Genomic DNA, 144179 nt, shown 5'->3' on the forward strand with positions numbered 1-144179 from the left:
ATAAATACATCCAATATATCAGATAACAAACTGAAGTACTGTAACAATATGAGATACCCAAGGGAAAGCAAAGGAGATGAGAGATAACAGAGTACATTAAGTACAACAATCATTCGTTATATGACTTTTGCTTCAATATCCTGGAGGTCCTTTCAATTAGCATCATACTATATGGCCTTATGTATCAAGGTTTTGCTCTATGGCAGGTCTCTGCTAGTAGAGCCTAAAGTTTCTACTGATTATGACAAATGAGGGAAACCATTGAGCCTAAGTTCCTTTGAGTCTGGCTTACTTCACTTAATATGATTTTTTCTAAGTCTTTCCATTTCCTAACAACTGGGTCCATGTCATTTTTTCTGAGAGCAGCATAGAATTCCATTGTGTACAAATACCACAACTTGTTGATCCACTCATCAACTGAGGGACATCTAGGTTGGTTCCATATCTTTGCTATGGTGAATAATGCTGCAATGAACATTGTTGTGCTAGTGGATTTAGTATGCCCTAGATTCTAGATGGTTGGGTAAATGCCAAGTAGTGGAATTGCTGGGTCATAGGGGAGTTCTATGTTTAGCCTTTGAGGCACTGCCATACTGCTTTCCATCGTGGTTGAATGAGTTTGCACTCCCACCAACAGTGTAGTAGTGATCCATCCTGGCCACATCCCCTCCAGCATCTGTTATTATTCATTTTCCTGAACCTGGCCATTCTAACTGGAGTGAGGTGGAATCTTAGAGTTGTTTTGATTTGCATTTCTTTTATGACCAGAGATGTTGAGCATTTCTTCATGTGTCTATAGGCCATTTTTGTTTCTTCTTCAGAGAAGACTCTCTTTAAGACTTTGGCCTATTTTTTAATCTGATGGTTGTTACTTTGGAGATTAGTTTTGGAGTTATTCAATTTTTTGAGCTGGTGATATATTTTAGATATGAGGCCTTTGTCTGTTGTTTGGTTGGGGAATATTTTCTCCCACTCTGTAGGCTTCCTAATTAATTTACTAGCTATGTCCTTTGCCATACAAAAGCTCTGCAGTTTAATGCAGTCCCACTTATCCAGCCTTTCTCTGATTTGTTGTGATTCTTGGTCCTTATTAAGAAAGTTTCTACCTGTGCCAAGGAGGCCTACTGTACCTCCTTCTTGTAAAGTTTTCAGTGTGTCAGGTTTTACCTCGAGGTCTTTCATCAATTTGGAATTAATTCTAGCACATGGTGACAAAGAAGGATCCAACTTTACTTTTCTGTAGGTACTTAACCAGATCTGCCAGCACAACTTGTTGAAGAGGCTGACTTTCTTCCATTCTATTTTTTTGGCTCCCTTATCAAAGATTAGGTGGCCATAGGTCTGTGGTTTAATATCTGGGTTCTCAGTTCTATTCCATTGGTCTTCAGGCCTGTTCTTGTGCCAGTACCAAGCTGTTTTGGTAATTATAACCCTGTAGTAGAGTCTAAAGTTTGGAATTGAAATTCCTCCAGCGCTGTTCTTTGTGCTAAGAAGTGTTTTTGCTATACGGGGTCTTTTACTATTCCATATGAAATTTGGAATTGCCTCTTCTATTTCTTTAAAGAATGTCATTGGGATATTGATGGGTATTGGGTTGAATTTGTAGATAGCCCTTGGCAAGATAGTCATATTCACAATGTTGATTCTTCCAATCCAGTAGCATGGGAGGTTTTTCCATTTCCTTAGTTCTGCTTTAATTTCTTTTTTTAGGGTTTTAAAGTTTTCATCAAAAATGTCCTTTCCATTCTTAGTTAAGCTAATTCCTAGGTACTTCATTTTCTTTGAGACTATTGTGAAAGGATTTGCTTTCCTGATTATTGCCTCGTTCCTCTCACTGTTTGCATAAAGGAAGGCAGTTGATTTTTGATGGTTAATTATATAGCCTGCTACCCTTCCAAAGTTTTGAATCACTTCAAGGAGCTTGGGAGTAGATTCTATAGGATTCTTTAAATACAGAATCATGTCATCTGCAAAGAGGGATAGTTTTACCGATTAAGGAGGCCATAATAAAGTTTTTCAAAGAAAAATGGATGAATTCATAGAAGCCACAAACAAAAAGGTGACCGAACTCCAGCAAATGTCCAAAGAAAATAAAGCTACTGAGCTAACCACTCAAATGGAAATCAGGAGGTAAAGAAATCCATACATGATCTAAAAGAAGAGATTCAAGGCATCAAAAATGAGCAACTAGAAGCAATGGACATGAAGAATAAAGTAGATAGCTTTGATAGCAGGTTAGACAATGCAGAGGAGAGAATTTCCAGGGCTGAAGGTAATTTAGTTACTGTAGAGAAAGAACAGAAAATGATCCAATCCAAATCTATGAGAGAGCACTTCAGGAGGTCCAAGACACAATTAGGAAGCCTAATTTAAGGCTAATTGGTATTGAGGAGGGTCTGGAGAAAGAGGTCAATGGTATTGGAAATATACTTCAGGTAATCATCTCAGAGAACTTCTCAAATTTCCAGAATGGCAGGCCCATCCTGATTCAAGAAGCTTTTAGAACCCCAAACAGACCTGACCAAAAAAGAACATAACTCCACCACATTATAATCTGAACTGGATCAATAGAGACCAAAGGTAGGATCCTAAAGGCAGCCAGGGAAAAGGGATCAGTTACCTATAAAAGCAAACTAATCAAAATAAACCCAGACTTCTTAGCAGAGACCATGCAAGCAAGAAGTGACTGGAAGCATATATGTCATGCCCTCAAGTCAAATAACTACCAACCAAGAATACTTTATCCAGCTATGCTGTCATTCATAACTGAGGGAAGAATAAAAACATTCCTTTCCAGGGAAAAGCAGCAACATTATGTAGCAACCAAAGCAACATGACAAAAAATTCTCAAAGATGTTCTACACATGGAAAACTAACATAAATGCAATACAGAGAAAGACATGGCATCTAAACATCACACCGTCTAAGAACCACAAGAACTGTCAAGACACAGGCCCTAATGAAAGCTTTTAAAAATGGTAGGAACTAATAAATATCTCTCAGTCCTAACTCTCAATATCAATGGACTTAACTCTCCAATTAAACGGGATAGTCTGTCTAGTAAGATCAAAAAGCAAGATCCATCATTCTACTGTCTTCAAAAGACACATCTTACCCCCAAAAAATCATCTTTTGAAAGTGATAGGTTGGAATAAACTCTATCGAGTTAATGGCCCCCATAAACAGGCTGGAGTTGCCATCCTCATATCAGATAAAATAGACTTCAAACTAAAATTAGTGAGAAAAGACAAAGAAGGTTACTACATACTACTAAAAGGATTTTTCCTCCAGGAAGACATAATGATCCTAAATATTTACACACCCAATCCCGGGGCTCCGAACTTCATCAAGAAAACTTTACTTACATTGAAACCATACATAGATCGAAACACACTGATTGTTGGTGACTTTAACACACCACTCTCATCTATGGACAGATCAACAAGGCAAAACTCAACAGAGAAACCTTAGAACTGAACAACTATATAGAACAACTAGATCTAACAGACATCTGCAGAATATTCCACCCAGCAACAACACAATATACATTTTTCTCAGCAGCACATGGAACATTTTCCAAAATAGACCACATCTTAGGCCATAAAGTAAACATGGACAGATTCAGAAACACTGAAATTATTCCATGCACGCTCTCTGACCACAAAGGCATCAAATTGGAACTGAACACACATCTCCACCAACGAAAACCCTGTAACTCATGGAGACTGAACAACACATTGTTGAATCACCAATGGGTCATTGAAGAGATCAGAACAGAAATCCAACAGTTTATGAAATTCAACAATAAGGAGCACACAAAATACCAGCTCCTTTGGGACATGGCAAAGGCAGTAGTCAGAGGAAAATTTATAGCTCTGAGTGCCTATAACAACAAGATGGAAAAATCACAAACCAACAAGTTAATGTGCCACCTTAAGCTCCTGGAAAAAGAGCAACAAACCAACCCTAATCCCAGTAGAAGAAAGCAAAATTATTAAAGTCAAAGCAGAATTAAATGATTTCGAATCCAAAAAAAGTATAGAAACAATCAACAAAACAAGGAGTTGGTTCTTTGAAAGAATTAACAAAATTGACAAACCCTTAGCAAATCTTACCAAAAAAAGAAGAGAACATATCGAAATAAACAAAATCGCAGACGAAAATGGTAATATCACAACAGAAATTACCAAGATCCAGAATATCATAAGGGAATACTTCTGAAAACTTTATGCCAACAAATTGAGAATCTAGAAGAAATGGATGAATTCCTAGCAAGTATTAACATACCCACGCTGAACCAAGAAGAACTAAGCCAACTCAACAGGCCTATTTCAAGCTCTGAAACAGAAATGGCAATTAGAGAACTTCCGTCCAAGAAAAGCCCAGGGCCAGATGGATTCACAGCTGAATTCTATAAGGTCTTCAAAGCAGAGCTCACACCAATACTCCTCAAGCTTTTCAACGAAATTGAAAATTAAGGTTCTTTACTAAACTCATTCTATGAAGCAAGTATAACCTCATCCCCAAACCAGACAGAGATTAATCAAAGAAAGAGAACTATAGACCTATTTCTTTGATGAACATCGATGCAAAACTTCTCAACAAAATACTGGCCAACCATCTATAGCAACTCATCAAAACAATTATACACTATGATCAAACTGGATTCATCACAGGGAGGCAAAGCTGGTTCAACATACGCAAATCAATTAATATAATTCTAACAGCTTTAATAAATATAGTTCTCTCAGTCTGCGAATGTGGCCTAGTGGTAGCGTGCTTGCCTAGCATACACAGAGCCTTGTATTGGATTCCTTAGTACCATATGCACAGAAAATAGTGGAAGTAGTAGTGGTCAAATGGTAGAACACTAGCCTTGAGCACAGAGAGGCTCTGGGTCAATACCCAGAACCTGAGTTTAAGTCCCAGGACTGACAAAAAAAATGGTTCACAGACTGCTCTGTGACACCATTGAAAGCACACAAGCCAGTTTTTTTGTATTGCACAGAGCGCAACAGACCATCTTACAATATTTTCACTGCCCACTCCAGCCTTAGGCACCCACTAATCTACTATATTCACTGGCCCATTTGGGATATTTCCTTTTCTTTTCTTCTTTTTCTTTTTCTTTTTTGCATGTCGTGAGGCTTGAACTCAGGGCGTAGGCACAGTCTTTGTACATTATTTGCTTGTAGCTACTGCTCTTCCATTTGAGCCACAGCACCACTTCCAGCTTTTTCTGTGTATGTGGAGCTGAGGAATCAAACCCAGATCTTTGTGCAAGTGAGGTGAGCACTCTACCACTAGGCTAAGCTATTAGCTAGTTGGGATATTTCCTAGCCTCAGAATAATATCTAGAGTCCTTTGGCTTTTCAAGTCTTGGATTTTGAACTCGGGTGGTTTGTTTTGTTTTTGCGGTTTATGTAGTACTGAGGAATCAAACCAAGGGCTTCATGCATACTAGGCAGGCAATCTAGCAATAAGTTGTATTCCCAGCCACACACAAGGTTTTTTGTTTTTGTTTTTGTTTTTTAAAGGTTGCTGCATGTCATGTTTGCTAGACCCATCTACATACATGTATGTGAAAGTATTGGATCCTTTGTAAGAGCTAAATATTCTACTTGTGTCTATTTTAAACAGAAACCTCTCCTCATGGATTAAAATCTCCAAGAATCACATTCTTGGTGTCCCAATAGGTTAATCAATCGTCATTCCTCTGGGTGTTTCATGTCTGCAAACCAAAGCTCAGAGCAATGCTCTGATCCTTATTCTGTACAGCTCAGAGACAGAGATTAATGGAAAGGAAGGAATGCTTTTCAAATGCTTTGTTCCAGAAGCACATAAAGTCCTCAGTAACAGTCACAAATCACATGTGGAAAATAGTTCCTTGGAATGGAAAGACTTAGCAAAAATCATATTAAGTGACTCAAAGGGACACAGGCCCAAAAGTCTTCCTCATTTGTTATAAGGAGTAGAAACCTTGGGCTCTCCTAGCAGAGATTTACAATAGAACAATGTCTAGAGACATAAGGCCAAATAGTATGTCACTAAATGTAAGGACCTCCAGGATAAGGCAACAAAAGCCATATATTGAGTAATTGTTGTCCTTAATGTACTATGTTACCTCTCATCTCTTTTGCTATCACTTGGTTATCTCATATTGTCACAATATTTCACCTTGTTATCTGATATACTTTATATGTACTAAATTGGTTACATGAAATTGGATAGGGAAAGGGAAAATCAAGATGAGTGGGAGGGAGGAGAAAGGAAGTGGGGACCATGTCATGAGAAAGGGTATCAATGTTTTTGAAGTAATGCACTTTCTATCTGCTGAATATAATATAACCCTTCTATTAATTACAATAAAAAAGAAGAAAAAAATAGTTTCTTGCTTCTTCATTTGATTTCATTTGTCTTTTGTATGGATTTCTTTCACAGAAACAATTTCCCAATTTTTTTCTCAGAGCAGGAGATGATATGAAGTATATTAGTGTGTGGTTCTTTGTTGGTTTTCTAGTGTATAATTGAAGATGAGAGTCTCAAAGTCTTTAATGCTGGGACTGGCTTTGAGCCTCTATCCTCAGATTTCAGATTCCAGCCTCCTCAGCAGCTAGGATTACAGGAACGAGCAACCATGCCTGGCTCTTCCTGTTTTTTCTGTGCCTGTCCTGGTTTTTGCTCAAAGTTAGCATTCTAACACTTGAGTCACTGTTCTACTTCTGGCTTTTTTGTAGTTATTGGAGATAAGCATATCACAGACCTCACTGACTGTAAGAAGGTGATAAGGAATGCTGGCATCTGAGCTCCCAAGAATCAGCAGTGCATCATGGGGCTGAACCATGATATGTGTTCATCTACTCATCAATCGAGCCTCTTACTGGCTGGCCGGGTGGATATACCATTATTTGGAGCTGGCCCCTGGCCTTCCAGCTAGAGCTCAGCCACATGTGGAAATTTTATCTGACCACTGTGCCCTGTGCCAACTACAAGATTCCTCTTTAGCTTATGATAAGTATCTGAGAACCTCCAGAACTACAAACTCTTAAACTTTCAGCTATTAGGTCTGGTTGCATGGTAGAATAAGCTGGAGAGTTAAGAAATTATAGGCTTCTGGAACCTTTTTTGAATCTACTAAATCAATTCACTGGGTACTGTATGCTAACATGCATTTTAAAAAGCTAAACTTGTGGTTCTTCTCCTCCCACTTTGGCCTTAAAGGGGATTCCAAATAGGTAGCTGATAACTGTGGACCATTAATAATTTCAAGTTCCAAGTACTTTGTATCCATAGAAGATGGAGAAAGTAACTTCCAAGCCTGATATTGTCAGGATCTATTTATCTTTCTGGTCTTCTCAGATGCAATTTTCCTTTATAAGCAATATGTCTTTGAAATTACTCTGCTTTGGTTTCAGCTTCCTAAATAATGAAATTACAGGCATGCCTCACCATGTCTAGCTGTCTACCAAGGGCCATTTGAAATAGGAAACATATGCCATTTCTACTGATACAATTGTAAAAAAAAAGCAAATGACTTACTGCCTAGTTACAAAGAATATAGACTCGGATGCCACTGGATTTCAAATCCAATTAACTACAAAAGTACTTATTGTTGAAGAGGAAGTTACTTGTGTCACTGAGCTTTACTTACTCATATAGAAATGTGATTGGAGCTGGGTGCCAGTGGTTCACACCTGTATTCCTAGCTCCTCAGGAGGCTCAGATCAGCAGATTGATTATCAAACCTAAACAGCCCCCATGAAACTTCCAAAAATAAAGTAGAGTTGTGTGTGGCTCAAGCACTAGCTTTCTAGCTCTGAAAACAAAGCACTCAGGCCCTGAGTTCAATCTGCCCACTGACCTCCCCAAAAATGTGATTAGATAATGATATTTAGCATTTCCTGTGGGTTTTTTATGGCTAATCAATACATATAATTTATTGAGCATTTCCTATTGAAAAGAAGTAGGGATTTCTCCTTACCAGTAAATAATTGGTGATGCAACAGAACAGGCACTGCATATCCTCTAATTCAGTGTAGAATTGAATGTAAATTTTGTCATGCTTGTTACAAGAGCAGATCCAGAGCCAGACTGATGAACCAAACAGTTTTCGGAAAAGTGGTTTCATGAGGTGAATTCAGTTTTCTGCATGTGAGTTTGCCATTTTGATTCTGGTAGGAAAATCTCTAAGGCTCAGAAAAGGATTCAAACTCTGTTAAACTATAATGTATCCATTTAGATTCTTATCAAAGGGAAATTAAGACAGACATTATAATCTTCATTGTGAAGTACACTGAGATGTAAGGATCATGATTCCAAGCCAGTCCAAGCAGGAAATTACATGAGACTTGTCTCCAGTTATGCAGTGGTAAACCCAGATGTAGAGATATGGCTTAAGTGGCAGATTATCATCCCCAAAGAAAAGAGCCAAAGAAGAGGAAGAGATCCTGAGTTCAATCCAGAATCCTGACACACACAAAAAGAAACAATGAAATTGTTTTACAACTAAGAAACCAGACCCTTGCTCATCATAACTGATTTCAAATTACTTGTAAGAGAGATAGAGCTTCAAAAAGGTGACCTGCTGCTGTGGATTCTCAGCCAGTCTTGTTGGTGGAAATAGACTCTATGTAACACATCAGGAAAAGGGCATAATCATTCTAGAATTGTGTTCAGTTTATGTCCTTACAAAGTAAAGATGACAATTAGATGCTACTTTCTACAGCAATGGCTAGAGATGTAAGAAGTGGTTTGTTTCAGTGGGCTTCATAGAACAGTGATTTTAATTTCAGTGAGACTAACAGGGGTCAGTCATGATCTCTGTTGTCTTCCAGAACTTCTTCCTATTAATGATCACTACTAAAAATGTCAGCCATGAATAGGAAGGGAAATCTCTGAGTATCATGAGATACTTTGTGATTTTGAACGGGGGCATTTAATTTTTATTTTTCTCTTGTGTGGGGGCTATCATCCTTATTCAGTTACTGAGAGAAATCATGAGGCTATAACAGAGTAAAAAGACAATTGACAGACTACAATGGCTGGGTTCTGACAATGAATTTATTGCACCTCCTTGGAAATAAACATGCTCCAAGATGCTTCAGAGGCTTAATTTGTCCTTTAAAAAATACTAAATGAGGTTTTTGCAATTCCTACTACAAGTGTTATAAAGACCTGCTCTTTAATCCCACCCATTTGGAATATTGATGTCGTTTCCTGTTGGGAGCCAGAGTGGAATCAAACTGTACCTTGACTTGCATCAGACGATGGCTATATTGTCTTATTGCTTTCTGGCCCTATTCTATGTAAATGACCTGAGAATTACCATATGAATGTAACACCTGGAGGTTCCCTGGGAGAGGAGGAGGGAAGAAGGGGGAGGGGAAAATAAACGCGGCAGTCTAGTCAGTCTTTGCCTGGACTGCGGACATCCCGGACCTAGTGTGTCTGTCTCTCTTCTTTTTCTTCCTAGTCCTTGTCCCCTATTTCAGGAACCCCAATCTGCGAACCCTGGTTTGCTGCCGGTTGGCCCCGGCATCTGGCGCCCGAACAGGGACCCTGAAAATCTGGGACGAAGGTGAAGGACCCCTCCCTGTGGTGAGTAACACATCGTAGGACTATTAAGAGAGTATAGTCAGGAGTAAAAATTATGGGTCAAGCTAATAGCCATGGGTTATTTCTACCGATCTTAACAGGCCTATTTGAAGCCCACGGAACGTGGGTGGAAGAGGGGGTGCTTCAGAGCTTCCTACAGTTTCTCAAGGAGGCATGCCCGAGGTCTATAGAGGAGGAATTCCAAAAAGCCTGGCAGCGGATAGGAAAAAGAATTCAAGATTATTATGATGTATATGGCCCCGAAAAGACCCCAGTAGAGGCTACTACTGTATGGAATTTAGTAAGTAAATACATAGATCCTCTACATGAAGATGCTGAACTTAATCTTGAATTAAGGGAACTTTATGAGTTAAAGGACCCTTCTGAAGAACCTGAGGCTGAGCCATATGCCGCAGCCCAAGAGAGTCTAAGTGAGATTTTGAAAAGGGAACAACAACCAGTAGATATTGAGTATCAGAATTCAGGTTTGAATATCAAGGAGGAAAGTTATGATGAGTCAATGGAGGGCCGAATGGCTACGATGGAGAAGAAGTTAGAAGAAATCCTACATTTTCTATCGAAAATGGGGACAGAGCAGAGAGCCCCCCCAGAAGTAGGAAAGAAATATGACCCTCAGGCCACTATGGTGTCTGATTCTAAACCTTACCCCTCACACCCACCGCCTCCGGCTGCAGCCTTACGGCCTCAATCCCTTTCTCAACCTTTAGGCAAGCCTAAAGGCCCTAGCAACAAGTCCCTTTTAACAGGCACTACAACCAGGCACAGTGAATCGCAATTAAACCTGACTCAGGCTGCTAGAGAGAGGGAAGGTATTTCAGGGCCTCGATGCTTCCCTAGTTTAGTTGATCATGATGAACAAGTATACCATCAACCTGTTCCTGTTAAACTATTACAGGATTTAAAAAATGCCTGCTCCCAATATGGGCCAACTGCCCCTTTTACTCAAGTAATATTGGAGGCCGCGTGTGCTGGTATTGCATGCCCAAATGACTGGAAGCGGCTTGCCAGAGCATGCCTTAGTGCGGGAGAGTACTTATTATGGGAGACAGAGTTCACTGCACAGTGTCGGGCTAAAATTGAAACAAATAGGTCTAAGAACCTGCCTTACATTGTTGATCAGTTGTTAGGAGAGGGAACCTATAAAAACACCAAAGATCAATTGGGTTATGCAAAGGAGGCCTATTTACAAATAAATGCTGCGGCGAGAGAGGCTTGGAAAAAGTTACGCAATTCCAATCGCACAAAAAATCTAGTAGAAGTTAAACAGGGACCAAATGAGCCTTATCTAGAATTTTTGTCTCGATTAATGGAGACTGCAGACCGCCTAGTACAAGATGAGAATGCAAGGGAGATTATAGTTAGACACATAGCCTATGAAAATGCCAACGCCGCCTGTCAGGCAGCTATCAGACCCCATAGGAATAAGGGAGGAATCACGGACTTTATTTCACTGTGTGCTGATATTGGACCCTCCCATGTACAAGGCCTTACTTTAGCCGCCGCTCCTCAAGGAAAGACTGTTAGTGAGTCTCTAAAATATAGAGGTCAGCGGCATTCTCGGGATGCTAGACCCCCAGGGCGTTGCTTCTCTTGTGGACAAATAGGACATTGGATGACGCAATGCCCACGCCAGGCCAGGCAAAAGAGAGAAAAATCACCTGGCACATGTCCACGCTGTGGTAAAGGAAAGCACTGGGCTAAAGATTGCAGGTCAAGAACAGATCGCAATGGCCGCCCGCTTTCAGGAAACTGGAGGAGGGGCCAGCCCCTGGCCCCGCAAAACCATGGGGCAGTCCCTCCCTCTTCTCGGCCACAAGTGCATCTTCTAACAACCCCCCAAGATCAGTCTCCGGCCTCCTCCGTGCCACCCCAGGAAGTGCAGGATTGGACCTCTGTTCCTTCACCTGCTCAGTATTGACCCCAGAGATGGGGACACAAGCTCTCCCCATGGGGGTCTTCGGCCCCCTTCCCCCGGGAGTGGCTGGATTGCTGTTAGGGCGAAGTAGCTCAGCCCTTAAAGGGATACAGATTACACCTGGCAAAATTGACCAGGATTTTACTGGAGAAATCAAAGTTATGGCCTCTGCCCCGAAACACGTGGTATCGATCCCAGCCGGTCAAAAATTAGCACAATTAATACTTGTGCCTTTACCTCCCGGGGAGACTGCTAATTCCCCATGTGGACAGAGAGGATTTAGATCTTCTGATATCTATTGGGTACAAAGCATAAAACAAGAGAGGCCTGAGATGACTATATTTATACAAGAAAAGCCCTTTAAAGGAATATTAGACACTGGAGCAGATGTGTCTGTGATATCTAAAAAACATTGGCCAGCCCAATGGCCCCTGACAACCTCTATGACTTCCCTACAGGAGGTTGGGCAAGCAACTGACCCACAGCAGAGCAGTGCGATCCTTGTTTGGAGAGATGAGGAAGGGCACTCTGGTCATTTTCAGCCATTTGTCTTGGATCATCTGCCAATTAATTTATGGGGTCGTGATATCATGGAAAAAATGGGAGTGTATATGTTTAGTCCTAGTGCTGCGGTCACTAAGCAGTTACTTGATCAAGGCCTCCTCCCCTTTAGGGGACTAGGCCGAGCAGCACAGGGGGAGCTAGAGCCACTCCAACCCCAGTCACACCCTACGAGACAAGGATTGGGGTATCCCTTGACGGGAGCTGTCGTTTGCCCTCCCCCTCATGCTGATCCCATAAATTGGCTCTCTGAACAACCGGTATGGGTTGAACAGTGGCCTCTTTCACTAGAAAAGATCATTGCAGTACAGCAGCTGGTACAGGAACAGCTGGACTTGGGGCATGTGGCCCCTTCTAACTCTCCACGGAATTCTCCAATTTTTGTTATAAAGAAAAAGTCAGGTAAATGGAGGCTGTTACAGGATTTGAGAAAAATAAATGCCACAATGGAACTGATGGGGGCCCTACAGCCTGGCTTGCCTTCACCCATGGCAATCCCAAAGGATACTTATAAGATTATTATAGATTTGAAGGATTGTTTCTATACTATACCCCTGGCGCCTCAAGACTGTAAGCGCTTTGCCTTCAGTGTCCCCTCTGTTAATTTTAAAGAACCCATGAAGCGATATCACTGGCTTGTGCTCCCACAGGGCATGGCAAATAGCCCAACTTTATGTCAAAGTTTTGTAGCTAGAGCCATTTCTTCCACTCGTGAAAAATTTTCTTCTGTTTATATTGTTCATTATATGGATGACATCTTGTTGGCTTGTTCTGACCCTATCGTCGTACGACAAGCCTTTGGACAACTAAAGCAAGATCTGAGCCTCTTTGGCCTTATAATAGCAGCTGAAAAGGTTCAGGAACACCCCCCTTTTACATATCTAGGCCATATATTAGGCCCACACTATTTTAAAAGCCAAAAAATACAATTAAAAACTTCCCACTTAAGAACTCTTCATGATTTTCAGCAATTCTTAGGAGATATAAATTGGCTTTGGCCTTATCTAAAGCTCTCCACAGGAGAGTTAAAACCCCTTTTTGATCTCTTAAAAGGAGATACCAACCCTACATCCTTGCGTGAATTAAATCCTGACGCCAGGAGGGCCATCCAAATTGTAGAAAAGGCAATTTCCCAGCAACAAGTGACCTATTGTGACTATTCTAAACCATGGGGAGTTTATATTTTAGCTACTTCTCACTCCCCAACTGCTGTATTGTGGCAGGATGGCCCACTTTTATGGCTTTATCTACCATCAACACCCGGCAAAGTGCTGACCCCCTACTACGAATTGGTAGCTAATCTGATACACATGTGCCGAGTGGATTCCCGTAAATATTTAGGTCAGGAACCTCATTTTATCTGTGTCCCATATAATTTACAACAACAAGATTGGCTATTCGCCCATTGCGATTCTTGGGCCATTGCTTGGGCCAATTATACGGGAAAAGTTTTGCATCACTACCCGTCTAACAAACTTCTCCAATTTGCTGCGTGTCATACGTTTCTATTTCCTTCCATAGTACAGGCCTCGCCTTTATCTTCTGCCGCTTTGGTATTTACAGATGGATCCTCAAATGGAACGGCTGCTCTGACCATTAATGGGAAAACTCAATCTTGGGTTACAGGTTTTTCCTCCGCCCAAGAGGTGGAATTAGAGGCTGTTTTACAAGCACTCGTCCTGTTACAAGACGAGCCCTTTAACTTATACTCAGACAGTCAATATGTAATTCGTGCTCTTCAAGTCATAGAAACTGTTCCCTTTATTGGAACTACTAACTCCAATATTCAGACCCAATTTCGCCAAATACAAACTTTGCTTTGTTCTCGCAACCACCCCTGTTTTTTTGGCTTTGTTCGAGCTCACACTAATCTTCCTGGCCCTTTAAGTGAGGGCAATGCAGTTACTGACTCCGCCACCAGAGTTTACTTAACTCAGGTTGAACTTGCTAAGCAGTCACATGCCATCCATCATCAAAACAGTCGAGCCTTGCGCCGACAGTTTAAATTATCTAGAGAAGCCGCGCGGCAAATAGTTAAGACTTGCTCCAACTGTGTCCCTTTTTCACCAGCCCCCCATTTAGGCATAAATCCACGAGGACTGCTTTCTAATCACATTTGGCAGATGGATGTCACGCATGTTCCATCATTTGGCCGATTAAAATATGTTCATGTTACTGTAGATACTTATTCTAATTTTATCCTGGCAAACCCCCTTGCTGGGGAAGCCACTAAACATTGTATCTCTCACTGCATTCGATGCTTTGCTGAGATGGGGATTCCCTCGCAAATAAAAACAGATAATGGCCCTGGCTATGCAAGCCGAGCATTTCAATCCTTCTGCCATTCCTATAATATCACTCATATTACAGGCATTCCTTACAATCCTCAAGGTCAAGGCATCGTGGAGAGAGCTAATGGATTATTAAAACATCAAATTGCTAAAATACAGAAAGGAGAGTCATATCCCGCTACCCCTGTGAATATACTTAATCATGCTTTATTTGTTTTAAATTTTTTGAATTTGGATTCAAATAATTTATCTGCTGCTCAGCGATTCTGGGAAAAAAGAGCGCAGCGTCCTTTTGCCTTAGTAAAATGGAAGGATCCCCTAACTGGTGCTTGGCATGGACCTGATCCTGTTCTAACCTGGGGTCGAGGGCATGTATGTGTTTTTTCACAAGGAGAAAATGACGCCCGCTGGCTGCCTGAACGCTGCGTTCGGATCGTGGAGAGTGACAGTGGCCATCCAAGCAGTGACTCACTGGGCCTACACCCCCAACCCTCCAGTGGTGCATCCTGCGACGTGGGAAGGACCTGAGTTATTTGTGCATGTCAATCAGGACTGCTACTGATCCACTTGTTCCACACATTCATATGAGCTGTGTTTCTCCTCCTTTTACTATTATGTAGGGACCTTTTAACATATTTATTGACTCTACACAATTTAATATGTGACATTATTTTGTCTTTACCAGCCCTCTTCTTAATAACCTTTTTTGTAAAAGATGCCCAGGTGAAAAGCAAAGGCCTCCAGAGGTAAGTAGAAGTTGGCCGACCCCCTTGTATGTCAGCGTTTTATTTTATTTTATTTTATTTTATTTTATTTTTGTTTGTTTGTTTGAAAAGGTGCACTGTGGGCCTAAAACAGAGGCCTGGGTGGTCAAGGGACGCCTTGACCCCCCTCCCCTTCTGAGTTTCTTGTCAATAACAAGGCATACCTGAGAGTCCCACCAGCAAGACATGTCTAAATCTAAAAATAACTGTTTGGTGAAAACATTCATTTGAGCTCATGTTTTTTGTGTTAAGTGTATCTGATTGAGTCCAATTTTCTTGTTATATGTCAATGTCTGATTATTTAAAAGTCTCCGTTTGTCTTGTTCGTGTTACATATTTTTCCTTGTTCAGTTTTGTCTTTAAAATTGGTACCATTTCTAAGTATGGATCCTTATGGTTTTTCTGTGCGTACTCAAGCACACATCCTTCTTATTTATTTGAACATTTCTGGGCCTGGTATGGCCCCTCCCAATCCGCTGCAGCTGAGGTGAGCAGAGGCCAGACAAAGCAGCTGCAGGCTTCGTTCAGTTTCCTTTTTCCTACAACCTGCTGAAGTGACAGTCTAGAGACACTTGGTGACAGGACACAGACTTGTCTTAGTTCTCCTAGGTTTAAGACTCCCACCCAACTTTCATCTGCAAAAAGTAATATGTCTGATATCAGAAACAAACTCTGGAAGAATAAATTTCAGCTAAGTTGCCTTGTTAGAAAGCTTTGTTTAAAAACAAAAACAACAACAACAACAAAAAACCTGGTTGTCACCTCCAAGAATAAGCTTTGCAAAAACAACAACAACAAAAACAACAAAAAACAACAACAACAAAAAAACCCTCATGGTACTAAAATTTCCGGAAAATGAACGGCCGATATTAATTTTGCGCGCTTTAAGATCTTTGAGTATGAATGTGTGTACGAATGGGTGTGAGTGAACATGTTCAAGGTTAAATTGTCAGCATGCTGTATAAAACAATGGTTGAGCTCATTTGAAACACAAAAGCAATTGGGTAAATCTAAGTCTAAACTTCAAGAAAATTAGTAGGTTTGAATGTTTCCTATGTCTCAAAGGATTATTGCATTGTCTTAAAGAAAAACTGGTAAATATTTTTCTAGATCCTGAAATCTGCATTTTATTGCAAGGCATACAACTGTTTACATTGTAAACATTGTATCCTGTTTAGCACAGAGATGTTAGGGAATTTGGGATTTATTACTTTAAGTTAAAGTTTGGAAACATGTATTAGAGATTTAAATGTGAAATTGTTCATTAACGTCAGAAATTTTGCCTGTCTGTCTTTTCTTGCAAATCTGATGGTAAAATGTGGATAATGTGATTAGTATTTTAAAGGAATGTTTAAAGGTTTATCTCCATGCTATTGGGTGTATTTAAAAAAAAAAGAGAGGAAACTAAGTCCAGACCTAGACTTTTGGTGCACTGATGTCTATAGTTCTTGCATTAGGGAAAAACTGTTATTTGAGTTTAAATTGTTGTTGGAGTTTAAGACAGTAATCTAAACTGCAAAAAAAAAAAAAAAAAAAAAAGCCCTTTTCTAAAAGGCAAGAGGAGTGACTTGAGCCCTAGGGGGCCTGAAGGCAGAAGGAGTTCTTTGTGCCCTTAAAGGTTTTTCAATTGCAAATAAAGGCTAAGGTGTTGATTGTTTAAGCCAGTATCAGCAAAAGTTTTAAGAACATTGGAAATGGGTTTCTAAACAATATTTGAAAGTGAAATTGTCTTAAATGTTTAAAGAAAGAGAAAAAAGGAAAATCAGGACTACCAAAGTAATTGCTTAATTGCTATTTCAGCTTACTCTTGTAAGTTACTTTATAGCAATCTCCAGAAGGCCCATGGAGAAGGACAGCAGATCCTCATTCAGATGTAAGTTTGGCCCTCACCAAGTTCCAGGTAAGATCATGCTTAGAGACTATTTCTGTATTGACCACCTTGTTGCTTCTAATTGGAGTAAAGTGTCCTTTTGTAGACTCATTGATCTGAAAGCCACAGTTTTGAGCCTGCCCGGGCAAAGCAAAGTCCCTGTGAGACTGTGGTGTCTAATCTGCCAGCAGGATGCTGGGACAGAGTTGCTTTGGAGCTCGAAGTGGCAGAGTGCTAGCTCTGAGCTGAAAAGCTGGGGGGAAGCACTCAAGCACCAAGCTCGGGACTCACAGTGGCAGGGCGCTAGCCTTGAGCTGGAGAGCTGAGAGACAGCGCCCAGACCCTGAGTTCAAATCCAGCAACCAACAAAGTGAAATGCCAATGGGATGTTTATCCCTGTGTGGAGAGACACTACCGGGACAGGAAAGCCTCTGCTTGGATGGCAGAGTTGGTGTCAGATCTTAGAGTCACTTGTGCTTGGCCATTCAAATTAATCAGAGCCGGGAGGTCATAGAATAGTTTGTAAGCATGCCTTACTAATGCCCGTGCCTTTCATAACTGGGCAGGAACTTGTCAATCTTCTGTGATAGTGGGTAGTTTAAAGTCCTAATTGAGCGAATTTTTTTATTTTTGACACCAGCCACAAATTCAGGAAAAGTTTGTGGATCTGAAGCTTGTGTCTCTATTAATCTGTTTAGATCTGACAACTGAAGCATTGTTAAGGTTGCAGAAATTTAGTTCCCCAGACAATCAAGAAAAAGCCTTTGCAAATGGGTGCTAGGTAGGCTGCGCTGTTGTGGCCAAGGATGGTTTGTGCAGTTGTTGAATGTCAAGTATGATTTCTAGTTTGGAGTAGATTGTTGTTCCTGGTGTCTAATCCTTGCAACCCCTTGATAAAACAGGCTAGGCTTCTTAAGGTCCCTGGTCAAGCGTGGAGACGGCGCCCCTGAGTCAGCTTGAAGAAGTCACGGAAGTTGAATCTCCGCCCATCAAATCCCCGTTGGACCAAGGGACCAAAGTCATTTTTGGAAAATGTGACAGGATAAATTAGGGGTATAGAAAAGAGTAAAAATTGCACTTGTGTTTCTTTTAAAATAAAAAACGGGGGACATGTTGGGAGCCAGAGTGGAATCAAACTGTACCTTGACTTGCATCAGACGATGGCTATATTGTCTTATTGCTTTCTGGCCCTATTCTATGTAAATGACCTGAGAATTACCATATGAATGTAACACCTGGAGGTTCCCTGGGAGAGGAGGAGGGAAGAAGGGGGAGGGGAAAATAAACGCGGCAGTCTAGTCAGTCTTTGCCTGGACTGCGGACATCCCGGACCTAGTGTGTCTGTCTCTCTTCTTTTTCTTCCTAGTCCTTGTCCCCTATTTCAGGAACCCCAATCTGCGAACCCTGGTTTGCTGCCGGTTGGCCCCGGGAGTTTCCCTATTTCTCTGCTTTGTTTCTATGTGTAAGCTGCCCTTACCCAGGAATCAGTTCAGGTCAAATGTTGGGAAATGGCTGCCCTGACTTCCTTTGGTGGGTTTGCATATAGCCTGGCTTTCCCTCCTGTGCATAGGCTGTTTGGCCATTGGCATTGTGGATGGCATGACGCATGCATGGAATACACTCTCCATAAAGAGCAATTAAGATGTAAAAACTTTCAAGATTCCAAATCCATAGTTACCCAGATAAGGATGCTTTCTTTTTCCTTCCTTCCTTCCTTCTTTCCTCCCTCCCTCCCTCCCTCCCTCCCTCCCTCCCTTCCTTCCTTCCTTCCTTCCTTCCTTCCTTCCTTCCTTCCTTCCTTCCTTCCTTCCTTCCTTCCTTCTTTCCTTTGTTCCTTTCTTTGTCTTGGATAGTCATGTGGCTAGAACTGAGTCTGTGCACTGTCCCTGAGCTCTTCAGCTCAAGTTTAATACTCTACTATTTAAACCACTGTGCCACTTCTGATCTTTTAGTGGTTTACTGGAGATAAGTGTCTCATGGACTTTCATGCCTGATCTGGCTATGAACCATGATCTCAGCCTGCTTAGTAGCTAGGCATGAGACTCGGGCCAGGATGGTTTTTTTTTTGGAGGGGTCAGTCATGGGGCTTAATCTCTGGGCATAGATGCTGCCAATGAGCCCTTAATCTCAAGGCTTGTACTCTACCATTTTGAACCACTGTGCCACTAAGAAGCAGATAAGCTTTTAATACACAATTACCAATTTTTGAAAAAAAGTTTGAAAATATCACGGCACAATGGCTCAAGGCTGTAATCCATGTTACTCATGAGGTTGAGATCTGAGGATTGTGGTTTAAAACCAGCCCGGGCACAAAAGGACCTGGGAATCTTATCTAGAAATCAGGAAGTGGAGCTTGGTTCAAGGGTAGGGCAGTAGTCTGGAGCTGAAAAACTCAGGGATAGCACCCAAGCCAAGTTCTAGCCCCATGACTCATCAAAAAAAATGTTTAAAAGAAATCATCCTTTCCAAAGTAACTTTGGACTAGAAACCTTGCAAAAATCTCAGCATGGTAGCTCTTTATGGAGAGCATATTTCATGCATGAATGTTGCCATGCCCAGCCCCTATGGGAATAAAAAAGCCTACGCACTGGAGAAAAAAATGCAGGCAATATGCAAATCCAACAATGAATTCAGGACAGCCATATCCCAACATTTGAACTGAAATGATTTAAGGGTTAGGCAGCTTAAGCATAGGAAAGAAAACAGAGAAATAGGAAAAAGACATAAATATTCCCAATGTGTGGGATCGAATAGGTTAGAAAGTGCATAACACTTACACAATCTTTAGAGCCCAGGTTGGCATTGAACTGTGATCCTCAGATCTCAGCCTCCTGAGCAGCTAGGATTACAGGCATAAGCCACTGTGTCTGGCTTGGAACAAACATATTTCAGTACTTAAAAAAAAAAGAAAAAAGATCACTGGAAGTGGTGGCTCATGCCTTTTATCTTAGGTATTTCGGGGCATAGATCTAAGGTTTTCAAGTCAAAGCCAGCCCAAGAACTAAAGAACGTAAGACTCTTTTTTTGCCACTCCTGTCATTTGAGTTAGGGCCTGAGCAATGTCCTTGAGCTTTGGCAAGACTAGTGCTCTCCCACTTGAGCCACAGCACCTCTTCTGGCTTTCTCTGTGTATGTGGTACCAGGGAACTGAACCCAGATTTTAGTGCATGCTAGCCAAGCACTGTACCATTGGGCCATGCTCCCAGCACAAGAATGTGAGACACTTATCTCCAATTAACCACTAGAAAACCAGAAGTGGTGCTGTGGCTCCAGTGGCGGGGTGGTAGCCTTGACCTGAAAAGCTGAGGGACAGCACCCAGGCCAAGAGTTCAAGCCTTACAACTACAAAAAAAGAGCAAGAAATTAAATCTCAAGGCATACTGAAGCATATTTATTTCCAAGGAGATGCAATAAATTCAGTGTCCTATACTTGAGAAATCTGAACCTAACCCTAACCCTAACCCTAAATCACTTAATTCTGTCCATTGTCTTTTTGCTCTTTTATAGCTCTGATGATTTCATTAAGCCAGTTAAGAAGGAATGATAGCTTTAACACAAGAGAAAAATAAATATTAAAGGGCTCTTCTCTATCCGAACAGGACTGACAAAATTTACCTTCAATTCTACATAGAATTAGAGGATATCCATGGCATAGGTTTACAGGTGTGAAAAACCAGGAGCAGATGTCTGTGAGATTCTTACCTTCCAAAAAAGGCAACAGTTACCAGCCAAGAAAGCTGGAAGTGGAGCTGTGGCTAAAGTAGTAGAGTGCTAGCCTTCTGTGTATAAAAAGAAAAAACACCACAGACCCTGAGTTCAAGGTCTTAGGATCACACAAAGTATGATATAAGAAGTAGCAAGGGGATGAGGAGTAGACACTCATCATTTATCAGATAAATTTCAGGAGTGAGTTGTTCACAATGTAGTCTATGAGCGAATAAGGCATCTCCCTAAGGCACAGCTGATCAGCTATTTGGAGAAGCCTAGGGACAATCAAGTAAATAAACAAATCTATGAAGCAACCATAGGAAGATCAACAGTGCAGATGAGAGTGTTTAAGAGGGTCTTTGTTAATCAAGTGCTCGTGGCTCACGCCTACAATCCTAACTACTCAAGAGGCAGAGATCTGAGGATCTTGGTTCAAAATCAGCCTGGGCAAAACTGTCTGTGAAATTCTTATCTCACATTGATTAGCAATGGAGACTTGATTGATTAGAATGGAAGACTTGACATAAAAAAATGCTAAGCATCAGTGTCCAGATCCCAAGTTCAAGAGGTTCAAATCCCAGAATCCACACACACAGACACACATGAAAGTGTGTCTCCGAAAGGTGCCATTGAAGCGAGACCTGTAAGACAAGGGAGCCAACTGATCAGGGAAGGGCTTGCTGAAGCATATTCCTGATCTACTTCCTTACATGGGGACAAAATGTTTATTTTTATTTGTGTGTGTGTGTGTGTGTGTGTGTGTGTGTGTGTGTCCTACTACTGGGACTTGAACTCGGGGTATGATACCAATGCTTAATTTCTTCCTGTAAGGCAGATGGCTGGCTCTACCACTTCAGCCATACATCCACACTGAGTCTTTCTTAGTTTATTGGAGATAGGTGCCTGTCAACTTTGTCTGCCCAGGCTGCATTTGAATGTTGTGCCCAGATTTTGGGGTCCCAAAAGACCACCAAGGAGCTGAATCTGATGTAAGAGCTTGAGAGTAGTTATTGCATGCTAGAGCCTCGACTAACAACAGATGAGGACACAGTGGGTCTGAGTTGAGAGTCCTGACTTCCTGTTGTACAAGGTTTTTCTAGGGTTCTGGGAACTTTCCAAGCATAGTCACAAGTTTGAGGATTAGGGGAGTGAGCCACTGCACCTGGCACAAATTATATTTCTACTAAGATAATCCCAACTAGAAAACTTGAGATTTGAAGGAGGGTTGTTCAGTTACTAATGTATATGAGAATAGCCTAAATCCTAAATCAAGAAGTCCAGTTTAACCTGCTTGACCACCTGCATGTGGTGTTTACCTTTTGAAAGCTCAGCCCCACTAAAGCTTGGGGCTGTTTCCAACTAGTCCCAAGGATGACAGAAGTCTCTGTGAAGCTATTAAAATGACTCCTGGGATGGGAGTTTGGCCTAGTGGTAGAGTGCTTGCCTAGCATGCATGAAGACCCGGTTCGATTCCTTGGTACCACATGCATAGTAAAAAAGCTGGAATTGGTGGTGAGGCTCAAGTGGTAGAGATCTAGCCTGGAGAAAATCCAAGGACAGTACTCAGGCCCGGTGCTTAAGGCCAGGAGTGGCAAAAATAAAATAATATAATATAACATGACTCCTAACTGTATTCACTGAGTGCTGTTGACTGTAATGCCGTGGGTTTGAATCCCTCCTGAATGGCTTGGCTTTAAAATAAGAAATTATCCCACCCTGCAATAATGACATTTCTGGTCTCCATCATTGTGAATATGTAGATGTAGCATTAATTGAGATGTAGTTTATACATCTCCAAGGAGCATTTTCGCTGATAACTAGTTTTAGTGAAAGATTAATATTTTCATTGCTTTCAGTTATTAAATTATTTTTATAGGAGCATTACTTCTACAAATTCTCTATGTATATTTAGAATGGAATTGCTTTTATAAAAACTATCTCCAATGAACTGGGGATTAATCTTTATTGGAGAGTATAATGATTTACTTGAGACATTAAAGGTTCTTTTCCCATAGAAGGATTTGTAATTTTCCAACCCATTTAAAATTTTGTGTGTCTGGGGGGGAGGGGACTTGAACACTGGGAATAGGCAATGTCTCTGAGCTCTTTAGCTCAAGGTTACTACCCTACCCCTTGAGCCACAGCCTTACTTCTGGTTTTTCAGTAATTAATTGGAGGGAAGAGCCTCATGGAATTTTTAGTATCAGGGCTGGCTTTGACCCACAGTCCTCAGGTTTTAGCCTCCTGAGTAGCTAGGATTACAGACATGTGCCACTGCACCTAGATCTGTATAATGTTTTGAGTAGGAAAATGTGGGGCAAAATCACACGGTTCTTTCCTGACAACTTCATTTGCCTTCTGTCCCAGCCATGCTTCCAGAATCTTCTGTTCATTTTCAACAGCTGGAAAGAATGAAAGACTCTCTGGTGAGTTGCTTTTAATTTCTCACTTTGGTTTTTACATTGTATTTTATAAATCTAAGGTGTACAAGAATTAAAAACAGAAAAAGAGATTCAGCTTTGGGAACATGTTCATAAATCAGATAATGATAGCTTGTGGATTTAGCAGATTAGAACATCTTACATTCTGCCTACGTTGTGTGCAGATTTGCTTCAGTTTGTTTCTAGTTTTCTAATGTGAGAAAAAGTAGTCACACATGTTATATGATTCAATGACACGTAGGAAGTAACTTCCCATGGAAAGTAAAGTTTCAATGTATCTGAGATCAGATCCCTAAACCTAACATTAAAGTATTTTTACTGCAGGTACTGAAATAGTGTGGTCAAACACACCTTCAAATATTCAGGAGGAATGAGTTAGCTCTTTGTCCTTAAATTACTCTCCATACAGGCTTCTTCAAATACTTTCTGGTCTTTGTTTACTTGAAAGTTAAGCTTCCTTGGATATAGTTTATGGTGTTTGTAGAAAACCCTCTTCCCCCTTTCTTCTGATTAATTGAAGATAAGATGTAGTGATTAATTGGAGAGATGAAATCCCACTTCCCATTTTCTACTGATTGATTGGAGATGAGTCTCAGGTTCTTTAGTGTCCAGGCTGGCTATGAACTGTGATTCTCAGATCTCAGCCTGATGAATAGTTAAGATAACATGGCTGAGCATTAACAAAAATTTTATCAAGAAATACTTTATGCACTTTCCAGCTACCATTCTTTATTGTAGCAGATAGTCAATGTTCACAAAAGTTCGTGCTACCATTTCTTTTGCTTAGGAAGTATCAGACTTTTGATGATCAGCCTTGATGTTTGAAAATTTCATAACAAAATTGATTACCATAGCATGTTTTTGTACTACGTAGTTTTAATTCACATGTTTTTATTTTGGTACCTAAGTCAAATATTGTAAGGACCAAATCAATCAGTACCTACCTTCTTGAATACTGCTGCTCTGTTTAACACTCAACTGGAAACTATTCTTTTTGAACATCTACTGATGTGTTTTGTATTCCCTGTGACGTCCTGCATGATTTGATCAATTATGAGGGCACTTGTTCATTTATTTAACATTTTGTATTATTTTGCCATTCCTTAGGGCTTGAGCACTGTCTTTGGGCTTTCTCAAGGATAGAACTCTACCATTTGAGCCATAGCACCATGCCTGGTTTTCTATGTATGTGGTACTGAGAAATTGTACCCAGGTGTTTGTGCATGGTAGGCAAGCACTGTACCACTAGGCAAACTCCCAACCCTCTGAGAGCACTTTTTTCATATATTTTTATTATAATTAATAGAAGGGTTACATTATATTTGCCAGATAGAACGTACATTAATTCACACACATTGATACCCTTTCTCATGTCTTGGTCCACATTTCCCTCTCCTCTGCCCCCTCCCCTCATCTTGTTTTCCCCCCTTCCCTATCAAATTTCAAATAACCAAAAGCAAAACTATCCAATTTATCAGATAACGTAGTAAGATACTGTAATCATGTGAAATACTCAAGGGATAGCAAAAGAGATGAGCGATAACATAGTACATTAAGGACAACAATGACTCATTATATGGCTGGCTTTTGTTTCTGTATCCTAGAGGTCCTTTCATTTAGCGTCATACTATATGGCCTTATTCATCTAGGTTTTCCTCTATTGCGAATCTCTGCTAGGAGAGACCGAGGTTTCTACTGATTATGACAAATGAGGAAATCCATTGAGCCTATCTTCCTTTGAGTCTGGCTTACTCCACTGAATATGATTTTTTCTAAGTCTTTCCATTTCCTAACAAATGGGGTGATGTCGTTCTTTCTGACAGCAGCATAGAATTCCATTGTGTATATATACCATATCTTGTTGATCTATTCATCAACTAAAGGACATCTAGCTTGGTTCCATATCTTTGCTATGGTAAATAGTGCTGCAATGAACATTGTTGTACTGGTGGATTTAGTATGTTCTTGTTTCTGGATGATTGGGTAAATGCCAAGTATGGAATTGCTGGGTCAACAGGGAGCTCTATGTTTAGTCCTTTGAGGAACTGCCATACAGCTTTCCATAGTGGTTGAATGATTTTGCACTCCCACCAAAAGTGTAGTAGTGATCCCTCCTGGACCCATCCCCTCCAGTATCTGTTGTTATTAGTTTTCTTGATCCTGGCCATTCTAATTGTGGTGAGGTGGAATCTTATAGTTGTTTTGATTTGCATTTCTTTTATGACCAGAGATGTTGAGCATTTCTTCATGTGTCTATAGGCCATTTTTGTTTCTTCTTCAGAGAAGACTCTCTTTAAGTCTTTGACCCATCTTTTAAAGATGGTCGTTTCTTTGGAGATTAGTTTTGGAGTGATTCAATTTTTTGAGTTGATATATTTTAGATATGAGGCCTTTATCTGTTGTGTGGTTGGTGAAGATCTTCTCCCATTCTTTAGGCTTCCTAATTAATTTACTAGCTATGTCCTTTGCCATAAAAAGCTCTGCAGTTTAATGCAGTCCCACTAATCCAGCCTTTCTCTGATTTGTTGTGATTCTTGGTCCTTATTAAGAAAGTTTCGACCTTTGCCAAGGAGGCCTAGTGTATCTCCTATTCCTTCTTGTAAAGTTTTCAGTGTGTCGACTTTTACCGCGAGGTCTTTGATCCATTTGTAGGTAATTCTAGTGCAGAGTGACAAAGAAGGATCCAAATTTAGTTTTCTGCAGGTGCTTAACCAGCTCTGCCAGCACCACTTGTTGAAGAGGCTGTCTTTCTTCCATTCTATCTTTTTGGTCCCTTGTCAAATATTAGGTGGCCAGAGGTCTGTGCTTTAATATCTGGGTTCTCAGTTCTATTCCATTGGTCTTCAGGCTTGTTCTTTTGTCAGTACCAAGCTGTTTGATGATTATAGCTCTGTAATAGAGTCTAAAGTTTGATATTGATATTCCTCCTGCGCTGTTCTTTCTGCTAAGAAGTGTTTTTGCTATACGGGGTCTTTTATTATTCCATATGAAATTTTGGATTGCCTCTTCTATTTCTTTAAAGAATGACATTGGGATATTGATGGGTTTTGCTTTGAATTTGTAGATAGCCTTTGGCAAGATTGTCATTTTCACGATGTTTATTCTTCCAATCCAGGAGCATGGGTAGTTTCTCCATTTTGAGGGCACTTCTTAATGGTAGCTCTAAATGGTTTTTTCAGTGAGGCAGAATATGAACATGGGGGAATTATTATTTGTTTACTTCATTGTTGCCTTGATATTTAATGAATTTGATCAAAATGAGCTAAAACTAGCCTTTAAGATACCTACATATATCTAATGTTGTCCTGCCATATTATTAGCTCCTTAGAATTTTTATTTCATCTTTATTGCTTTTGCCAGAAATGTATTCTGATGTATTAGGGAAACTTTGTATTTTCAATTACCTACTTAATACTTCGGGAAACTCTGTCTATTTGAGTTTTTTCTTTCCTACTCTATGGAAAACACAGAAATCTCCAAATATTTTATGTAAGACAAAAACATACATGGAGAAGAATGAACTTCCAGAATTGATGTGTTCCTGACTCAGGGCTAATTACTTGATGGAAATATGCCTTTGCAGGAGATGGTGTCATTTGGTGATGTTGCTGTGGACTTCAGATGTGAGGAGTGGCAGGACCTAAACATTGCTCAGAGGACCCTGTATTTAGAGCTGTAATTCTGGAGAACTACAGCAACCTGGTGTCACTGGGTGAGCAAAAGTCACTGTATCCCTCACCAAATCAAAATCAAGAAAAGTGCACAGGCTCTGAGTTCGAGCCAAAGGGTACCAAAGTTAAAAAAGATAAGAGCCCGAGCAAAAACGTCTGTGAAAATTACTTATCAAAATTACCTTTCCCTCCTTCTATAAAAAGAAAAGACAAAAAGTGGATCTATATATCCATTGATTTGTACATCAAGTGATAGAAGGCAAGCTTTCGACAAAAACCAGAGAAAGTGTCCAGGCCCTGACTTGAAGCCCCAGATCCGGCACCAAGGGAGAAATAAAACTGGTCGAGTGATATTTTTTGGTTTGGTGCCATTTTGGGGGCTTGAAGGTAGGCCTAAAGGCTGTCCCTGAGATTCTCTTAAATCATAAGGGAATGGGTCATGTCCCACAATTTTTGTTTTTTGATTTCTTTTTTGGTTGTTGTTGTTGGTCAGCTTGTCCTGGCACTTCAACTCAGGGCTTGAGAACTGGCCTTGAGATTTCTCAAGAGTTGTGCTCTACCACTTGAATTATAGCACCACTTGGTTTTTCTGTTCATGTGGCACCAGGGAATCAAATTCAAGGCTTTGTGCATGCTAGGCAAGCACTCCGCCACTAGGCCTTCACATCCCACCTTGCTATGAGTTTTCACACTTTTCCTCTGTCCCAAATCCACCACCGGGAAGCTTCACAAAGCTGATCGTATGCCCCCGATCCCTTTCTATTCTGACACATATTCTTGATTCTAAATAAGAAAAAATGTGAAAAGGACCCCAGGCATATCATCTGCCACAAAATCAATACCTATATCACAAAAAATTGCTTGAAAATAGTACCTCAGATTTTTTTTAGCTCTTTACATAAAAGTATATCTACTCATATATAGCAATCTCAATGGTAGCGCACAGGCCACAATGAATTATTGCATAGATGAAAGTCTAGCTCATGTGTTCTGTGTAAAAAGCTAATATGAGCAGCAATCTTCTTTCCAGGCCTTTCTCCAAACAGATTTCTAGATCAGCTATTGTGTCATCTTGGAAATCTACAGTCCGTGTCATACACCCTAGCTCTAACCCTAACGCTAACCATAACCATAACCATAACCCTAAAATTAACCCTAAACCTCTTCCTAACCCTCACCCTCACTCTCACCCTGACCTACACCCTCACCTCACCCTCACCCTTACCCTAGCTCAAACCCTAACCATAACACCAAACCTAAAACCCTAACACTAAAACCCTAACCCTAATACAAACACTAACCCTAATCCTAATACTAATCCTAAAACTAATACTAAAACCTAACCCTAAACCTAACCTAACCCTCAACCTAACCATAACCCTAAAATTAACCCAAACACACACCCCACCCTCACCCTCACCCTCACCCTAAGCCTAACCCTTACCCGAAACCATAAACCTATCCCTAACCCTAAACCTATCCCTAACTCTATCCCTAACCCTCAACCCTAGCCTCACCCTCACTCTTACATTAATGCTAACCTAACCCTAACACTCACCCTAAAATTAACCTTAACCCTAACCCTAAACCTAACCCTCACGCTCACCCTCACCCTAAGCCTAACCCTTACCCGAAACCATAAACCTATCCCTAACCCTAAACCTATCCCTAACTCTATCCCTTACCCTCAACCCTAGCCTCACCCTCACTCTCACATTAATGCTAACCTAACCCTAACACTCACCCTAAAATTAACCCTGACCCTAAACCTAACCCTCACACTCACCCTCACCCTCACCGTTACCCCCACCCTTACCCTCACCCTCACCCTCACACTAACCCTAACACTAAATCTAACCCTAACCCTAACCTTCACCCTAACACTCACCCTCACTCTAACCCTAACCCTAACCCTACCCCTACAAATAACCCTCACATTCACCCTCAACTTCACCCTCACCCTTACACTCACACTCATCCTCACCCTAACCCTAACCCTAACATTTACTCTCACCCTCATGCTAAACATAAACCTCACCCTCACCTTCACCTTCACCCTAAACCTAACACTAACCTTAATCCTAACCCTAACCCTAAAGCAAAACATCACCCTCACCCTCAACCTAACCCTCAACATCACCATCACCCTCACCCTCACCCTATCCCTCACGATCACCCTGACCCTCACCATCAACCTCACCCTAACCCTATCCCTCACCCTAACATTAAACCTAACGCTCACTCTAACCCTCTACCTCACCATCACCCTCACCCTGTCACCCTCACACTCAACCTCATCCTAACTCTAACCCTCACCCTCACCCTCAGCCTCACTCTCAACCTCACCCTAGCCCTAACGCTAACCCTAACAACCTAACCATAAACCTAATCATAAACTCAATCCAAACCCAAACCTTCACCTTCACCCTCACCCTAACGCTAACTCTAAACTTAACACTAACCCACACCCTCACCCTAGCCCTAAACCTCACTCTGACCCTAACCCTAACCCTATCCTCAACCCTAATTCTAACCCTAATCGTAACCCTCACACTCACCTTCAACCTCACCCTCACACTAGCCCTAACCATAACCCAAAACCTAACACTAATCCACACCCTCACCCTAACCATCACACTCACCCTAATCTTAACCCTTACCCTAATCCTAACCTTAACCCTAACCCTAACATTAAACCTAACCCTAACCCTAAACCTAAACCTCACACTAAACCTAACCCTCACCATAACCCTCATCATAATCCTACCCTGAACCTAACCTTAAACCTAAATGTAACCATAATCCTAACCCTCACATTCAGCCTCACCCTCACCCTAACCCTAACCCTAAAGCTAACCTTCACCTTCACCCTCAACCTCACTCTCACCCTCCCCCTTGACCTCACAGTCACCCTAAGCCCCACCCTAAACCTATCCCTTTCCCCAACACTAAACCTAACCCACAACCTCACCCTCAACCTCACACTAATCCTCTCCCTAATCCTAACCCTTACACTCACCCTAAACCTAACCCTAAACCTCTCCCTCACCCTCACCTTCACCATCACTCTCACCCTATCCATAAACTTAAGCCTAACTCTAACACTCAACCTATCATTATCCCTAACTCTAACCATAACCCTAACCCCCCACCCTCCCTTAACCCTCACCTTCACCCTCACACTCAACCTCACCCTGAACTGAACCCTAAATCTAACCCTAACATTAAGCATAACCCTAAACCTAAACCTAACACTAACCCTCAACCTCAACCTCACCCTCACCCTCATCCTCACCCTCACCTAACACTAACCCTAACCCTAACACTCACCCTAACCTAACCCTAAACCTAACCCTAAACCTAACCCACAACATCACCCTCACCATCGAACTCACCCTCACCCTCACCTTAACCCTCACCATAAATTTAACCCTTAACCTAACCTTAATCCTAACCTTAATCCTAACCCTAACCCTAACCCTAAAACTAACCCACACCCTCACCCTCAACCTCCCCCTCGCCCTAACCCTTACCTTAATCTTAACCCTGGCCATAATCCTAAACCTAACCCTAACCCTAACCTAAAACCTAAATCTCAACCTCGCTCTCACCCTAACCCTCACCCTCACCCTAACCCCAACGCTAACCTTAATCTTTTACCACAGCCTCAACTTCACCCTGAACCGCACACTAACCCTAACCCTCACCCTAACCCTCACCATAATCCTAATCTTTATCATAACATTAAACCGAACCCTAACTCTAATCCTAATCCTCACATTAACCCTCACCCTAACCCTAATCCTAAGCCTAAACCTAACCTTCACCTTCACCCTCAATATTACTCTCACCCTCACCCTTAACCTCACCCTTACCCTAACCCTCACCCTAATTCTATCCCTTTCCCTAACCCTAAACATAACCCACAACCTCACACTCACACTCATGCTAACCCTCACCCTAATCCTAACCCTTACCCTAACCCTAAACCTAACTCTAACCCTAACCCTAAACCTAACCCTAAAACCCTAACCCTAACCCTACACTAACCCTAAAACTAAATCTGTCAACCTCATCCTCATGCTCAGCCTCATCCTAAACCTAACCCTAACCCTCACCCTAACATTAACAGGTAGCCTAACCTTAACCCTTACCCTAAACTTAAGGCTAACCCTAAACCTAACCTCATCCTCACACTCACCTTCACCCTCACCCTAACCTTATGCCTAAAGCTAAACTTCACCTTCACCCTCAACCTCATTCCCATGCTAACCCTAAACCTAATCCTAACCCTTACCCTAACCTTAAAACTAACCCTACCCTAACCCTAACCCTAACCCTCACCTGAACCCTCACCCTAACCCTCACCCAAACCCTAACCCTAAGGCTTTCACTTATCCTCATCCTTACCCTCACCCTAACTCTGACCCTAAACCTATCCCTCACCCTAACCCTAACCATAACCCTAACCATAAAAGTAACCCACACCCTCACCCTCAACCTAACCCTCATCCTAATCATAACCATTACCCTAACCCTAAATCTAACTCTAATCCTAACCCTAACTCTAAACCTAAACCTCACCCTCACTCTCACCCTAACCGTAACCCTAAGCTTCACCCACACCCTCACCCTCACCCTCACACTAACCCTAACCTTCACCCTAACCCTCACCGTAATCCTAACCCTTAACCTAATCTTTTTTTTAGAACACTGTATTATTTTTATTACACAAGTAAGTTTAAAATATATGACACCATCAGGAATGAAATGCAAATGGAATTTTGCTGTTATAGAATTTTTAGATAAAATTTATGTGAAGTACCAGAGTACTTCACACATGACAGAATGAGAATTTCAAACTGTAATCTCTACAGAAATAACTTACAAAAGAAGTAAGAAGGGATATGATAAAAGAAGATTTAAAATAGAGTTCTTTGTATGTAGCTAAACTGGTTGAATTGAGTTTGAAGTTAAGGATAGTGAAAATGAATTCAAAGCTGGGTTTAGCCGAGAGAGACTGGAGAAAATTATTCACCAAATGCTTAATCACAAATTTTCTCTTGTTTGTCTGGAAAATTAATCGCCACTTTTCAATATATTGTGATATCAGCTTACTTGCAAGATATTTACATCTTTTAGTTTTCGTGGATTTTGGAATTAATTGCAGTACCATATTACGAATGAAGACATGTAATACTTCCATTTTTCAAGCAATATTGGTACAAAATGTCAAGAACCAAGATTATATCTGTATTAAGGATTATGAATTATAAGACAAAAACTGCCAGAAGTCTAGTTGAAAAATAAAAATCACTTGATGAAATACCTGAAATAAAACAAAGTATCCATTTATAATCTCACTTTTTTCCCTCTCCTAATAACAGAACCTCTCGCAATGAATGAGAAGTGGCTAGATTTGTAGAAGACCTCAGAAGGATTCTAGATTAAAACTAGGTCTTAAACTTCAGAGGAAATTTATTATTGCTACTTGGCTTCAGATAGTTATTTTGCTGATGTCTTGGAGAATGGCTTAATTTTCAAGCAAGAATAACTGACGAACAAAATGATCTTTCCTGTGGCTTCTCAAGTATCTCAGAGAGATTAGGATGCTCACGCAGAATGAGTCCTAGGTGTAGGAACCATCTTAGAGGCCTAACACTTGAAGTATACATTCAATTGACTTCCTTAAGAACCTCAAAGTTACCTTCCAAATTGTCTTCTAATCAGTCAGAGTTGTGAAAGCAGCTTATGTCCAAAGCCTACATGGACCTTGATTTCTCTTTTTTCTCCCTCAGCACTCTCTAGCTGGAGTTTCTACTCAGACTCAACAGTAGTAATAACTGCTGCTGAACCCTTATTTGTAGTAAATTTGACACGGAGGTCAAGTCCAATGCAATAAGTTGCCATAATCCTTTACCACACCCTAGTATCATTCTCCAAGTATGGCCTATATGTGAGCTATTATCCACATGGTGTCACCTTTGATCAAGAATACTAAAACAAGCAGGAATACTGTAAGAACCTGGCAGGCTTAGCTGCCAAAATTGTTTTTATTTTTGTAAAAAATGCTTACCCTACTTGACCACCAGTGTGTGTTTATGATAACCTGTGTGTGGTCCATCATTGCACTTATTGACTGGACATCGAACGGTGATGTCCACCTGCATGTGGGGTTTACCTTTAAAAGTTCAGCCCCGCTGAAGGATGGGATTGCTCTCTATCAGTCCGAAGATGCAGAGTAGCCGCTGCATTGCTATTATAATGATTCATATGCTGGGCTCTGAAGGCTCATGCCTGTAATCCTAGCTACTCAGGGAGGCTGAGATATGAGGACCGCGGTCCAAAGCCGGGCATGGAAGTCCATGAGACTCTTATCTCCAATTAAGCACCAGAAGACCCGAAGTGGCGCTGTGGCTCAAGTGATAGAGTCATAGCCCTAAGCTGAAGAGCTCAGGGACAGGGCCCAGACCCAGAGTTCAAGCCCCATGAGCGACCAAAGATAAGAAAAGAAAAGGGAAAAGAAAAGTACTCCTCGGGGCCGGGAGTTTGGCCTAGTGGTTAAAGTGCTTGCCTTGCATGCATGAAAACCTGGGTTCGATTCCTCGGTACCACATACATAGAAAAAAGCCAGAGGTGGTGCTGAGCCCTTAACCTAATCTTAAACATAACCCTAACCCTAATACTTACCCTCACAATCACCCTCAACCTCACTCTCACCCTCACCCTTACCCTCACCCTAATCCTATTCCCTTCCCTAACCCTAAATCTAACCCACAACCTCACCCTCACCTTCACTATAACCCTCACCCTAATCCTAATCCTTACCATAACCCTAACCCTCACCCTCACCCTCACCCTTACACTACCTTAAACCTAAACCTGACCCCACCCCAACTATAAGTCTAACCCCAAAACTAACCCAAACCCTGACACTCAACCTCACCCTCACCCTACTCTTCCCCCTCACCCTAACTCTCACCCTTCCCTAGACCTAACTCTAACCCTATATTTATCCCTAACCCTAAACCAACCCTTAACTAATACTGATATTTTACATTGGAAAATAATGCTTTTCTATCTTTTCTTTTTATATGAGAAAGAAACCTTTGCCGGGGCCAGCCGGCAGCAAACCAGGGTTCGTGGATTGGGATTCCTGAAATAAGGGCAAGGACTAGGAAAAAATAGAAGAGAGACAAACAGATGGAGTTCGGGAGGACTACAGCCCAAGTCAGCAGTCCAAGAAGACTGTGAGCTCCAGACTGCCGCCTAAGAGACTCTCTCGTTTATTTTAAGTTACGACCTTAAATACTCTTCTTAAAACTAGGGAGTTGCCAGAGGCTACATTCATACAAAATAGTAAACAAATCACATATAGGATAAATGAGAAAGGATTAACATTGCTTAAAGTCATCATGATAAGAACTGATTGACATTGCTTAAAGTCATCATGATAAGAACTGATTGACTTTGCTTAAAGTCATCATGATAAGAGTTACTTCCTTGTGTATACAGTTGCCTAGGTCCAAGGTCAGGTCCAAGGTCATTGATCCCACAGTCGGTCCCCAACAAACCTTTACTCAAATAATTCTACTATGTGTTGGCTGAGTACTTACCATCTCTCTATACTATCCTTAGGTTTGTGTTTTTCAAATATTGTTTTGATTTTTCATAGGAACCTAAGCTGTTCCTTTTTGTGGAGGGTGGGGTCCATGGGGCTTGAACTCAGCCTGCACGCTGTTCCTGAGCTCTTCATCTCAAGGCTACTGCCCTACCCTTGAGCCAAGCCCCACTTCTCACCTTATTCTAGAACCAAGCCCCACTTCCCATTTTCTAGAGGTTATTTGGATAACCAAATAACCAAAGCCCAGATGGGCTTTGAACCCTGATCCACAGATCTCAGCCTCCTGAGCAGCTATGATTACAGGTGTGAGCTACTACATGCAGCTTTAGGCTGTTGCTTTTATTTTCTTGAAATATGTATATTGTGCTGCTTTCTTTCTCAACCATTAGGTAAGGAACAGGAATATTTTCCAGATTCAGAGATCACTGGAGTATTTTATCCATCCCCTTGCCTTTCACCTAAGCCATAATGGTTCCCAAGATTAAAGGTTTATACATGAATCTCTTCAATACTAACTTCTCACTATCAATTCCTTTATGTATTTGTGGGAATTCTAAAGTTCACTTCTGTCAATCTGGGACAGAATCTAAGTCCAAATTCCTTTTCTGGCAATTCTGACCATCAGAACCATGAAATAAAAAGAGAACTGCAGCTCTGGATGTTCTCAATCATCCACCATAGACTCACAGCCTCTGACCACCACTGTTAAGCCATTTTACTTATCACAGAACACCAGCACTGGCATATTTCTTTATAAACTATAGCTATTCTAGTTAAAATGTAAAAGAAATCTCATTTTCTATGTCTCTAATTTTTTTGCTTCAGAATGATTACCACAAAAAGAAAGAGAATTTATAACTCTAACTCTACTGCCACACAAAATTCAACATGTCTCCATATGAATTCTTGATCCATAATTTGTTGAGAAAAAAGATCACCTAATCCTCTGCCACACTCAGAACTCAGGGGAACCAGGAATATTATTGCTCAATACAGCGCCAGATATATTTGTCTACTGGTTTGTGGCTCCACCAACACTATGCAAAATGTGTTAACTCATCTGTAAATTTCTTTTCTGAGACATTTCCTATCCATGGTTCTGCACCTTGCTCCAGCTTTACAATCAATTTAGGTTTGGGAAAACAATACCCTGTTGATAAGAAATAGTGGAGAACTATTGCTCATGGTGTGTCATCTGTGTTGTAAGGTCTTGCACATCCTGTCCACAAGGTGACACCTAAATCTTCTTTCCCATTTCTCATTGGCTACATGGTTGACTTTTCCCTAGCATTGGATTTTCTTTTTCCCATTGTGTGGCTGGAACTCAGCTCTTTTACTGCAGGCTAGCCTTCTACCAGTTTGAGCCCAAGCTCCACTTCCAGTTCTTGAAGGGTAGGGGAGCACCTCATGAGGCTCTTGATTGGCATTGATGCCTTCAAACTGATAACCTCACATTTCAGCATCATCAGTATTTAGGATTACAAGCATAAATGAATGCACCAGTGCCAGGTTTGGATTATGAATACAAACTTCAACTAGTGATTCCTATATCATATTTCCAATATTCACATACATTCTACTCTAGATTTTATATCCAACTACAATAATCACCTCTGGCTTGTGAAGACAATCTCTTATTCGAGAACGTAGTTCAAAATTTGGTATAACTAATGATTTTGCTGCTTAAATAATGAGTATAAAATTATCTCAAGAATTACATAATCAAGTCAAAGTTTTCCTTAGATGAAAAAGATACTAGAGCCAGCATTTTATCCAAGTGGTAGAGTTCTTACCAAGGATGCATGAAGACCCAGGTTCAATTTCTTGTTGAAATGGTACTGTAGCCCAAACGATAGAGCGGTAGCCTTGAGGAAAAGTCCTAGGACAATGCTCAGGCCCTGAGTTCAAGCCCCAAGACTGACAAAAAAAGAAGGAAACCATTCTGGTAGGTGTCGGTGCCTCACACCTGTTATCCTAGCTTCTCAGGAGACTGAGATCTGAGGATTGGGGTTCAAACCCAGTGTAGGCACAAAACTTTCTGAGACTGTGTATCTCCAATTAACCACTAGAAAATTAAAAGGGGTCCAGTGATTCAAGGTGGTTCAAGCGAACTAGCCTTTAGATGAAGAGCTCAAGGATGGTGCCAAATCCCAGAGTTCATACCCAATGATCACCACCACCAACAACAACAACATCAACAACACCAGTAAAAATTAAAAAAGAAAGAAAACAATGATACTTCCCATGGTCAGGAATATTACATCTAAATAGCACCAAAAGTGGGGTAAAAATTCACCTATCCACTAAAATCAAATCACTTGATCTTTCAAGATAAGGTGAATTTTGCTCACCCAGTGACAGCAGGCTTCTGTAGTTCTCCAGCATTAAATCTCTATACAGGGTCCTCTGAGCAACGCTAAGGTCCTGCCACTCCTCACAGCTGAAGTCCACAGCCACATCACCAAATGAAACCATTTCCTAATTCTGGCTCACTGAAAAAGTCATTTAGAGCTACTATGAAAAAGTGCCCTCTGAAGCAATCAAAATATACAGGACATTACAGGGAATACAAATGACATCAGTAGATCTTCAAAAAGCATAGTTTCCAGGTGAGTATTAAAGACAGTAGCAATACTCAAGAAGGCAGCTAATGATTGATTTGATCCTTACAAGGTTTGACTTAGGTCCCCAAATCAAAACATGCTAAAAAAAGTAAGTAGCCTAAAAACATGCTATGTTAATCAGTTTTGTTATTAAATTTCCAGAGATTAAGGCTGATCATCTGTAGCCTGATGCCTCCTTCTGAAGCAAAATAATTGCTAGCACAAACTTTTGTGAACATTGCCTACGTGCTACAATAAAGAATATAGGTGGAAGGTGCATAAAATATTTTTTAAATAAGATTTTCATTTATGTTGGTCTCAGTAGCTCACCAATGTAATCCTAGCTACTCAGTAGGCTGAGATCTGAGGATCACAGTTCAAAGCCATCCAGGGCACTAAAGAACCTGAGACTCTTATCTCCCAATTAATCAGTAGAAAACAGTAAGTGGGACTGTGGCTAAAGGGGTAAGGTGGTAGTCTTGAATTGAAGATCTCAGGGACAGTGCCCAAGCCCAGATATCAAGAACCATGACCCACAAAAGAAAAAGAAAAAAAGAAAAAAAACATATATGGAGGGAAGAGGGACTGAGAAAAAGAGAAAAATAGATACACACAGGAGAGAAAGGAAACAGACTCGAGAGAAAAATAAGTCAATGAAAAAATTGTGAGGACACCATCGGAAAGAAAAAGGAGGAAATTTGTGGCTGTTTTTTTGGCCCGGTGTTAGAGTGCTTGCCTAGCATGCACAAAGACCCAGGTTCAATTTCTTGGAACCACATTCATAGAAAACAAAAGCAAAAAGTGGTGCTGTGGCTCAAGTGGCAGAGCTCTAGCCTTGGGAAAGGCCAAGCACAGTGCTCAGGCCCTAAGTTCAAGACCGGGGGCTGGCAAAAAGAAAAAGAAAGAAAGAAAAAAATAACCAGGTTCGATTCCTTGGTAGCACATACATAGAAAAGGCCAGAAATGGTGCTGGTGTTCAAGTGGTGGAGCTCTAGTATTGAATAAACCAAAGGACAGAGGCCAGGCCTTCAGTTCAAGCTCTGAGACTGACAAAAAGGAAAAAAGAAAGGATTTCTAGAAACATCATATACTATACCATCAAGTAAACGACTTTCAAGTAAACAAAGCACTTCAAAATGTCTGGATTGAGAATAATTTAAGGACAAATATTTAACTCATTCCTCCAGGACATTTAAAGTTTTGTTTAACCACACTATTTCAGTAACTGCAGTAAAAGTTTAGTAACATAGTTTAATGTTTGGCATGAAGATGTGATCTCTGATGAGTTGATAATGAAACTTTTGATAAAATTCACTACAAATCAAGGTAACAATGAAGGAAAAAATAGGTGTAATTGAATTACATACCATGTGTGACTACTTTTTCTCAGATTAAAAAAAAACTAGAATCAAACTGAAGCAAATCTGCACTAACTTAGACAGGATGTAAGATGTTATAATCGGCTAAATCCAGAAACCATCTTTATCTGGCTTATGAGCATGTTTCCAAAGCTGACTCTATTTTTCAGTTTTTAATTCTTAGACAAGATTAGAGTCATAAAATACAATGTAAAAAACAAGGTGAGAAATAAAAAGCAATACACCAGAGCTTCTTCCATTCTTTCCTGCTGCTGACATTGAACAGAAGATTCTGGAAGCATGGATGGCAGAGCAGGCAAATAAAGTGGTCATGAAAGAACCTGTGTGATTTTGCCCTAGATTCTCCTACTCAAAACATTACACAACTCCAGGTGCATTGACTTAGCCCTGTACTCCTAGCTACTGAGGAGGCTGAGAACTGAGGATTGCAGTTCAAAGCAAGCCCTGACATTAAACAGTCCAATAGACTTTTTAGTCCATGAGAACTCCAATTAATCACCAGAAAACCAGAATTAGAGCAGTGGCTAAAGGGGTAGAGAGGTATCCTCGAGCTGAAGAGCTCAGGGACAAAGCCTACACCCAGAGTTTAAGTCTCACACACACACACACACACACAAAATTATAGGAGGCAGGGGCAGGGGGGAGGGAAATGGAAACCAAAACATAATAAAGGGTATCAACATTTGTCAAGCAATGCACCTTCTATATGATGAATGTAATGTAACCCTTCTATTAATTACAATAAAAATATATGGAAAAAATTATACATGGGCTGGAAAAGCATAAATCCTTCTAATACGTGAATAATATTTAATGGCTGAAGTGGGGAATTATACTCTCCACTAAAGATAATCCACAGTTTATTAGAGATAGTCTTTGTTTTTTTTGTTGTTTTTTTTGCCAGTCCTGGGCTTGGACTCAGGGCTTGAGCACTGTCCTTGGATTTTTCTCAAGGCTAGCACTCTACAACTTGAACCTCAGCACCACTTCTGGCTTTTTGCTATGTATGTGGTACTGAGGAGTCGAACCCGGGTCTTCGTGCCCACCTCACTAGGTTTAGATGAAGAGTCTTCATGCCAGCTTATTTATTGTCTTCCACCATGTGTGGGCTTCTAGGTTTTCCCTGTCCTTTTCTCTTGATACCTAAATACACAAGTGGTTTTAGACAAAGTTTCTGAAACCAATAGACCTTCACATATAAATTTCTAGTACTTGTCCCCAAAATGGAGCCAAAGCAAAGAAAACCCCAAACTGGATGCCTTTTTTTCTAATCCAATAACCACTGCTTTGAGTCTTAAAATACCAGATCTCAATTTTCGAATAAAAAAGATCCTTAAAGTACAGATGGGGTGATCCTGTGGCTCATTCATATAATCCTAGCTACTAAGGAGACTGAGATCTGAGGATTGCATTTCCAAGCCAGCCTAGGCAATGAGGATCCTTTTTTTGCCAGTTCTGCACTCAGGGACCCAGCACTACCCTTGGACTTTCCTCAATATTAATGCTCTACCACTTGAGCCACAGCACCAATTCTGACTGTTCTGTGTATGTGGTACTGAGGAATCAAACCCTGGTTTTGTGCATGCTAGGCAAGCATTCTACCACTAGACTAAACTCCTGGCCACAAGATCCAGAGACTCTTATCTCCAATTAACCACTAGAAAATAGGAAGTTGTGCTCTTGTTCCAGGGGTATTGTGGTACCATAGAATTGAAGAGCTCAGGGGAAAAAATCCAGGACCGGGTTAAGACAAATATTTGTGATAAATTTACAATTTAGAAATAATGTAAGGAGAGTCAGTTCTCTTTACACTGGTATAAACAATAAAACACTTAGGAATAAGTCGATCCAAAACGTAACCTTGAACAAGGAAAATTACCATGCACAGGTAATCTTGAAAGCATCCTGCTTTTTGCATGATGTCTCTTGCCACTGAGGAATTTTCTTTTAAGGAAACAAATTATTAGTTTTTTTTATAGCTGTGTCAAGTCGATATATGATCTTCATTTTCATGTGGAATAGCTCAGGTGTACAAAAAGAGGCATTGAGAAACCAAAAACTCAAAGGCTGTATATCAGGTATGAAAGTTTCTTACCCAATATTTGCTAATCATGTTGTGTGTAAAGAATCATAAAAAAGCTGAAAATGCTGGCTCACCTGTGTAATTCTAGCTACTCAGGAGGCTGAAATTTGAGCATCAATGTTTAAATCCAGCCATGGCACACAAGGATCTGAGACTTTTATCTCATAATAAAATCTAGAGAACTGGAAGTGGAGATTGGCTCAAGGGTAGGGTGGTAGCATTGAAGTAAAGAGCTCAGGGACAATTCCCAAGCCCAGGTGTAGGGCAGTAGCCTTGACATGACGACCACAGGGATATCTCCCAGGCCTAGTTCAACCTCCATGACCCATTAAAAAAAAAGAAAACAATACTAAGCTGGACATGATGGCTCACACCTATAATCCTAGCTTTTCAGGAGGCTAAGATATGAGCATCATGTTTCAAGCCAGCCTGGACATTAAGTCCAAGAGACTCTTATTTCCATTTAACCATTAGGAAAGCAGAAGCGCCACTGTGGCTCAAAGGGTAGGGTGATAGTCTTGAGCTGAAGGCCTCAGAGACAGAGCCCAGGCCCAGAGTCCTGCCTCACAACTGACCATACAAAAAAAATCATAATAAGCTTTTAAGAGTGATCTCAGATGAAAGGGAAGTAAACAAGAGATTTATTCCAGTCAGGTGTGTTGCCTCATGCTGTAGTCCTAGATATTCAGGAGGCTGAGATCTGAGGATTGAGGTTTAAAGCCAGCCTGGTAACTAAAATCTGTGAGACTCATCTCCAATTAACCACCAGAAAACCAAAAATGGCACTGTGGCTCCAGTGGTAGAGTGTTAGCATTGAGCTGAAGTGTTCAGGGACAGCACCCTGACCCAGAGTTCAAGCCCCACAACTGACAAAACAAACAAACAAACAAAACATTTATTTCACAGTGTAATGGATAAGTTTAGGAATATAAGTCTTTGCTACCGGAAGACGAAGGAAGATGGCGCCCAGACAATAGGGACGCTGCCTAGCTCTGACAAAAAGAGAGAACCAGGGAGTCCCACGAGCCAACTACCTAAAGAAATCCACAACAACAAATTCAAAAAGCAAAGGAGAAGGACTCAAACCAGAAAAGAAATCCAGATAAAGCTCACATCCAACTTTCTCAAAGAATTCGGAACGCGAAGACCCCTCCCCCACCTCTCGCTGCCCAATCCAAGCCGCAAAAGCCGAAGAAAGCCGCGAAAAGCGGCAGCTGCGCCGGATCAAGCTGCAAAAAGCAACTGCAGTGGAGGGCGCCAGGCTGGGAGCCCAACGGCTGCAGAAACCAGCACAGAACTGGGCCAGCGAACTGCGGAAGCAGCGGAACCCAGACGCGGAACCAGAACAGCAAGCAGCGGAACCCGGACGCAGAACACAGGCGGCGGTGGAGACCTGAGGGGAGTGAAAGACTCCCCACCACCGTGGAGCACCCACAGATGGACGCAGAGGCATGAGTAATACAGCGCGTCCCCAAACACATCGGGAAAGCAGAGCGGGTGCCAAGCAATAGAACTTAACTGAGAACTCAACACCCCGCCCGAGATAGATTGGCAGGAACAGGGGGGCAAGGAATTTAGAATCCTGTCCCTCCCCTCAACAGCCCCCTCCCTCAAGCCATTGACTGGAGATTGACAGGCGGGCTACCCATAAGACCCAGCACCACACCAAGGGAGGCGGGGCTGTCCCAACTCCCACCCGCCCAACGGGCTCAACCCCCAGCCCTCTGACTGGAGAGTGACAAGCGGGCAGACCCTAAGACTCAGCACCCCACCAGGGGAGGCGGAGCTGTCCCAGCTCCCACCCTCCCACCAGGCTCCTCTCCCAAGCCACTAGATCTGGAGAGTGGAGGACGTTGGGACCCTGCCTTACAACAGTGGGTAGGGGGGGCAGGAAAATAGGAGCCTGCATCTGCCCCCCCTCAATTCTTGAGCGGGGCATCCTCCAGCTGGGAAACCTGAGCAAGACAGCACCGAGGGGCCCCCCACAGTCACAGACTCTGACAAAGCAGTGGAAACAGAGCAGAGATATGAAGGGACGACCATATGAAGGGCAGCCAAGCTCCCCTTCTGAGAATCAAAAAGGCGCGCTTCCACACTTGGAGCCCACGTCCCCAGCTGGGCCCCGTCCCTGGGAACAGAGGGGTCTCCTGCTGGTCCGGCTGAGAGCCCCTGAAACTCTCAATCCCCAGATCAATGGCTTGGGGCAGCCCCTGGAAGCAGCACAGGAAAACGTCCGCCAACCACGCTCAGACGAAAGCTCGCAGAGCCATCCCATGGTCCACTGTGAGGCCACTGGTTGGGCTAAGAGCTGGTCGTGCAGCAACACATAAGTTTTATTCTAATACTTTCCAAACTTTGTACTCAAATACGCTACCTACTTACCCTCTGACCTCTCTCATTCTATTTTTCTATCTCTGGACCACTGCTCGTCTTTCAACCCTTATAATGCATGGATCTACACTTGATGGCTGTTGAGCAAGACTGTATATCTAGGTGTTTAATTATTCTCTAGGCTCAGAGGGACTTAAAGACAATAGAGATTGGATTGAGAGGCTTATTGTATTGGCTATAAATCTCTTAGCAGTGGATTATTAGACTGGTCGGTAACTGCACAAAAGAAAGAGTGATAACACCAATCAAAACTTGTGAACATCTAGAGTCTGCCAGCAAAGAGGTCTAGGTTGGTTTTATCTGAAAAACTATAATCTTGTTTAGTATTAATCTTGCTCCCATTTTCAAATGGGTAGAACAAGAAACTCAAAAAAAATGTCAAATCAAGAAACAACATCCCCTACCCCCCTCACCCAATGTAAACAGCCAATGGAACAGTCACTGGCAAACCTAGAGGAGAGTCTTCCAAGTGCTGTACAAATGCAATTGATAAATATCATTATTGGAAAATGTGAAATTATAAAGGAAGAGATAAGGGAGGAAGCCAAAGCTGAACGAGAGGAAACCATAAACAAGGTGATAAGTGAAAAAGAAGAAGCCATAAAGGAGGCCATAATAAAGGTTTTTCAAAGAAAGATGGATGAATTCATAGAATCCACAAATAAAAAGGTGACCGAACTCCAGCAACTGTTCAAAGAAAATAAAGCTACTGAGCTAACCACTCAAATGGAAATCAAGGAGCTAAAGAAATCCATACATGATCTAAAAGAAGAGATGCAAGGCATCAAAAATGAGCAATTAGAAGCAAGGGAGATGAAAAATAAAGTAGATAGCTTTGATAGCAGGTTAGACAATGCAGAGGAGAGAATTTCCGGTGCTGAAGATAATTTAGTTATTATAGAGAAAGAACAGAAAATGAGTCAATCCAAATCTAGGAAAAATGAGAGAGCGCTTCAGGAGGTCCAAGATACAATTAGGAAGCCTAATTTAAGGCTAATTGGTATTGAGGAGGGCGTGGAGAAAGAGGTCAATGGTATTGGAAATATACTTCAGGGAATCATCTCAGATAATTTCCCAAATATCCAGAAGGGCAGGCACATCCAGATACAAGAAGCTTTTAGAACCCCAAACAGACCTGACCAGAAAAGAACATCCCACCGCCACATTGTAATCCGAACTGGATCAATAGAAACCAAAAAAAGGATCCTAAAGGCAGCCAGGGAAAAGTGTTCAGTAACCTATAAAGGAAAACCAATCAGAATAACCCCAGATTTCTCAGCAGAGACCATGCAAGCAAGAAGTGACTGGAAGCATATATGTCATGCCCTTAAGTCAAATAACTACCAACCAAGAATCCTGTACCCAGCTAAGCTCTCATTCATAACTGAGGGAACAGTAAAAACATTGCATTCCAGGGAAAAGCTGCAACCAAACCAACAATTCAGAGAATTCTCAAAGATGTTCTATACATAGAAAACCAAAATAAATGCAATATAGGGAAAGAAATAGCACCTAAACAGCATACCAGCTAAAGACCACAAGAACTGTCAAGACACAGTCCCAAATGAAAGCTTTTAAAACTGGTAGGACCTAATAAATATCTCTCAATCCTAACTCTCAATATCAATGGACTTAACTCTCCAATTAAATGGCATAGGCTGTCTAGTTGGATCAAAAAGCAAGAGCCATCATTCTGCTGTCTTCAAGAGACACACCTTACCCCAAAAAACCATCATCTTTTGAAAGTGAGAGGTTGGAATAAACTCTATCAAGCTAATGTCCCCCATAAGTCGGCTGGAGTTGCCATCCTCATATCAGATAAAATACACTTCAAACTAAAATTAGGAAAAAAAGACAAAGAAGGTTACTATATACTACTAAAGGGATCTTTCCTCCAGGAAGACATAACGATCCTAAATATTTACACACCCAATCCCGGAGCTCCAAATTTCACCAAGCAAACTTTACTTACAGTGAAATCATACATAGATTGAAATACAGTGATTGTCGGTGACTTTAACACACCACTCTCACCTATGGACAGATCAACAAGGCAAAAACTCAACAGAGAAACCTTAGAACTGAACAACTATATAGACCAACTAGATCTAACAGACATCTGCAGAATATTCCACCCAGCAACAACACAATATACGTTTTTCTCAGCAGCACATGGAACATTTTCCAAAATAGATCACATCTTAGGCCATAAAACAAACCTGGACAGATTCAGAAACACTGAAATTATTCCAAGCACACTCTCAGACCACAAAGGCATCAAACTGGAACTGAACACACATCTCCACCAACGAAAACCCTGTAACTCATGGAGACTGAACAACACATTGTTGAATCACCAATGGGTCATCGAAGAGATCAGAACAGAAATCCAACAGTTTATGAAATTTAACAGTAAGGAGCACACAAAATACCAACTCCTTTGGGACACAGCAAAGGCAGTACTCAGAGGAAAATTTATAGCGCTGAGTGCCTACAACAACAACTTGGAAAAATTGCAAACCAACAAGTTAATGTCTCACCTTAAGCTCCTGGAAAAAGAGCAACAAACCAACCCTAATCCCAGTAGAAGAAAGCAAATAATTAAAATCAAAGCAGAATTAAATGATTTGGAATCCAAAAAAACTATAGAAACAATCAACAAAACAAGGAGTTGGTTCTTTAAAAGAATTAACAAAATTGACAAGCCCTTAGCAAATCTTACCAAAAAAAGAAGAGAGCATATCGAAATAAACAAAATCAGAGATGAAAATGGTAATATTACGACAGAAATTACCAAGATCCAGAACATCATGAGGGAATACTTCTAAAACCTTTATGCCAACAAATTTGAGAATCTAGATGAAATGGATGAATTCCTAGCCAATATTAACATACCCTCACTGAACCAAGAAGAACTAAGCCAACTCAAAAGGCCTATTTCAAGCTCTGAAATAGAAATGGCAATTAGAGAACTTCCACCTAAGAAAAACCCAGGGCCAGATGGATTCACAGCTGAATTCTATAAGGTCTTCAAAGCAGAGCTCACACCAATACTCCTCAAGCTCTTCAACGAAATTGAAAATGAAGGTTCCTTATCAAACTCATTCTATGAAGCCAGAATAACCCTCATCCCCAAACCAGACAGAGATTCATCAAAGAAAGAGAACTATAGACCTATATCTTTGATGAACATCGATACAAAACTTCTCAACAAAATACTGGCCAACTGTCTACAACAACTCATCAAAAAATTTATACACTATGATCAAACTGGATTCATCACGGGGAGGCAAAGCTGGTTCAACATACGCAAATCAATTAATATAATTCAACACATCAACAGGAGCAAGGACAAAAATCACATGATTGTCTCAATAGACGCGGAAAAGGCATTTGACAAGATCCAACACCCCTTTATGTTAAAAGCTCTGGAGAAACTAGGAATCCATGGAACATTCCTCGATGTAATAAAGGCTGTGTATGAGAAACCTACTGCTAGTATTACACTTAATGGTGAAAATCTAAAGCCATTCCCTCTAAAATCAGGAATGAGACAAGGATGCCCACTCTCTCCACTCCTCTTTAGCATAGTACTAGAATTCCTAGCCAGTGCAAAAAGGCAAGAAGCAAGCATAAATGGGATCCAAGTAGGGAAAGAGGAAATAAAACTATAGCTCTTTGCAGATGACATGATTCTGTATTTAAAGAATCCTATAGACTGTACTCCCAAGCTCCTTGAGCTGATTCAAAGCTTTGGAAGAGTAGCAGGCTATAAAATCAACCCACAAAAATCAACTGCCTTCCTTTACGCCAACAGTGAGAGGAAAGAGGCAATAACCAGGAAAGAAACTCCTTTCACAATAGGCTCAAAGAAAATAAAGTACCTAGGAATTAGCTTAACTAAGAATGTGAAGGACCTTTGTGTAACCCTAAAAAAGGAAATTAAAGCAGAACTAAGGATATGGAAAAAATCTCCCATGCTCCTGGATTGGAACAATCAACATTGTGAAAATGACAATCTTGCCAAGAGCTCTCTACAAATTCAATGCAATACCCATCAATATCCCAATGGCATTCTTTAACGAAATAGAAGAGGTAATCCAAAATTTCATATGGAATAATAAAAGACCCTGTATAGCAAAAACACTTCTTAGCAGAAAGAACAGCGCTGGAGTAATTTCAATTCCAAACTTTAGACTCTATTACAGAGCTACAATTCTCAAAACAGCTTGGTACTGGCACAGGAACAGGCCTGAAGACCAATAGAATAGAACTGAGGACCCAGATATTAAACCAGAGACCTATGGCCACCTAATCTTTGACAAGGGAGCCAAACAAATAGAATGGAAGAAAGACAGCCTCTTCAACAAGTGGTGCTGGCAGAACTGGTTAAGCACATGCAGAAAACTAAAGTTGGATCCTTCTTTGTCACCTTGTACTAGAATTAACTCCAAATGGATCAAAGACCTGGAGGTAAAAGCTGACACACTGAAAACTTTACAGGAAGGAATAGGAGATACACTAGACCTCCTTGGCACAGGTCGAAACTTTCTTAATAAGGACCAAGAATCACAACAAATCAGAGAAAGGCTGGATAAGTGGGACTGCATTAAACTTCAGAGCTTTTGTATGGCAAAGGACATAGCTAGTAAACTAATCAGGAAGCCTACAGAGTGGGAGATCTTCACCAACCAAACAACGGACAAAGGCCTCATATCTGAAATATATCAACAACTCAAAAAATTGAATCACTCCAAAACTAACCTCCAAAGTAACAACCATCCCATTAAAAAATGGGCCAAAGACTTAAAGAGAGTCTTCTCTGAAGAAGAAACAAAAATGGCCTATAGACACATGAAGAAATGCTCAACATCTCTGGTCATAAAAGAAATGCAAATCAAAACAACTCTAAGATTCCACCTCACTCCAGTTAGAATGGCCAGGACCAGGAAAACGAATAACAACAGATACTGTAGGGGATGTGGCCAGGAGGGATCACTACTACACTGTTGGTGGGAGTGCAAACTCGTTCAACCACTATGGAAAGCAGTGTGGCAGTGCCTCAAAAGGCTAAACATAGAACTCCCCTTTGACCCAGCAATTCCACTACTTGGCATTTACCCAACCATCCAGAAACAAGGACATACTAAATCCCGTAGCACAACAATGTTCATTGCAGCACTATTCACCATAGCAAAGATATGGAACCAACCTAGATGTCCCTCAGTTGATGAGTGGATCAACAAGTTGTGGTATTTGTACACAAAGGAATTCAATGCTGCTGTCAGAAAGAATGACATCGCCCCATTTGTTAGGAAATGGAAAGACTTAGAAAAAATCATATTAAGTGAAATAAGCCAGACTCAAAGGAACTTAGGCTCAATGGTTTCCCTCATTCGTCATAATCAGTAGAAACCTTGGGCTTTACTAGCAGAGGTCTGCAATAGAGCAAAATCTTGATACATAAGGCCATATAATGTGAAGCTAATTGAAAGGACCTCCAGGATATTGAAACAAAAGCCATATAATGAATGATTGTTGTCCTTAATGTACTATGTTGTCTCTCATCTCCTTTGCTGTCCATTGGTTATCTCATATTGGTATAGTCTCTCACTTTGTTATCTGATATATTGAATTTATTTGTATTTGGATATTTGAAATTTGATAGGGAATGGGGGAAAACCAAGACGGATGGGGAGTGTGGGTGGGGAGGGAAATGGGTACCAAGACATGTGAAAGGGTATCAATGTATGTGAATTAATGCACCTTCTATCTGGCAAATATCATGTAACCCTTTTACTAATTACAATAAAAAAAGAAAAGTTTGATCGAAACAGGATGATTCAGGGAAGTGGGATGAGGGAAATGAGAATAAATACATTAGAAGGGTTGTCAATGTGTGAGAAGTAATGCACCTACTACCTGATGAATGTAACCGTAACTCCTCTATGCATTATCCCAAAAATAAAGGAAAGTTTAGTAGGAAAAAAAAAGAATACAAAAGAAACCAATGTCAACAACCAAAACCAACCTGTGATCCTTGACAACTTTGTTGCAGCACTGGAAATGGAGCCTCGTTCCTGGACAATGTTACACTCACATAGGCTTCCTCCCGCTCTCCTTGGGGCACACACATACCTGCAGCATTTGTCAGTTCCTTCTGATTCTCACCTGAATGATATTACTAAAGACCATTGGAAAGGACCCTAATCTGTCTGAAAAGTATTTCATTCAATTTGGCCCCACTATCACCAAAGCCCCAGAGAAACACAAGAGAACTGTATACTTGATGTTTGGGTGGTCTGGACACAGAGAAGGGAAATAGGACGGAACCTGGGCAAGCCACAGTGCCTAAAGCAGTGTAGAAATGAAGGATGACAAGGTCATCAGGACAAAGACCTTCACCACCCAGCCCATGACCTTGAGCTGTCCTGTGTGCAGGACCCTAGATTTCACCTCACCTAAAACTTAAAACTAGGGAACTGCCAGAGGCTACATTCATACAAAATAGTAAACAAGTCACATATAGGATAAATGAGAAAGGATTAACATTGCTTAAAGTCATCCTGATAAGAACTGATTGACATTGCTTAAAGTTATCCTGATAAGAGTTACTTCCTTGTGTATACAGTTGTGTAGGTTCAAGGTCAGGTCCAAGGTCATTGACCCCACAGTCGGTCCCCAACATCTCCCCCATCTTTCTTTTAAAAGATGCAGACTTGCTTGTCTTAGGTTGGGTGGATCACTGACTCTGCCTTACCCGTCATGGGGAACTTCTTCAGATCAAGCTGAAGGCCCTGTCTTAGGTTGGTCAGAGAGCGTCCCCTCTTATCCCATCCTTGACTGCGATTCCTCTTGGGGGGGGAATTCATCCATCTGGGGCTTAGATCTGTGGAGTTGGTCGATTGGTGACTGTTGCAGATGTGACCATTGGACGGGTACTGGCCATAGGTGTTGATTTGTTCCCAGCCATAGCTTCAGTTGTCACTTTACTTGGAGTAGAAACAACAGGAGTTGGCTTGATATTGGCTGTTGGTGGATCTGAAGTGCTGGCAATTCTTCAGAAGCTGCAGTAGTTTTCAACGTGATCTGTCTCTGCTGTTCTGGGACCTTACTAGTAGGTTCTTGAGGCTCTTTTCTCTGCTCTAATTAGCCCTCTTGAAGCTCTCGGAGTTCTCCCTCCAATCTACTGATTCGACCTTCTTAATGGGACTTAAGAGCTGTCATACGAACATCAAGTTCATTTTTTTTGCTGATCTAATGTTCCATTCTCCCTCTCTTTAAAACAATGCAATAATTCAAACCTAAATGATTTTCTTGATTAAACCTTGAACATATTCACTCACTCATTCACACACATTCATACTCAAAGATTTTAAAGTGCACAAAATTAATATTGGCCATTCATTTTCCGGAAGTTTGTGTCAAGAGAGCTTTGCCAATTTTACTCTTGCAGGTGAGAACCAGGTTCAAAACAAAACTTTAGAAAAAACATAAGGATCCATATTTAAAACTGGTACCAATTTCAAAGACAAAACTGGACAAGAAAAAAATATGTAACATGAAGAAGACAAAGAAACAGAGACTTTTACACTTAACACAAAAACATGAATTCAGGTCTTTTCCGCATTACTGGATGCATTGCTGGAGGGTTGGGGGTGAAGGTCCAGTGAGTGGCTGCTTGGATGACCACTGTCACTCTCCACAATCCGAACATAGCGTTCGGACAGCCAACGGGCATCATTTTCTTCCTGTGAGAAAACACATACATGCCCTCTACCCCAGGTTAGAACAGGATCTGGTCCGTGCCATGCACCAGTTAGGGGATCCTTCCATTTTACTAAGGCAAAAGCACGCTGCTCTCTTTTTTCCCAGAATCGCTGAGCAGCAGATAAATTATTTGAATCCAGATTCAAAAAATTTAAAACAAATAAAGCATGATTAAGTATATTCACAGGGGTAGCGGGATACGACTCTCCTTTCTGTATTTTAGCAATTTGATGTTTTAATAATGCATTAGCTCTCTCCACGATGCCTTGACCTTGAGGATTGTAAGGAATGCCTGTAATATGAGTGATATTATAAGAATGGCAGAAGGATTGAAATGCTTGGCCTGCATAGCCAGGGCCATTATCTGTTTTTATTTGCGAGGGAATCCCCATCACAGCAAAACATCGAATGCAGTGAGAAATACAATGTTTAGTAGCTTCCCCAGCAAGGGGGGTGGCCAGGATAAAATTAGAATAAGTATCTACAGTAACATGAACATATTTTAATCGGCCAAATGATGGAACATGTGTGACATCCATCTGCCAAATGTGATTAGAAAGCAGTCCTCGTGGATTTATACCTAAATGAGGAGCTGGTGAGAAGGGCACACAGTTGGAGCAAGTTTTAACTATTTGACGTGCCGCTTCTCTAGATAATTTAAACTGTTGGCCCAAGGCTCGGCTGTTTTGATGATGGATGGCATGTGACTGCTTAGCAAGTTCAACTTGAGTTAAATAAACTCTGGTGGCAGAATCAGTTACTGTGTTACCCTCACTTAAAGGGCCAGGAAGATTAGTGTGAGCTCGAATGAAGCCAAAAAACAGGGGTGGTTGCGAGAACAAAGCAAAGTTTGTACTTGGCGAAATTGGGTCTGGATAATGGAGTTAGTAGTTCCAATAAAGGGAACAGTTTCTATGACTTGAAGAGCACGAATTACATATTGACTGTCTGAGTATAAGTTAAAGGGCTCGTCTTGTAACAGGACGAGTGCTTGTAAAACAGCCTCTAACTCTACCTCTTGGGCGGAGGAAAAACCCGTAACCCAAGATTGAGTTTTCCCATTAATGGTCAAAGCAGCCGTTCCATTAGAGGATCCGTCTGTAAATACTAAAGCGGCAGAAGATAAAGGCGAGGCCCGTACTATGGAAGGAAATAGGAACGTATGACACGCAGCAAATTGGAGGAGTTTGTTAGATGGGTAGTGATGCAAAATTTTTCCCGTATAATTGGCCCAAGCAATGGCCCAAGAATCGCAATGGGCGAATAGCCAATCTTGTTGTTGTGAATTATATGGGACACAGATAAAATGAGGTTCCTGACCTAAATATTTACGGGAATCCACTCGGCACATATGTATCTGATTAGCTACCAATTCGTAGTAGGGGGTCAGCACTTTGCCGGGTGTTGATGGTAGATAAAGCCATAAAAGTGGGCCATCCTGCCACAATACAGCAGTTGGGGAGTGAGAAGTAGCTAAAATATAAACTCCCCATGGTTTAGAGTAGTCACAATAGTTCACTTGTTGCTGGGAAATTGCCTTTTCTACGATTTGGATGTCCCTCTCGGCGTCGGGATTTAAATTGCGCAAGGATGTAGGGTTGGTATCTCTTTTTAAGAGATCAAAGAGGGGTTTTAACTCTCCTGTGGACAGCTTTAAATAAGGCCAAAGCCAATTTATATCTCCTAAAAATTGCTGAAAATCATGAAGAGTTCTTAAGTGTGAAGTTTTTAATTGTATTTTTTGGCTTTTAAAATAGTGTGGGCCTAATATATGGCCTAAATACGTAAAAGGGGGATGTTCCTGAACCTTTTCAGCTGCTATTATAAGGCCAAAGCGGCTCAGATCTTGCTTTAGTTGTCCAAAGCCTTGTCGTACGACGGTAGGGTCGGAACAAGCCAACAAGATGTCGTCCATATAATGAACAATATAAACAGAAGAGAATTTTTCACGAGTGGAAGAAATGGCTCTAGCTACAAAACTTTGACATAAAGTTGGGCTATTTGCCATGCCCTGTGGGAGCACAAGCCAATGATATCGCTTTATGGGTTCTTTAAAATTAACAGAGGGGACGCTGAAGGCAAAGCGCTTACAGTCTTGAGGCGCCAGGGGTATAGTATAGAAACAATCCTTCAAATCTATAATAATCTTATAAGTATCCTTTGGGATTGCCATGGGGGAAGGCAAGCCGGGCTGTAAGGCTCCCATCAGTTCCATAGTTGCATTTATCTTTCTCAGATCCTGTAACAGCCTCCATTTACCTGACTTCTTATTTATAACAAAAATTGTAGAATTCCGTGGAGAGTTAGAAGGGGCCACATGTCCCAAGTCTATCTGTTCCTGTACCAGCTGCTGAACTGCAATGATCTTTTCTAGAGAAAGAGGCCACTGTTCGACCCATACCGGTTCTTCCGAGAGCCAATTTATGGGATCAGCATGAGGGGCAGGACAAACAACAGCCCCCGTTAAAGAATACCCTAATCCTTGCCTCGGGGGGTGAGACTGGGGTTGGAGTGGCTCTAGCTCCCCCTGTGCTGCTCGGCCTAGTCCCCTAAAGGGGAGGAGGCCTTGATCAAGTAACTGCTTAGTGACCGCAGCACTAGGACTAAACATATACACTCCCATTTTTTCCATGATATCACGACCCCATAAATTAATTGGCAGATGATCCAGGACAAATGGCTGAAAATGACCGGAGTGCCCTTCCTCATCTCTCCAAACAAGGATCGCACTGCTCTGCTGTGGGTCGGTTGCTTGCCCAATCCCCTGTATGGAAGTCATAGAGGTTGTCAGGGGCCATTGGGCTGGCCAATGCTTTTTAGATATTACAGACACATCCGCTCCTGTGTCTAATATTCCTTTAAAGGGTTTTTCTTGTATAAATATAGTCATCTCAGGCCTCTCTTGTTTTATGCTTTGTACCCAATAGATATCAGAGGATCCAAATCCTCTCTGTCCGCATGGGGCAGAAGAATTAGCAGTCTCCCCATGAGATAAAGGGACAAGTATTAGTTGTGCTAATTTTTGACCAGCTGGGATCGATCCCACATGTTTCGGGGCAGAGGCCATAACTTTTATTTCTCCAGTGAAATCCTGGTCAATTTTGCCAGGTGTAATCTGTATCCCTTTAAGGGCTGAGCTACTTCGCCCTAGAAGCTATCCAGCCATCCCGGGGGAAGGGGACCGAAGACCCCCGTGGGGAGAGCTTGTGTCCCCATCTCTGGGGTCAATACTGAGCAGGTGGAGGAACAGAGGTCCAATCCTGTGCTGCCTGGGGTGGCACGGAAGAGGCTGGAGACTGATTTTGGGGGGTTGTTAGAAGATTTACTTGTGGCCGAGAAGAGGGAGGGACTGCCCCATGGTTTTGCGGGGCCAGAGGCTGGCCCCTTCTCCAGTTTCCCGAAAACGGGCGGCCATTGCGATCTGTTGCTGACTTGCAATCTTTAGCCCAGTGCTTCCCTTTACCACAGTGTGGACATGTGCCAGGTAATTTTTCTCTCTTTAATCTGGCCTGGTGTGGGCATTGCGTCATCCAATGTCCTATTTGTCCACAAGAGAAGCAACGCCCTGGGGGTCTAGCAGCCCGGGAATGCCTCTGGCCTCTATATTTTAGAAATTCAGTAGCAGTCTTTCCTTGAGGAGCGGCGGCTAAAGTAGGGCCTTGTACATGGGAGGGTCCAATATCAGCACACAGTGAAATAAAGTCCGTGATTCCTCCCTTATTCCTATGGGGTCTGATAGCCGCCTGACAGGCGGCGTTGGCATTTTCATAGGCTATGTGTCTAACTATAATATTCCTTGCGTTCTCATCTTGTACTAGGTGGTCTGCAGTCTCCATTAATCGAGACAAAAATTCTAGATAAGGTTCATTCGGTCCCTGTTTAACTTCTACTAAATTTTTTGTACGATTGGAATTACGTAACCTTTTCCAACCCTCTTTCGCCGCAGCATTTATTTGTAAATAGGCTTCCTTTGCATAACCCAATTGATCTTCGGTGTTTTTATAGATTCCCTCTCCTAACAACTGATCAAAAGTGTAAGGCAGGTTCTTAGACCTATTTGTTTCAATTTTAGCCCGACACTGTGCAGTGAACTCTGTCTCCCATAATAAGTACTCTCCCGCACTAAGGCATGCTCTGGCAAGCCGCTTCCAGTCATTTGGGCATACAATACCAGCACACGCGGCCTCTAATATTACTTGAGTAAAAGGGGCAGTTGGCCCATATTGGGAGCAGGCACTCTTTAAATCCTGCAATAGTTTAACAGTAACAGGTTGATGGTATACTTGTTCATCCTGATCAACTAAACTAGGGAAGCATCGAGGCTCTGAAATATCTTCCCTCTCTCTAGCAGCCTGAGCCAGGTTTAATTGCGATGCACTGTGCCTGGTTGTAGTGCCTGTTAAAAGGGACTTATTGCTAGGGCCTTTAGGCTTGAAAGGTTGGAAAAGGGATTGAGGCCGTAAGGCTGCAGCCGGAGGCGGTGGGTGTGAGGGATAAGGTTTAGAATCAGACACCATAGTGGCCTGAGGGTCATATTTCTTTCCTACTTCTGCGGGGGCTCTCTGCTCTATCCCCATTTTAGATAGTAGATGTAGCATTTCTTCTAACCTCTTTTCTATTTTAGCTATCCGGTCCTCCATCGGCTCATCATAACTTTCCTCCCTCATATTAAAATTTGAATTCTGATACTCAATATCTACTGGTTGTTGTTCCCTTTTCAAGATCTCACTTAGACTCTCTTGGGCTGCGGCATATGGCTCAGCCTCAGGTTTTTCAGAAGGGTCCTTTAATTCATAAAGTTCCCTTAATTCAAGTTCAGCATTCTCATGTTGAGGATCTATGCCTTCACTTACTAAATTCCATACATCAATAGCCTCTACTGGGGTCTTTTCGGGGCCATATACATTATAATAATCTTTAATTCTTTTTCCTATCCGCTGCCAGGCTTTTTGGAATTCCTCCTCTATAGACCTCGGGCATGCCTCCTCGAGAAACTGTAGGAAGCTCTGAAGCACCCCTTTTTCCAACCACATTCCGTGGGCTTCAAGTAGGCCTGTTAAGATCGGTAAATATGACATATAGCTATTAACTTGACCCATAATTTTTTCTCCTGACTATACACTCTCCTAATAGTCCTACGACGTGTTACTCACCACAGGGGGGGTCCTTCACCTTGTCCCAGATTTTCAGGTCCCTGTTCGGGCGCCAGTTGCCGGGGCCAGCCAGCAGCAAACCAGGGTTCGCGGATTGGGATTCCTGAAATAGGGGCAAGGACTAGGAAAAAATAGAAGAGAGACAAACAGATGGAGTTCGGGAGGACTACAGCCCAAGTCAGCAGTCCAAGAAGACTGTGAGCTCCAGAATGCCGCCTAAGAGACTCTCTCGTTTATTTTAAGTTCCGACCTTAAATACTCTTCTTAAAACTAGGGAAGTGCCAGAGGCTACATTCATACAAAATAGTAAACAAGTCACATATAGGATAAATGAGAAAGGATTAACATTGCTTAAAGTCATCCTGATAAGAATTGATTGACATTGCTTAAAGTTATCCTGATAAGAGTTACTTCCTTGTGTATACAGTTGTGTAGGTTCAAGGTCAGGTCCAAGGTCATTGACCCCACAGTCGGTCCCCAACACGCCAGCAGTTTAGATTGTTCAGTCATGTGGCTATTGTAGCCACATGTTGACTCAAAAAAAGGTTCTATACAGGAAGAATGTGAGGGGCTAAAAATGTTAATATTTTCCATTTCAACCTTACACATTCCACACACCATGCTAGATTATCAGTGCACACCCCATAATTAGAATATCTTAACAAAAATGGACAAATTAAATGAGGTCATATTTTGAATTATAAAATGAGATATGGCTTTTTCTCCTCAATTATTCAAAGTTTGGTTTAGGGGTAGGATTGACCAATATGATGAAATTGCTAAGGTCGTGATTTGCAGATGTTTGTGTGTGTATGAGTGTGTGGCTGGTGCATAGGGAGTTAACCTTGAGCTAAAGAGCTTACAGAAGATGCTCAGGATGTGGGGATAGGATAGTAGCCTTTTGCTGAAGAGCACAAGGACGCCTCTCAGGCCTAGTTCAAGTTCCATGACTCACAAAAAGAAACAAAAAGGAAAACATTTTTCCAGTAGTCACACCTCAACAGGTATCAGAGTCCTGAGTATATGACAGAATCTCTGTAAATGTAATTATTAGAGGACATCTTTTGACCAGAAATCTACCACCAGCAATCATTAGATCACCTACATTGGATAGAAACACAGCTTATGCAAATTTTGCCAGAAACTTGAGTAAATTATATGGAGAAATGTTTCACATCAGAGGTAAACTAGGTGTAACATGCATTGAGTCCACCTTTCTTGTTTAGTTACTGACTGTGGACTTATCCCCTTGTTTACTAAGACATCTCTTTCATCAGAACTTATATCTTGAACTTGGTTATCTGTCTATTCCTGGTATCTGATCCTTGTAACCTAGTATTTGCTCCTTTACATCTGGCATCTCTTTAAGGGAATAACTGCCACCACAGGACAGAATCTGTAGTCTGTTATTGAAAAGACTGTGGATTTTCTATAATGTCAATAATTCAGTTACTGTTCACCCAATAGGTGTGTATTACATACCTACTGAGATATTTATTCTTTTAATCAATCAAGATTGCAATTTTATAATTACTATCAATTTCTTCTCATTTATTTTAGCTGCAGAAGTAATTTCCTTCAAAATTCCAAGTAGAGCATTTGAGTTTAGAGAATTATATTTTATGTTTATCATACTATGTCTGATTTTATGCAATAAGAATTTTATATCTCCCAAAAGCTCTTATTTAGTCTAAATTTCCATAGAAACTAGGACAGGATTAACTTGAACTGTGACACAAATATTTTATTTTTTTGTGGGTCATGGGGCTTGAACTCTGTCTGGGCGATATTCCTGAGCTCTTCAGCTCAAGTCTACGACCCCACCCTTGTGCCACAGCCCCTCTCCCTATCAGCCTCTGGAGTAACTAGGATTATTGGTGTGAGCCACTGAGCTGGGCTAGTGACACAAATCTTCACAAATGGCTTGTGCTGTTAACACTCATAGAAATACACTTCAATATTTTACCTATGTCGTTCCAGGAGCATGGTCTACTGGTAGAGTGCTCACCTAGTATGCATCATGCCCTGTGTTCGATTCCTCCCTACCACATATACAGAAAATGCTAGATGTGGAACTGAATTCAAGCGGTAGAGCACTAGCCTTGTGCAAAAGTGTCCAAGGACAGTGCCTAGGTCTTGAGTTCAAGCCCCAGGACTGGCAAGAAAAAAAAAACTTGACCTGTCTCATAATATTTCAAAGATTTACTGTAAATTCATGTCTAATTTACACTTTAAACACTACATAATGGAATTTGAAACAAAAGTTTTCTAATTTTACTGTTTTTTCTTAATTTCAGTCCTATACAAAAATGTCTGTGTTATTATGTCATAATACTATTCCTCTTTAATAACAAGAAAAACATTCAGTTTGGCTTCAGCATTTATGAGGTTAGCATTATGCTAAGAGAAATAGACTTCAGACAAAGGTATCTCACTTACAGTAGACACGTCCTTAGCTACAGAAGTAAAACCATGTGAAATTCTACAGAAAAAGCAGAAAAGTAATCACTAAGGATGTGGATTTAATGAACTGGGAGTTATTGGATGAAGACCGTAGGTTTTAGTGATGTAAGAGAAGTAAATTTTGGAGATGTAATGTACTGCAAGGTTCCAAGTGCAGTATATTGTGCTTGGACTATGGTGAGAAGAGGTCTTAAGTGTTCTCAGCACACATACGATGTGACTATGAGTATTGGTAACTGGATTCATTACGTGGAAAAAAAATCATAATTTAGAATGTAAATGATTCATTAAACTATAGTCTTCAAAATATAAAATCTGAATTTTACTTCAATAAAAATAAGATTTTAAAGTTAATCTAGCCTCATGGAATTTTTTATTAATTGAAATTCTTGCATAAATTAGTTTATAAGAATAGTCACATGTAGACATAATAAAATGCTAATTTTAAACTAGCAGAAATGTATTCCATATTGGAACAGGGTGTGTGTGTGTGTGTGTGTGTGTGTGTGTGTGTGTGTGTGTGTGTGTGTTTGAAGCAATAAAAAAAATTTCAAAAAGATAAATTCAGGTGGGAGTTTAGTCTAGTGATAGAGAGCTTGCCTAGCATGCACAAAGACCCAGGTTCAATTCCTTGGTACCACATATATAGAAAAAAGACAGAAATGGTACATTGGCTCAAGTGGTAGAGCCTTGAGAACAGCCAAGGGCAAGACCCAGACCCTGAGTTCAAGGCCCAGAACAGTCAAAACAAAACAAAATCAAACAAAAACAAAAATGAACCATAACTCAGCTCTATTTGTGATTATGTGTTTTCCAAAAATTGAAGCTGGATGAAGATTATGTCAAATAAATTATCATTATTAGAAAATCATATCCTATCCTAAATAACAAATTTATATTATAAATGAGAAAACATGAACGAGGCCCAGTGGCTCACACCTGTAATCCTAGCTACTCAGTTGGCTGAGATTTGAGGTTCGAGGTTCAAATGCAGCCTGGACATTACAAGATCTGAGATTCTGAACTCCAATTAACATCTAGAAAACAGGAAGTGAGGCTTGTATCAAGACTAGGGCAGTAGCCTTGAGCTGAAGAGCTCATGGACAGCACCCAGGCCAAGTTCAATCCCCTTTTCCCACCAAAAAAAAAATCAGAAAAATGGATAACTTTTGCCATTAGGCTTAAGAAGTGTTACTTTCATATTGTAAAATAAAAGTGCTGTCTGCCATTAAACATGTCATTTTTGCAACTGTATGCAGACTTTATTTGGAAATGTTTCAGTATTAAATGAACAAAATAGTTGCATACATCTACATGTCTACTTTCAGAGCTACTCAACAATGAAATGACCTTTGTTAAGGAAGATGTTTTGACATTTAAGTTTCTATCTCACAATATCTGATCACATGACTGGAAAATGCCTTTTTTCCCCCAATTTATTTCAGTGTGATGAAGCCCAGTGGAATTCATCTAAACACTTACTTTGCTGAGTTTCATAAATTGAGCCTTTCAGGAACAGCACTTTCCTTGTTCTTTATTGTTTACTAGATGTAAAGTTTATTACAGTTGCTATAATTTTTAGTGTAGAAGTAGGAGAAGAAGGAAGAGGAGGGGAGGAGGAGCAGGAAGAAGAGGAGGAGAAAGAGGAGGAATTGAAGGAGGAGAAAGAGAAGAAGAAATGTTAGACTCTACCACTGGAATTACATCTCTAATGACATTTTCATTCAACAAATTGTTTAATATTATAGTTCACAGGGTGAAGAAATATTATTAAATATTTTTATTGTAATTAATGGAAGGTTACATTATATTGACCAGATAGAAGGTGCATTACTTCACAAACATTGATACACTTTCTCATGTCTTCGTCCCATTTCCCTCCCCCTACCCTTGCCCCTCACCTTGTTTCCCCCCTTCCCTATCCTATTTCAAATAAACAAATACGCATACATACAATATATCAGATAACAAGGTGAAATACTGTAACAATATGAGATAACCAAGGGACAGCCAAAGAGATGAGGGAAACATAGTACATTAAGGACAACAATTACTCATTCTATGGCTTTTCTTTCTATATCCTGGAGGTCCTTTCTTTTAACATCATACTGTATAGCCTTAGGTATCTAGGTTTTGCTGTATTGTAAATCCCTGCTAGGAGAGCACAAAGTTTCTCCTGATTAGGACAAATGAGGGAAACCATTGAGCCTATGTTCCTTTGAGTCTGGCTTACTTCACTTGACATGATTTTTTCTAAGTCTTTCCATTTCCTTACAAATGGGGTGATGTTGTTCTTCCTGACAGCAGCATAGAATTCCATTGTGTATAAATACCACATCTTGTTGATCCACTCATCAACTGAGGGGCATCTGGGTTGGTTCCATATCTTTGCTATGGTAAATAGTGCTGCAATGAGTGTTCAGCATTTTTCTTAGGTTGTATATTCCTGTTGCCAAAAAGAGGGCAAGATATCATTGAATCAACTTTCATACCAGGCTCATCCTGACAAGAAGTTGACTACTCCCATTGTAACTGCATCAGTCTATTCAGGACATCCAAAATCTCATGACTGAGGTGCTTTTGAAGCCTCCCACTACATCCCTGCTACCAGGATATGATGTGTGTTCAAACCAGTGCAGCCCCTCCATTTTGAGTTGCATCATCAGACACTTCCATCTGAAATGATAATGGCCTTGTAGAAAGGAGAGTTCTGTCAGAGAGGTCTGGCACTTGGTATTCTACTCCTATTCCACTGAAGTGGTCCTGAGAGGACACAGGTAGAGGAGTCCTCTGAATCTTACCAATAACAACTGTGAAAGGCCAATTTTAGATTCCTCACAAAACTGTACATACATTTGCCATATAATCCAGGAATACCAATCTTGAATATCTATCTAGAAGATGACAAGTCAGGATACAGTAAAGCCACTGGCACAGAAATGGTTATTGTTGTAGTATTCACTACATTATTCTCCAGCTCCAAATCCTCTGGCCTAGAGTAGTGTCTTGAAATCTGGGTTGTCTATACTTGGGTGTATCTTGGGAATGTGCCCTGTGTAATGAAGTCCAACAATCCCAGGCAGCTTAAATGAGAAAGGAGAAATGTGGGCATTTCTTACTCCTGATGAGGGCTGTCTGTACCCCTTTCAGATATTCCTCATTAGAGAAATGGTTTAGTTCCCACAACTAAGCTCTCTCCCACAAGCTTCAAGAGTGAAGATGGATCATACCACAACCCACTGAGATATGGTCTTGATAACTTTGTGCCCTGCTTATCTGTGAATCATAAACTTCCTCCTCATGACCAACCAGATTAGAGGCATGAACTGTGACACCTGGCAAAAAGAAGGGTCATTTTCAATGCAACTTCCATACTTTATTGCAAATCAACACAGCACGGAATGGTGGAGATTGAGCTGACATAAACAAGGCTCTGTTTTCCATCCAATTTCCAGCACCCAGAACAATTTCGGAAAGAAAGAAACTTCATTTGAATCATGTCAAACAGAATACTTATCTGAGACACACAACACCAATAAGTGAATTCCTGAGCAAAGCAAAGCATCATGTGAAAAGAAACACGACATTTCCATATCATCTAGCTGTTCGGGTTGGCTGTCAATTTCTTCATCCTGTGTATCTACCACCTCAGATCAGTTCCAAGCAGTCTTTTCAGCCAGTTTCTCATTCTGCTCTTGAAATTTTACAGTCATTATTCAGGTCCTAAACCCCAGAGTCTTCATTCTTTTATAACTGTTACAAATGAAAAGGTTTGCCTCAGTTAGCCATTATGTATCAAAGTATCATGGATGATGTTCCAGGCTGATGAGAAATAAGTTTCTTTTATTTTTATGTGTAGGGTGCATCCCCTCCTGAAAACGTTGGAGTCAGATCTAAAGGCACATACTCAGGCTAGCTTCAGCAATAGGGCTCTGTCCCTCCCACCCTCTGGTGCCTCCTTAGGACTCCAGCCAAGGGCTGCTACACAGCTGGCACTCACCCTGATGCTCCTGCTCCAGGATGGGCTTCTCCCTCCACCTGGCCCTGGAGGCTCATGCTGATTCCTCCAGGCACTAACATGTTCCTACACTTCTGCTTCTGGCTCTCCTTAAGACCCACCCTACAAAGTATTATAAATTGGGCAGTTTGAGCATCCTTCAGTTCAGAGAGCTGTGGCTCTTGGAGCTCCCGCAGTCTCCTCACTAGTGGCATTTTCTGTGCTAGCCTACCAGCAGCCAGCATTCTGTGGAAGCATGAAAGGCTCCTATGCTGCTAGGATTTCCCTTTGATGGACCTAACACCAGCAAGGATTAGAGGGACAGACAAAGGGAAGGAAGGGTGACCGGAGAGCTCCGGAAATTCAGTTCTTTTCTGTGTTCAACAAGGAATGCTACTGTGTTCGCAGAAACTGGAAACACGGGACACTTGGTTTCAAGCCAATGCTACCTTCCCAATCTTTGGCAGGTGCCATCTTTGTGTCTGCATTTGGCTCAGCCTGGAAGCACATCATGCACGAATCTTTCCCAGGGGCAGCCAACCAGACGGTGCCTGGGGGACCTAAGGGCCGAAGTCACTCCTCAGTAGAAGGCTGCTCATCTTCAAAGCACTCCTGACTTCTGAGTGTGCCATCCAAAGACATTGTGAAGAGAACTTGGCAGTTTCTGCTTCACTCACTACTCAGGACAGGACTCAGCATGTCCAAGGTCACCAAGAGGAAGCATGTGGTGAAGGAGGTGCTGGAGGAACACATGTACCCTCTGACAAGCAGCAGATTGTGAGGGTACTCAGGACCTCAGGAAACAATCTACTTGAAGTGGAGACAGCACAGGGGCAGCGCTTCCTGGTGAGCATGCCTTCCAAGTACCGAAAGAACATCTGGATCAAGAGAGGAGACTTTCTCATTGTTGACTCCATTGAAGAGGGACAGAAAGTGAAGGCTGAGATCACCTTTGTGCTCTGCAAGGACAATGTGCACTCTCTGCAGAAGGAACTGCTCTGGCCTGCAGTGTTCTCTGAAGTGGCTGAGAAACAGAACAACAAGAACAGGCAGCCTCAGCTAGAGCTCCCAGCTGAGCCACAGACCTAAAGAGAAGAGTCTGGCTCTGAGGATGATCCTGACCTCTTCATTTAACACCTACTGCATACAGTACCATGAAAGTGAAGAGGAAGAGGCAGGCTGAGAGCCAGGGACCCACTTCTCCCCTTGCTCAGGGATTAGTCCCTGGTTCCTCTGGGCTTGGACATTCCTAGTGTACCCTGCAGATGTTCTACCCTGGATGGGGACAAGGCAGGATCCCCCTTTGAACTGACTTTCTGACCTAAGATAATGAAACCCCTGGTGGGCAATGACTTATACTGGTATCTGGGCAAATCTCTGTGTGGAAATGAACAAACAACACAATCAGCCTCTTATGGAGGCCTTAGGAGCCAGTGGGCAGACTGGGGAGAAAACAGGGATGGACTGGTCTTCAGGTAATTTATTCAGAGTCTCATTAGGCAGTTAGAAAGTGCCAGGCTTAGCCTGTGGCTCACACCTGAAATCCTAGCTACTCAGGAGGATGAGATTTGAGGATTGTGGTTAAAGGCCCACCCAGGTAGAAAAAGCCCATGACAGGATTGTATCTCATTTGGGAAAGAAAAGACATGTGCTGTTGGATTTTGCCTGTTATCCTAGCTACTTGGGGCTGAGATTTCGTTCAAATCAGCTAAGTCAGGGTAGTGAGATTCTTATCTCCAGTTAAACACCAAAAATTTATGATTCTATAGACATGTTTTATTATATACATTAAAATGTATCTATTTTAATTATGTTTTCAAAAAACTAAGTGCCAGTGATTATATATGGAGATTCCCTTTTTCAATACTTGTTTGTCAACAAGTCTTTGAAATAGGATGAAAAGTCAACATTAATAAATTCTTGAAATAAAAGAAACAGAAAAAAATTCATTTTCCTATCCTAAGTAACAATTATATTATGAAAGAGAAAGGAATGAGCCTGGGCCAGTGGCTCATGCATGTAATCTTAGCTACTCAGTAGGCTGAGATCTGAAGTTCATGGTTCAAATCCAGCCTGGGCAGAAAAGGACCTGGTGCTATCAGGGATAGCACCAAGGCCCAGTTCAATCCCCTGACTCACTAAAAAAAATCAGAAAAAAAGAATAATTCTTTTTATTAGGCTGAGTAAGTTTTACTTTCATAGTAGAAAATACATGTTTTAATTAAACATGTCATTTTTATATATTCATTGATAGTTGGTCTTGTATTTTACCATTTTATGATAATAAAGTGTTTTGTAAATAACATTCATGAATTAGGGATTATAATTGGGTATTACTCTCATTTCTTTTTACAGTTGCAGCCATTGAATAGAGAGCCTTAGATTTATTAGACAAGTGCTGTACTGCTTGATCCATTTTCTAGTCCTTTGCTTTCACTTTGTTGGTCACATTGTCTCTCACTTTTCCTAGGCTGTCCTGAAGTCCCTATCTTTCTCTCTTTGTCCTCAGTAGTTAAGATGTCTGGTTAACCAAACTACCTGCAAAGGGGAGTGAATTTTCTTTCTGCTCTTGGATTCTCACTCCTTTTGTGTTACTGTAACAGAATTCCCAAGACCCACTTATCAACTGAGGGACATCTGGGTTGGATCAATGTCTTTGCTATGGTAAATACTGCTACAATGAACATTGTTGTGCTAGTGGATTTAGTATGTCCTTGTTTCTGGATGATTGGGTAAATGCCAAATAGTGGAATTGCTGAGTCATAGTGGATTTCTGTTTAGTCCTTTGAGGAACTGCTAAGGCTGCATTTTTAGACTTTTTTATGCCCACAAACAAATACATCCTGATGATAACTAAAGCCTAAGAATTATGTGTTTGCTGCCTTCTTTCAAAAGTACCTGCTTTTACACTTTGGGGCTGCACTACCAGATCCTGACCTGGAGTGTCAGCTCCATCCCTGCTCAATAAACTTTTCACATCCTGATTGGGTCCTGAATAGTCTCCTCTTTGTCCACCTCTGGACTCCATGGCACCTACAGCACTTTCAAGTCTCTCCTGATTCCTGCCTTGCTAATCAAGAAAGACACTTAGGCTGCATTCTGGTCATAAGGGCTGGTCATCATAGATATCTAAGAGACTAGGAGAGGAAAATCAGGGTTCACAGCATTCCTAGACAGAAAACTAAAACTCTTGGCAAATTCATCAGCATTACATAATAATCACCTGGTATATATTTGATGAAGACACAGAGGACTTGTGCTCAGAGATGTTAAACACTAGAAAATTGAAAATAAGCCAGAGATGGTAGATTCTAAGAGCTGCCAGCAGATTACACTATTCAAAATCATCTGGGTATTGTAGCCACACATTGAGTAAAAACAAGGAAGAAAATAAAAAGCTTAAATGTTAATAATTTCCATTTCAACATTAGGCATTCCATCATTATGCTAGACTATCATAACACATCCCATAATTAGAATATCTTAACTACTGCTGTACAAATAAAATCAAGTCATGTTTTTGCTTATTTATTTTTTGCCACTCCTAGGTTTTAGCTCAGGGCTGAGCACTCTCCTTGGTCTTTTTTAATTCTATAGCTCTACCAGTTGAGCATCAGCACCACTGCCAACTTTCTATTAATGTTTGTGGTAACAAAGAATTTAACACAGGTCTTTGTGCATGCTAGCCAAGCACTCTACCACTAGGCTAATCTTTAAGTCGTCATGTTTTTAAACTATAAAATGAGGTATAGCCTTTTCTCCACAATTATTTGACTTTCTTTTCAGTGATAACACTTACAAATATGATGCAATGGCTAAGGTAGTGGGTTGCATAGGTGTCTCTGAGTGTGTGTGTGTGTGTGTGTGTGTGTGTGCACACGCGTGTTTGACTGATGGTGGAACTTTTCACCAGCCACATATTCAGCTTTTCTTATTTAAAGTCCATATGAAAACAGTCATGAATCAAGGATTTTGATTTCATGAGCAAATCCTTAAAGTATTGGCTACTTATGAAGTACATTTTATAACACAGCCCTTAGATAATCACCCAAATTGAGTTGTAAAATATTCCTGTTCAGTCTGGTCAACTTTCAGTCATCAAATTAGATTGTACATTTTCACATATATGCAATCATGAACACAAAAATTAGAAGAAGCAAAATGAAAACAAAATGCTTTCATTTCCATGGGGTGGTGGGAGGGGATCCAAGGGCTCCCTTTTATTTTCAATTACATGAATGAAATCAGGAAAGAAACAGGCACTTTCTTTCTCTTCTGGTGTTGAACATAGCACAAATACACTTAATTTTATGAGATGATTTTGTATGAGAATACCAATGTTCAAATCCAAACTCTCCTGGATTAAAGAGAAAGAATAGGTTTTCGGGATTTTTTGCAGGGTTTCTGGGTTTTTTTTGTGTGTGGGTGATGGAAATTGAATTGGGCTTGGGTCCTGTCCCTAAGCTCTTGAGCTCAAGGCTTGTGCTCTGCCACTTGAGTCACAGTGCCACTTCTGTTTTCTGGTTATTAATTGGATGTAAGAGCCTCATGGACTTTAATGCCTGGGCTAGCTTAGAACCATGATCCTCAGATCTCAGCCTCCTGAGTAGCTAGGATTATGAGCATGAGACACTGGCAACCAGCTGACTTTCCTTTCATTCCAGACACCCATTGCATTGATGGAACTTGTAGTTAAGACTGATATTATCATTTGGGTATAGATAGAGTGAAATTTGTCACTTTTATTTAGCATGCCTTTAAATAAGGAATTATTAATAATCACATTTTAGTTTTTTTTCATTTGTCAATTCTGGGGCTTGAACTCAGGGCCTGAGCACTGTCCTTGGGCTTTCCTCAAGGCTAGAGCTCTATCACTTGAGCCACAGTTCCACTTTCAGCTTTTTACTCTGTATGTGCTACCAAGGAATCAAACCTGTGTCTTCATGCATGCTAGGGAATCACTCTACCACTAGGATAAACTTCTGGCCCCAGATGTTCCTTTCTTCAAAACAAGTGTTTGTCCAACCTTGAAGGAAATATTTTCATTTGCAAATATGTGCAGGTAAAGGAGTTGCTTCCATAAATCCCACCACCACCCCCACTGCCAGGATTAAGTTTCCTTAAATGATAGCTCATAACTGGGTGCCAGTGGTCATGCCTATAATCCTAGCCACTCAGGAGACAGACAGACTGATAGATATCAGATAGATGAATAGATAAATAGATTGATTGATAGATAGATAGATCAATAGATTGATAGGTAAGTAGCTAGAACAAATAAGGCTAAAGTTGTGGTTCAAGAGTACGCAGGACATAAACATTAGTAAGGCATAAACTATATAAATAATTATATGTGACCAGGAGCATGGCCTAGTGGTAAAGTGCCTGCCTAACATTCACAAAGCCTTACGTTTGATTCCTTGGTTCCACATACATAGAAAAAGAAATGATCCTGGGGCTCAAATGGTAAAGCACTAGTCTTGAGGAAACACAAGAACATTTCCCAAGCCATGAGTTCAAGCTCTAAGCCTGTCAGAATTAAATAAAATAAGGAAACATGTAACATTTCATGAATGGTGATTAAAACACCTGTGTTGTCTGAGATTTGTCTTGCTCTCACTACCCTGAAAAAATACATAGTTCACCATATAGAATACCAAACTTAGATAACATTCCGAGAATTCACTAAAATAGTTAATAAAGGTTTTAATTCTTAGGGAAATGCAAATGTGAACTACTGATTTTACTATTGGTATTTTCTATTTATTTTACTATTGATTATTGTCCAATCTTTATGTCATAAATTTTTATAATTTTATTAAAATGTCGTTGTTTGAATTCTTGAATACAAATCAGAGTTGTTATTTCTTTTCTTTTTGCCAGTCGTAGGGCTTGAACTCAGGGCCTGAACATTGTCATTGGCTTTAAGGCTTGAGCTGTACCACTTGAGCCACAGCAGCACTTCCAGCTTTTTCTATGTATGTGGTATCAAGGATTCAAATCTGGGTCTTCATGCATGGTAGGCAAGGATTCTCTTCCTTGGCCAAACTCCTGACCCCAATACTGTTCTTTTCCATGTATAGTCTGATGTCCCAGCATATAGGTCTTTTTTTAAATTTTTTTTATTGTAATTAGTAAAAGGGTTACATATTTGCCACATAGAAGGTGCATTAATTCACATACATTGATACCCTTTCACATGTCTTGGTACCCATTTCCCTACCCCTCCCCACACCCACCACCCGTCTTGGTTTTCCCCCCTTCCCTATCAAATTTCAAATAGCCAACTACAAATAAATTCAATATATCAGATAACAAAGTGAGAGACTATACCAATATGAGATAACCAAGGGACAGCAAAGGAGATGAGAGACAACATAGTACATTAAGGACAACAATCATTCATTATATGGCTTTTGTTTCAATATCCTGGAGGTCCTTTCAATTAGCTTCACGTTATATGGCCTTATGTATCAAGATTTTGCTCTATTGCAAATCTCTGCTAGTAGAGCCCAAGGTTTCTACTGATTATGACGAATGAGGGAAACCACTGAGCCTAAGTTCCTTTGAGTCTGGCTTACTTCACTTAATATGATTTTTTCTAAGTCTTTCCATTTCCTAACAAATGGGGCGATGTCATTCTTTCTGACAGCAGCATAGAATTCCATTGTGTACAAATACCACAACTTGTTGATCCACTCATCAACTGAGGGACATCTAGGTTGGTTCCATATCTTTGCTATGGTGAATAGTGCTGCAATGAACACTGTTGTGCTACGGGATTTAGTATGTCCTTGTTTCTGGATGGTTGGGTAAATGCCAAGTAGTGGAATTGCTGGGTCATAGGGGAGTTCTATGTTTAGCCTTTTGAGGCACTGCCACACTGCTTTCCATAGTGGTTGAACGAGTTTGCACTCCCACCAACAGTGTAGTAGTGATCCCTCCTGGCCACATCCCCTCCAGCATCTGTTGTCATTCGTTTTCCTGATCCTGGCCATTCTAACTGGAGTGAGGTGGAATCTTAAAGTTGTTTTGATTTGCATTTCTTTTATGACCAGAGATGTTGAGCATTTCTTCATGTGTCTATAGGCCATTTTTGTTTCTTCTTCAGAGAAGACTCTCTTTAAGTCTTTGGCCCATTTTTTAATGGGATGGTTGTTAGTTTGGAGATTAGTTTTGGAGTGATTCCCATTTTCAAGTGGTTATTTGGAGATGAGTCTCTGTACTTTTGTGCCCAGGCTGGCTTTGAACCTTGAAAGGGGCTATGGTGAGAGGGTCCTGATGATAGGAAGGGTGGCTGCTCACTCCCCTGTCACCAATCTGGTCACAGCACCCTTTGTTCCATCTTCACGATGTGGATGGATTTTTCTCCTGATGATTTCTTCATCACAAGAACAGACACACCCTGAATGAACTCATGTTCTAAGTGATGCTCAATATGTCTTCCTCGGACCTGCTACTCCATTTACACATTCTCATTGACCAGCTGGAAGAACCTGTGGCCTATCAGACCATGAACAAGGCAGGGGAGTCCTTGTGTAGGTGCCTGAGAGCTTGTGAATGTGATGAAATTGGAGGCAGGACTCAGGTCAGCTGGCTGTAGCTGGTGGCAGTGTTGCTGAGAGGCCATTTTGTGGTGGCAGGAACTTGTACATTGCCTATTCCTGAAACTTGATAGTTAACAGTTAACTAGGGTTTTAAAATCCCATGCCCCCCCCAGGTAATATGACAGGCTTCTGATCCAGGGCTGTCCTCAAGGTGGACTTTAGGGATCATGTCCATCAGGCTCATCTTCTGCAATGCTTGTTGCATTGGTTCCATTTCCCTGGGCTGTGTAGGGATGTATATCTCAACTGGGAATCCAGATAGCCTTCTCTGCTCTGTCTGGGAAAACACCAGCCAACCCTTGCCCCATTGTTAACAAAGGGGCTGGCCCCTGCCAGGTGTTAGTGATCAGGCCCTTCCATTGGGCAAGGGGCAGGGGGTTGGGTGAGGTAGCATGGTGCCCCAATGCTTTTAAGTAAGGGAAAATTCTTTTTTTTTAATTTTTTATTGTAATTACTAAAAGGGTTACATGATATTTGCCAGATAGAAGGAGAAAATTCTTTAGAATCGAAATTTTAAAAGTTTAATGTAAATAAAGTATCAGCAAGCTTATCTTGAGGCCTAATGCCTTAGGTACCTGTATCCCCCCATTTATATTTGTTTTCAAGGGGGCCAATGGCCAAGAGTAAGCTAGCTAAAGTCCCAGGAGTAGAATCTGGGGGAAGATGCATCTTCTGTAACTTCTTCAAGCTGACTCAGGGGCATTGTCTCTATACTTGACCAGGGACCCTAAAAGCTTAGCCTAATTTACAGACTGAGAGGCGCATAGCCTCAGGTTTACAAGCTTCTTTCCAGAATTTGTGGCTGGTTTCAACCCAAAATCTGCTCAGTTAGGGCTTAGAGCAAAATTAAGATTATAAACTACCCACTATTATACTTATAAGATCCTGCCCAGTAACACAGGCATTAGTAAGGCATAATTACAGAAGATTCTCTAAGCATAATCTTACCTGTAATTTGGTAAGGGCAAAATTTACATCTGAATAAGGACCTGCTGTTCTTTTCTGTGTGCCCACTGTTACAAACTTACAAGGGCGAATTGAAATAGCAATTAAACAATCATTTCGTTAGCCCTAATTTTCCTTTTTACTCTTTGTAAAACACTTTTTTCCAATTTAATATATTTTAGGGGGCAAGTTTAAGAAATACTAATCACATCACCCATTTTATCATTAGATTAGTAAAAATTCATGGGAGAGGATTACTGAGGGAAGAGGTCCCCACCCCAGGGGATTCCTGAGGAGGCTGAGGGGCAAGACCTGCTAGGAAATGGGGGAGGCCTGCTTTCATTTTTGAGCTTGAGATCAATCAGAGATGGATAAATTTGCTGGCCTGCACCTTTATCTACAGGGGCACTGGAGCATTCTTCCAAGGGGGGCCCTATTCTCGGTGACCAGTGCCGGAGCCAAGGTGGGTGTATGCGGGGGGCAACTCAGAATGGCGGCCCCGATGGGGAGGTTCCACGTGGACTCATCCTGCATCCCTCCTGGAATCACCCACAGTCAGAGAGAGCATTCTTCCAGGGGGACTCTCATCTCAGTGACCAGTGCCAGAGCCAAGGTTGCTGAACAACTCAGAATGGCATCTATGATGGGGGAGTTCCACGTGGACTCATCCCGTATCCTGCCTGGAATCACCCACAGGCTGAGAGACAGAACAGTTTCATAAATGTAAAGGTGCCTGCTCTCCAAGATTCCTTTCCACATAATTGCTTGAAGAGGTCCACTTACTCTCTAGTCGTGCTCCACATCTGAGCACCAGATGTTCTTATCCTTCTTGGCCATCCACGTGGGGCATAAGATGGTGATGGAGCCCAAGAGTAATACAGACTCGGGAGATCAGACTCTTACTGCAGATCTAACTTTGCTTTACAAAACGTGCTCGCTAAATAAAGATTAAGCGGTCACAGCCACGTCATCAAATAAGGACAAGCATCAGCCAATGGTGTCCTGAGACACGCCCCACTTGCTCTGGGTGGGTGAGGCCAGGAGCATTCTGGTTCCTGACTGCTTGCATCACTGAGTGTGGACATGCTGAAGGGCAGATGGCAAACAGCAGGGTTCCCCCACAGGTCCTTATTACAACCAGTTTGGCACAATGGCATTTTATGGATATTCTCTTCCAGGTAATGTGGGTTCTCTTTTAGAAAGAAAACAGGCAAAGCCACTCATTAAATACACCCTACTTTATATAATTGTTTAGTCTAAATTCATAGATTTAGGGCTAACAGAATGCAGAACTCATGACCTAGAAACCACCAGTGATATCCCCAATGGTGACAGATCTGGAGCTATCACTACTGTATGAAGCCGATGGATAGTGTGCATGTTTTTCATTTGTAGAAAGGCCAAACTCAGCTTGGAATTATATGGACACCCAACTTGTTCTTAACCCAAAATGTGGCAGAATGACCTAGAGATACCGCTGAAGAAGATCAAGCAGTATTTCTTCCATGACTTAATACTGCCTAGATCTGCCATAAATAGTTCCAATTGGCAAAGCTCTTGGTTAGCAGGATCAAACAACCCCTGCGCAATTAATGGAAAATCTCTTCATTCATGAATTTAGTAAACTGAGTAACTGTCAGGAAGAGTACTTGTCTTTCATAAGGTGGTAGATATCATTGTGGACCCGAAATTAGCCTTTCTGCCAGTAGGCGACTTTGACCAACCCCTTTCTAATGGCAAATATTTATTTTAGTATTGGTAATATTGATTTTACTATTGGTATTTTCTATTTATTTTACTATTGATTATTGCCCAATCTTTATGTCATAAATTTTTATACTTTTATTAAAATGTCATTGTTTGAATTCTTGAATACAAATCAGAGTTGTTATTTCTTTTCTTTTTGCCAGTCCTAGGGCTTGAACTCAGGGCGTGAACATTGTCAATGGCTTTAAGGCTAGAGCTGTACCACTTGAGCCACAGCAACACTTCCAGCTTTTTCTATATATGTGGTATCAAGGAATCAAATCTGGGTCTTCATGCATGGTAGGCAAGGATTCTCTTCCTTGGCCAAACTCCTGACCCCAATACTGTTCTTTTCCATGTATAGTCTGATGTCCCAGCATATAGGTCTTTTTTTTTTTAATTTTTTTCTTGTAATTAGTAAAAGGGTTACATGATATTTGCCAAATAGAAGATGCATTAATTCACATACATTGATACCCTTTCACATGTCTTGGTACCCATTTCCCTACCCCTCCCCACACCCACCACCCGTCTTGGTTTTCCCCCCTTCCCTATCAAATTTCAAATAGCCAACTACAAATAAATTCAATATATCAGATAACAAAGTGAGAGACTATACCAATATGAGATAACCAAGGGACAGCAAAGGAGATGACAGACAACATAGTACATTAAGGAAAACAATCATTCATTATATAGCTTTTGTTTCAATATCCTGGAGGTCCTTTCAATTAGCTTCACATTATGTGGCCTTATGTATCAAGATTTTGCTCTATTGCAAATCTCTGCTAGTAGAGCCCAAGGTTTCTACTGATTATGACGAATGAGGGAAACCACTGAGCCTAAGTTCCTTTGAGTCTGGCTTACTTCACTTAATATGATTTTTTCTAAGTCTTTCCATTTCCTAACAAATGGGGCAATGTCATTCTTTCTGACAGCAGCATAGAATTCCATTGTGTACAAATACCACAACTTGTTGATCCACTCATCAACTGAGGGACATCTAGGTTGGTTCCATATCTTTGCTATGGTGAATAGTGCTGCAATGAACACTGTTGTGCTACGGGATTTAGTATGTCCTTGTTTCTGGATGGTTGGGTAAATGCCAAGTAGTGGAATTGCTGGGTCATAGGGGAGTTCTATGTTTAGCCTTTTGAGGCACTGCCACACTGCTTTCCATAGTGGTTGAACGAGTTTGCACTCCCACCAACAGTGTAGTAGTGATCCCTCCTGGCCACCTCCCCTCCAGCATCTGTTGTCATTCGTTTTCCTGATCCTGGCCATTCTAACTGGAGTGACGTGGAATCTTAGAGTTGTTTTGATTTGCATTTCTTTTATGACCAGAGATGTTGAGCATTTCTTCATGTGTCTATAGGCCATTTTTGTTTCTTCTTCAGAGAAGACTCTAAGTCTTTGGCCCATTTTTTAATGGGATGGTTGTTACTTTGGACATTAGTTTTGGAGTGATTCAATTTTGAGTTGTTAATATATTTTAGATATGAGGCCTTTGTCCGTTGATTGGTTGGTGAAGATCTCCCACTCTGTAGGCTTCCTGATTAGTTTACTAGCTATGTCCTTTGCCATACAAAAGCTCTGCAGTTTAATGCAGTCCCACTTATCCAGCCTTTCTCTGATTTGTTGTGATTCTTGGTCCTTATTAAGAAAGTTTCTACCTGTGCCAAGGAGACCTAGTGTATCTCCTATTCCTTCCTGTAAAGTTTTCAGTGTGTCAGCTTTTACCTCCAGGTCTTTGATCCATTTGGAGTTAATTCTAGTGCAAGGTGACAAAGAAAGATCCAGCTTTAGTTTTCTGCAAGTGCTTAACCAGTTTTGCCAGCACAACTTGTTGAGAGGCTGTCTTTCTTCCATTCTATTTTTTTGGCTCCCTTGTCAAAGATTAGGTGGCCATAGGTCTGTGGTTTAATATCTGGATCCTCACTTCTATTCCATTGGTCTTCAGGCCTGTTCCTGTGCCAGTACCAAGCTGTTTTGATAATTGTAGCTCTGTAATAGAGTCTAAAGTTTGGAATTGAAATTCCTCCAGCGCTGTTCTTTCTGCTAAGAAGTGTTTTTGCTATACGGGGTCTTTTATTATTCCATATGAAATTTTGGATTGCCTCTTCTATTTCTTTAAAGAATGACATTGGGATGTTGATGGGTATTGCATTGAATTTGTAGATAGCTCTTGGCAAGATTGTCATTTTCACAATGTTGATTCTTCCAATCCAGGAGCATGGGAGATTTTTTCCATTTCCTTAGTTCTGCTTTAATTTCCTTTTTTACGGTTGAAAGTTTTCGTCAAAAAGGTCCTTTACATTCTTAGTTAAGCTAATTCCTAGGTACTTTATTTTCTTTGAGGCTATTGTGAAAGGAGTTTCTTTCCTGATTATTGCCTCGTTCCCCTCACTGTTGTTGTAAAGGAAGGCAGTTGATTTTTGAGGGTTGATTTTATAGCCTGCTACTCTTCCAAAGCTTTGAATCAGCTCAAGGAGCTTGGGAGTAGAGTCTATAGGATTCTTCAAATACAGAATCATGTCATCTGCAAAGAGGGATAGTTTTATTTCCTCTTTCCCTGCTTGGATCCCCTTTATGCTTGCTTCTTGCCTTGTTGCACTGGCTAGGAATTCTAGTACTATGTTAAAGAGGAGTGGAGAGAGTGGGCATCCTTGTCTCGTTCCTGATTTTAGAGGGAATGGCTTTAGATTTTCACCGTTAAGTGTAATATTAGCAGTGGGTTTCTCATACACAGCCTTTATTACATTGAGGAATGTTACATGGATTCCTAGTTTCTCCAGAGCTTTTAACATAAAGGGGTGTTGGATCTTGTCAAATGCCTTTTCCACGTCTATTGAGACAATCATGTGATTTTTGTCCTTGCTCCTGTTGATGTGTTGAATTATATTAATTAATTTGCGTATGTTGAACCAGCTTTGCCTCCCTGTGATGAATCCAGTTTGATCATAGTGTATAATTTTTTTGATGAGTTGTTGTAGACGGTTGGCCAGTATTTTGTTGAGAAGTTTTGCATTGATGTTCATCAAAGATAAAGGTCTATAGTTCTCTTTCTTTGATGAATCTCTGTCTGGTTTGGGGATGAGGGTTATTCTGGCTTCATAGAACGAGTTTGGTAAGGAACCTTCATTTTCAATTTCGTTGAAGAGCTTGAGGAGTATTGGTGTGAGCTCTGCTTTGAAGACCTTATAAAATTCAGCTGTGAATCCATCTGGCCCTGGGCTTTTCTTAGGTGGAAGTTCTCTAATTGCCATTTCTATTTCAGAGCTTGAAATAGGCCTGTTGAGTTGACTTAGTTCTTCCTAGTTCAGTGTGAGTATGTTAATATTGGCTAGGAATTCATCCATTTCATCTAGATTCTCAAATTTGTTGGCATAAAGGTTTGAGAAGTATTCCCTCATGATATTCTGGATCTTGGTAATTTCTGTCGTGATATTACCATTTTCATCTGTGATTTTGTTTATTTCGATATGCTCTCTTCTTTTTTTGGTAAGATTTGCTAAGGGCTTGTGAATTTTGTTAATTCTTTCAAAGAACCAACTCCTTGTTTTGTTGATTCTTTTTATAGTTTTTTTGGATTCCAAATCATTTAATTCTGCTTTGATTTTAGTAATTTGCTTTCTTCTACTGGGATTAGGGTTCGTTTGTTGCTCTTTTTCCAGGAGCTTAAGGTGAGACATTAACTTGTTGGTTTGCAATTTTTCCAACTTATTGTTGTAGGCACTCAGCGCTATAAATTTTCCTCTGAGTACTGCCTTTACTGTGTCTCAAAGGAGTTGGTATTTTGTGTGCTCCTTACTGTTAAATTTCATAAACTGTTGGATTTCTGTTCTGATCTCTTCGATGATCCATTAGTGATTCAACAATGTGTTGTTCAGTCTCCATGAGTTACAGGGTTTTCGTTGGTGGAGATGTGTGTTCAGTTCCTGTTTGAGGCCTTTGTGGTCTGAGAGTGTGCATGGAATAATTTCAGTGTTTCTGAATCTGTCCAGGTTTGTTTTATGGCCTAAGATGTGATCTATTTTGGAAAACGTTCCATGTGCTGCTGAGAAAAACGTATATTGTGTTGTTGCTGGGTGGAATATTCTGCAGATGTCTGTTAGATCTAGTTGGTCTATATAGTTGTTCAGTTCTAAGGTTTCTCTGTTGAGTTTTTGCCTTGTTGATCTGTCCATAGTTGAGAGTGGTGTGTTAAAATCACGGACAATCACTGTATTTTGATCTATGTATGGTTTCAGTGTAAGTAAAGTTTGCTTGATGAAGTTTGGAGCTCCGGGATTGGGTGTGTAAATATTTAGGATCGTTATGTCTTCCTGAAGGAAAGATCCCTTTAGTAGTATGTAGTAACCTTCTTTGTCTTTTCTTACTATTTTTAGTTTGAAGTCTATTTTATCTGATATGAGGATGGCAACTCCAGCCTGTTTATGGGGGCCATTAGCTTGATAGAGTTTATTCCACCCTCTCACTTTCAAATGATGAATGTTTTTTTGGGTAAGATGTGTCTCTTGAAGACAGCAGAACGATGGCTCTTGCTTTTTGATCCAACTAGACAGCCTATGCCGTTTAATTGGAGAGTTAAGTCCATTGATATTGAGAGTTAGGATTGAGAGATATTTATTAGGTCCTACCAGTTTTAAAAGCTTTTATTTGGGCCTGTATCTTGACAGTTCTTGTGGTGCTTAGATGGTATGCTGTTTAGATGTCATTTCTTTCCCTATATTGCATTTATTTTGGTTTTCTATGTATAGAACATCTCAGAATTCTCTGTAGTTTTGGTTTTGTTGCGACATATTGTTGCAGCTTTTCCCTGGAATGGAATGTTTTTATTGTTCCCTCAGTTATGAATGAGAGCTTAGCTGGGTACAGGATTCTTGGTTGGTAGTTATTTGACTTAAGTGCATGACATATATGCTTCCAGTAACTTCTTGCTTGCATGGTCTCTGCTGAGAAATCTAAGGTTATTCTCATTGGTTTTCCTTTATAGGTTACTGAACCCTTTTCCCTGGCTGCCTTTAGGATCCTTTTTTTGGTTTCTATTGATCCAGTTCAGATTACTATGTGGCGGTGGGATGTTCTTTTCTGATCAGGTCTGTTTGGGGATCTAAAAGCTTCTTGTATCTGGATGGGTCTGCCCTTCTGGATGTTTGGGAAATTCTCTGAGATGATTCCCTGAAGTATATTTCCAATACCATTGACCTCTTTCTCCACGCCCTCCTCAATACCAACTAGCCTTAAATTAGGCTTCCTAATTGTATCTTGGACCTCCTGAAGTGCTCTCTCATTTTTCCTAGATTTGGATTGACTCATTTTCTGTTCTTTCTCTATAATAACTAAATTATCTTCAGCCCCGGAAATTCTCTCCTCTGCATTGTCTAACCTGCTATCAAAGCTATCTACTTTATTTTCGATCTCCCTTGCTACTAATTGCTCATTTTTGATGCTTTGCATGTCTTCTTTTAGATCATGTATGGATTTCTTTAGCTCCTTGATTTCCATTTGAGTGGTTAGCTCAGTAGCTTTATTTTCTTTGAACATTTGCTGGAGTTCGGTCACCTTTTTATTTGTGGATTCTATGAATTCATCCATCTTTCTTTGAAAAACCTTTATTATGGCCTCCTTTATGGCTTCTTCTTTTTCATTTATCACCTTGTTTATGGTTTCCTTTTTTTCAGCTATGGATTCCTCCCTTATCTCTTTCTTTATATTTTCACATTTTTCATTAATGATGTTTATCAATTGCATTTGTACAGCACTTGGAAGACTCTCCTCTAGGTTTGCCAGTGACTGTTCCATTGGATGTTTACATTGGGGGGGGTGGGGGATGTTGTTTCTTGGTTTGACATTTTTCTTGAGTTTCTTGTTCTGCCCATTTGAAAATGGGAGCAAGATTAATAGTAAACACGATTATAGTTTTTCAGATATAACCAACCTAGACCTCTGTAGCTGGCAGACTCTAGATGTTCACATGTTTTGATTGGTGTTATCACTCTTTCTTTTTGTGCAGTTTCTGACTAGTCTAATAATTCATTGATAAGAGATTTATACCCAAAACAATAAGCCTCTCAATCCAATCTCTATTGTCTTTAAGTCCCTCTGAACCTAGAGAATAATTAAACACCTAGATAGACAGTGTTGCTTAACAGCCATCAAGTGTAGATCCATGCATTATAAGGATTGAGAGACGAGCAAAGGTCCAGAGATAGAAAAATAGAATGAGAGAGGTCAGGGGGTAAGTAGGTAGCGTATTTGAGTACAAAGTTTGGAAAGTATTAGAATAAAACTTATGTGTTGCTGGGCGACTAGCTCTTAGCCCAACCAGTGGCCTCACAGTGGACCATGGGATGGATCTGTGAGCTTCTGTCTGAGCGTGGTTGGCGGACGTTTTCCTGTGCTGCTTCCAGGGGCGGCCCCATGCCAAGGGTCTGGGGATTGAGAGTTTCAGGAGCTCTCAGCAGGACCAGCAGGAGGCCCCTCTGTTCCCAGGGGCGGGGCCCAGCTGGGGATGTGGGCTTCAAGGGCGGAGCCGCACCTTTTTGGGTCTCAGAAGGGGAGCTTGGCTGCTGGTCTGCCCTTCAGATCCCTGCTCTGTTTCCACTGCTTTGTCAGAGTCTGTGACTGTGGGGGGGGCCCTCAGTGGTGTCTTGCTCAGGATTCCCAGCTGGAGGATGCCCCGCTCAAGAATTGAGGGGGGGCAGATGCAGGCTCCTATTTACCCGCACCCCCTATCCACTGTTGTAAGGCAGGGTCCCAACGTCCTCCACTCTCCAGATCCAGTGGCCTGGAAGAGGAGCCTGGTGGGAGGGTGGGAGCTGGGACAGCTCTGCCTCCCCTGGTGGGGTGCTGAGTCTTAGGGTCCGCCCGCTTTTCAGTCTCCAGTCAGAGCGCTGGGGGTTGAGCCCGTTGGGCGGGTGGGAGTTGGGACAGCCCCGCCTCCCTTGGTGGGGTGCTGGGTCTTATGGGTAGCCTGCCTGTCAATCTCCAGTCAATGGCCTGAGGGAGGGGGCTGTTGAGGGAAGGGACAGGATTCTAAATTCCTTGCCCCCCTGCTCCTGCGAGTCTTTCTCGGGGGGGGGTTGGGGTCTGAGTTAAGTTCTATTGCTTGGCACCCGCTCTGCTTTCCCGATGTGTTTGGGGACGCGCTGTATTACTCACGCCTCTGCGTCTGTCTGCGGGTGCTCCACGGTGGTGGGGAGTCTTTCACTCCCCTCGGGTCTCCGCCGCCGCCTGTGTTCTGCGTCTGGGTTCTGCTGCTTGCTGTTCTGGTTCCGCTTCTGGGTTCCGCTGCTTCCACCATTCGATGGCCCGGTTCTGTGCTGGTTTCTGCAGCCGTTGGGCTCCCAGCCTGGCGCCCTCCACTGCCGCCGCTTTTCGTGGATTAGAGCCAGTGCCCCAGCACATAGGTCTTTAGTGGGGTCCAGTGAGCTGTATTTGGGGAGTAAATCTGCTGCATTTACTGGTGAATACTGAGAGACAAAGGAATGCAGGCAATGGAGATTGTAGACTGTGGTAAACTAGGACCCTTGATGTTGAGAGGCATAGCTGATATTTGGGATAACTTCCCCTTTCCATCCACCAAAGTTAAGGGGTTGATAAGTGAAGCACTTTGCCTCCAGTGAGCCAGACTGCTTTGTGCAAATATGAAATGAAAGAATTTGAAGAAGTAGAGATAAGTCCTCACTACAGTTTTATGCTGCAAGTTGCTCCTTTCCTTGGAGGTGTTCATGAAGATTTTCTAAGTGTGCATGAGGTATGACATGGACTGTAAATTTCCAAGATGAGACAATAGAGATCTGTTTGGAGAAAGACCTGGAAAGAAGCTTGCTGCACATATTAGCTTTTTACACAAAACACTTAGACTAGACTTTCATCTAAGCAATAATTCATTTTGGCTGTTTTTTTTACCACTGAGATTGCTAACTTCAACCTCTAATATATGAGTAGATATTATTTTATGTAGAGATATAAGAAAATCTGCGGCACTATTTTCTAGCAGTGGTTTTTGTGCTATAGGAATGCCTGGAGTCTGTTTCACATTTGTTTTTCTTCTTTAGAATCAAGAATAGGTGTCAGAATGGAAAGGGACCCTGGTCATATGACCAGCTTTGTCAGTCTTCCCAGTGGTGGCTTTGGAATACAGGGACAAGTGTGAAAGCTCATTGCAAGATGGGATGTGAGGGCCAGGAGTATAGCCTAGTGGTAGAGTGCTTGTCTAGCATGCACAAAGCATTGCATTTGATTCCCTGGTGCCACATACATAGAAAAAACAAAGCATTGCTTTGGATCAAGTTGTAGAGCACAAGCCTTGAGAAATCTCTAAGCCAGTTTTCAAGCCCTGAATTAAATCCCCAGGACTCGCAGAAAACCAACTATAACAACAACAAAATAAAAACAAACAAAATACGGTACATGATCCATTCCCTCTGAATTAAGAGAATTTCAGGGATAGCCTGTAAGCCTAGCTTCAAGGCCCCAAAATGGCAACAAACAATAAGTCTGATTCTACCAGTTTTATTTTCTCCCTTGGTTCCAGAACTGGGGCTTCAAGTCAGGGCCTGGACACTCTCCCTGGGATTTGTTGTTCAAACCTTGCCTTCTACCACTTTTTGTCTTTTATTATATTAGAAGCAGGGGAAGGTGATTTTGATATGTAATTCTCACAGATGTTTTTGCTTGGGCTCTTATTTTTTTAGTTTTGTTAGCCTCTGGCTCAAACTCAGAGCCTGTGCACTCTTGAGTTTGCTTTGGTGAAGACTACCACTATACTGTTTGAGCCATTGCTCCACTCTTCTGTCCTTGAGCCATCAAATCCAGGGCTTCATGTATGCGAGGCAAGTCCTCTACTATTTTTGTTTTTTTTTTACTTTTTATTAAAATATTTTATTAACACATATTTACGTCATATTTCAAATGTCATGTTTAAAAACTATTCAAGAAGAGCATCTCTGAGCTCCAGTAAAATCTAATACTGTAATTAAATTCATAAATTCTCAAGAATTTCCATGATATTAAACCTATGTCCAAATCGGCACAGTTTCTCATGCTTTTAATAATAGCTTCTCTCAAGGCTGAGCTCTGAGGATCAAGGTTCAAAGCCATCCTGGGTACAAAAGGACAGGAGACTCTTTATCTCCACTTAACCTAGAGAAAATGGGAAATGGGGCTTGGCTCAAGGTTACAGTGGTAGCTTTGAGTTGAAGAGCTCCAGAACATCCAGACTTGTGGTAGGGCTGTAGACTTGAGGTCAAGAGCTCAAGGACAGGGTCCAGGCCAGTTCAAGACCCACCAAACATACACACACACACACACACACACACACACACACACACACACACACACCTATGTCCCATTTGTTCTCAAGAAAACTGATTTTATTTAGCATTTTCTAGTCTTGAGGCATGAACATAGGTCCTGAGAAATGTACTTGGGCTTTCTCAAGGCTAGAGCTTTACTACCTGAAATACAGGTAAGAGTAATTGCCTAACATGCGCAAAGACCAGAGTTTGATTCCTTGGTACCCCAAACATAGAAAAAAGCCATAAGTGGTGCTGGGGCTCATGTGGTAGAGTTCTAGCCTGAATTAAAAATCCCAAGGACAGTGGTCAGGCTGTGAATTCAAGACCCAGAACTGGCAAATAAACAACAACAAAAAAATAACAACAACAAAGAAGACACATAGAAGGGTAGGGGGACACTCCAACAGAGTGTGCGTGGTATCATGGGAGACAGACTGACATTGAGAGACACGGACCCAGAGATATACGTAGAAGGACATACGCAGGGATTCGCAAAGGCTTATTTTATTTTATTTTATTTGCCAATCATGGGTTTGAGCTCAGGGCTTAAGCACTGTACTTGGACTTTCTCAAGGCTAGAGCTCTACCACTTGAGCCTCAGCATCACTTCTGGCTTTTTTCTATGTATGTGGTACCAAGGAATTGATCCCGGGTCTTTGTGAATGCTAGGCAAGCACTCTAGCAGTAGGCCAAACTCCCTGCCCAAACAAAGGATTATTTGTATCTGAAATTTACCTTACCAAATGTCTAGCAGCATCCTACCTTTAACTACATGTATCTCTCATCACTTTAATTGCGCTAAAAAATTACCTTTATTTTTTGGGAAGGGGAAGGGTGGTGATAATGGGGCTTGTACAAGGCCTTGGCACTCTCCTTAAGCTATTTACCTTAAGACTACTATCCTAACCCTGGGCCTGGGCCTTGTCCTTGAGCTCTTCAATCAAGGCTACCACCGTAACCTTGGGCCTGGGTGCTATCCCTGAGCTCTTCAGCACGAGGCTACTGCCCTACTCTTAAGCCAAGTCTCACTTCCCATTTCCAGAGGTTAATTGGAGATGAGCTTCTCAGGTTCCAAAAACATGAGAAGGGGTATCAACATGTGAGAAGTAATGCACCTACTCCCTGGCAAATGTACATTACACAAACAACAAAAAATAAAATAAAAAAGTCTAAGGTCCTTTTATGTGTGGGCTGGCCTTGAACCTTGATCTTCATATCTCAGCCTCCTGAGTGGTCAGTAAGATAGGTGTGAGACACCACCACTGGCTCCATCTAACCATCCTCCTTAGTTCCTCATTTTTTCCATTACTACTAGAATTAAGTTTAACAAAAGCATGTGGTAATTGTGTTCTGGTGCAGCTATCTTCTGAGAGATGGAGAAAGGGAAAGTACTGATGGCAGAGAGACATTCATCCTCCTGAGAGCTTCACCTTCAACCTCCAGAACAGGGAGAAAGCACAGGCACTTCATCCACACTCGTGTTTTATTATAACTCAGAAAAGAAATGGGAAGAATAACAATCTCAAGAAACACATCAGTAGTGATTAATTCAATATAAAGTAAAAACTAGTCATTTGGGTGTTACTCATCAAAATTCTGAAGTCTAAAGACTCTTCTCTTTATTTTCCCACCAAAGAACCAGAATTGGTGCAGTAGCTCAAGTGGTAGAGCATTAATATTGAGCAAATGCTTAAGAACGGTGCCTAAGCTCTGAGTTTAAGCTGAGAACACTTGTGCCAACACACAAAGAATATATATACCCAACTGTGTGTCTTTCCATGTTCTAAAAATGTTTCTGGAAATAACAGGGGAATAAAAGTTGTTAACACAAACCAGGCATGGTGGCTCACACCTGTAATCCTAGCTACTCAGGAGGCTGAGATCTGAGGATTGACTTTCATACCCAGCCTGGGCAATAAATACCACTAAAGAACAAGAGTTTCTTATCTCCAATTAATCACTAGAAAAGAGGAAGTAGGGCTGTGGTTGAATGGGATAGGCAGCAGCCTGAACCTGAAGAGCTCAGGGACAGTGCCCAACCCCAGAGTTCAACCTCCATGACCCATCAAAAAAAAGTGTTGAGACATTTGACTTCAGTGCAAATTTTACAATAAACATAAAATTGCATCTTCCATTCAAAAATTGAATTGGATGTAGTATGTCATTATTATAGTGCGTGGACCACACATAAAGAGGGAGACTTTAGGGGAGTAGTGGAAAAATCGATGCTTTCCGTGTGCTTGGCTGATTAAAAGTCATTGAACATTTGTTCTGTTTGCTGTTTTTCTTGTATGCAAGTCATTTCTCTGATAAACACCGAGGTGGAAAGGTTTTCCATGATTATTAGAGTAATGAGATGTGTCTCTCCTGTGTGTTTTATAAGTACAGAGCCATAAATTCTTAGTAAAAGATGTTCCCCAGTTGTTCCATACAATTTCTCTCCTGTGTGTTTTCAGACGCAAACTGAAGTATGACTTCTTGAAATAACATGATGTTTGCTGGTGGCTTACGCCTGGAATATATGCCTGGAATACTACCAGTCAGTAGGCTTCGATCTAAGGATTGTAATTCAAAGGTATCCCGACACAAATACTCCATAAGACTCTTACATTCAATTAACTACCAGAAAACTGGAAGTTCAAGCCAACAGATAAATAGAAAAAAGTAAAGTTTCTCTCCTGAATGTATTCTCTCATGCAAAGTAAGGTTTGACTTCTGACTGAAAGATTTTCTACACATGTTATATGTATAAGGCTTCTCCCCTGTATGTACTCTGTGATGGATAGAAAGGTGTTCCTTCCGGGTGAAATTTTCCACACATGTTACATGTATAAGGTTTCTTCCCTGTAAGTACTCTGTGATGTGTAGTAAGGCATTTCTTCTGGGAAAAAGATTTTGGACATGTGTTACGTGTATAAGGTTTCTCTCCTGTGTGTATTCTTTGATGCCTAGAAAGTTTTGCCTTCACTGTGAAGGACTTTCCGCACAGGTTACATGTATGAAGTTTCTCCCCTGTATGTACTCTGTGATGGGTAGAAAGGTGTTCCTTCTGGATAAACCAATTTCCACATGTGTTACATGTATAAGGTTTCTCTCCTGTGTGTATTCTCTGATGCCTAGAAAGGTATGCCTTCCTGGTGAAGGAATTTCCACATTCTTTACATCCATAAGGTTTCTCTCCTTTGTGTGTACTCTGATGATTATTAAGGCCTGCCTTCAAGGTGAAAGACTTTCCACATTTGTTGCATTCCAATGGCTTCTAAGAGCTGATTTCTGGGTGTATGTATTTCTTTTTTTTATTGGAATTAGTAAAACGGTTACATGATATTTGCCAGATAGAAGGTGCATTAATTCACATACATTGATACCCTTTCACATGTCTTGGTACCCATTTCCCTCCCCCCCCACACCCCCCAGCCGTCTTGGTTTTCCCCCCTTCCCTATCAAATTTCAAATATCCAAATACAAATAAATTCAATATATCAGATCACAAAGTGAGATACTATACCAATATGAGATAACCAAGGGACAGCAAAGGAGATGAGAGACAACATAGTACATTAAGGACAACAATCATTCATTATATGGCTTTTGTTTCAATATCCTGGAGGACCTTTCAATTAGATTCACATTACATGGCCTTATGTATCAAGATTTTGCTCTATTGCAAATCTCTGCTAGTAGAGCCCAAGGTTTCTACTGATTATGACGAATGAGGGAAACCATTGAGCCTAAGTTCCTTTGAGTCTGGCTTACTTCACTTAATATGATTTTTTCAAAGTCTTTCCATTTCCTAACAAATGGGGCAATGTCATTCTTTCTGACAGCAGCATAGAATTCCATTGTGTACAAATACCACAACTTGTTGATCCACTCATAAACTGAGGGACATCTAGGCTGGTTCCATATCTTTGCTATGGTGAATAGTGCTGCAATGAACATTGTTGTGCTAGTGGGTTTAGTATGTTCTTGTTTCTGGGTAGTTGGGTAAATGCCAAGTAGTGGAATTGCTGGGTCATAGGGGAGTTCTATGTTTAGCCTTTTGAGGCACTGCCACACTGCTTTCCATAGTGGTTGAATGAGATTGCACTCCCACCAACAGTGTAGTAGTGATCCCTCCTGGCCAAATCCCCTCCAGCATCTGTTGTCATTCGTTTTCCCGATCCTGGCCATTCTAGCTGGAGTGAGGTGGAATCTTAGAGTTGTTTTGATTTGCATTTCTTTTATGACCAGAAATGTTGAGCATTTCTTCATGTGTCTATAGGCCATTTTTGTTTCTTCTTCAGAGAAGACTCTCTTTAAGTCTTTGGCCCATTTTTTAATGGGATGGTTGTTACTTTGGAGGTTAGTTTTAGAGTGATTCAATTTTTTCAGTTGTTGATATATTTTAGATATGAGGCCTTTGTCCGTTGTTTGGTTGGTGAAGATTTTCTCCCACTCTGTAGGCTTCCTGATTAGTTTACTAGCTATATCCTTTGCCATACAAAAGCTCTGCAGTTTAATGCAGTCCCACTTATCCAGCCTTTCTCTGATTTGTTGTGATTCTTGGTCCTTATTAAGAAAGTTTCGACCTGTGCCAAGGAGGCCTAGTGTATCTCCTATTCCTTCCTGTAGAGTTTTAAGTGTGTCAGCTTTTACCTCCAGGTCTTTGATCCATTTGGAGTTAATTCTAGTGCAAGGTGACAAAGAAGGATCCAGCTTTAGTTTTCTGCACGTGCTTAACCAGTTCTGCCGCACAACTTGTTGAAGAGGCTGTCTTTCTTCCATTCTATATTTTTGGCTCCCTTGTCAAAGATTAGGTGGCCATAGGTCTGTGGTTTAATATCTGGGTCCTCACTTCTATTCCATTGGTCTTCAGGCCTGTTCCTGTGCCAGTACCAAGCTGTTTTGATAATTGTAGCTTTGTAATAGAGTCTAAAGTTTGGAATTGAAATTCCTCCAGCGCTGTTCTTTCTGCTAAGAAGTGTTTTTGCTATACGGGGTCTTTTATTATTCCATATGAAATTTTGGATTGCCTCTTCTATTTCTTTAAAGAATGACATTGGGATGTTGATGGGTATTGCATTGAATTTGTAGATAGCTCTTGGCAAGATTGTCATTTTCACAATGTTGATTCTTCCAATCCAGGAGCATGGGAGGTTTTTCCATTTCCTTTAGTTCTGCTTTAATTTCCTTTTTTAGGGTTTTAAAGTTTTCGTCAAAAAGGTCCTTTACATTCTTAGTTAAGCTAATTCCTAGGTACTTTATTTTCATTGAAGCTATTGTGAAAGGAGTTTCTTTCCTGATTATTGCCTCGTTCCTCTCACTGTTGGCGTAAAGAAGGCGGTTGATTTTTGAGGGTTGATTTTATAGCCTGCTACTCTTCCAAAGCTTTGAATCAGCTCAAGGAGCTTGGGAGTACAGTCTATAGGATTCTTTAAATACAGAATCATGTCATCCGCAAAGAGGGATAGTTTTATTTCCTCTTTCCCTACTTGGATCCCCTTTATGCTTGCTTCTTGCCTTATTGCACTGGCTAGGAATTCTAGTACTATGTTAAAGAGGACTGGAGAGAGTGGGCATCCTTGTCTCGTTCCTGATTTTAGAGGGAATGGCTTTAGATTTTCACCATTTAGTGTAATGCTAGCAGTAGGTTTCTCATACACAGCCTTTATTACATTGAGGAATGTTGCATGGATTCCTAGTTTCTCCAGAGCTTTTAACATAAAGGGGTGTTGGGTCTTGTCAAATGCCTTTTCCGCGTCTATTGAGACAATCATGTGATTTTTGTCCTTGCTCCTGTTGATATGTTGAATTATATTAATTAATTTGTGTATGTTGAACCAGCTTTGCTTTCCTGTGATGAATCCAGTTTGATCATAGTGTATACTTTTTTGATGAGTTGTTGTAGACGGTTGGCTAGTATTTTGTTGAGAAGTTTTGCATCGATGTTCATCAAAGATATAGGTCTATAGTTCTCTTTCTTTGATGAATCTCTGTCTGGTTTGGGGATGAGGGTTATACTGGCTTCATAGAATGAGTTTGGTAAGGAACCTTCATTTTCAATTTCGTTGAAGAGCTTGAGGAGTATTGGTGTGAGCTCTGCTTTGAAGACCTTATAAAATTCAGCTGTGAATCCATCTGGCCCTGGGCTTTTCTTAGGTGGAAGTTCTCTAATTGCCATTTCTATTTCAGAGCTTGACATAGGCCTGTTGAGTTGGCTTAGTTCTTCTTGGTTCAGTGTGGGTATGTTAATATTGGCTAGGAATTCATCCATTTCATCTAGATTCTCAAATTTGTTGGCATAAAGGTTTGAGAAGTATTCCCTCATGATATTCTGGATCTTGGTAATTTCTGTCGTGATATTACCATTTTCATCTGCGATTTTGTTTATTTCGATATGCTCTCTTCTTTTTTTGGTAAGATTTGCTAAGGGTTTGTCAATTTTGTTAATTCTTTCAAAGAACCAACTCCTTGTTTTGTTGATTCTTTTTATAGTTTTTTTGGATTCCAAATCATTTAATTCTGCTTTGATTTTAATTATTTGCTTTCTTCTACTGGGATTAGGGTTCGTTTGTTGCTCTTTTTCTAGGAGCTTAAGGTGAGACATTAACTTGTTGGTTTGCAATTTTTCCAACTTATTGTTGTAGGCACTCAGCGCTATAAATTTTCCTCTGAGTACTGCCTTTGCTGTGTCCCAAAGGAGTTGGTATTTTGTGTGCTCCTTATTGTTAAATTTCATAAACTGTTGGATTTCTGTTCTGATCTCTTCAATGACCCCTTGGTGATTCAACAATGTGTTGTTCAGTCTCCATGAGTTACAGGGTTTTCGTTGGTGGAGATGTGTGTTCAGTTCCTGTTTGATGCCTTTGTGGTCTGAGAGTGTGCATGGAATAATTTCTGTGTTTCTGAATGTTTCCAGGTTTGTTTTATGGCCTAAGATGTGATCTATTTTGGAAAGTGTTCCATGTGCTGCTGAGAAAAACGTATATTGTGTTGTTGCTGGGTGGAATATTCTGCAGATGTCTGTTAGATCTAGTTGGTCTATATAGTTGTTCATGGGTGTATGTATTTCCACATCTGGTACATTCAGGTTTTTTCTTCCATGTCTGAAATACTGCTTGCCTATGGTGAGTAGACTTATCATAGTCTTCTCTGTGCTCATTATGATTATTGTCAAACTGTCCCACAAAATCCCAATTCTGCTTAAAAAATATGCTCCTTGAGTTTAATACCTTCCCTTCTTCACCACATCGAAAATACTGCAGCTCATTAGGACACTCATATTTTTGTATAATATGCTCTGAATATCCGAAGGATTCTTCAACTAAAGGAAACACACCTGGCATGCATGCAGCATGTATGTCATCAGGCTCACTATAAAGCAGCATGTTCTGATACTTGCTGAATTCTTCAGTCTTCATTCTTAAGGAATCCAGATTTTTCCTATTCAGCTGTGCCTTAAATTTTGAACTCAGATCAAAAGTTCTCACTAATTTCCCTCTTTCTTCCACTGTATATGTATTCTTGACTGCAATATCACATAATCATTCACCTGAGTTTTGCTGGCAGGTCTTGATTATGTCTACCATTTCTTGGACATCTAAAATGAATTTAATGAAGAAAAATGACAAAAACATTAAGATTCAAATATACTTTAATGTAAAGACATTTTCTTTACATAAAATTTTTTTTGGTAGCTGATGAGGCTTGAAGTCGGCCTGGGTGCTGTCCCTGACCTCTTCAGATCAAGGCTACCACCCTGCCCACGGTCCTGGGAATTGTCTCTAAACTCTTCTGCTCAAGGCAACCACACTACCCTTGATCCAACTCACACAGTTTTCTAGCAGTTAATTGGAAATAAGAACATCCTTTTGTGCCCAGGTTGGCTTTTAAACTTGATCCTAAGACCTCAGCATCCTGAGTACCTAGGATTACAGGTGAGCCAATATACCCGGCTTTTGTTTTCTTTTGGTTAGTTTTGAGACTTGAAATCTGCACCTGGGCACTATACCTGGGCTCTCTAGCTCAACCTACCCATGGAGACACAGTACCAGGTCCTTTTTTCTAGTGGTTAATTTGGAGATAAGAGTCTCAGGGTCTTTGATGCCCAGTATGGCTTTGAACTAGGGATATTTCGATATAAGCATCTTGAGGAGCTAGGATTACAGGTGTGAGTGTTGACCGTGCCAGCTCAAGGTAAATATATTTTCTCCCCTCCTAACTGTTAGGACTTTAAAACACCAAAATACTAATGGATTTAGGATATATATATATATATATACATATGTATATATTTCTGCCTAACATATTAATTAATACTTATATTTTACAGTGGAAAATATTATTTTTCTATATATTTTCTTTTTTATATGAGAAAGAAAAAATTAATCAAATAATTGAACTATGAATTGGTAGTTTTACACTGAGTACTTACCATTTGTCTATAATGTGCTTATGGTTGTTTTTCAAATAATGCTTTGATTTATCATAGGGGAATAAGATGTTTCTATTATTTTCATAAAATATGAATTTTTGCTACTTTCCTTCTCAACCTTTAGGTGAGAAACAGGAATAATTAATATATTCAGAGGCCATGGGATTGTTTTATCCATCCCCTTGCCTTTCACCTAAGTGGGAATAGTTCCTGAGAGGAAGCATTTATACATGAATCTCTTCAGAACTAACCTCTTACTAACAATTACTTTATGTATTGGTGGGAATTTTAAAGTACATTTTTATCAATCTTAGACAAAGTTTCAGTCAAAATCCTTTTTTTGGCAAGCCTGACCATCAGAACCATTGTGAATCACAGTCTCTGTCCACCACTGATAAGGCATTTTCCTTATCAAAGGACACCAGCACTGGCATATTCCTTTTTATACTATACCTGTGTTGTCCTACTTATAAAGAAAATCAAATCTCATTTTCTATATCTCTAATGTTTTGCTTCAGAATGATTTCCACAAAGAGAAAGAGAATTTCTAACTCTACTGGCACACAAAATTCAGTATGTCTCCATATGAATTCTGGATTAATGAGTCTTTGAGAAGAAAGAACCCCTAATTCACTGTCACACTCAGAACTGAGAGAAACTAGGAATATTGATGCTCAGTATTGCACAAGATGTATTTAACTACTGGGTTGCAGCTCCAACATCTCTATGAAAATGCATTAACTCACCTGTAAAATTCTTTTCTGAGACTTCTATACATGGTTCTGCACCTTGCTCCAGCTTTACGATCAGTTTAGGTTTGGGAAAACAATGCCCTGTTGATAAGGAATAGTGGAGAATTATTGCTCATGATGTGTCATCTGTTGTGAAAGCTTTCACAATTCTGTGGACAAGGATGCTCCTAAATGCTACTTCTCATTTCACATTGGCTACATGGTTGCATTTTCCCTAGCTTTAGATTTCTTTTTCCCATTGTGTGGCTTGAACTAAGGTTTTACTCCAGGCTAGCATTCTTCCGTTTGTGTTAAAGATCCACTTCCAATTCCCGAGGGGTTAATTGCTGCTAAGAATATCATGAGGCTAGACACCCTGAGACTGTTCTAGAGTTGTCTTATTTGTATGATGCTACTGGCTATTTCTACTGGTTTATACCTGAGGTTTAAAATGTATGAATTTTTATACTAAATTAAATGTGTTACTGGAAAGAAAAAAAAGAGAATATCATGAGGCTTTTGATTGGCATTGATGCTTCAAATGAAAATCTCAGATTTCAGCCTCCTTAATAGATAGGATTACAAGCATGAACCAATGCACCAGTGCCAGGTTTAGATTATGAACACACACTTCAACTAGTGATTCCTACATCATACTTACATAGTCACATACATTCTATTCTAGATTGTATATCCAATAACAGTAATCACATTGGGCTTGTGAAGACAGTCTCTTCTTAGGGAACATAGTTCAGAATTTTTGTCGAAAATACTAATTTGGATGCTTAAATAATGAGTATAAAATTACCTCAAGAATAATGTAGTTGCTGGGCCTGGTGGCTTATGCATGCAATCCCAGCTACTCAAGAAGCTGAGATCTGAGGATCAAGTTTAAAAGCCAGCTCAGGCACTACAAAACCAAGAGACACTTATCTCTAAATAATCAGTGAAAAACTGGAAGTGGGGCTGTGGCTACAGGGTAGGGCAAAGATTTAGTCTTCAGAGATCAGGGACAGTACCCAGGTCCAGGGATATGGCAGTTTCCTTGAGCTAAAGATCTCAGGGACAGCACCCAGGCCCAGAGTTTAAGCCCCTTGGCCCACAAAAAAGCAAAGGAAGAATCACATAATCAAGTTGAAGTTTTCCTTAGAATAAAATGTTACTGGGACTGGGAGTTTGGATCTAGAGGTAGATTGCTTACCTAGCATTTATGATTATTCAGTTCTGATTTCTTGGTACCACATACATAGAAAAGTCAGAAATGGTGCTCTAGTTCAGGTGGTAGAGCACTATTTTTGAAGACTAGCCCAAGGACAGGGCTCAGGCCCTGAGTTCAATACCCATGAGTGGAACAAAATAGAATAAAGTAAAGAAAAAGCAAAGGTGCCTGTGGCTCATACCTGTACTCCTAGCTACATAGGAGGCTGAGATCTGAGGATTGAGGATCAAAGCCTGTGCAAAGCCAGTGCAGTCTCCTCCAAAGTTTGTGAGACTCTTTATCTCAATTAAATATTAGGAAACAAAAAGTGGTGCAGTGGCTCAAAGTGGCAGAGAACTAGCCTTCAGCTGAAGAGCTCAGGGAAAACGCCCAGTACCAAAGTCTATACTCAATGACCAACAACAACAAAAACACAAAAAAAGGAAGAGAGAAAAAGGAAAGAAAGAAATGACACTTCCCATTGACAGATATACTATATCTAAATAGAAATAATTGAACTAACTTCACCTATCCACTAAGAAGAAATCATTTGGTCTTGCAAGATGCAGTGACTTTTGCTTACACAGTGACACCAGGTTGCTGTAGTTCTCCAGTATTACATCTCTGTACAGGGTCCTCTGAGCAATGTTTAGGTCCTGACACGCCTCACAGCTGAAGCCCATAGCCAGATCACCAAATGTTACCATCTCCTGCAATGTCATATTTCCATCAAGTAATTAGACCTGGGTCAGGAACACATCAATTCTGGAAGTTCATTCTTCTACATGTATGTTCTCCAGAATAGTTAAAGGTGTGTTTGACCACACTATTTCAGTAACTGCAGTAAAATTTCAGTAACATAGTTTAATGTTAGGCTTGAGGATCTGATCTCAGATATGTTGATAGTTAAACTTTACCTTCCACGTGATGTTATTTCCTAAGTGTCATTGAATCACATACAATGTGAGGTTATTTTTTTTCACATTAGAAGAATTAGAAACAAACTGAAGCAAATCTGCATAAACAGAATATATGATGTTCTAATCTGCTAAATCCACAAATCATCTTTATCTGACTTATGAACATGTTCCCAAAGCTGAATCTGTTTTTCTGTTTTTAACTCTTGGACACCCGTAGATTCATAAATACAATGTAAAAAACAAAGTGAGAAATAAAAAGCAACTCACCAGAGATTCTTTCATTCTTTCCTGCTGTTGACAATGAACAGAAGATCCTGGAAACATGGCTGTGAGAGAAAGCAAATGAAGTGGTCAGGAAAGAACTCATATGAATTTGCCCCACATTTTACTACTGAAAACATTATACTAATCTAGGTGCAGTGGCTCATGCCCATAATCCCAGTTACTGAGGAAGGTGAGACCTAGGGACTGCAACTCAAAGCCAGCCCATGAGGCTCCAATTAATCACTGGAAAATCAGAAGTAGGGCTGTGGCTCAAGGGATAAGGCAGTAACCTTGAGCTGAAGAGCTCAGGGACAATGCCTCGGCCCAGGGTTCAAGTCCCCCCCTACACACACACATAATTATACATGGGTTGGAAAAGCATAAATCCTTCTTATGGGAAAAGAACCTTTAATGTCTCAGGTACAGCATTTACTCTCCACTAAAGATGAATCCCCAGTTTATTGGAGACAGGTTTTATAAAATCAATTCTGTTCTAAATATACATACAGAATTTGTAGAACTAATTCTCCTGTGAAAATAATACAATATCTGAAACGAATGAAAACATTAAACCTTCAATAAAACTAGTTATTAATGAAAATACTCCTTAGGGATGTATAAACTACTTCTCAATTAATGTTACATCTACATATTCACAATGATTGAAACCAGAAATGTTATGATTGCAGGGTGGGATAATTTCTTATGTTAAACCCAATCCATTCAGGAGGGATTCAAACCCACAGCATGAAAGTCAACAGCACTCCTTGAATACAGTTAGGAGTCATTTTATTTTATTTTATTTTGCTAGTCCTGAGCTTGAGCTCAGGGAATTTCTGAAGACTAGAGCTCTACCACTTGAGCCTCAGCACCAATTCCAGCTTTTTTACTATGTATGTTGTACCAAAGAATCGAACCTGCATTTTGGACATACTAGGCAAGCACTCTACCATAAGGCCAAACTCCTGGGCCAGGAGTCATTTTAATAGCTGCACAGAGACTGCTCTCTGCCTTGGGACTGGTTGGAAACAGCCCCTACTTTCAGTGGGGCTGAGTTTTCAAAAGGTAAACACTAAATGCAGGTGGTAAAGCAGGTTAAACTGGACTTCTTGATTTAGGATTTAGACTATTGTCATAGACATTAGCAACTGAATATCCCTCCTTCAAATCTCAAGTTTTCTAGTTTGGATTATTTTAGTAGAAATATAATTTCTGCCAGGTACAGGGACTCACTCCAGTAATCGTAGCTACTAAGGGGACTGAGATTTGAGGATTGCCAATAAAAGCCAGCCAGGTCATGAAAGAACATGACACTCTTATCTCCAATTAATACCTAGAAAACAGGAAGTGGGGCTGTGGTTCAAAGGGAAGGGAGAGCAGTTGCCTTGAGAATGGGAGCTCAGGGACAGGGCTCATGACCTACAAAACAAAGAAATGAAGAAAGAAAAAAAGCTAGAAAGAAGCATAATTTGTGTTTATAAAAAGCTGTTTTAGGGCAGGCAGTTTGGGCTAGTGCTAGAGTGCTTGCCTACTATGCATGAAGATATAGGTTGGTTTCCTCAGTACCACATCCATAGAAAAAGGCAGAAGTGGTGCCATGGACCAAGTGTTAGTGCTCTAGCCTTGAGAAAGTTAAAGGACAATGCTCAGGCCCTGAGTTCAAGCCCCAGAACTGGCAAAAATAGAAAAGACTGAAAAATTACTCACGGGTTTTTTGGCTTTGTTTGGTTTCTTTGTTTTTAGCATATTATATCACCTCCATTTTTCTTCAAAATAGGTAGTGGTTTGGGGTGGGAGGGATGAGAAAGTGTGAATGTGAGTGTCTGTAGAGGAATTAACTTTAGAGGAGGTTTTTGTAGATGTGAAGATTGATTGCTTGCTCCAGACCAGGCTGTTTCTGTTTGCCAGTTTTGCTGGCCCTAATTTGATTGTAATTCCTATCTCTTCTCTGATCCTAAAAGTTCCTTTAGGCTACAGATCTCAGACTTGTCTTCCCAGACCTTATCCATTACACTGTGGAATAAATCTTTCATCTCCCAAACCATTACTCTGTGAGAAGACCAGCTGGCCACTTCTAGAAGGCAGATGTGTGCCTGCCTTCTGGCATTTGCCTCACAGTCAGGAATAGTCAGCCATCATTTGGGACAACAGAGTTCCTTCACTGATAATGCAGATTTGACAGAGAATTCCAAAATTCCAGTAAAAGCTTCCTAGAAAGCTTATAGAAAATGTATATCTTCCATCTAAGCTTAATCTCCCACAACACAGTGGTAAAACTACAGGTCCAACACCTTGGAAGGCTCAGCAGAAAGGATCATTCATTTAAGCCCAGAACATCAAGGCTAACCTGGGAAACATAGGAAGACCAAGACTCAAACACAGGTGCAACACTTTTTCACCAGAGATTCTGGGTTTGATCCCAAGTACTTGAACAACAAAACTATCCTAATGCATAGCATTTAAGTTTTTTTTTTTACTAATAGTACATCTCTTTTAATTCTGAATGCCTAAGTTCCAATTTTTCTACCTAAATCACAAAAAAGTTACCAGCAAGATTACATAATTGCTAGCTTTTTGTAGAGGAAAAGCACTCTTAGTTTCCTAGTTCTGTGAAGAAACTTCGGGGTTTGTAGCAGTTTTAGGCCATTTCTTATCTCAATCCAGTGACAAAGATCTTTGCCAAGCTTGTCATCTATTTTCTTTATGGGTCCTGTGGAAAAATCTTTGTTCTGGCGGGGTGGGGTGGGGGGATTTCAACTTACCCCACCAGGCGAAAAAAGGGGGGGAGAAAAAACACTGACTCAGAGCTGCCACTGAGGAGGAGGAGAAGGAAGATTGGGAAGGAGCTGAAGGTTTGAACCAAAAGCAGTGAAGGAAGGGGGGATGAAGTCCAGCCGCAAGGCATGTGAGGCACTCACCCATTAGGCAGCTGGGACCAGCAGCTTCATTCAGGACTGCTCCTCTCCCTAAGGAAAACCACAGCCAGCACAACCTGGGCAGGAAGCCTAGGGCCTTCAGTTCCACAGCCACCTCCTGCAAGAGCTGCTCATCCTTCCCCTGTGTCAGAGATTGTGCATCCCTCCTAGGCCTGCTTCCAGCTCCATGCCCATCTGTGCTCAGGGTTTAGGGGTAGTGGTGGCAGTGGCGGTGGTCCCCACTCTGATTACTAACTCTCCTAGTGCAACCCATGCTTCAACTTTCTTGCACTTCACCCCATACTGGCAGGAAACCAGATGCTACCACTAAGTTATGGACGGGGGGTGAGTCACCCACACCCACACCAATGTTGGGCACTGGGGAGCCACCAGACCACAATTCCCTCTTCCTCACTTATCAGGAAAATCCTGCATCTACCTATATCCTCCTTATTGTTGAGTTTGACACCCTAACCGGGTGTGAGCATATGGATCTTACACCCAGTCGCCCCCCTCTCGGGCTACGAGGGTGAGTCCCATTCCTCCTTGGCTCCCCCTTGCATATGGGGTGGTAAGAAAGTGCTGTAGTTGGGTTGTTGGGCAGTAGTTGGTGCTTCTGGGCAACTAGTGCACGGGGTCCACTTTGTTGTGGTTCCTGTGGGTGCTAGGATTCAATCCAGCACTTCTCTGCTGCTGTTGATTCTGCTGCTGAGAGTTGAGCTCCTATCTTTCCAGGTAGGCTGCAGCCCCACCAATGCCCAGCACTCAGGGTCTAGAGCTCCCCACTTGCTTTGGCCTGGCATGAGGATGCCAAGACCTGATTTGACCCAGGGAGCTCAGTGTCCTCGGGATTCAAAGGGGGCATCAGTGGCTCATGCCTGTGATTTTAGAGGTTAATATATGAGGATCCCTGTTGATGAGAAGGCTAAATTAATTTTGAAGTCTTATCAAGTTCAGTAAAGAGTTATTTTTAAGCAGGCCCTGCCAGAGAGTCACCCTGACCCCAGTTCTAAACCAGCAGAGCTAGCAGCTTCAAGGAAAACAGTAAATTCCACACAACTCCCTCTGGACAGACCACCCCCAGTGATTTACGGCTCCAGAATAAGAAGACATAAGTGATCCTGATTATCTGCCCTGCAGTTCAGATGTATCCTCTAGCAGGAACCACACAAACTGCAAGGACTCCCTAGCAGGAGCCAATCAATTCATAATATGTCAACCCTTTGAGCTAAACACTCACTTCCAGCCATTTGTTCTGCGGTGTGTCATGATTTGCTCAAACTTGTGACTATGCTTGGAAAGTTCCCAGAACCCTATAAAAACCTTGTACAACAGGAAGTCAGGAGTCTCAACTCAGACTCACTCTGTCCTCTTCTGTTGTGAATCGAGGCTTAAGCTTGCAATAAAGACTCTCATGCTCTTACATAAAATTCACCCACTTGGTGGTGTTTGGGGACCCCAAAATCCGGGCATAACATTCAAATGCAGCCTGGGCAGACAAAGTTAACAGGCACCTATCTTCAACAAACTAGGAAAGACTCAAAGTGGATGTTTGGCTGAAGTGGTAGAGCCATCTTCTTTGCAAGAAGAAATCAAACATTGGTATCAGACCCCAAATTTTAGTCCTAGTATTAGTGCTTTCAATAGCACCTTTCACAGACACATATTCGTGTGTGTGTGTGTGTGTGTGTGTGTGTGTGTGTGTGTGTGTGTATTCTGGGGTTTGACTCTGTTGAACTTAGCATCTAGACACTGATGCTTAGCATTTTTTTTAATGTCAAGTCTGGCCTTCCACTACTTGAGCCACAGATCCCAGTAATGACTTCTTGCTAATTAATGTGGGATAAGAATTTCACAGATGGGCCGGGAGTTTGTTTTTTCTGTTTATACACAAAGGCTAGCACTCTACTACTTTAGCCACAGCTCTACTTCCAGATTTCTTGGCTGCTAACTGTTACCTTTCTTGAAAGGTAAGTGTCTCACAGACATCTGCTTCTGGTAATTCACACCTGTAATCCTAGCTAGTTAGGAGGCTGAGATATGAGAATCATGGTTCAAAGCCATCAAGGGTAGAAAAGTTCCTGAGACTCTTATCTCTACAGAAAGAGTCAGAAATAGAGCTTTGACTGAAGTGGTAGAGCCTTGTGCACAAAGAGACTTAGGAATGGCACCCAGGACGGGAGTGCAAGGCCCACAACAGAAAAAACAAAAAAAAAGATTGGATAGCTACATTTTTCATCGCTGAGAGTTATTATGGCTACTTAATAAACAGAGTTTACTGAGCATTCCCTATTGAAAAGAGATAGGCCTTGCTTCTCACCAGCAAGGGATATATGCTGCCACAGAACATGCCCTGGATACACTCTAATTCAATGTAGAATTGAAGGGAAATTTTGTCAGTCCTGTTAGAATAGAGAGGAGCCCTTTAATTTTTATTTTTCTCTTGTGTTAAGGCTGCCATTCTTACTTAATTGGCTTGATGAAATCATCTTAGCTACAATAGAGCAAAAAGACAATGGACAGAATTAAATGATCCAGGGTTAGGATTAGTTTCTGATCTCTCAAGTATAGGACACTGGATATATTCAATCTCCTTGTACATAAATATGCTCCAATATACCTTGAGATTTAATTTCTTGCTATTTTTTTTGTAGTTGTGGGGCTTGAACTCTGCGCCTGGGTGTTGTCCCTGAGCTTTTCATCTCAAGGCTATCATCCTTCCCCTGGAGCCATAGCACCACTTCTGGTTTTCTAGTGGTTAATTGGAGATAAGTGTGTCACAAGTCTCAATTTCTTGGGCTGGGAGCATGGCCTAGAGATAGCTTGCTTGGATAGCATGCATAAAACCCTGGGTTCAATCCCCTGGTACTACATAGAGAGATAAAGCCAGATGTGATGCTGTGGCTCAAGTGGTAGAAAACTAGCCTTGCCAAAGCACAAGGACATTTCTCAGGCACTAAGCCCAAATTACCGGAGTGGCAAAAAAAGAAGAAGAAGTAGAAGAAGAAAGATTCTCACGTTCTTTAGTTCCTGGGCTGGCTTTGAACCGAAATCCTCCAATCTGAGCCTCCTGAATACCGAGGATAACAGGCATGAGCCACCACTCCCAGCAATATTATTTTTAAGTACTGAAATATGTTTGTTCCAAGCCAGACAGAGTGGCTCATGCCTGTAATCCTAGCTACTCAGGAGGCTGAGATCTGAGGATTGTTGTACCCGAATTCCTAGGACCCCGAAAGAACCACCAGAGGCCAAAGTCAAAGCAAAGAATCTACGGTCATTTATTACGAGTTCAAACTCAGACACAAGTTCGAACTTGAATGTCCGAGTACCCGTAGCCAGCAACGCTGAGGCCCCAAATAAAGGTTTGACACAGCTATTATACAAACAAGTTTTAGGGGAATTCCATAGTTATAATCACCTGATTAGCTGTTTGGTAACTTCAAACCACTGGTTGCTTCAAGATTGGTTAGAGCTCAGGTGTCTAACCACTGAGCATTGGGCTGTTGCCACCTGGGGTTCAAGTCCAGGCTAGTTCTGGGAGCATGTGTTTTTTATTCCTAGTAAATGGGCCCTGAGCAAGGAGGGGTGGGAGAAGGTCATTCCCAGAACATGGGACAATTTTGGCACACAAAGGTTCACAGTTCAACGCCAACCTGGGCTTTAAAGATTGTGTAAGTGTTATACTCTTTCCAGACTCTTTGATCCCATACATTGGGAATATTATGTCTTTTTCCATTTTACCTGCTTTCTTTCTTATGCTTAAGCTGCCTAACCTTTAAAATCATTTCAGGTCAAATGTTGGGACATGGCTGCCCTGACATTCCTGTTGTATTTGCATTTTGCCTGGCTTTTTTCTCCCATGTATAGGCTTTTTTTCCCCCATACTTGTTGGGAACGGCAACATTCATGCATGGAATATGCTCTCCATAAAAAGCAAACATGCTGAGATTTTTGCAAGGTTTCCAGTTCAGAGTTACTGTGGCAAGGATGATTACTTTTTTTGGGGGGGGGTGAGGCATGGATCTACAACTTGGTGTCGGCGCTAAACTTGAGTTCTTCAGGTCCAGGCTACCACCCAAGCCTTGAACCAAGCCCCACTTCTTGTTTTCTAGTGGTTAATTGGAGATAAGATTCTTAGGTTCTTTGGTGCCCCGGCTGCCTTTAAAGCTTGATCCTCAGATCTCAACCTCTCCAGTAGCTTGAATTATAGGCTTGAGCTACAGTGCCAGATATTTTAAACTGTTTTCAAACATTGGTAATTGTATATTAAAAGGTTATCTGTTTCTAAATGGCACAGTGGCTCATAATGGTAGAGTACTAGCCTTGAGATTAAGAGCTCAGGGGCAGCGCATATGCCCAAAGATTAAACCCTATGACTGACCCAACAAAAATAAGCCTGTCCAGTGTCTCATACATACTCAGCAGGCTGGGACCACGGATCCTAGCCAGTTCAGGCATGAAAGTCCATGAGGCACTTTGCTCCAGTGAACTACTAGAAAATCAGAAGTGGCACTGTGCTTTAAATTGTAGAGTGTTAGCCTTGAGCTGAAGAACTCATGGACAGTGCTCAGGCCCAGAGTTCTAAGGTCACATCAAACAAAGAGAAAGAGAGAAAGAGAGAAAGAGAGAAAGAAAGAAAGAAAGAAAGAAAGAAAGAAAGAAAGAAAGAAAGAAAGAAGAAAGAAAGAAAGAAAGAAAGAGAGAAAGAAAGAAGAAAGAAAGAAACAAAGAAAGACCAAAAGGATGGAAGGAAGGAAGGAAGGAAGGAAGGAAGGAAGGAAGGAAGGAAGGAAGGAAGGAAAAAGAAAGCATCCTTATCTCGGTAACTGTGGATTAGTAATCTTGAAAATTTTTATATCTTAATTGGTCTTTATGAAGAGTGTATTCTATACGTGCATCATGCCATCCCCAATGCAGATAGCCAAACAGTCTATGCACAGGAGGGAAAGCCAGGCTATATGCAAACCCACCAAAGGAAGTCAGGGCAGCCATGTCCGATCATTTGTCCTGAACTGATTCATGGGTTAGGGCAGCTTACATATAGAAACAAAGCAGAGAAATAGGAAAAAGACAACAATATTCCAAATGGGTAGGATAAAAGAGCAGGTGATTATAACACTTGTAGTAGGTATTGGATGAAACAACACTTAGTATTTTTTAAAGCAACAAATTAAGCCTCAGAAGTATTTTGGAGCATATTTATTTCCAAGGAGGTGCAATAAATTCATTGTCACATACTTGAGAAATCAGAACCCAGCAATTGAAGTCTGTCAATTGTCTTTTTACTCTATTATAGCCTGATGATTTCACTCAGTAACTGAATAAGGATGATAGCCTCCACACAAGAGAAAAATAAAAATTAAATGCCCCCTTTCAAAATCACAAATTACACTTAGAGATTTCCCTTCCTATGCATGGCTGATTTTTTAGTACTGATCATTAATGAGAAGTAGTTCTGGAAGAGAACAGGGAAAATGACTGACCCCTTTTAGTCTCACTGAAATTAGAAATCACTGTGCTATGAAGCTCGCTGAAACAAACCATTTCTTACATCTCTAGCCATTGCTGTAGAAAGTAGTAGCTAAGAATCCACAGCAGCAGGTCACCTCTTTGAAGGAAGAACAAAAGCATTAGCTCTCTCTCACAAGTAATTTGAAATCAGTTATGATGAGCAAGGGTCTGGTTTCTCATTTGTAAAAACAATTTCATTGTTTTTCTTTATATGTCAGGACTCTGGATTGAACTCGGGGTTGCTTCCTCTCCCTTGGCTCTTTTCTTTGAGGATGATACTCTGTTACTTAAGCCAAATCTCCACATCTGGGTTTAACACTGCATAACTGGAGACAAGTCTCATGTAATTTCCTGCCTAGGCTGGCCTGGAATCATGATCCTTACATTGAATCTACTCTGCAATGAAGATTATAGGCATGAACCACCATTGTCTGGCTTAATTTTCCTTTGATAAGAATGTAAATGGGCACAGAGCTAGAATTCTTTTCTGAGCCTTAGAGATTTCCTGACTGAAATCAATGTGACAAACTCATGTGCAGAAAACTGAATTTACCTCATGAAACCAATTTTCAGAATAGTATCTGGCTCATCAGTCTGGCTCTGGAGCTGCTCTTCTAACAGGCATGACAAAATTTACATTCAATTCTACACTGAATTACAGGATATGCAGTGCCTGTTTTGCAGCATTGCAAATTATTTGCTAGCAAGGAGAAATCCCTATTTCTTTTTAATAGGAAATGCTCAATAAAATATATGTATTGATTGGCCTTAACAAACACAGGAAATGGTAAATATTATTATGCAAACACATTTTTTTGGTCAGTGTATGGCTTGAACTCCTGGCCTAGGTGCTGTCCCCCAATATCTTTGTTTTCAGAGCTAGAACACTACTGCTTGAGCCACACACAACTCTACTTCCATTTTTGAAAGTTTCATGGGGGCTGTTTAGGTTTGATAATCAATCTGCAGATCTGAGCCTCCTGAGAAGCTAGGAATACAGGTGTGAGCCACTAGCACCCTGTTCATAAGGACTCAGTATGCTTCTGGAACAAAGCATTTGAAAAGCATTCCCTTCTTTCCATTGATCTCTGTCTCTGAGCTCTAGAGAATAAGAATCAGAGCACCACTCTGAGCTTTTGTTTGCAGACATGGAACACCCACAGGAATGAGGATTGATTGACCTATTGGGATAGCAATACTTTCACATGTTAGTATGTAGATGGGTCTGGCAAACATGACATACAGGAGTCTGCAAAATAAACAAACAAAAAAAACAAACCCTTGTGAGTGGCTGGGAATACAACTTAGTGCTAGAGTGCTTCCCTAGCATGCATGAAGCCCTGAGTTTGATTCCTCAGTACCACATAAATAGCAAATACAAAACAAACCACCTGAGTTCAAAATCCAAGACTGGCAAAAAAGCAAGACTCTAGATATTATTCTGGGGCTAGGAAATATCCCAAATGAGCCAGGAGCTTAGCCTAGTAGTATAGTGCTCACCTCACGTGCAAAAAGCCTTGGGTTTGATGCCTCAGTTTCACATACACAAAAGAATCTGGAAGTGGTGCTCTGGCTCAAGTGGCAGAGCACTAGCTTTGAGCAAATAGAGTCCAAGGACAGTGCCTAGGCCCTGAGTTCAACCCTCACGACTTGCAAAAAAAGGGGGGGGGAAAGGAAAAGAAAAAGAAAAAAAGAAGTATCCCAAATGGGCCAGTGAATATAATAGATTAGTGAGTGACAAAGGCTAGAGAACGTTTAGAGAGGACTGTGCTGGCTATGGGAAATTATGTTAATCACTACAGGGATTGTCAGAGGGGAAGTGAAAATATTCCAAGACTGATTGCTGTGCTCTGTGAATATACTAAAATGAACTGGTTTGTATGCTTTCAGTGGTGGTGCAGGGCAGTCTGTGAACCATTTTTTTTGCAAGTCATGGGTCTTGAACTCAGGTCCTGGGCACTGTCCCTGAGCCTTTTTGTGATCAGGCTATTGTTATACCACTTGAGCCAGAGTACTACTTCCACTATTTTCTGTGGATATACTGAGGAATCCAATGCAAGGCTCTGTGTATGCTAGGAAACCATGCTACCTCTAGGCCACATTCCCAGCCCTAGTGAACCATATTTTAGTCAAGCTGTTTGAGACACAAAATCATGAATATTGTAAATGTACATAGTTCTTCTATTAGAGAGTTATACCTCAATGAAGTTGTGGGTGAGGAGGACAGCTTAGAAAAATGTGAAAACATGAAAAGAGAAAAGACTATGTGTACATTTACATAAGATTTAAGAACAAATGAATCAATACTGGGATAAGGCAGATTTTGGTAGGGTGATACCATCTATTTCCATTCTGAATGGTATTCATTCCTTGGTAGTCCCTGCATATTTGTCAAGCTTTCTATAAGTATCACTAGTACACATTTTTCTTAGATCTCAAAAAAATTGCACAGGAGAGTATGTGGAATGAAATCCCAGGTGCTCGGGATTCATACATAGGATCACATTCAAAACCACTTAAAGCAAAAGTGAGAAGATTTATCTGCAAAGCAATCTAAAAGTGCAGAAAAGGGGCATGGATCAAGGGGTGGATTGTGGCCTCATTTAACCTCCACAATAGAAAATAAAAGCAAAAAATGTCTCTCAGTTGGTCCCTATGTGAAATATAAAAGCAGTAATACATAGCCTGGTAGGGAAAGAGACAAGCCCTGGTGATAAGACAGGTTATTGTTTGATCTCATGGTAAGGAAACTTATTGCAGGAAATGAATAGATCTGGTCAGCTTCAAGAAAAAGATGAATATCACTTATGAAGATTCTGGGTGGCAAGTGGTGGTCATACACACCTGCAATTCTAGCTACACAGAAACTGAGATCTGAGGATCATTCAAAGCCAGGTTCAAAGCCAGTCTGGGCAGGAAAGTCAGGGAAACTACTATTGTGTTAGTCAATTGCAGGGCTTGCACTTAGGGACTGAACTTCAGTCCTCAGATCTAATTTTCCAGTATTTGTAGGATTATTACAGTTATAAGCTACCAGTAACCTTCAAGAGACCTTATCTCCAACTAAACACAAATAGCCAGAATGGTGCTGTTGCTCAAAGTTGTAGACCACTAGCCTTGAGCACAACGAGTTGAGGACAGCAGCTAGGCCTGTATTTTAAGCCCAATGACTGCCTCAAAAAAAAAAGAGCATAAAGTTTTTCTGAAGGACCCCAAACTGTTTCCAAGTTGTCTTGAAGTAAAGATCAAATTTGGAATATAAAACCCACCCTAACAGTGCCCTGAAGATTCCAACTTTATGAACCAATAATCTCCTGTCTCATATTACACATGGAAAATCTAAGTACCGAGAGGGAAAATAACCTGCCCCGGCCACATAAGAGATGAAATGATACCTGCCGCTGTGTAAGCATCATTGTTGTCTGTGTGTGTGTGTGTGGACTGGGGTTTTGATTTCAGGACCATACACTTGCAAGAGAAGCACTCTACCACTTGAGGCACACCTATAGCCTTTTTTGATTTAGTTATTTTTCAGATAAAGTTTTGTATCTTTGCCTGGCTTGGCCTAGATCACAATTTTTCTTATGTGCCCCCATGTGCAACATTGTATTGAGATGGGGATGGGGATGGGTGGTATCTCACTATCTTTTTCTTTCTTCTGACCTTGTACTTTTGCTATGTGATATCATGTGTCCTGCTGTGACACAGCTGGAGTAAGTATGTACCAGACACATGTGTTTGCCTGATGCAACCTCAAGAAATTTTCTCTTCTAAAAGTATCCAGCCTCAGGTGGCTTGTTACAGAAAAACATAAAATAGCCTGGGCAACCATGTTTCCCAACACCAAAGGCACAGGAGGAATACCTTGGACTGTATTAAAGTCCAGGCCACAGATGATGTGCAAAATGTATGGCCACATTCAGGATATGGATGAGCTCCTCCTGAAGGTGTAGGTAGAAGGTCCTGCACATGGAAGGCAGAGAGGATTGAGCCCTGCACTTCCTGAGGACCCCTTTCTGGAGCTCATGCTAATTTAGCTCTCCTCTTCCAGTACAGGATGGTGCAGGCCAGCACTCCACCAGTTGTGCTAAAGTACTACTTCTGGTGTTTTTCTGTTTAGGTGGCCCTGAGGAATTTAAACCCAGAGCTGCATGCATATTAGGCTAGCAGTCTACCACTAAGCCATGCACCTGACCCCAAGTAAGTTTTTTTGGTGGGTCATGTGGCTTGAACTCTGGGCCTGTGTGCTTCCCCTGAACTCTTCAACTATAGGCAGCTGCCCTAACCCTGGGCCTCAGCCTTGAGCTCTTCAACTCATGCCTACCACTGTACATCTAAGTCACAGCCCTACTTCCAATTTTTAGTGATTAATTGGAGATAAGTTTCTCACTTTCTTTGGTCCCAGGGCTTGTTTAAACCAAGATGGTCAAATCTCAGCCTGCTGAATAGCTAGAATTACAGGCATGAACAACAATGAAAGGGTCCCCAAGTAAACTTCTGAACAGAATTAGTCCTCAAAATATTTTCATAAAACAAGAAAGTGTCTGTGTTAGCTGATATATCAGATATATTTGTATTTGGTTATTTGAAATTGGATAGGGAAGGGGGGAAAACAACATGAGGGGTGGGGGTGGGAGGGAGGGAAATGGGGACCAAGACATGTGAAAGAGTATCAATGTATGGGAATTAATGCAGCATCCATCTGGCAAATATCATGTAACCCTTCTATTAATTACAATAAAAAATATATGAAAAAAAAGAGTGTCTGCATGGCCTTAGGTGAGACCTGGTACTCTTATACTGTCTATTAAAAAATCGTAATTAAAAATAATTTAACAAGCCATAAATCCATCAATAAGTTTCAATCACTGTTTGCTTGTTCTTCTTGGTTTACAACCCTAAATATGGCTCTAACTGGCCCTTTAACCCTTTTATTCCCAACTTGAACAGCAGGACTGTCATACCAGTTTGGCCCAAAAAAAGCAAATACTCCAAAACTAATGATGATAAAACTTAATTATGACCCATTACCCCAGTGTCCATTGACACTTAAAACTCTAGAATCAGTGTTGAATGTGGTAAGGCATCCCTAGGCCAATGAGGCAAATGTAATTCCATTTTGAAAACAGGACTACAAAGCCACACACTGGTGATGCAGCCTCGAATCCCACCAATTCAGGAGGCTGAGATTTTAACTGAGTGTTCAGTTAAAATCTAGCCCAGGCAAGAAAGATCATGGGACACTTTTTTTCCAATTGACCAATAAAAAACTGCAAATGGTACTGGGGCTCAAAGCAGTAGATTTAAAGAGTTCAGGGGCTGTGCCCAGGCCCAGAGTTCAAGCCCTATGTTTGACAAAAGAGAAAAAGAAAGAAAGAAAAAAAAAGATTACATGTCTACTGTAAAAGAAAGTCCCTTGTTATTTAAATTATTAAAATACACTACCCCTAATAAAAACAATGTTTTAACTTTTATTTGTATGTAGCAGTCATATTTCCCTTACTCGAGGGCCATGTTTTACTTCACTAACTTCTCAATTGGCTTGTAGTTACAAGAAAATAAACCATTTCCACACCAAAACAATATAATTTTTCAACATATAAGAAGTTCTGAAAACTGCCTTTTAATTACTGGCAGTGGCAGGGCTTGAATTTGCTATGTTTGACTCCTGGCTATAGCTCTAGTACTTCCTGTCTATTCGTCGTTGATTACAGATAAGAGTCTCATGGACTTTCCTGTCCAGGCTGGCTTTGACCCACAATTCTAAGATTTCAAAACCAATGTAATTCCATGCTCACATGAGAGTCTTTTCCCATAAACCACTAGAAAAAGAAAAGAAGGAAGGAAGGAGAGAGGGAAGTTGGGAAGGCTAGAGTGTTCAAGGAAGAACAAAAGGAAGAAAGGAAGAACGGAAGAAGCAAAGATGAAGGAAGGAAGGAAGGAGGGAAGGAAGGAAGGAAGGAAGGAAGGAAGGAAGGAAGGGAAAAAAGCCTGCAGTTGAGCAGTGGCTGCAGGGTTAAAGCCTGCTAGTTTTGTGGGAAAACAAAAGCAAACCAATACATACCTGAGAGAAGAGACCTTACAAAAGAAATTAGAAAACCTGAACAAAAAAATTTAAAAAGGAACAAAAAAATGGGGGCCAGGAGTTTGGCCTAGTGGTAAAGTGCTTTCCAAGCATGCACGAAGACCCAGGTTCGATTCCAGGCACCACATATAGAAAAAAGCTGGAAGTGGTGCTGTGGCTAAAGTGGTAGAACTCTAGCCTTGACAAATAGTGTAAGGATAATACTCAGGCCCTGAATTCAAGCCCCATGACTGGCAAAAAAAGGAACAAAAAATGAACTAAAAGGAAGTACACATAAGAGACAACTCAAAATTTTCAAAACTTGATGGGTGAGGTGGCTCACTCCTATATTCCTAGCTAATCAGGATTCTGAGATCTGAGGATTTCCATTCAAAGCCAGTCCGGGCACTAAAGACCAGTTGACCTATTTCTCCAATTACCCACCAGAAAACTGGAAGTGGCATTGGGACTCAAGGGGTAGGGTGGTATCCTTGAACGGGAGAACTCAGGGACATTACCCAGGTCCAGAGTCCAAGCCCCACAACTGACAAAAGAAAAAATTGACAATGGTTCATATATAGAGATTCCCTTCTCCTTGTTGTTTAAACATGGTTAAACATTTGAAATATGATGTGAATATCAATGTTGAAAATTCTTTAAAATAATAAAAATAAATTGCTGGAGGGTTGGCCTAGTGGAAGAATGCTTGCCTAACATGATTGTTGTGCCAAGATTGTCCCATGTTCTGGGAATGACCCCTCCCCCTCTTGCTCAGGGCCCATGTACTTGAACCTAGGTGGCAACATTTTGATGATCAGTGGTTAGACACCTGAGCTCTGATTAATCTTAAAGCGACCAGTGGTTTGAGTTACAAAACAGCCAATCAGGTGATTTTAACTATGGAATTCCCCTATAAAAGCTGTGTAAAATCCTTGTTCAGGACTTCTTAGCATTCCCGGCTACGGATACGCAGAGGTCCAAGTTTAGACTCGTAATAAGCGACCCTTGATTTTTAGCTTTGACTGTGGCCTCAGGTGTTCTTTTCAGGGTTCTAGGAATTCAGGTACAACAGCATGAAGACATGGGTTCGATTCTTCGGCACCACATGAATAGACAAAGTCAGAAGTGGTGTTGTTGCTCAAGTGGTAGAGCTCTAGCCTTGAGGAAGTCCAAGGACACTGCTCAGCTTTGAGTTCAAGGCCTAGTACTAACAAAAAAATAAAATAAAATTTATAGACATTTAGTGAATATTAAGTGATACAAATTTAGATTTTATTAGTATTTACATAGTGACTAAAGCTTAACATCTGAGAAAAATGTTGTGATCATAGCCAATTCATAAATCTTCACCAGGACATATGTTGAATAGATATCTAGAGTTCTCTCAACTTATAAAAAAGAAAAAGAAAAACGGTTCATGTCTTTATCCTACTTGCTAACGTCACTGAAGATCACTGTGGTTTGAAGGCAGTCTGAGTGGGAAAAATGCATGAGACTTGCTTTAGTGTGTTCCTAACAGTGGTTGACTTAACCTGGTTTGTGTTTTGTTCAAGAATAGAGCTCTACTATTTTCTCCCTCTGAGTGGTTCATTGGAGATAAAGAGTCTTATGGATTTTCCTGCCCCAGCCTGCTTTGAACCATGATCCTCCGTTGTCAAGCCTCTGTGTAATTCCGTTGTGTTTCCTGTGTACATTTATCTCCTATGAACCACCAAAGTAATAAAAAGGCCAGACTTGAGCTATGTTCCTGTAATGGAGCCTGCTACCTTGAATTTAAAAACAAATGAATGAAAACTCCCACCCAAATGCTAAGTGTAGTTTGGGCTGTACTGGCACTCCCTCTTAAAGTTAAGGAAAAAACATTTGTGGGGACAGTTATCAGGCCTTGAGTTCAATCCCCAGCACAGGAACAAAAACAACAGTGAGCCAGAAGTGCTTCATGTTTGTAATTGTAGCTAGTCAGAATGCTGAGACCTGAGGGTTCTGGTTCAAACCCAGCCCAGGCCAGAAATTCTCTGTGAGTCACTTACATCCAATTACAACTCCAAACCAAGAAGTTGCATTGTGGATCAATGTCATAGACTGTCTAGTTTTGAGCAAAAGAACTTAGGAAAACTGTCAAGACCATAAGTTTCAGCCCCATATTGAGGTAAACAAAAAAGCCAGTAGTTGAACTGTGGCCCAAGTACCAGGGCTTCTAAACATTGAAGGGAAAAAAACAAAAACAAATCATCTAACATGAAAAAAAATTAAGGGAGAGTGGTTAGTCCTAACAAGAAACTAGAGTTCCTGAAATAATAAAACTGAAAAACTACAAAAAAATATGTACAGAAATAGTGAACTAAATGAAAAGGAAGGGGAAAGTAGAGGAGAGCCAGTGAAACACTTTCAAATCATGTCACGTATCTGCAATCGAGGTTGCTGAGATCTGAGGAGTGTGGTTCAAAGCGAGCCTGGGCAGCAAAGTCTATGAGATCTGCTTTAGTGAGTGGTAGTGGTTGGCTTGAAATTGTTTTGCTCATGGCTAGAGCTCTAATAGTTCCTGTCTGTTGGTGGTTGATTATAGATGAGAGTCATATGGATTATCCTGCCCAGGCTGGCTTTGAACCACAATCCTCAGATTTCAGAGCCTGTGTAATGCCCCCATGTTCACATGAGACTCTTTCCATTTTAACCACCAAAAAAACACAGAAAATAATGGAAGAGATAGAGAAAGGAAGGAAGGAAGGAAGCAAGCAAGGAAGAAAGGAAGGAAGGAAGGATGGGAGGAATGGGGTGTAGGGGATAGAGGGAGGGAGGGAAGAAGGGAAATAAAGAGAAAAGAAAAAGAAAGAAAACAGAATGAAAGAAAGGGAGGGAGGAAGGAAGGAAAGAAAAAGAGAAAAAGAAAGAAATAAAGACAGATAGACAGACAGACAGAAGGAAAGAAAGAAACACAAACAAACAAACAAACAAAGAAACAAAGAAAGAAAAAGAAAGAAAAAGAAGGGATGTGGGAGGAATGGAGGAAGTGAAAGGAGGTGAGAAAAAAATGGAGAAGTAGATAGAAAAAGAAGCAAAGAAAGAGACAAAGAGAGAATGTAAGCAAGCAGGCAAGCAAGCAAGCAAACAAGAAAAGAACAAATAAAATAAACAGCCTGAGGTTGAACTTTTGTTGGTGTGAATCCTCCTAGCCTGGAGGGAAAAAAGCAAAGCAAAGATAAAAACTTCGGAGAGACTGACCAATCCATCATAATTTAGAGAATCTGAATTTAAAAAACAACAACAACAACAAAAGCTGGGTGAGATGGCTCATGCCTGTAATCCTAGCTGCTCAGGAGGCTGAGATCTGAGGATCAAAGTTCAAAGCCAGCCAGGGCACAAAAGGCCCTGAGATTTTTATCTCTAATTAACCTCTGCAAAAACAAGAAGTGGGGCTTGCCTCAGGGTAGGGTGGTAGCCTTGAGCTGAAGAGCTCAGGGACAGCACCCGGTCTAAGTTTAAGCCCCATAACCCACAAAAACAAGGAACAAAAAATGAATTAAAAGGAAGGAGAAGGTATCAAAGAGACAACTCAAAATTTTGAAAATTTTGTATCCTATTCTTGCTCAGGTCACTGAGATCACAGGATTGTGGTTCAAAGCCTGGCTGGGCAGCAATCCATGAGCCTTCCAGGCAATAGTGAACTTAAACTGATTGGTGATTTTTTCATGATTAAAGTTCTACTACTTTCTGCCTCTGGGTTGTTTATTGCAGGTAAGGGTCTCATGACTTTCCTGCCCAGGCTGGCTTCAAACCACCATCCTAAATTATTAAGCCTCTGCAGTGCCCTTTTGTTTCCAGGGAACACATATCCTATGAACCATCAAAAAATTAAAAGGCAGAAGTTGAACTATGCCTTATGTTTTAAACCCAGGGAGCCTTGAATAAAAAACAAAACAAATCCCACCAAACTCATAAATCCATTTTGCTGTAATGGCACTCCCTGAAACACTGAATCAAAAAATTATTTTGTGCAGAGCCCAGGACCTGAGTTTTAGCCCTAGCACAAAAACAACAACAACAATGATCCAGGCAGTGTAACAGTGCTTCATGTGTGTAATCCTAACTACTTAGGAGGGTAGTTAAAAGCCAGCTCAAGCAGGAAAATTTATGTAAGGGCTTGAGCACTATCCTTTGGCTTTCTCAAGGCTAGAGCTCTCCCACTTGAGCCATAGCTCATTTCAGACTTTTTCTATGTATGTGGTACCGAGGAATTTGTACCCAGGTCTTTGTGCACACCAGGCAAGCAAACTACCACTAGGCCAATCTTGGGTCCTCAGACAAAGAGACTATTTTTTGGTGTTTCATGGGACTTGAACTTGACCTGAGCACTGTCCCTGAGATGTTCAGGTCAAGGCTACTGCTCTACCATTGAGCGAAGCCTCACTTCCATTTTCTAGGGGTTAATTGGAGATAAGAGTTTCAGGTTCTTTTGTACCTGGGGGTGGCTTTGAAACTTGGTCCACAGATGTCAAGCCTCTGTGTAATGCCCTTGTGTTTCCAGGACACTTATATCTCCTATGAACCACCAATGTAATAAAAAGGCCAGACTTGAGCTATGGTTCCAGTAAGTAGAGCCTGCTGGCATCAAATTTAAAAAGAAATAAACAAAAAACCCCACCCAACTCCTAAGTGTAGTTTTGTCTCTATTGGCACTCCTTGTTAACTTTGAGGGAAAAAAAATTGGAGAGGACAGTGACCATGCCCTGAGTTCAAGCCCTAGCACATGAACAACAACTACAACAAGAGCAAGGCAGTGGAGAAGGGCTTCATGTGCGTAATCCTAGTGTTGTACCCGAATTCATAGAACCCAGAAAAGACCACCAGAGGCCACAGTCAAAGCTAAAAAGCAAGGGTCGTTTATTTACAAGTCTATACTTGGGCCTCTGCATACCCATAGCCAGTAATGCTGAAAGGCCCTGAACAAGAATTTTACACAGCTTTTATAGGGGAATTCCATAATTACAACCACCTGATTGGCTATTTGGTAACTCAAACCACTGGTCGAATCAGAGCTCATATGTCTAACCAATGAGCTTCAAGCTGTTGCCCCTGAGGTTCAAGTACATGGGCCCTGACAACTGAGGGGGTCATTCCCAGGACATGGGACAATCTTGGCACAACATTCCCCCTTTCCCATGATACTTTTAGAGACAATCTTGGCTATCGCTGCATACCATAATCACACAAGGGCCTAAGGGTCCAGCTAAGGCAGAAAACAAGATTGTCAACCAAGGGAAAAAATTCCTTCACTTTGCTTCCTTTCCTGTTTTAACACAATTAGGTGGAAATGCACAACAACTATGAGTATTTACCCACACAAAGCCCCTGTCCAGATACTGCCCATAACTATTATTGATTTTTGCGGCATAACTTAATTTTTAACGGGCTACTTTTAGTCCAATCAGTCTTCCAAGTTGTTTCAGCTGAGTGTTCTATGAGGTCTGGAAACGGGTCCACTGGTTTGGCATGGGTGTAATGAATCCAAGAAGCTCCTCCGTCTACCTTAAGCGTGGTGGTGTTGTCAGGATGACCTGAAAGGGTCCTTTCCATTGTGGCTCCAGATTTTCTTGCCAGTGGCTTTTCACAAGTACCCAATCACCTGGTCTATAGCGATGAGGCACCAGAGATGGTTCTGTCTTATACAGGTCCCTCAGCTTGGGCCAGACTTCTTGGTAAGCCCTTTGCAGGGCTTGGAGTGAAAACAAAAGTTCAAAATCACCATCCTCTTATTTTTTAACAAGATTTTCTTTAAGATTGGGTATTATAGAGCGAGGTCTACCAAGCATACTCTGCAACCTGAGATAATCCAATCAATTTTGATGGCTGCCTCCTTAATTCGTAGTCCGGCTTGTCTTATTAAGTCTTGCAGCTTTCTGGCTCCCAGATGGGTACTATGGTGAATTTTTTTCATCCCTAATTTTTCTGGGAGTACTATGTGACTTCTGGAATCTCTCTACCATCCATCAAGGAGCTGTACCATAGGTAGTTTCTCAATCCATTGCAAGTCTTCCTCTGTATACTCTGGGATCGGTGGTAAGACTCTGGGTCCTGGGTCTGGGAGTTGGAGGGCTAGAGCTGGGCCGCCTCCCGGGCAGTCTCGTCAGCCATATGATTGTCCCTGGACACACTGAACCATAGGTCTGGGGGCTGTTTGAGAATGCCCTCGATGGCGTGAGGTGTTGACCTGTAACTTCTGCCCCAGGGTTACCAGCTCCCAGGTCCACCATCCTTTGAGTTTTCCAGGGGTATTTTATTCCTGTAGTCCCCTGCACCCACGATGTAGCTGTGGAAAGTTTTTCTTGAGGCTTAGTAAGAACCGAATGCTGAGAACCTGTGTCCATTAAAAACTGGACAGGAGTCATCTTCACCTACAAAGTTACCCTAGGTTCGAGGAGGGGATCCAAACCCTGTCTCACCTAGTTCTCTGCGTCATGAGTGACTAACACCGGAAGATTTTCGTTGCCACTGATCCGATCTGTTATTTTTATTTTTCAGGCATTATCTAGCCCCATGACCAAACACTTTGCAGTAAGCACATTGATCTTTGCTCAAATCTCGACCTGAAGGCCTCGAAGATTGTGGGCCACGTGAACCTCTTTGTGGTAATCTTCCCTGTTGAACTACACCAGCCAGTACTTTAGTCATGCTCTCTGTTGCTCTCAGCTGTTTCTCCTCTGGGGCATCCCTATTATTAAAAACTGAGTAAGTCTTGGATACTCCTTCTAGGTCCTCTAATTTCTGTGGCTTCCTCTTAATATCTGAAGCTGCCTGGTTAACAAAGGACATGACCACAGCTGTGTGATTTTCAGGGGCCTCGGGGTCCATTGGGGTAAACCATCTAAAGGCTTCCATTAGTCTCTCTAAGTGCTCAGAGGAAGTTTCTGCTTTACCTTGAAAAACTGAATACACCTTAGCCAAATGAGTGGGCTTACGAGCAATCCGGAGACCCGCCATTAGAGTCTGGCGAATACACCCGTAACCTTCCCCTACCTTCTGCTGTGTTACAGTCCCATTTATTCTAAATGCAGGAGTGCACCAAAAGTCTCAGATTTCTACAGACAGGTAAAGTTTCTGATATTTATAAGCAAATTCACATTTAAATATCTAAAACTTTAAATAGCCAAATTCCCTAATACCTCTGGGCTAAACAAGATACAATATTTACAGTGTAAACAGCTCTACCCAATTACATTTAAAGCGTGCAAAATTAATATCAGCTGTACATTTTCCGGAAGTTTGTTTTAAGATTTTTGCCAATCTTACTCTTGCAGGTGAGAACCAAGTTCTTTTACAGGGTAATTTAGCTTGTTACAACTGCTGCCACGCAGGAGCGGCCATACCAGGCCCAAGACCTAGAAATACCTCACAAAACAAGACAAAAGTAGAAACCTCTAAGTACCCCCAAATTTTGATGGCATGCCTGGCAGCAGTCAGAGTGAGGAAGACACCTGGGGCCCTGAAATCTCTCAGGGGGCACCTCCTCCCCCGGAAGACTTCCATTCTTTGGAGCCAGCCGGCCAAGGCCATCCTACCTATCAGGGGGGCAAGAGTAACACCTCAGTCCTGGGGGAACCAAGAGTGATGCCTCTGTCCTGCCACCAATTGTCTTAGTGACAAGGACACAAAAACAAGAATCCATAAAAACATCAAACAAAACATTAGGGCTGCTACCAGACAAGACAAAAACATCTAACAGAGAAGCAGAGACCTTTAAGTAAACCCCAAATTTTCTCTTTAAAATGTTGCAAGACCAAGTCTAGGTTAACAGTAAAGAATTTGATCAGGGTGGCCAGATCATCCTGGTAAGAAAATTTTCTCCCTAACCTTCCAAAATTGTGGGGAGGCTAAAAGTGCCCTCTGGGGGCCATCCAACATCAAGGGCTGGCCATTCCAAAATACAAAGAGTAATTAATTTGTCTTTACTCAAATCAAAACCTCTGCTTCTAACATCCTTAAAATTTATCATTAAAAGAGCAAGTGGAGTAGTACTCATCTCAAAGGGAGATACCCAAATCGAAAAAACAAACAGAAATAATACACAGAGACAAACGAAGCCAGCCTATTTACAGCGGATTTTCCACGACCCATTCACTAGGCGTCTGGATGGGCTTAGGGGTTCCCGGCCCATGCACCAAAAGTTGCATTATGGAGCAAAGTCATAGAGTGTCTAGTTTTGAGCAAAAGAACTCAGGAATACGGCCCAAACCATAAGTTCCAGCTGTATATTGGTATAAACAACAAAGCCAGTAGTATAACTGTGTCCCAAGTACCAGGGCTTCTAAATATTGAGGGGAAAAAAACAAAAATAAAAACTTCTAAACTGAAAAAAGAAATTGAGGGAGAGTGGTTAATCCTAACAAGAAACTAGAGGTCCTGAAATAATAAAAGTGAAAAACTACCAAAAAATGTGTACAGAAATACTGAACTAGATGAAAAGGAAAGAGAAAGTAGAGGACAGCCGGTTAAATACTTTCAAATCATGTCACAAATCGGGAATCTTACCTGCTGAGAATGTTGAGACCTGAGGAGTGTGGTTCAAAGCCAGCCTAGGCAGCAAAATCCATGAGACCTGCTTTAGTGAGTGGCAGTGGAGGGCTTGAACTTGTTTTGCTCATGGCTAGAGCTCTAGTACTTCCTCTCTGTTGGTGGTTGATTACAGATAAGAATCCCAAGGACTGGGGGGGGGGAGAGTAATGGGTACCAAGAGATGTGAAAGGGTATCAATGTATGTGAATTAATGCACCTTCTATCTGGCAAATATCATGTAACCCTTTTATTAATTACAATAAAAAATATTTTAAAAAGAGTCTTATGGAATTTCCTGCCTCGCCTGGCTTTGAACCACAATCCTCATATTCCAGAGGCTGTGTATGCCCCCATGGCTACATGAGACTCTTTTTCCTATAAACCACAAAAAAAACAAAGGAAGGAAGGAAGGGAGGGAGGCAGGGAGGGAAGGAAGGAGGGAGGAAGGGAGGGTGGGAGGAAGGAAAAGAGATAGGCCAGAATGTGGGAAGGTGAAAGGAAGACAGGCAGGAAGGCACCTATCTTGAGCTTTGGTTTCCAGTTTGAAGTCTGATAGTCTTGATGGGAAAAGGCAAAGTAAAGCAAAAGATCTCAAGGAGAGTTGCCAATCCATAACAAATAAGTAGAAGACTCAAAAAAATAGATAGATAAATAGAAAAAGGAAGCAGGAGATATCAAAGAGACAATAGAAGTATTTGAAAACATAGGCTGGGGTTTGGCCTCGTGGTAGAATGCTTGTCCAGCATGCACAAAGACCAGGGTTCAATTCCTCAGTAGTACATACCCCCCAAAAAAGCCGTGAATAGTGTTGTGGCTCAAGTGGTAGAACGCTAGCCTTGAGAAAGCCCCTGGACAGTGCTCAAAACCTGAGTTCAAGCCATAGATATGGCAAAAACAAAAAAGAATTTGAAAACATGGGTCATGCTTGTATCCTACTTGCCATGTTCACTGAAATCAGAGGATTATGCTTCAAAGCCAGTCTGGGGAGGAAATTCTAAGAGAGTTGTTTAGTGAGTTGCAGTGATGAGCTTGAACTTGCTTTTATTCCTCACAACTAAAGCTCTAATACTTCCTGTCTCTTGGTGGTTGATTACAGACTCTCATGGACTTTCCTACCCAGGCTAGCATTGAACCACAGTCTTCAGATTGCAGAGCCTGTGTAATACTCCCATGTTCACATGAGATTATTTCTCTCATAAGCCATGAAAGAAGGAAGGAAGGAAGGAAGGAAGGAAGGAAGGAAGGAAGGAAGGAAGGAAGGAAGGAAAGAGAGAGAGAGAAAGAGAGAAAGAAAGAGAGAAAGAAAGAAAGAAAGAAAGAAAGAAAGAAAGAAAGAAAGAAAGAAAGAGTGCATGCCAGGGAGGGAGGCAGTCAAATAAAAAGAAAGAAACAAACAAACAAAATGGAAGCGAAGAAAGAAAGAAAATGAAAGAGAAGCAAAGAAAGACAAAGAAAGGAGCCAAAAGGAAGCAAGCAAGCAAGGGCCAGGTGTCGGTCACACTCGCTCACACCTGTAACCTTAACTATTCCTGAGGCTGAAATCTGAGTATCAAGGCTCACAGCAAGCTCAGGGGTAGGTTGGTAGCTTTGAGCTGAAGAGCTAAGGACAATGCCCAGGCCCAGAGTTCAAACCCCATGACCCACAAAAAAAAAATAAAAGAAAGAAAGAATTAAGGAGAAGAGAGAAAGAAAAGAGAGCAAGAGGGAGAGAGAGAGAGAGGAAAAAAGAAAGAAAGAAAGAAAGAAAGAAAGAAAGAAAGAAAGAAAGAAAGAAAGAAAGAAAGAAAGAAAGAAAGAAAGAAACTGTGACTTATGGCTGTGTTTTCAGATGAAAACCTGCTAGCCTTGAAGGAAAAAAGCAAAGCAAAGATTATAACCTCAGAGAGAGTGGCCCATTCAAGAAAACAAGGCAGAGTACCTGAACAAATTTTAAAAAGGGGGGAGGGTGAGAAAGAAAAATAAAACCGAACAAAAAATGAATGAAAAGAGAAAACACCAAAGGGCCAATGAATGTTTTGAGAACATGGTTCAAGCCTATATTCTACTTGCTCCAGTCACTGAAATCAGAGTTTAAAGCCAGCCTGGGCAGGAAAGTCCATGACAGTTGTATTAGTGTGTGCCTGTCAAATCAACTTGGGGTATTTTGTTCATGATTGGGGCTCTACTGCTTTCTGCCTCTGAAAGCCTCATGGACTTTCCTGGCCAGGCTGGCTTCAAACTGGGATCCTAAGATGTCAAGCTTTGTGTAGTGCCTTTGTGTATCCACTCTTATCTCCTATGAACCATCAAAATAAAAAAAAGCAGAAATTGAGCTGTGGCTTAAGTAGTAGAGTCAGGGAGCCCTGAATTAAAAAAAAAAGAAGAAGAAGAAGAAGAAAAGAAAAAATCATGAGTCCAATTTTAGCTCTAATTATATTCCCTGCTATCATTGATGAAAAAAATATCTTGGCTAGGGATCAGGTTCTGAATTCCAGCCCTATAACAGGAACTAAAAAAATTAAAAATAATAAACAGCCAGGCTTGGCACGGTAGCTCATGCCTGTGCCACTGACTAGTGGCCTCTGGGCAGTAATTGAAGTTAAGAATCTCATGCACTCTCCTGCTCAGGCTAGTTTTGAAATTCAGTCCTCAGACTTTAGGACACTGTATAGTGCCCTTGGTTTCTCCTGGGACTCTTATCTGCTATTAACAACCAAAGAAGAACAATACCCCCCCAAAAGGCAAAAGTAGAGATGTAGCTCAGTAGTTGAGCATGATAGCCTTGAATTAAAAAAAAAGTGGAACAATCCTCTGGGAGAGTCACCAGGCCTTTAAGTTCAAGCCCTAAGTACCAGTACTCAAATTTAAAAATAATAATAATATTTGGAAATTGAGTTTTGCTTCTTATTGTATACTTTGGTTACTTTGAGAGGAAAAAAAACTACTCACTGAAAGTGATCAGGCCCAGAATCGAAACCCTGGAGCAAAAATAAAAAAACACATACCAGTAGTTTATCTGTAGCCCAAGGTATACAAACTATTTTCAAACGAAGAACCCAAACAAACAAAAACAAAAATACAAACTGAGTGTGTTTCTAGACCTTAACAAGCCATAAGAATTGAAATTTTAAAAAGAAAAATAGTAAAAGCAATCATGAAATGATATGAAGGTGCCAGAAGAGAGGAGCCAATTAAAGAATTTTAAATTATGTCTCACATCTGTAATCCTACCTGCTTAGGTTGCTGAAATCTGAGGATTGTGGTTCAAAGCCAGCCTAGGCAGGGAAGCCCATGAAAGTTGTTTTAGTGAGGGGCAGTTGTGGCCTTGAACTTGCTGAGTTTGGCTCATGGCTACAGCTCTATGACTTCCTGTCTGTTGGTGGTTAATTGGAAGTAAGGGTCTCACAGGAAATTTTCTGTCCAGGCTGGCTTTGAACCACAATCCTCAGATTGTGAACAGCCAAGATTACAGGTGTGAGGCATTGGTGTTTGCCCTGGTTCTTAAAAAACAAAAACAAAAACAAATTGTTTGTTTTTGGTTCTTATTCTAGGGCTTGAACTTTGGGCCTGAACAGAATCCATAAGTCATTTCTTTCTCCCCCCGCCCACCCAAATCTAGTTGGTATACATTTAGAGGCAAAAGTCAACTTCAGAATAAAATGAATGTAAAAGAGGGTAAAATAAGAGAAAAGCCACAGAAACACCTTAAAGTGATCGGGGTGATGTATGCTTATGTCTATAGTTCTAGATTTTTAGAGGGCTGAGAGTTGTGGATATTAATTTTTACCCAGTCCAGGTGGGAAAATCCCTTAATATCCATGAGACTTATAAAAATAAATCACACCCAGGGTGGGGAAAAAAAGAAACAACAACAATCAAATCCAGGGAGATTGTGCTGTAGTTCCAGTGGTGGATCAGTAGTCTTGAGCAGAAAAGCTAAGGGACAGTGCCCCAGACCTGATTTCAAGGTCTATAACCATGAGAGAGAGAGAGAGAGAGAGAGAGAGAGAGAGAGAGAGAGAGAGAGAGAGAGAGAGAGAGAGAGAGAGAGAGAGAGAGACAATGAGCTATAGCCATTGAGATAAAAGGACAGAGGGAGAGAGAGAAGAGTTTTGAAAACAGTTAAGATGATTTTAGAATGAAATATAGAAATTGAAAAACAGTTGTTTAATAAGACATGAGAAAAATATAATAATTTTTTGACAATAAAGGTTAAAATATCATGCTAACCTCACTCAAATCTTACCCAACCTACAGAAAGCCCTTTCTATCAGAGTTGTCAGTAATTTAGAACGGAAAATTCAGAGCCAATGTAGAGATGATCTTCATTCTCTGATGCCTGTGGCTGTGCAGCCCTGGGAGAACTGATGGACTGTGCAGTATTTGACTTGCCTTATTTTCCTTCTGTCTGGGAATAGTCATGTCCTGGGGATGGGGGCCTGGGCACAGGAAGTGGAAATCATTGTTGAGGAGCTTTCTCTCACAGGAGGAGCTCACAGAATTCAGTCTTAACCACCACTGATTTAAGCTACATTTTTTCTTTCTTTTTTTTTCCAAAGAAGGGTGGAGTTTTATTACATTAAAACAATTACTGATAGACCTCAGAGATATCTATCATGAAGAAAATATGGATTTTTCGGGCTGGGAGTTTGGCCTAGTGGTTAAAGTGCCTGCTTAGCACGCACGAAGACCCGGGTTCGATTCCTTGGTACCACATACCTAGAAAAAAGCTGGAAGTGGTGCTGAGGCTCAAGTGGTAGAGCTCTACCTTGAGAAAGTCCAAGGACAGTGCTCAGGACCTGAGCTCAAGCCCAGACCTGGCCAAAAAAAAGAAAATATGGATTTTTCTACATTCTATAAGTAAACTTAGAATTAAAATGAAATTCAAGCTTAAAAGATTCAGTCACTTAGCTACATTTTAAAGAGGGAACACAAGTACCACTAAACTATTCCTAAGTGTGCCAAAGAATGGAGCATACAGAGAGGACAGCACTGCCAGCCACCCACAGACAGTTTGGCTTCATTATTTTCTTGTCATGATTGATCATGTTTTTTTCTTTGGAGAACATTCACTCTGTTTTTCCTAAGAAAATCAGTTGTGTTTTCAGGCAGTATAATTTGTGACTACCTGAGCACTGATCTTTCTATTGGAGTCCCAGTGCCAGAGACTCAAGCTCCTTCTCTCTTGCATGCCGCTGGTGTTACAAAGACACTGGCTGGGTGGTTCTGGTGTGACCACATGGATGGTTGAGAAGCTTCCCTCTGTCAGTGACAGGGCTTCCAGCTCTCTGTGGCCTTGGTGTCTTTCAGGGCTCTCAATTTCTCTCTTGCATGATCCTGCTGTTACAAAGCCCCTGGCTGGAGTTGTTCTGTGAGCAGATGGGTGGATGAGAAGCTTCCATGGATCAGTGACAGGGCTTCTGGCTCTCGGTGGGTTTGGTGTCTTTCAGGGCTCTTCAATGCCATCTCTGGAACTGCCTGTTACTGGGTCTGCACACAGCAGCACAATCTCCTCAAGGCAGCCATCATTCTACTCAGCACCCCCTTCCTTTCTCATTTTCTTCTGGAGATAGAGGCTCTACCATCATGCTATGTCAGCTCCAAGGGAAGGACAACATCCTCTGAGGTGTTGTGTCCAGGTACAAAGCAAGAGCAGCCACAGGTCAATGTTGAGCATGCTGGGAGCTCAGTAGCAGGAACTTTGTGCACAGCCTCCTCTGCCAGCTCCTTACAGCCATATCAGGCATATCTCTTAGGCCTCATTTTAGGCTGCTTGCAGCCCTGACTCTTGGTATGCCTCAAGACTTTATTCTCATTCTATGGCTGTGAAGAGGGCAGGGATTTTGCTTTACCTCTTTGGCAAAATGTCTCCTTTTCTCTCTTCGGCAGGGAGGAACCTTGGAAGGCAGCCACTGACCCATGATATGGCATGAGGCTGTGACTGGGGCTCCTCAGAAGGAAACAGAGGGAAATGGTAGGCAAAGAGATGTTTCTGCCTGTCTGCTTCATATTACAAGTCAGCAGATACTGAGAGGGAAATGGTAAAGAAGAAATCTTGAATGAAACCCACCTCTCTCCTCCACAGGAAGGTGGAAGGGTTTGGGACAGTGGCATAGTGCTGAATACCCCACTCCAGGAATTGAGCTGTCACAGGGCTGAATCCCTCTGCCTTCAGGCCATCTTTAATGAAAAATAGGTGGCCATCACATCATCAAAGGATCTGTGCAGAACTGATGTGCGGACTTGCGATTCACTGTACCCCACTGAACACATCCTGCTCACCACAGTTGGGTTTAACTGCTTGGGCAGGGGCTCAACTGGATATAGGGAGCCTTCCTCAACTCCATCAAACCATGTGTGTGCCATGACTTGTTGCACATCAGACCTCTGCTGAGGGTCTAAAATTAAGAGCTGGAAAAAGACATGATGTCCTCTGGCAGTCAGGTGTGGTGGTACATCATACCTGCCCTCGACAAACTTTCTACAGAGCTGGTTGAAAGTGCTCTCTTGAAATGGGAATTGTCCCGAAATCATAAACAACAGGATGGTCCCAGACTCAAGACATCTACCTTGAAGCCATTATAAGCTTGTTTCAGGTATATTTCAGGGGTACAAACCACATAAGCACCACGAAGACCTGTGATCAACTGCACTGGGGCAATCCTCAGGCTCAACCCAAAGTCACTGACCTTGGCATTGCTGGGTTCATCCAGAAGGATGTTGTCAGGCTTCAGGTCCATTTGTGCAATCCCATGCCATCTGCTTCAGCAACTTCTTTGCTTCCTTCTCATAAACCCGGCATGATGCTTTGATCCAGCTCTGCAGGTTTCCCTTCGTGTCCATTCCATCACCAGGTAGACATGTTCCTCTCCCTGGATCACTTGATACACCCTAATCACATGGGGGTGATTCAGAGGCTTGACAATATCCACCTGATTTTCCACCAGCATTGGGTACTCTTTTGTCCCCAAGATTTTCACTGTGACCTCATTGTCTGTGAAGGAGAGATAGGCCTTCTTCACCTGCCCAAAGGTGCAAGTGGTCTGCTGTACATGATATTGACTGGCAAGGAAGTCCTCCTCTGTGGAGGAGAATGTAGGGCATTTGCTGTCTGTTGACTCCATTTTTCTCATGGGATGGCAAACAGCCAGCCACTACCAAACAGCTAAGAAAATATGGTGGCTAGTATATTTTAAGTATACTTAGCTAAGTTAAGATGACAATAAATATAAATATTAATATATATATATAAATTTTATACATCAGTGGAGTAGGTATCAAATCTTAATGAAGTTTAGCTAATCAATTCAGTGGTAGCATATCTTAAATTAGCACAATCTAAGCCACAGAATAATGGAAATCCCCAAACCCACACAACCCAAAGCTTCCCTTGCTCCCACACCCACCAATAAAAGCATCAATCTAGATCTGATTTACTGCAGTACTCTAAAGTAGCTCTCTCTGCACTTTAACTGAAAATTGAGAGCAACTAACAGTCTTCAGTATCCCCTCCAGGCACCTCACAATGGCATGTGAGGTCAGTGAGGAAATGCCCAATCACAGTGAGGCCTAATGGCAACATGGAAGAATGGACCAGTCACAGCCAGGCCTCGTGTCACCAGGATTGAATGGATCAGTCATAGCCAGTCATAGAACCATTGAGGATCTAGTTCATAGGAATTTTGTAAAACACTTCAAGTGGATTCCTATGGGCATAATCATGGAGCATTTTGGGGACCATGAGGACTGGACAAGTCCATCCTTCCTTCTCCAGGGCTATGACATCCTAGGATCTGCTTCTGCAAGACCTCAGCCTTCTGGGACTTGCTCCCACAATCTCTGAAAACATGGTGGATCACAATGATCTCTGGAACACATGGGGAGTGGCAAAAGCTACCAGAGTGGCATCAAGTTTAAAAAAAAGTGATGTGTCAGGTTTGGTACCATATTATTTTACTGATTATTGGGGTTTTTTGCCAGTCCTGGGCTTGGGCTCAGGGCCTGAACACTGTCCTTGGATTTTCTCAAGGCTAAGGCTGCACCACTTGAGCCAAAGCACCACTTCTGGCTTTTTGCTATGCATGTGGTACGGAGGAATCGAACCCGGGTCTTCGGGCATGCTATGCAAGCACTCTGTCACTAGCCCAAACTCCCGGCCCTTTACTGATTATTTTTAAAAACTCAAAATATTTTTTACAACTTGAGGGAATAATTTAAAATTAAAAGGATTGGACCGAGAGTTTGGAATAGTGGTAGAGTGCTTGCTAGCATGCACGAAGAGCCAGATTTCATTTCTCAGTACCACATATATAGAAAAAGCTGGAAGTCTTGCTGTGGTTCATGTACCTTGGGAAAGACCAAGGACAGTGTTCAGGCCCTGATTTCAAGCCCCAGACACTCAAAAAAAGAAAAGTAGGCTTGCTGGGTGGTGGCTTATGTATGTAATGCTAGCTACACAGGAGGCTGAGATCTGAGCATAAGGCTGCAAGCCAATTAATCTCGAGAAAACGGGAAGTGGGGCATGGATCCATGGTAGGACGGTAGCTTTCAGCTTAATAGCTCCTGGATAAAGCCCAGGCACAGAGGTAGGGTGGTAGCCTTGAGCTAAAGAGCTGAGGGACATCGACCAGGCAAAGTTCAACTCCCATGACCCACAAAAAAATGAAATAAATAAATAAAAATAAAATTAAAACACTAAGAATATCATAGAAAAATCACAAAACAAATTCTGACAGTACGAGAAACTTCAAATTTGTATCTGAGTGTTGCAAGAAAAAGGTACATAGTGACAAACATTGCCAATAAAGACTCAGTCATGGAGGAGGGGTGAGGAAGGGAGAGTCAGGAGTGAAGCCAGGGGAAGGCTGCTTCTCTCTGCCTTCTGTTGATTTGCATCTTTGCATGTACATTTTTTTCATTTTATGTAGGATTTCCTGCACAGGGTCAAAGGGTCCTGCTCCATCTCACACACTTCAATTGCTGGTGTATATATGAGCAACATCTGGTCCATATCCATTCCCACTATAATTTACTATCATCTGTGAGATAAAAGAAAACAGGATTTCCCAAAAGATTCTTCCTTTGAAATCCCAGGATACTTGGATGAAACATTGAAATTGACAGAGAAGGTCTAGAATAGGGGGCATAAGTGCCAGACGCCTTCCTAGAAAGAGGGACCTATTTTGAAATACATTCTCTTTGTTTGAAAGCTGGAACTTCACTTTAAAAATCAATAACTGGGAAAAGGACTTTTGACTAGTGGAAGAGTGATTACCCAGCATGCTTGAAAACCCAGGTTTTATTAGTTTGAGGACATGGTGCCAAGGACAGTGCAAAACAAAGGGACTAGGAAATATTTTTTTTTACCTGGGTCAGTTCCTCTCCAGTGCAGAAGATATAATGTCAGCTCCAGAGTTGTTGAATGACAGGTGGAAGCACAGAGCAGCCTCATAAAATTTTCCAAGTGATGCAAGCAACACTCACCTTCCAAATCAGGCCCATAGTAACCAATGCTCCAGGAGAAAGTAGCTCCTGGAGTACCCACCTGGAATCAGCAGGAAACATTGTTTCCTACTTAGCACGAGCTGCCAAATGGTAATTCTTCCCTTCCAATCCAGCTTTTATTCTGATTCAGCCCCTCCTGCCATGCCTTCTCTTATGATTGGCTGATGGGCCCCACCCTAAAATCCACACACCTGTGCCTGCTTGCAGTTGGTATGGGCTCGTGGTGCCCTGTCCTTTCAGTGAGCAAAAATGCCCAAGCTGAAGCTGTTTCCATTCTGTAGTGTATGAGCAGGTGGGATGCACTGAGAATTGGTTCATTGCTAAGTAAGGGACACATTTTACTTGAATCCCAGTCATGACATTTCTAATCTCGGGAAAAGAAGGAACTTGAAGACCAGGTGAGATTGGGGGCGGGGGCTGGGGGGTGGGGATGAATCTACCTGAAAGATTTCTTATTCCTCCTCTTCTTCCCTTTTCTTCTTCTTCTTCTTCTTCTTCTTCTTCTTCTTCTTCTTCTTCTTCTTCTTCTTCTTCTTCTTCTTCTTCTTCCTCTTTTTCTTCTTCTTCAATGGCATGATTCTTGGACAGTGTTTCTCAAATCTAGCACTTTGCTACTTGAGCCACAGCATCACTTCCTGCTCTTTGTGCCAAGGAATGGCCCCAGGGCTTCCTGCAGGCCAGGAAAGCACTCTACCAATAGTCTACCCTCCCAGCTCCTAGGTCTGCCTTTGGAACTGCAATCCTCACATCTCAGCCTCCCAACTAGCTGGGATTACAAGGGTGATCCACTGGGCCCAACCAAGCCAGGTCATCTTCCCACTCTTTAGAAGTTGGAAGAGAATCCGCATTCACACATAAAAACATGATAAGGGTCTCCCTAAATTTCAAAACACACCAGGAGATGTACCCAGGAAATTCAATGACCAGGTAGTTCCCAGACTTGTAACCCCATAGGGAATAAAAAGTCTGAAGAACTGATTCAGTTGTAATTTACTGATAGAACAGAGTGCTGCAGAAAGAGGCATCATTTCAGAAGGCATCTACTCAGCAGAATACTGTTGATCCATCTTGTCACTTTGGAATATGACCTGGCCCTCTCTATCCCACAGTGGCAGAGGGTTCTTCTCCAGAAACTCCAGAGAACTGCTGAGAGTGAGATCACAGAGATGTTATCTGTTGGGGTGTTCCCCAATACTGGGTTCATTGATCAAAGAAACCAGACTGACAGAAAGCCAAAGTTAAGCAAAGTTTTATTTCACAGCAAGCACGGAGAATGTCACTGACCGGTCAGGGCCAACTCTGTGAAGAGAGAGCTACCCCTCCCACCCTCCCAGGCTAAATTCTATAGGGAAAAACCTCAAACCCCAAGTTTATTACAGCTTCGCGTCTGCTAGAGGCTGATTGTTTACAAACAGCACAGTTACACATGTAATTCTGCTGACTGCACGTCTCCACCTGGCCTGTCCCAACCTTGTGACTGAGCCTCGTGTTTGGAAATGGACTGGTTTAGGGGAATGTCTTCAAGTCATTTTCAGTGTCTTCATGCTCAGTTCGCATTGAACTTAATCCAGTAGTCTTGCTTTGGGTTTCATGTCTTTAAACAAGGTGTGGTTGTACTTTTGCATCCATAAAAATTGGTCATTGAGACCAGATGGAGTCAGTCCGGCTAGGATGAAATCACTCGGGCTCAACACTGAACCTTACACCAAAAAATACTGGTCCTTAAAATGTAGGCAGATCCAGCAGAAGCAGGGGAAAAATGCACACCACAACACAGTTCAAAGAGAAGTCAGCAGCGTCCTGGGATCCGTCAAGGTGGGGCATTTTCAGGGCACTAGTGAGACCCATATCACTTTCACAGCTTCTGATACCAGTAACGGAGACAGGGAAATCTCCCCTCCGGGTCCATGCACAACATTCTGAGGAGCTTCCCAGCAGCTCCAATGCCATTGGCCTGTACTTCTACCTAATTTCATTATGTATGTTTCCTTCTGCATGGCATAACTTTATTTTTCTGGAGAAGTAAATGAATGTCCATACGTGATGATCTCAGTGAATTTTTCAATTGAAATATCTACAGGGGTTACAGTTATGTTAGCCAGATAGTAGGTGCATTACAATCACACATTGGCAACACTTTTCAGATTTCTGTTCCAATTTCCCTACCCCCTTAATTTATTGCTTCATCGTTTACATGTATAAGTTTATTGGTGTTCCATCTATGCTTTTCACAGAGACATGGAGCTGCCTTAATCCAATTCCTTCTTCCTTATTGCCCTTCCTATGTCTACTTCCCATCTGGTAAGTTTCCTACTCTTCCCCATGGGACAGATGCCCCTCCTAAATGGAGATCTTAGCAAGCTCCCAGTGTCTCAGGCCTGTAAATCAAGGACCCAGGAGGTTCAGATTTGGGGATTGCCCTTCGAAGGCAGCATGGGCTGGGCGCGGTGGCTCAAGCCTACAACATGACCTACTGAGGAGGCCTTGGCAGTACCTGCCAAGTGGTCATTCTTCCCTTCCAATCCAGCTTTTATTTGATTCTTTCCCTCCTGCCATGCCTTCTCCTTATGTTTGGCTGTGGGTCCCCACTCATCCCACCTGTGCCTGCTTGCAGTTGTGATGGTCTTGTGGTGCCCTGTCCTTCCAGTTAGCAACAATGTTTAAGCTGAAAATATTTCCATTCTCTAGTGTATGAGCGGGTGTGATGCACTGAGTATTGTTTCATTGAATAAGGGACACTTTTTATGTGGATCCCAGTCAGGGCATCTCATCTCAGAAATGAAGGAACTTGAAAGAGGGTGGTGGCTCACGCATAAATATACCAGATCATTAAAATTTGTTTTTTTCTTCCTTTTCAATCTGTAATTTGGCTTGGACTCTTGGCCTGGGATCATTACTTGGACACTGTTTGCTCACAGCTAGCCCTCTGCCACTTGACCAACTTCTTGCTCTTTCTGAAGATGGGTACCAAGGGATGGACCAGGGCTTCATGCAGGCCAGTCATGCACTCTACCACTAGGATCTCCTCCCAGCCTTTGGAACTGCAACCCTCATGTATCAGCCTCCTGAATATCTAGGATTTCACGCACAAACACTGGTACTCATGAGGGTAGGTCAACTTCCCACTCATGAGAACTAGGAAAAGAATCTGCATTCTCCAATTAAAATGTGAAACATGTCACCCTTAATTCAAAACACACCAGGAGATGTACCCAGGAAATTCAATGACCAGGAAGTTTCCAGACTTGTAACCCAGTATGGAATAAAGAATCTGAAGAACTGATTTAGGTGTGATTTGTTCATAGATTAGAGTGAAGTTGAAAGAGGCAACATTTCAGAAGGCATCGGCTCAGCAGAATACTTTCGGTCCATACAGCGGTAGCACTGAACTTAAGAACTGTGGGATAACACTGAGGCCCAGAGTTCAAGTCCCATGACTAACCAAAAAACAACAACCTCCATTGTTTAATAAGACCCAAGGAAAATCTTAGAAAATTTTTAACAAAGCAAGTTAAAACAAAACTAAGCTGTCCTTACCCAAAATTTACTCCAACCAAAAGAAAACCCCTCACTTTTCCTATCAGAGAAGTCAGTTATTAAGAACTAAAACTTCACAACCTATGTTGAGATGGATCATTCTCTGACATCTGTGACAGTGAAACTGATGCACTATTTGAATTTTCTTATTTCCCTTTTGTCCTGGGATTAGTCATGGTGGGGAGGGATGGAGAAGTGTTGTGGCACAGGCAGTGCTAATCACTCTGAGGTGCTTGCTCACAGGAGGGGGACACAGAGTTCAACATCTTAACTAGCAATGATTAATGCTACGTTTTTCTCTCCTTTTTTAAACATTTTTCAGGTTTTTTTTATTATGTTTTTCAGTTTACAAAGAAAGGGTAGAGTTATATCACACTTTTGAAAATAATATGTATCTGTAAATACACTATAAGTAAAATTAGAATTAAAAATGATTTCAAGATTAAAGGATTAGGTCACTTAGCCATGTTTTAAAGAGGCAACACAAACTCGTCTAAACTGTTCCTAAGTGTGCTGATTATGGGGCATACAGAGAGGACAGCATTGCCAGTCAAGCACAGACAGTTTGGCTTTCCTTATTTACTTGTGATGATTGTTCTTGTTTTGTCTTTGCAGAACTTCCACTTGATTTTCCCAGGGAAAATCAGTTGTATGTGTTTTCAGGCAGTTCAAATTGTGACTACCTCAGCAATCTTGTTTCTGTTGAGTTTACAGAGTCCAGAGACTCAAGGTCATTTTCTCTTCTATGGCCCTGGTGTTACCAACCTCTGGCTGGGGTGGTTCTGACATGACCAGATGGATGGGTGAAAAGCTTCCCTGTGTCAGTGACAGGACTTCTGTCTCTCAGTGGCTTTGTCTTTCAGGGCTCTTCACTGCCATCCCTGGAACTGCCTGTTACTGGGCCTGCAAACAGTAGCAAACTCTCCTCAAAGCAGCCATCATTCTGCTTACCTCCCCCTTCCTACTCCATTTGCTCCTAGAACTATAGGCTCTGCTATCATGCTGTAGCTGCTGAAAGGGAAGAACAATGTCCTCTGAGGTGTTGTGTCCAGGCCAAAAGCAAGAGAAGCCAGGGGTTTTTGCTGAGCATGCTGGGGACTCAGCAGCAGGAACTTTCTGTGCAGCCTCTTCTGGCAGCTCCATACAGCCATACCAGTCATATCTCCTAGGCCTCATTTCAGGCACCTTGCATCTCTGAATCTTGGTAGCCCGCAAGTCTCTGTGCAGAGGGCAGGGATTTTGCTTCAGCTCTACAGCTCTGGGTCTCCTCATGTGTCTTTGGGAGGGACCTTGGAGGGCAGCCACTGACCCATGCTGTGGAATGGGTTGTGGCTGTGGCTTGAGCTCCTCTGCAGAAAGAAGGGAATAGGAATCAGGGCAGTGCTTCTGCCTGTCTGCTTCACATCACAGTTCAGCAGACACTGAGAGGGCAATGATAAAGAAGAAATCTAGGAAGGAAACCTACCTCTCCTCTCCAGTAGAAAGGTAGAACATTTTGTGACAGTAGCATATGGTTTTCAACCACGAGCCTCAAATTTCAGCAACCTCATCAGGTATGTTTCCAGGTATTAGACTCTATTGAAAGTCTTAAATTGGTTCTTTACTTTCTTCATTGTTTTTGCCTATTCACTATTTTTGTTTATATACTAGTTCATAGTTGTTCAGTTTATTTCTGGACCTCCACTTTCTTGTTGGGGGCTAACCCTCAATTTTTCAAAATTTTATTTTATTTTTTCTCTCTCTCAACATTTAGAAGTTCTGCTATGTAGTCCACAGGTCAACTATCTTTATTTACAACATGGAGCTTAAACTTAGGGTCTGGGCACTGTCCCTGAGCTCTTTTGCTCAAAGCTAGCACTCTACAACTTTGATCCTCAATGCAAATTTTGGGTTTTGAGCATCTGAATAGTAATTGGAGGCAAGTGTTTTCCACATCATTTTCTGCATGGGCTGGCTTAGAACCAGAACTCTCCAAAATTAGGTCCCAATTAGCTAGGATTACACACATAAAACACTGTTGCACTGCCTATTTTTTGTTTCTTTGCTTTCTTGTTTGATTTGTCTGGGGGGGATAGGAGAGGGAAGGGTTCCTGTACTAGAGCTTGAACTGAGGGCCTGTTCATTGCCCAAAATAAATTTTTCCCTAAAAGTTTCAGAGTGTAACAGTAAAGCCAAAACTGGACTTACAAGTTTGGTGTTTGTTTCTCATTTAAGGCTCCCTGGATCTACTCTACAAGCCAGACCAAACTTCTGCCTTTTTATTTTTTGGTGGTTCTTAGGAGATAAGACTGCCCCTGGAACACAAAGGACACCCCACAGAGACTTGAAATCTGAGGATTGTGGCTTGAAGCCATCCTGGGCAAGACAGTCCTTGAAACTCTTTTCTCCAATGAACCGTAAGATGCAGAAAGTAGTGGGGCCCTAATCATGAGCAAAGCACCACCAGTTTAAATCTAGCACTGTCATATACACATTAAAACAAGTCTCCCGGACTTACTCAGGCTTACTTTGAACCACAATCCTCTGATTTCAGTGACCTTAGCAAGTAGGAAGGATACAAGAACCAAGATTTCAAAATTTGAGTTGTGTCTTTGATGTCCTCTTCCATCTAATTCATTTTTCATTGCTTTTTAGTTTTTTTGTTCCAGTATTCTAGCTTATTAAGGATTAGCTCCTCACTCAGTGGTGTTTTACTTATCTTTTTCCTCAAGGGTAGCAGGCTTCATGCCTGGTGCGACCACTCAGGGTGGCTGGCTGGCCTGCCTACCTACCTGCCTACCTGCATTCCTCTTGCCTGCCTGCCTGCTCCCTTCCTTCTTTTCTTCCTCCATTCCTCCAGAGTTCCCTTACTACTTACTTTCTACCTTCCTTTTCTTTCTCTGGTGGCTCATTAGGAGAAAGAGTCTCAAATGAACATGAAGACATACATAGCTCTGAAATCTGAGGATTATGGTTTGAAACAAGCCTGGGAAGTTTCGAAAGTCCATGAGACTTTTCTTCTATTAATCACCAAGACACAGGAAATAGTAGAGCTCTAGCCATAAACAAAACACAGCAAGTTCAAGCCAACCAGTGCCACTCTCTAAAACAGATCTCACATGCTTTCCTGCCCAGTCTGGCTTCAAATAGTGATCCTCAAATTTCAGCAGTGTAAGTAGGTAGGATTAAAGGTGTGAGCCATGATTAAATTTTCTGTACTTGGTTCGTTCACATTTTAATTTTTTTGTTTTTCTTTTTTTTAATTTTAGTTCAGGTCTTTTGATTTGATGTTAGAGGTTAGCCACTGAAACTCCATTTGTTTTTGCGTTTGTTTTTGGGTTTTGCTTGCAAATAGCAATCTCGGAAGTGGCTCAAGTGGTAGAGTGCTAGCCTTGAGCTGAAGAACTCAGGGACAGATCCCAGGCTCAGAGTTTAAGCCCCATGACCCACAAAAAATACAATAAAAATGAATTTATAAAAAAGAAACGTATTTTTAAATAATAGCAGTCTCAGTTGTGGAGGAAGAGGAACTCTTCTGCACTACTGGTGGGAATGTAAACTTATACAGCCACTCTGGAAGGCAGTTTGGAGGTTACTTAAAGGACTGAAAATAGGGGCTGGGAGTTTGGCCTAGTGGTTAAAGTGCTTGCCTAGCATGCATGAAGACCCAGGTTCAATTCCTCGGTACCACATACATAGAAAAGAAAGCCCGAAGTGGTGCTGAGGCTCAAGTGGTAGAGCTCTAGCCTTGAGAAATTACAAGGACAGTGCTCAGGCCCTGAGCTCAAGCCCAGGACTGGCAAAAAAAAAAAAGAACTGAAAATAGACCTTCCCTATGATCTTGCCGTACAACTCCGGGGCATCTACCCTGAGCATCATAAGACAGGATATAATAACAACTCCTGTTCAGCCATGTTCATCTTTGCACTATTCACAATAGCCAAGCGATGGAAACAACCCAAATGCCCTACTGCATATGGATACAAAAAAATGTGGTCTGTATATACAAAGGAATTCTACATAGCCAACAAACAAGACAAAATAATGGAATTCTCTGGGAAGTGAGATAAAATTAGAGAGAGTCATACTGAGTGAGATAAGTAAACACTAAAGAAACAAAAGGCACATGGTACCCTCAATTAGATTCAAACAGTACTAGAGCGATGACTCAATATTGGGGTACCCACGGTCATGGACATGGTCTTGGAGATAGAAACGTAACTACATAAATATAAAAATGTATGATGGGCTATATACTCTATAGGTATGTTTTATTACATACATTAATATGTATCTATGATATACAAGCCCTCAGCTTAATATTAATTATGTTCTAAAATGTAAGTGCCAGTGATTGTATATAGAGATTCCCTTCTTGAATATTTGCTTAACATAACATTTGAAATATGATGTAAAAATCAATGTTTATAAAATCTAAAAAAAATTTTAAGGAATTAAGATAAAAGAGAAATAACAAAAATTACTCAGGGTAAACAACTTTGAAAATATTCCAAAGTTGACAAACAAAAGCTAGTATAAATAAATGCAGAAAATGTGAGACAATAAAAAAATAGCAGTCTCACCAGGCCCGGTGGCTCATGCCTGTAATTCTAGCTACTCAGGAGGCTGAGATTTGAGGATCAAAGTTCAAAGCCAGGATGAACAATACAAAGCTGAGAGACTCTTATCTCCAATTAATCACTAGAAAATGGGAAGTGGGGCTATCGCTCAAGGGTGGGGTGGTAACCTTGAGCTGAAGAGCTTAGCGACAGTGCCCAGGCAAGTGTTTAATCCCCATGACCCCCCAAACCACCAAATAGCAGTCTCTACAATTTGAGTCACATGCCAACTACTGGCTTTGGGTCTTTGATTCTTGTGCTAGGGCTTGAACGCTGGATCTGGACATTGTTTCTGAGTGTATTATTTTTTTCCCCACAAAGCTAGTAACATTTACAATTCAAGGCAAAACTCAACTTCTGAGTCTTTTTGTATTTTTCATTTAAAAAAATGAAATGATTATGGTCATGAACCGTATTTTCCAACTTTTATATTGGTTCTTCGTTATCTTCTCCTTCCTTTTGATTCATTTTGTTCCCTTTTAAATTTTTCTTACTTTCTTTCAATCGTTTTTAGAGGTCTTCTAACATGTTGTGGATAGGCAACTCTCCCTGAGGTGTTTTGTTTTGCTTTGCTTTCTTCCCCCTCAAGGCTAGCAGGTTTCACACCTAGAGTGACAGTTCAAATTCAGTCTGCCTGCCTTAATTCCTTCCTTTGTTCCTTTCTTCCCCCTCCCTTCCTCCCTCCCTCTCTCCCTTCATTTCTCAAGTCTCTCTTTCTTCATTTCTCTCACTCTGTCTCTTTTTCTCTCTCTCTTCCTCCCTTCCTAGCTACAGTTTTCTTCCTTTCTTTTCTTCCTTTCTCTCTGCCTATTTGTCTCTTTTCTTCCTCCTTCCTTTGCCCCATCTTCCTTCTGTCTTCATTCTTCCCTTCCGCTCCCCCTGATTCTGGCTCTCCCTCCCTCCTTTTTTTCTTCCTTTGTTCCTTCCTCCCTCCCTCCCTTTTTTTCTTTCTTTCTTTCTTTCTTTCTTTCTTTCTTTCTTTCTTTCTTTCTTTCTTTCTTTCTTTCTTTCGTGGCTTATAGGACAGTCTTGTGTACATGGGGGCATACACAGGCTCTGATCTGAGGGTTGTGGTTCATAGCCAGCATGTGCAAGAAAGTCCTTAGGACTCTTATTGCTAAGTAACCACGAAGAGGCAGGAAGGAGTAGAGCTCTAGCCATGAGACAAACACAGCTAGTTCAAAGCCACCACTGCCAATCACTAAAACAGGTCTCAAGGACTTTCCTGCCCAGGCAGGCTTTGAACCATAATCCACAGATTTCAGTGACCTGAACAGGTAGAATATAGGTTTCATTCATGATTTTAAAATATTTAATTGGGTCTTCTATATTGTCAATTTCTTTAGCATTTATTTTAGGTTTTCTGTCATTTTGGTTTTTATTTCAGGTTATCTGGCTTATTGTTAAGGACTAAATACTCATCCTCATTTTTAAAAATGGTTTTTGTTTGGTTTTAGCTCAACATTTGGAAGCTCTGCCACCTAGGCCACAGGTCAACTACTGGCTTTGGATATTTTGGTTGTAATGCTAGTGTTTAATCTCTGGGCCTAGTCACTGTCCATAAGTAGTTTAATTTACTGAGATCTTGTTTAAAAGGTAGCACTCCACCATTTTGTTCCATTGTGGAATTTCTGGGTTTTTAGTGCTTCTTGGAAGTAAATGTCTCATGAAATTTTCTGCCTGGGCTCCCATAAATCTGTGATCTTCAGTTAGGAATTCCCCCCCCCTTTCAGTAGCCAAGATTACAGGTTGTAAGCTGTTTTTGTGTGTTAGGACTTGAACTCTGGGATTGTTCAATGTCCAAGATTTGTCTTTCTTTCTCTCTCCCTCTCTTTCTTTCTTTTTTCTTTTTTCATCAAAGCTAAAATGACCTACAATTCAAGGTAAAACTCAACATCTGATTTTTTTCTTCAAAAATTGGGTGTTGATACTTAGGGCCTGAACTCAATGCCTGAAGATTAAATATATATATGTATATACATAAATATATATAATACATATATATACATACATATATACATATATACTACATATATAATATATAATACATACATATATAATACATATATATACATAAATACATATATATATATATATATATATATATATTACAACGCTCACAGACTCTACTACATGAGCCACAGCTCAACTTCTGTTTTTTTTTTCTTTTTTGGTTGTTAAAAGGAGATAAGTGTCCCATTAAACAAACAAGTGCACAGAAAGAATCCTAAAATCTGAGGACTGTGTTTCAAAGCGCATCGAGGCAGAAAATTGCATGAGATACTCATCTCCAATTTAACACCAAAAAGCAGCTAGCTAGAATTACAGGCATGAGCCACTGGCACCCACTTCGCTTTTGTTGTTGTTGTTGTTGTTCTTGTACTAGGACTTAAAATGTCAAGGAGTTTCTTTCCTCACTCAGTGCTAGAGCTGAAACGGACCTTAGGGTTTTTTTGTTTGTTTGTTTGTTTTAGTTCAATGTTCCCAGGATCTACTACATGAGTCACAGTTAAACTTCCGCCATTTCATTTTTTTGTTGGTTTATAGGAGATAAGAATGCCTACAGAGATGGGCTCAATGGCTCACACCTCCCAGGATAGGGTGGTAGCCTTGAGCTGAAGAGCTCAGGGACAGTGACCAGACTGAGTTTAAGCCTCATAACCCACAAAAAATATTTAAAAATGAGTGCCTACACAGAGTCTTGAAATCTGAGGAACATGGTATGAAGACAGCCTGGGCAAGAAAGTCCATGATACTCCAATGAACCACCAAGAGACAGAAAGTGGTAGGCCCCTAATCATGAGCGAAATACCAAAACAAGTCTACCACTGGCAGGCACACACCAAAATGATTCTCATGGACTTTCCTGCCCAGGCTGGCTTCAAATTACAATCCTCTGATTTCAGTGACCTGAGCAAATAGGATACAGGAATGAACAGTATTTTAAACTTTTTGAGTTGTTTTTTTGATATTTTCTCCTTTGTCATTCATTTTTATAGCTTTTTTGTTTTTGTATTTTTGTGCAGATTCTTTAGCTTGTTGTTATGAATCAGTGAGTTTCCCTGCGGTCTATTTCTTTGTTTTGATTTTTACCCCCCTCAAGGCCAACAGAATTCACATTTGGAGCCAAAGCTCAAATTCAGTGTTTCCTTCTTTTATTATTTATTGTATTTTATTATCGGGGTAACAGTTACATTCATCAGGTAGTGGGTACATTACTTCTTAAACATTGATATCCTGTCCCATGTTCTTCTCCCACTTCCCTGTCCCCCTCCCCCATCCCAAGCATGTGTTTTTTTTTCCCTTCCCTTCCGTATTTCAAAGAAACAAAGCAACATGTATATAACATAAGAGGTAACAAAGATAGATACAGTAACAACATAAGATAAACCATAAAGGGAGAGAAGAAGTAACTTCGCATAGTACATAAAGAACAAATATCACAAAGAAAAATGTCTTATTGCTCTATCCTGGTTTGTCTGTCACTGTCTGTCTGTCTGTCTGTCTGTCTTTCTTTCTTTCTTCCTTCCTTCCTTCCTTTCTCTCTTTCTTTCTTTCTTCCTTCCTTCCTTCCTTTCTCTCTTTCTTTCTTTGTTTCTTTTTTCTTTTGTTTTCGTCCTATCTTTCTGCCTTCTTCTCTTCCTCTCTTCCTCTCTCCTTCCCTCCCTTTCTTTCTATCTTTCTTTCTTTCTTTCCTTCTTTCCTTTTTCTTTTGTTTCCATCCTGCCTTTCTGCCTTCTTCTCTTCCTCTCTTCCTCTCTCCTTCCCTCTCTTCCTCTCTCCTTCCTCTCTTCTTTCTTTCTTTCTTTCTTTCTTTCTTTCTTTCTTTCTTTCTTTCTTTCATTCTTTCTTTCTTTTTTTCTTTTTCTTTTGTTTCCATCCTGCCTTTCTGCCTTCTTCTCTTCCTCTCTTCCTCTTTCCTTCCCTCCCTTCCTTTTCCTCCCTTCCTCAATCCCTCTCCCTCTCCCACTCTCTTTTCCCCTCCACCTTCTCCCCCAACCCCCCTCCTCTCTCTCTCTCTCTCTCTTTCTCTCTCTCTGTCTCTCTCTCTCTGTCTCTCTCTCTGTCTCTCTCTCTTTCTCTCTCTCTCTTTCCCTCTCTCAGTTTATAGGAGAAAGAGTTTCATGTCAACACTGGCCCTGAAATATAAAAATTGTGGTTTGAAGCCAGCTCAAGCAGGAAAGTCCATGAGACTCTTATCTCCAATTAACCACAAAGATTCAGGTAGGAGTAGAGTCCTAGCTATAAACAAATCACAAGAAGTTCAAGCTCACCAGTACCACTCATTCAAACAGGTGTCCTGGACTTTCCTGCTCAGGCTGGCATTGAACCACAGTCCTCAGATTTCAGCAAGCTAAGCAGGAGTACAAGTGTGGATCGTGATTTTAATTTATATTTATTTGGCTCCTCTCTCATCTTTTTTTTTGGCCTTTTTTTTGGTCTTGTTTTTTCTTTTTAGTTCAGGTCTTCAGATGTGATGTTAGGGCCTAGCCACTAAGCCTGTTTGTATGTCTGTTTTGTTTGAAAATAACTGGCAGGGGTGTGGTGGCTCACGCTTAAAATCCTAGCTGTGCAGGTGTCTGAGATCTGAGGTTAGAGTTAGAGGTTTAAAGACCGCTCACTAAAGTCTATAAGACTCTTATTTCCAATTAACCCCTACAAAACCAGAAGTAGTGCTGTGACTCCAGGGATAGGGCATTAGCCTTGAGCTGAACATCTTAGTCCAGGCCTAAGGGTAGAGTGATAGCCTTGAGCTAAAAAGCTCAGAGACAGTGCCTAGGCCCAGAGTTCAAGCTGCACAACCAACAATGACAGCAAAAAAAGACCTTGGTGAAAATAACTGGCAGGTTCTACCACTTGGGCCACAGTTCAACTCCTGGCTTTGGGTCTTTTGTTACTTGTGCTAGGTCTTGAAAACTAGGCCTGGTCACTGTCCAGGACCTTTTTCTTTTTATTTCCTCAAAGCTAGCAGGGTTTACACTTTGAGGAAAAACTCACTTTAGAGTCTTTTTGTATATAAAGATGTGCATTGGTACTTAGGGTTTGAACTCACGACCTTGTGACTCTACCTGAGTCTTTTGTTTTCTTATAGATTCCAGGCTTCCAAAACTCCATTTTTGTCTCTTTATTTCCTTTTCTTTTTTTCATTAATAGCAGATAAGAGTTCCATGATAAACCCAGGGCACTATATAGTATCCTAAAATCCAAGGACTGTGATTTGCAGCAGGCCAGGGCAGTCAAGTCCATGAGACCCTTATCTTCCATTAACCACTGGGTGTTTTGTGACCTGGATGCTGCTTTGGCCTCCTCTTTGCAACACCCCCAGCCAGGCTAGGGCTTCTTTGTGACCACCATAGTTTCACAGATTGTTGTTTCAAGTACCTACCCACAAGAAGGCTGCGGCCTTTGAGCTTGTAGAACAGGGGCAGTGTTCTTGTGGGAAGCAGGTCCTAGAATCTCATGGCCCTGGAAAATGAGGGTAGTGTTTTGCCACTGATTACCATAGCAGTCCACCTGGAGCCCTTGACAACTGTCCGCAAGGTCTAAGAACTCAAGTGATCCATGCCTGGATGTGACTGGTCCATTCTTCCCCAATATTACTGGCCTGGCTGTGATTGGCCCATTCATCCCAGTTTTCAGAAGCTAAGTTGTGATTGGTCCATTTCCTCACTGACCTCATATGCCATTGTGAGGTCCCAGCAAGGGTTATTAAAGGTAGTTGGTTACTGTAACTTTGATAGTTACAGTGCTGAGCTCTCTTTGCATGACCTGCTGGAGGAAATCAGAGATAGGTAAATGTTTTCTTTTTGGTTATTTGGGGGGTGGAGTAAGAGGGAGGCTTTGTGTTGTGTGGATTTGGAGATTTCCATTAATCTGTGGTTTAGATACAGCTAATTTTACTTAAGATTTGCTACCCATCAAAATGATTCTATTCATTTCAGATAGGATTTGCTACCTAGCTTGCTGAATGCAGTGGTAATCCTAGCTACTCAGGAATCTAAAATCTGAGGATTGCAGTTGAAATCCAGCCCAGGCACTGAAGACTGTGATACTTTTATCTCCAACTAATCATTATAAAAGGGGAAGTATGGCTGTGGTACAAATGGCAGGACAGTAGCCATGAGCTTAAAAGCTCATGGACAATGCCCAAGCCCCAGCATTGAATTCCCATGACCCACAACCCCCATAAAAAAGATTTGCTACCCACTTACTTATTGAGTCAAATTTAATCAAGGTTTAGTCCCCCGCATATTTGTGTAGGTAAGTTATTAAGATTGACTCCCTCACACCCTATCTTAAGATGGAGCTATGCACATTTGAGTATATGTCATAGTATGCCCTGCTAGAGAAGATCTTTTCTGACCATTATGATACCAATAATATCATTGGGGCTGGTAGCTATGGTGTGGTGGTGAAAGCCTATCACTGCCTCACAGAGAGCAAGGTGGCAGTGAAGACTCCTGGCTGTTCTTATTTTGGACAGAAAGCACGTCAGAGTATAATGTACTTTTCAGCAGCCAGAGAATGATAGTAGAGCCTCTTGCTCCAAGAGAAAATGGTACAGAAAAGGGGTGGATAGCAGGATACTAAACAGGAACAGAGCAGTTCCAGGAATGACAATGAAGAGCCCTTGAAAGACACCAAAGCCATGGAGAGCCAGAAGCTCTGTCACTGACACAGGGAATCTTCTTACCCACTCATCTAATCACAGCAGAACCACCCCAGATAACAGCTTTGTAACCCCAGGGGCATGCCGGAATTTTCAGAAACTGCTTATGGTGCACAGCAGAATTTCTGGGGTTCCCAGGAGAGTTTTCAGAGCTGGTCTGCAGGCACACCTGGCATTGCTCCCCAGCAGGAGTCTCTCACTGTTTTCCATCTTTCCTCTTCTTGGCTGTCTGAGGTGCTAGGTCTTTGCATATGTCTGTTTGTATAATTCAATGCAATACCCATCAATATCCCAATGGCATTCTTTAAAGAAATAGAAGAGGCAATCCAAAATTTCATATGGAATAATAAAAGACCCCGTATAGCAAAAACACTTCTTAGCAGAAAGAACAGCGCGGGAGGAATTTCAATTCCAAACTTTAGACTCTATTACAGAGCTATAATTCTCAAAACAGCTTGGTACTGGCACAGGAACAGGCCTGAAGACCAATGGAATAGAACTGAGGACCCAGATATTAAACCACAGACCTATGGCCACCTAATGTTTGATAAGGGAGCCAAAAAAATGGAGTGGAAGAAAGATAGTCTCTTCAACAAGTTGTGTGGGCAGAACAGGTTAAGCACCTGCAGAAAACTAAAGTTGGAACTTACTTTGTCACCCTGCACTAGAATTAACTCCAAATGCATCAAAGACCTGGAGGTAAAAGCTGACACACTGAAAACTTTACAAGAAGGAATAGGAGATACACTAGGCCTCCTTGGCACAGGTCGAAACTTTCTTAATAAGGACCAAGAATCACAACAAATAAGAGAAAGGCTGGATAAGTGGGACTGCATTAAACTGCAGAGCTTTTGTATGGTAAAGGACATAAGTAGTAAATTAATTAGGAAGCCTACAAAGTGGGAGAAGATCTTCACCAGTCAAACAACGGACAAAGGCCTTATATCTAAAATATATCAACAGCTCAAAAAATTGAATCACTCCAAAACTAATCTCCAAAGTAACAACCATCCCATTAAAAAATGGGCCAAAGTCTTAAAGAGAGTCTTCTTTGAACAAGAAACAAAAATGGCGTATAGACACATGAAGAAATGGTCAACATCTCTGGTCACAAAAGAAATGCAAATCATGGGGAGGGGTGTGGGGGAGGGTAATGGGTACCAAGACATGTGAAAGTGTATCAATGTATGTGAATTAATGCACCTTCTATCTGGCAAATATCATGTAACCCTTTTATTAATTACAAAAAGAAATATTAAAAAATGCAAATCAAAACAACTCTAAGATTCCACCTCACTCCAGTTAGACTGGCCAGGATCAGGAAAACGAATAACAACAGATGCTGGAGGGGATGTGGCCAAGAGCGATCACTACTACAGTGTTGGTGGGGGTGCAAACTCATTCATCCACTATGGAAAGCAGTATGGCAGTTCCTCAAAAGACTAAACATAGAGCTCCCCTATGACCCAGCAATTCCACTACTTGGCATTTACCCAATCATCCAGAAACTAGAGCATACTAAATCCACTAGCACAACAATGTTCATTGCAGCATTATTCGCCATAGCCAAAATATGGAACCAACCTAGATGTCCCACAGTTGATGAGTGGATCAACAAGTTGTGGTATTTGTACACAATGGAATTCTATGCTGCTGTCAGAAAAAACGACATCGCCCCATTTGTTATGAAATGGAAAGACTTAGAAAAAAATCATATTAAGTGAAGTAAGCCAGACTCAAAGGAACTTAGGCTCAATGGTTTCCCTCATTTGTCACAATCAGTAGAAACCTTGGGCTCTACTAGCAGAGATCTGCAATAGAGCAAAACCTTGATGCACAAGGCCATATAGTATGAAGCTAATTGAAAAGACCTCCAGGATATTGAAACAAAAGCCACATAATGAATGATTGTTGTCCTTAATGTACTATGTTATCTCTCATCTCTTTTGATGTCCCTTGGTTATCTCATATTGTTACAGTATGTCACTTTGTTATCTGATATATTGGATTTATTTGTATTTGGTTATTTGAAATTGGATAGGGAAGGGGGGAAAACCAAGATGGGGGGGTGGAGGGGAAGGTAATGGGTACCAAGATATGTGAAAGGGTATCAATGTAAGTGAATTAATGCACCTTCTATCTGGCAAATATCTTGTAACCCTTTTATTAATTACGATAAAAAATATTTAAAAAAACAAACAAAAATAAGTCTGTTTGTATGTCCTAAACAGTGGGATTTGTGGTACACAGTGTACCCTCAGTCCCCACACTTCTGGTTAGAGTGAGAGAGGTGGGTGATTTACCTTCAAGGATGTCACCATCTTGGTCCTGCTATTCCCAATTTGTTATTTTCAGTCATGCATATAAAATATCTAATATTTTCACAAACTAAATGAAAAAGCAACAGAAATCAGATAAAAACTTTCATATGGCATTTGATTTCCAATTCAACACACACACACACACACACACACACACACACACACACACACACACAAAACCAAGGTATAAAAACTATGATTCATGGACCAAATCAAGCCTGTTTGTTTTGTTTTGTTAGGTCATGGAGATTGAACTTAGCCTGGGAGCTGGCCCTGAGCTCTTCAGCTCAAGGCTACAGCCATATCCCTGGAGCCACAGCCCCACTTCCCATTTTCTAGTAGTTAATTGGAGATAAGAGTCTCAAGTATTATTGTGCCCGGGCTGGCTTTGAACCTTGATCCTCAGATCTCAGACTCCTGAGTAGCTAGAATTACAAGCATGAGCCACTGTGCCCAGCTCTTATATATAATAAAATATCTAATATAATATATTATATATATTACTAATTTCTGTGTCAAGTTAGTAAAGAGTGATTATGTAATAAATTTAAAGATATAACCAACCATGGAGGAAGAAACTATTATTCATTACAGATGTTAATCTCAAGAGAATAGTAGAGTATCCAAGGAGAGCACCCAAGCCTTGAATTCAATCCCCAGACTGGCAATAAGTAAAGAGAGAGAGTGAGAGAGAGAGAAATAGAGAGAGAGAGAGAGAGAGAGAGAGAGAGAGAGAGAGAGAGAGAGAGAGAGAGAGAGAGAGAGAAGTAAAAATTCTTATGCATTGTAATCATAAAAAAGATAACACGTTCTTCGGAACATAGCCTAATTTTAGAGTGCTTTCCTAGTATGTACAAAGCCATATGACATATGCACTGTTTAATGAAAAAAGGGGAATAACCATCACTTATAATTATGAGAAAAATGAGCAATATATATTCCCTGAAGTAATTATTTCACAATACAACTAATATAGCAATGGAACTTTAATGTAGATTTAAATCAGACCTATGTACTCATCAAACATAGATGAATTTCAACTTAGGAATGTTCATTTCTCCTATTATATCTTTTATCCTTGAAGCCATGCCAAAAT

The 144179-nt window shown here is 41.2% G+C and overlaps 1 pseudogene; it reads left to right on the forward strand.

The window, feature by feature from the left end:
* The first annotated feature begins 62996 nt into the window (after window positions 1-62996).
* On the forward strand, window positions 62997-63482 carry LOC150040001 (putative RNA-binding protein EIF1AD pseudogene; annotated as a pseudogene).
* The last annotated feature ends 80697 nt before the right edge of the window (window positions 63483-144179 follow it).

Source organism: Megascapheus bottae, unplaced genomic scaffold (genome assembly GCF_031878675.1).
Source record: "Megascapheus bottae isolate mThoBot1 unplaced genomic scaffold, mThoBot2.hap1 HAP1_SCAFFOLD_191, whole genome shotgun sequence".
In the NCBI taxonomy this organism is placed as follows: Eukaryota; Metazoa; Chordata; class Mammalia; order Rodentia; family Geomyidae; genus Megascapheus; species Megascapheus bottae.